Genomic DNA, 107,163 nt, shown 5'->3' with positions numbered 1-107,163 from the left:
AAATAAAAATGTATGTCCTCATATGTTATCAACTAAAAAAACTGAGTTCGAAAGTCTCACCTAAATCACCTTAAATGTTATATGGGTGACACTTCAAGGTGGAATTCATTCTGAGAGAAATTGCTCTTCTGCTGTGAATGTGTGAGGTCCCAGGAAAGTCCAAAACCCTAAGGCCCACTGAAATGAAGGTGCCTTCTGGATACACAGGCAGCCTGCCCACACGGTTTTCCTGGGCATGGTTCACTCGCTTTCGTGGATTGCAGTGACAGGCCTGGCACTTTCCCAGGCTGGAATCACACACAAGGGTGGCCCTCCTGGTCTGCAGTTAGTTATGCGGATGGACCGGTTCCACTAAGCATTAACTGGGTCATGCGCCTGCATGTCCAGGTGGCTCCATCCTTCACAATCTAGGAGCGGACGGCCATGCACCTTGTGCCATGCACTGGCAGACATGACACTACACCTGTGCAGCTGAGCTATACTGCCTGTACCCTCCACGGGGGCAGGCGATCTCAGCACAGGCATACAGGAAGCAGTCCTGAAATCGTTCTGCCCACCGGGCCCTGCACTAGGGGCCTATGATGGGAGGGGCAGCCCTAGGGACCTCTGAAATGCCTTTGGGGTCATTTTTCCATCGTCTTGGACAGTAGGTCTGGACTTCTGTTTATTTAGATGCCTGACTAATGGAAATAAATGAATAGTACCTGGCTTCTGTTGTAATAGTGATACATACTAATCTCCATATCAAATTTGGCCACGAACTCTGACTTCTCCTGAACAAGCTTCCTAATTTGATGAGGGAGACCAATTTGGAGACAACCAGCATCTTAACAGTATCGAGCCTTCTAATCCATAAGCATGGTACGTATCTCCATTTATTTAGGCCGTCTTTAAGTTTTATTAGCCATCCTTTGTATTGGGTTGTTGGAAAAGTCATGACACATTTTTGCAACGAAAAACAGAAAAAATATGTCATGACTTTTCCAACAACCCAATAGTTTTCAGTGTGGAGGTCTTGGATGTCTCTTGTTGTATTTATTCCTGAGGATTTTATGTTTTTGATGCTATTGTAGATAAAATGGTTTGTATTTTCAAATTTTATATAACTAGTATATGAAAATAGATTTGAAGTTTGTACGTTAACCTTGTATCTTCCAAAGTTGCCCAATTCATTTAATGGTTCTAATAGTTTATTGGTAGATTTCTTAAGATTTTTCCATGGAAACAATTATATAATCTGGAAATAGAAATAATTTAACTTCCTTCTTTCTAATCTTTATTTGTGTTATTTAATTTTGCTACCCTATTGCACTATCTAGGATTTCTAGTAAAATGTTTAAAAATGGTGGTAAAGTGGGCATCGTTGCTTTGTTTCCAATACTAGGGGAGAGGCATTCCCTAGTTTTGCTTTTGCTATTAAGTTTTTTGTTTTCACTACTGTCTCTGCTGTAGATTATTCATAGGTGCCTTTTATCAGATTAAGGAAGTTCCCTTCACTAGAGATTTTTACCATATATGGATGATGAATTTTGTGAAATGCTTTATCTATATCCAATATTGAACTCATCATGTGCTTTTTCTCCTTTAATCTGTTAATATGGTGGGGAATAAAATTGGTTGATTTTTTCAATGTTCAGCCAATGTAATTCCTGTGATAAACTTTACTTGGTCACAATGTAAATCCTTTTAATATATTTCTAAATTTGATTTGCTAATACTTTAAGTATTTTTGCACCTGTGATCACGGTTGAGATGGGTATGTAATTTTCTTGTAATACTAATGCCTGGTTTGGAATTAGAGTTCTGCTGGTCTCATAAAACAAATTGAGAAGCGTTCTCTCCTCCCTATTTTCTGAGAGAGTTTGTATAAGATTGGTGTTATTCCTTTCTGAAATATTTGATAGAATTCAAAATCACCCAGGCCTGTCATTTTCTTTCTGGAATAAGTGTTGATTTTTTTAATTTAAATTATTCTGAATTGGTGAGACCTTTCAACTTAAATATTCATGTCTTCATTTCTGAGAAAGTCTCTTCTTTTTAAAAGTTATTACATCACCTCTATTTTATCTGTCTGCTTTTATTGGAATCTATTCAAACAATGTTGAACCTACTAGATTGATTCTCCATGTCTGATTTTTTTTCTTCCGTTTTTTAGGTTTTTGTGTATTTGCTCTACATACCTTGACTTTAATTTTTTTAAAATATTTTTTATTTTTTTATATCTGAGCCATCCTGCCACCCTTTTGGCAGCTCAGCTCGGGCAGGGAATCGAACTGCTGTTGCTCAGAGCTCAAAATCTTGAGCGAGCTCTTAACCAACTCAGCCACTCAGCTGGCCCCATCCCTTGACTGTATATCATAAACTTATAAGATTATAAATGTTTGTTTATGTAATTATTTTTTAAATTTCCAATAAATCTTTCTTATCCATGATTCCTCTTTTGTTGTGGCAGCTTGTTCTTGCTTTATCAATTTAGTATAGTCCTGAATCTCTGAGTGTACAAATAGAAGGTTATAAAAGTTATGTTTCCTGAATTTTCATCTGTCTCTGTCTCTGTCTCTGTCTCTCTCTCTCTCTCTCTCTCTCTCTCTCTCTCTCTCTCACACCCCCCAATCTGTCTATTTAAATGTTTGTCTATTTTTGGTGTTTTCAAAAAACCAACTCTGAGGTCTCTTGTTTTTTTATATTCTATTTCTTTTATTTCCCATCTAATCTTTATTATTTCCTCTTAGTTTGTTAGGGATAAGTTTGTTCTGTTAATGGTTTCCTAAGGTGAAAATGTAAATTATTGTTTTGTGTTCTTTATTTTTTAAGTATAGATTTGAATAGCTATAAATTTGCCTCTACTGCTTTAGCATCATTTCATAATATAGACTGCATATTTGCCTTCTCTCAAAATGCATATGCTGAAATCCTTACCCCCAATGTGATGGTATTATAACATGGGGCCTTTTGAGGGTGATTAAGTCATGAGGGTGGAGCCCTCAGAAGTGGGGTTAGTGCCCTTATGAAAGAGACTCTAGAGACAACTTCTTACAAGTTTTCTGTTTTGTGATTTTCATGCACCTCAATTTTTTTTATTGGGGAATTGGGGGAAGGGGAACAGACAAGTTGCTGTCGTTTTGTTCTTCAGTCTAGTTGTGGAGGACGTTGCTTCACTGGCCCAAGTTGGCACCATCATTGTGCTGTTCCCGGGCGAGGCAGATCAGTCGCCGGCTTCTGGACGGCAGCTCACAGCGGCTGCTGGCCGCTCACGCTGGCTGCTGGCTACTCACTGGCCCTCATATGTGGGATCCGAACCGGGGCCCTCTGGTGTCCCAAGCCAGTTCTTAACCATCGCGCCACTCGGCCGGCCCTGCTGGCTATTCACGGGGCCCATGGCAACCCACTGCGGCAGGGGCTGCAGCCTACGCCGTCGCCGGTGACTCACAGCAGCCCAGCTCCAGGTTGAGCTGTTGTTCAGCATCTTAGCTGTAGAGGGCAGCGTCACTGGCCCTCATGTGGGATCCGAACCGGGGCCTTCTGGCGTCCCAAGCCAGTTCTTAATCATCGCACCACTCGGCCAGCCCTCAATTTTTTTTCTCTTATGATTTATTCTTTGGTTCACTGGTTAGTTAGAACTGTGTTATTTAATTTGCACATATTTGTGAATTTCCCAACATTCCTTCTGTTATTAATGACTGGTTTCATTCTATTATGGTTATAGAACATACTGTGTATGATTTCTATTCTTTTAAATAATGAGACTTTTTTATATCGTACCATTCTGGTCTGTCCTGGTGAGTGTTCCATGTGCACTTGAGATAAATGTATATTCTGCAGATGGTGGTATGTTTTATAAGCTGTATAAGTTGGTATATAGTATTGTTCAAGTTTTCTATCCCTGTGTTGATCTTCTATCCAGTGGTTCTGTACAGAATTGAAAGTGGAGTATTGAAGTGTCCAACTAGCATTGTTGGATTGTCTGTTTCTTCAGTTGTCAGGTTTTGCTTCATGTATTTTGGGCCTTCATTTTTAGATGCAGCTATATTTCTTTTTTTAGAAATATTTCTGAAAACTGTACTTAAATTCACTTTAAGTTAGCTTATGTAAACACTCTGAAGCTCTCACACTCATATTTGCATATTAAACAGAAAAAAAGAAAGAGAGGAACCAAGTAGCATATCACTCAAGGTCATAGTGCAATGGAGTGCTTCATTAGTTCCTCAGGTTAACTGGGATAAAGAATAAAAATGGCTTGTGTTTTCCTGTATATTATTGTCACTGGATATTTATCCCCATAGATATTTATGTCATTTAGATTACATTGGGAACGAGTTCTCCACCCCCTCCCCACACATGCACACTTTAGTAGGCTGTAAAACAATGAATTTGTCAGTAGTCAAGGTATAGAAAGTCCGGTGACTTCTTTTCAGCTACTCTGCCAGACCTAATAAGTCAATAATTATCAGACTATATTTGTGAACAGTTAACCCTTCGTGTTGCTTTAAAGACTCTGGAAGAGACAAGCCCTTTGAAACTTTTGAAATTAGCATCTTCACTCAGTTGCAATAATGTTGGAGAAGCCGTGTTTCCAAGATTTGCTTTTACTGGGGAGGCTCGTTTAGTCTCTGCAGATATATTTCTAATAGTTCCGTCTTTTTGATGCATTGAGCTTTTTATGATTATAAAGTGCCCTAATTTATCTTTAGTAACGTATTTTGTATTTTCTGTTTTGTCTGGTATTAATATAACCACTCCAGCTTTCTTTTGATTACTGTTCGCACGGTAGATCTTTTCCCATCCTTTTCCTCTCAACTTATCTGTGTTTTGAATGTAAAGTGTGTCTCTTGTAAACAGTACATAGGTACATCATGTTTCTCTAGCCATTCCACAGATCTAAGCCTTTGAGCGAAGTGTTTGAACCATTTGCATTCAGTGTAAGTACTGCTAAGTTAGGATTTACATCCGCCATTTTGCTATGTTTCATATGCATCATGTATTTTGTTGTTCATCTGGCCCTCCATTACTGCCTTCTTTTGTGTTACATAGATAATTTCGGTTATGGTTTTAACTCCCTTGTCATCTCTTTTACTATAGTTTTGGGTTATTTTCTTACTTTTTGCCCTGGGGATTACAATTCACATTTTAACTTAAAACAGCCTACTTCAGGTGAATATCTCCTTAATTTCAGTAGTATACAAGAATGCTACTCCTGTATAGGACAGAGCTCCATTCTTCTCAACTCTTCCCAGGCTCTGGTTTCACTGTGATTGTGGGCTGTTGGTTTTCAAGGCTACTGTGGAATTGGGAAGGGTGTATGGTAATAGGGTGAGTTCAAATGCTGTTGTTACTGAGATGTAGCTTCTCTCTTGACTCAGTACTCTTCTAACTGTTGAAAACTTGCAGTAAATTTCCAAAGTTCTGAAAAAAGCTAATTCTGATCATTTCTGCTAGTGTTCTTGTTAATTTTATGGAGGAAAGGATTTCTGTTGTTTCTTACTCTGCCTTTTTTGATGGCATTACTCTTAGTAGCACTGCTTTAAAAAACAAAACAAGACCCCCAAAAAAACAACACCAAAACAAAACAAAAAAACTACTTACCTTGCTCTCTCCACTGTACTAAGGTTAAAAAGTCTCAAGTCCTTAACTTTACCTGCAGGCCTGCTAAGCTCTATCCCCTTCCTGTCTTTCCAGTTTCATCTCTCTCCCCTTTGCATGCTCTCCTCTGACAATGCTGAAATGTTTCCATCTTCAAAACATCATGCTCCCTCTTATTTCTGAGTCTTTGCACACAGATTTCCCACACCTGGGATGCTCTCCCTTTACCTCCATTTTTACCTGGTTAGCTCCAGGTATCTTAGTAAGTCCATTCTCCTTGTAAATGCTTAAGTCCCCTCTCTGTGCATCCTCTTAGCAGTTAACATTCATTAGAATGTCAGCTCAGGAAGGACGTGCCTGTGTTGGTCACAGTTCTAGTGACTTAGTAAATATTTGTGAATGGATAGATGTTATTCCCACTGTAGAGCTGAGGAAATTAAAGCTCAGAGAAATTAAGAACGTTGCCCAGGGCTGGCCGAGTGGCGCATTGGTTAAGAGCTGGCTTGGGATGCCAGCTCTGAGCAGCAGGGCCCCGGTTCGGATCCCACATGAGGGCCAGTGATGCTACGCCCTCTACCGCTAAGATGGTGAACAACAGCTTGACCTGGAGCTGGGCTGCCGCGAGTCACCAGTAATGGCGTAGGCTGCAGTGGGGCTGGCCAGCAGTTGGCGTGCGCTGGGCTGAGCCGCCGTGAGCGGCCATCCAATGGCCAGCAAGCGACTGCCTCACCCGGGAAGAGCGCAATGATAATACCAACATGGGCCAGTGAAGCGACATCCTTCACAAGTAGACTGAAGAACAAAAGGACAGCAACTTGTCTGTTCCCCTTCCTCGATTGTCCAACGCTGTTTCCCTCCCCCAATTCCCCAATAAAACCTTAAAAAAAATGTCATGTGGGAGTTTTGCATTTGATTTCATTGTTTAAGTTAGCAGAGGTTGATGTTAAAGCCAGGCTACTTTCATAGAGTTCCATATGTATGAAAAAAGTGTCAATGAGATAAAAAGCACAACACTCCTTGTCTCAGTTAACCTGCTCCATAGCCAGCTTAGCTGTTCAGATCAGGATAATCACCCCCTTCCATTTGCATGGCACTCTACAGATCCCCAATACTTTCACATCCATCCTATCATTCAGTCTCAAAAATAACCCTAGCAGGTAGGTGGGACAGACATTGTTATCCAGGATTTTCAGTAGGGGAATCCGAGGCACGGAGTGATGCAGAGGTTTGCCCAAGGTCTTTCAGCTATAAAGGCCTGAGCTGGGACTACGAAGCACATCCACTGACTCTCAGCTTTGGGCCCCTTCCCTTCCACTACAAATTTTCCTGAGAGGAGATTTGAGGGCATGACAGACTGTGTCTGTCTGCATCTGGGGAAAGCCCACAGTGGCTGATGCGCCATTGCTTGGCCTTGCCACCAGGGGTCAGCACTGAGGCTCATGCAGCCACCTCCCAGGGCAGTGGGAAGCCGGGAGGAAAGACAAAAGCAAATGTGCTTTTCTTCCTAATGGCTAGTGTAGGGACTCCCATTGGAGCAACCCACCACACGCGCCGAGCCCTAGCCTTGGGAAGATGTGCCAGAACCCAGGGCTTGGCGAGAGGTGGGCTGGAGGGCGAGGAGACGGAGTAGAGCAGCAGGAAGGAGGCCTGGGCTGGCTGGCGCACAGAGACCATGGCACCGGTTCCAGCCCTGGCGCTTGGACCTGCCATGTGATTCCAGGCAGACACTTTTGAGCCTCCTCAGTTTCCCTACCTGTTACATGAGAGGTTAGAGCGTTGGTCCCTAAGCAGACCTGCTTATCAGCATAATCTGAGGAGCTTATTTGAAAATGCCCCCACTGCAGACCTACCACAGGACCGAGGTCGACCCTCCCAGAGGTGGCTCTGCCATTGTGTCTTTGGAGACAGCGCCCCAGCTGACTGTGCCGCACATCCCTGGTTTGAGAACTGCTGGGCTGGGTCATGCCAGCATTGTGGCCCCTGCCTCTTCACAGGCAGTCCTTGGCAACGGGGTCTCACAGGGCGCCTCCCAGGCGTCACACTTGCAATCTAGGGAGGGTCCTTCTGCCACTGGTCACACCCTTCTTCTCTGACCTTGCTGGGTCAAAGCCGGAAGTGCCACTTCCCCTGCCTATGGGCAGCACACCCCAGGCCAACCCTCTGCCTTTCTTAGGGGAAGAGAAGTGTCCTTTGTATAAAGGGGAGCTTCAGGGCCTCTAGAAGGAACCATCACAGGACTGGCAGAGGGAAGGGGAACGTCCATGAGATAGGAGCTGGGAGAAACGGGTCTGTTGTCAGAAAACTGAAACGCAAAGAGCAGACGGACCCCCGGCACTAAGGATAGGAGTAGGGACCACTCCCCCCATTTGGGCGCTTGTACAATTTGCAAAGTGCTTCACAGGCATTAACCACTTTATATTCTGAGCTCCAACAGCAGCCCTTGGAGTTAGAGACTGTCGTCCCTGGTCTCCAGGCCCTGCCTTCCTTACCACCCTAGCTAAAATACGCCCCCATTATTTTTCATCTTCTTCCCCTGCTGTATTATATAGCCCTTATCACTTGCTTGGTGTTTCATTTTATTTTTATTGTGTATTCACTTGATTATTCGTTTACTGTTTATCTTCCCCACTAGGATATAAGCTTCAGGAGGGCTGGGACTGTGGTCGCCTCATTCACTATTGAAGCCCCAGTGGTTAGAAGCATGTCTGGCATATGATGAGAGCTCAGGACATGTTTGTTTAATGAGTGACTGAAATCTATAGATGGGGAAACCAAGATGCACAAAGGAAAGGAGCTTTGTCCCAAATCACACAGGTGGTCAGTCACTGTTTCTCATGGGACTAGATGCCATGTCCCTCTTTCTCCTGACTCCCAGGACAGTGCTCTCTTTGTTTCCACAGAGTCACAGCAGCTACACAGTGCTTACTTAGCTCAGAAACCACTCCGTTGACTTGGAGGCCAGGACAGTGGAAGAGGGGCATTGGGCTTGGTGGTCGGGGTGGGCAGTGCTGTCTTGAAAAGGGCCAGTTTGCTTTATACAGAGGAAAGCTCTGGCCTTAGCCATAAGCTCAGCTCCTGGCTTGGCCAGACAGCGCCCCCCAGTGGTCCAGGGCATTGGGTGAGAGCATGCATGACCACCAATCCAGGCCCATGGGTGGAGGCACTGCTGCTGAGTGCAGTTGGGCCAGCAGGAAAAGTTGAGGCTTGGTTTTTATGATTCTCCCCATGAGCATCCTCGTGGGAAGCCATGGAGCAGGAGAGTTACTTATCCAGGCGCAGGAGCAAGTGTTTAATGCATGTGAGCCATGCTTGTGGTTATTCTGTCAGAAGTGATTACTAGACTTTCTTCTTCTTGTTGCTCTATTCTTATTTCATTTCTCCATCCTCATCACTGTTGTTATGACTCTTAGTTTGCTTTCTTTTCCTTCTATACAGTCTATGCATTTTTCCCTCTTGACCTAAGGATTGATGGCAGGTGTGGAAATAGAGGCACAGAAGGCCAGCAGCGCTTATCCTGGGTTTCATAGTTTACCAAGTCACCATGAGGCCGCTGCTCCCCAGCTCAGGGCTTGCATTTGTGAGCCTGTGCCCGTTGGGAAGCCTTCTTGCCACTACAGCAGGGTCTGAGTCAGGCTGCACAAGCTGAGCCGTGTTAAAGCACAGGGGGGCAGACACTTCCGGGCTTAGCGCTGTGACGGGTCTGTTATGTAAAGTTGCCTGAGACCCCCCCCCCCATAACTGAGAACTTCTGATCCTAGTTGCAGTCCCAGCCCCATGCCTGGCACCCATGCTGATACTGGGAGGCCCCAGGCCCACCTGTTGGCCTCATAACCACACCCTTTCTGTGGCCTGGCCCTGGCCCTGTGCCCTGGTTTAAGTCACCAGGCTTCGACTGGTCACAGTGACCAAGTGTCCACTTCGCCCACCCAGCTCTGATCCCGGTTCCATCCGTGCTGACCTGCAGACAGACGCCCTCTTGCTGCTTCTCCACTGCTCCCCGGCTGGCCCCACTTCTGGCTGTCACCCCGTCTCTCCGGAGAGCCTCTTCTGCCTACCTATCCCTTAGTCCCTACCTAGGTCCTGTCATCTCTCAGGGCACCCAGGTTGGCTTCAGCAAACTGTGGACATGATCCCATGGAAAGGAACCTGGCCTCACTCACCAAGCCTGGTGAGGAAGTTCCCAAGCAGTAGCTGCCACTAGCCCAGGGTCTCCCTGAGCTCCGTTAGGCCCCGTGACATGGCCATGGGCCATCCTGGGGCCCTAGGAGGGGGTCCCCACTGTGTCATTGGCCCAGACCTCGTTTTGAGCCAGTTTCTTCCTTTCTTTGCCCTGTTTCTTAGCGTCCCTGCCCCCATCTCTGGCACCTTCTCCCTTTCCCTCTCCTCCCGCACTGGCCGGCATCCTCCCTCCCCACCCCCATGCTCAGCCATGCCAACCCCTGTTGAGCCTGTGAGCCAAGACAGCAGCCTTGCTTCCAGGCCATAGTGAGCTACCACTTTCTGTAGAAAATTGCTCATGTGCTGGGCCAGTAACCACCACCAGTCCTGCTGATATTTAGATGCTCACGAGATCCAGCCTCAGTTGTCACCCCTTCTTGTGAGGCCCCATCAAGTCAGCTGTGGCTGTGAGAGGCCCTCACACTTAAGACTGGAGCCCAAGGCCTCCCAGGACAGGTGGAGTGGGTTGGCCCAAGGTGGGGCTACTGAGCCTACCTAGGAGACACAGCGGAGTTGGCCCTTGGGGATCTCATGTCCCCTGCATTGCCTGTGATTCTCAGCATACCAGGCTGGTGGGGGTGGGAGCCCCAGGAGCTAGGAGGTGCTGAGCTGACCTACTTATGGTCAGAGACTCTGTGTTCCTGCAGGGAAACCAGGCTTTCCAACAGCAGGAATTTCACTTCTCTAAGGGGCATCTAATGTCCTTTCTGGAGCTCACATTCAGGTGTGCCTCAGCCTAGGGTTGCTCGCTTTGATGGTCCTGTGACACAGAGAGCCCCAGTCTCAATCCCATCTCCCAGCCATCCCTGGGCCCCTCCCTTGGGCAGGAAGAAATTCCCGCCATGGTAGGGGACATTTTGCAACAAAGAATTGTTTAGCTGTCTCCTATCTGCCAGAACTCCCTGTAGTGTGGGCTTGTAAATGGTAGTCTTCTGTCTCTGGGAGAGGAATGAAGGGGGCATTCCAAAGTCTTTTGCGTTGGGTCTCCCTGTTGAGGAAACTCTGGACACAGAAAGGGCTCAGTGATTTGAAGGTCTGAAAGCATATCCTGCCTCTCCAGCATAATCAATTTTGGGATTGGTCACAAAGAACATGGGAGCTAGAAGGACCCGAGTGGCCCATTGGTTTCCAAACCCAGCTGTTTGTCAGAAACACCAGAGAACCAGACCCTATCTCCTAAGGTTCTGATTCAGGGTATCTGGGGAGGGGCCTGGCAAGCTATATTTTTACATATAGATGTACAGCCAGGCTTAGGAGCTACTGGTCTGGTCCAGTGCCCTCACATTACAGATTGGGGAAAGTAAGGCTCAGAGAGGCAAGTTTGCAAGGTAATATGGCAGCTACCTAACCTGATGTGGTCTGGATCTAGTCTGCATTTGTTGTCTCATTCTAACATCTCATTTTTGCACCCTTAAGTTTGCTATATAAAACACAGGATGCCAGCTAAATTTGAATTTTAGACATATGTACATTAAAAAAAATTGACTGTTTATCTGAAATTCAAATTTAACTGAGCGTCCTGTGCCTATATTTGCTCGATGTGGCAACTCTATGCACCTTACACTGCAGACCACCTGAATGAACTTTGTCACATGTAATTTCAGAATTCCAGTTTTAGGCCTTTACTTATGCTCTTCCCTCTGTCTAAATAATTATCCCATTATTCCCTCAAATCCTACCCATTCTTCAACCTGAATGCCACCTCTCTTTTTAAGCTTTCTTATCCTTTGAGCTGACCTTACTGACGCCTCCCTCCGATAACACTTTCTTTGTCTCTCTACTTCCACTTCCTTATGCTCTATTTGTGATCAGAGTTGTTTATCTACTTGGCTTAACTCTCCGGTGAGCAAGGCAGGGACCCTGTCTGAGTACAAAGCAATGTGTAAAAAGCTTGGGCTCTGGAGTCAGATGAGTTTTGCTTGATTTCATCTCTTCCGCTTAACCAGCTGTGCGACTTTGGGCAAGATTTTCCACTTCCTTGGGACTCAGTTTCCTCATCTGTAAAATCGGGATTATAAGAGTAATTTCTGCATAGGTTTTTGGTGAAAAATAAATGAGATAAAGCTTTGAGAGTGTTTAGAATAGAGCAAGTGTACATAATGTGCTCAGTAAATGTTCACTATTGTTATATTGGGTTGTCGGAAAAGTCATGACACATTTTTGCAACGAAAAACATAGAAAAAATATGTCATGACTTTTCCGACAACCCAATAAATCATCATCTCTGTATCCTCAGGGCCAAGCACAGTGTAGTGATCAGTAGCATCTACTCAGTGAATGAGTGGGTGGGTGGATGGATACATACATGAGTAAAAGACCTAGATGTTCCATGGGAGAGAGCTGTGTATAATACATTATTCCTCTCTAGGGGAGTAAATTGCTGTTCAGAGATTGCTATACAAATGTTTGTCTCATAGGGGCACTTCTGTGCTTCTATTCTCGACAGTAATTTTTGGAAGTGCAAATCTAGACATGTGCCTTTCACTCTTCCCCTGTACCCCTGTGGACTACTAAGAAACTTGATTTCCACTGGGCTTTGCTCTCTCCCTCTGTTACAGTGGAGCTGATTGACTGAAAGATAGGTAAATACTTGGAGACCAAGAAAAATATGAAAAAGAAAAAAGATGACAGACAGCAGATTGGTGGTTACCAGAGGGGGTAGGGTGGCGGGAGGGCAAAATGAGTCAAGGGGGTCAAACCTATGGTGACTGATGAAAACGACTTTTGGCGGTGACCATGCTATGGTATATACAGATATCGAATTATCGTGTACACTTGAAACTTACATAATGTTATAAACCAATGTTACCGCAATAAAAATAAAAGAAAAAAATGAATTGCAAATGCCAAGTTCTTTTCAGGTTTACTTTTCTGATTCCTCACTGTTACCTCCCTGCCCCTCACTGCCCAACAGTACTCCAGGGTTTGTGGGGTTCATGGCATTCATTAAAATGAGCATAAAATAAACAGGTAGAGATTGAATTAAAAGGAAGTGAGGCAGGCAGTTTTCTAGTGCCGTGGAATGTATTATTCTTATCTGAAGTCACACCATATTGCCTGTCATATAGTAGGTGTCAAATCAATATTTGTTGAGTGACTGGACATTGTTGAAGGAAAGGTAGATTATATATAAATACACAGATAAATTGTTTTTCTTAAATGCAATAAATGTGGAACAACTTTTCTACCCCTTCTTTTTGCCTACCATGTCCCTGGTTCAACCTGGAAAAGTGACTAATTAGGTAGCCTCTGTCAAAGGAACCTTGCCTGAACTTTGGTGCAAGTACCATTCATTAAGCACCTCTGCTGGGTTCTTGAGGCTCATAAGGACATGAGAGCTTAGTTGGTCTAACTTTCCCCTTGTATACTCCTAATGATAGGGAGCTCACTACTTTATAATCTTTGTGATGCTCTTAATCTGTGCTGTGATCTTTGAATGCCCTAAAAATCTCTGTTGCATCAATGACAGATATGGTACTAGAACCCAAACCTCTTTATAACCCAGACAAGGGTAGTCTCCGCTGGACAACCCTTAGAACTATAAAGCTGTATTTATTCAAAGGCGGTGGGGAAAGAGTTTTCCCAGGAAGCAGGAGACCGGGTCTAAGTCTGAGCTCTGCCCTTGACTAGCTGTGTGCAATTGGGTCATCCCTTTCCTTATGTTTCCCTTTTTGCACAATGAGGGGTTTCAAACTGAATTCTCTGCAAGGTTATTCCAGCTCATGTGTTCCGAAATTCTCTAGCGAGGTCTAATTAAGATATTGTAATACAGTAGTTCTCAAAGTTTGGCCCAAGAATCCCTACGGGTCCCTTAGACCCTTTTCTCACTACATACTTGTGGGAGGCAGGATTTTCTTCATATAGTACTTCAGCCAAAACCGTGTGTCACAACAGTGCAGGAGTGGCTACAGAGTCCAGCTCCTATTAAGCCCAACATTCAAGAGAATTGCAAAAAATGTAAAAGCATTCCATTTTTCTCAGTAAATTTATTTTTGTTGTAGAAAATTTTGCTATTCTTTATGAAATGCATTAAAAAAATATGCTCCCCATGTGTCATTTATGTTAATATGTCTTTTTTTTTAAGATTTTATTGGGGAATCGGGGGAAGGGGAACAGACAAGTTGCTGTCCTTTTGTTCTTCAGTCTGTTGTGGAAGACGTTGCTTCGCTGGCCCAGGTTGGCACCATCGTTGTGCTCTTCCCAGGCGAGGCAGATCAGTCACTGGCTTCCAGATGGCCGCTCACGGCGGCTGCTGGCTGCTCACGCTGGCTGCCGGTCACACATGGTAGCTGATGGCAGCCCACTACAGCAGGGGCTGCAGCCTACGCCATCGCCAGAGACTCACGGCAGCCCAGCTCCAGGTCGAGCTGTTGTTCACCATCTTAGCTGTAGAGGGCAGTGTCACTGGCCCTCATGTGGGATCCGAACCGGGGCCCTGCTGTTCAGAGCTGGCGTCCCAAGCCAACTCTTAACCAATACAGCACTCGGCCGGCTCAATATGTCTAATTTTTGAGCAGGCAATTTTTAAACAAATGAACGAATCAATCAATACTGTTTAAATATCTCCGTCTTCATTTCTAATGCAGTAAATATCCACAGATGTAGCCCACAGAAATAAAAACTCTTTGGTCTTTCACAACTTTTAATAGTGTAAAAGGGTCCTGAGAGCAAAAATTTTGAGAAGTGCTGTTAGAACAGAAAAGAACTGGGATTTGAATCCAGGCAGTTTACCTGGAAAGTTCATTGGCTTACTCACTGCACTATACTGTCCTCAGGGCTAAAGTGGCCCAAGAGGCCCGGAACTGAATCAGAAGTCGCCTGTTCTCTCCGATCGAGTGCCCAAAGCCACAGCTGGTGTACCTCCTCCTGGAGGTCTGGAGCCAAAGAAGGAGGTGATTCCAGGGAGCAGTGGGCCGCATGGCCGTGGTAGGAGGCCTGTGCTCCTGTCCTGCCATCTCGCCTCCATGGTTCTCCATCCCCAGGCCTCTGGCTGTGGGGGGAGGAGGGCATATGCTCACAGGAGGGAACACTGCTTGGCTCTGGGGGCTTCCACTTGGAGGTGGATGCGAAGCAGCCATTGTCTTGCCTCGGGCTGACTATCATCCTGACAGGGCCCAGCAGAATGGCTAGAAAGAGGGGGAGAGATCAGTTATCGCCACCTCCCAGGACACAAATGGGGAAACAGGGCCACAGGGAAAGTTGTAAGCTGAGCTGGAAGGATCCCTACAGACCCTTGGGACAAGCCTCTGGACCAAATCACTGATAAGGAAAGTCCTCAGAGACAGGCAGAAGCTTGCTCAAAGCATGCTTAGGAGCTTCTGGGGTCCCAGGATTTGGCCCTTTGCCAGACCAGCTCGGGTCTCTGAAAGGGAAGTGAGGCCAGGGGGAGTAAGTTATTCTGGGCATTGTGATGACATATGTCCCCAGAGACCCAAGCCTGGCCTTTTGCCATGGGGTCTCTGGGAGCCTTCTGGCCTCCAGCCATGGCACCCTGCCTGCGGAGGATTGGGACAGGAGGAATCACTGCTTCTTAATGGCTTCCTGCTCAGAATGCCTCCAGAACTGCCCAGCACTAACTCCGTTTCCACTGGGAGACCTGGCTGCAGTGCACGCAGAAGGTCCAGCTTCGGATACCAGGCAGAACTTGTGGATATGGAGGGTTCTGAGTATGGGAGTATGGGAGTGGATAAAGGAGGGCAGACGTCTTCTCAGGTGTTCGGAAAAGGACATACACTGTGATCTGGGAGAGAGCTGTGATGCCCTGAGGCGGCGGGGGGGCGGAGGTGGATGAAATGGTCTTTCATGGCTCACACTTCCTATGGATTCCCAGGGAAGCCCAGGAGTTCTGAGAGGAGTTGTGATTGTTGTCCAGAATGGAGAATTTTCTAGACTTGCACTATCCTTAACCCCAAACAGGAGTCATACAATAAACTTGAGACTTAGAGACCTGTGACCCTGCCTCTCTCTCAACAGCCAGGAAAACTGAGGCCCTGAAAGGAAGGGGACTCCCCGAGATGCCAGAGTGAGTCACGATCCCTGGCTGTAGAGCAGGGTTCGGGCATGGCCCCATGACCAAAGGCCCAGAGCTTCCGGTCTGAGAAGGTTTCCCCAGGCCATAGGTTTCCCGTCTGCTGACTGCCTTCACACCTGCCTAGGGCCTGCCTGGGTTGAGGACTCTCCTCTCTGGGCCTTTTTCCTTGGCACTCTTTCCACAGCCTCTGTGTGGTCTTGGTTGTACCCAGAGGCCCCCAGGGAGAGCTGGTATGTCATTCAGCAGGAGGCTTGCCAGCGTGCAGGTGGCAGGACTGGCGCGTGAGCAAGCAGGCAGGCTGGACACTCCAAGCTTGGGAACTGTAATGTTCAGAGAATTCCAATTGGCACTGCTGTCCAGTCCCAGCCAACTGGTTAACGGTGCTGAGTTTGAATCAGTGACCCGCCTCCTGTCCCTCCTCCTTAGCTAGCCTCTCCCTCTCTCCCTCCCTTCTTCCCTCCCTTGGCCGGCCCTCCCGGAGGCGCCTGGAGTGGAGCGAGCTGAGCTCAGGACAGCCGCTGCTTTCCGCCTCTCCCCTCTCTGTGCCGTGCCGGCTGATGGAGTGCAGGGCCAGGGCTGGCTCCCGTGGAGCCCCCGCTCCCCTCTAGCCTAGTCCCTAGAGAAGGAGAGGCCTGTGCCCAGCAGAGCTGTGCAGGGCCCTGCCACCTCCCCACGCCCCACCATGCCTCTGCTGGACGTTTTCTGGGCTTGCTTCAGGAAAGTGAAGGTAAGTGGCTGTCCAGAGCCAGCCCACCCCACTGCTCAGGCGAGAAAGGAGGCAGCTGGGGACCACTGCATGCTAGCCGCAAGGCAGATGGTCTTCTGAGACCGCCTTGGCACTAGCTAGGCTTGGGATCAAGTCCCACCTTTGTCATTTAACCAGCTCTGTGACCTGCCGCTGCTTTCCCACGAAATTAAGTAGGCTAGCTGGCTCCTGTTCATTAAACTTGCCTCTGTTGCTTCCTGGGCCTTGCCACTGAGGCACGGTTCTTAAAGCCCCAGTCTCCTTAGCTTTACAATGAAGACAATAGTGACACTGACTTTATAGGGTGATGGGGTTGGTGGGGTTTTTCGTGTATTCAATGTTTGCAAATATAAGAGATAATGTGTGTAAAGTTCCTAGCATGATGACTAGCATGCACGCATAGCATCCATACGAGTGGTGGTCACTATTACTATGATTATGATTACTAATTTCCATCAACATATATCAAGCACCTTCTCTGTGCTCGGCACCATAGGAGTTACACAAAGTAAAAAATGGGCATGGTTTCTGTCTTCAGAGAGGAGGTAAGAAGAGTGACAAATCTTTATCAGTAACCTACTACATGTATATGGCAGACACCATGCTAGATAGTTGGTCGGTTAATAAATATCTGTTTCATGCCTACTATGTCACGGACATGAGTACAGGGGTACAGCAGGACCCACAGTCTGTGTAGGGCATGACTTCTGCTCTCAAGAACCAAGGAAATGATATTTATTTAGGATCCTCTAGGTACCAGATGTAGGCACTTTCATTAACTCTGGTGGTAATCTCACAAGCCGTTGTTTTTATGCTTTTATACCTAGAGAAAGGACACTGAACGATTAAGAAATGTTTACAAGGACACTCAGACATGACTGGCAGGGTTGGGATGGGAGCCCCAAGCCCGTCCTCTCCATGACACTATGTGATTCTAACACAGGATGAAAGAAGGGCTGGGACCCTTGGAAGGAAAGATCACTTCCACCACTGGGAGGGGCTTGGAGAGAGTTCACAGTTTGTCACATTTGGGCTGAGCCTGGGGCTCAAAGGAAGAGAAGAGTTTGTCAGTCCAAAAAGGGGGGAAGGGCATTCCAGGCATGCCTGGCAGTGGGAACTTCATGAGCAAGAGTCCGGAGGCCGCCAAGTGGTGGTGGGTTGGGGAAAGGGCTGGTTCGTGACGGCATCAAGCACAGGGTTCAAGGGGAGAGAAAAATTGATCTGCGGGTTTGTGGCCCTCACCTGGCGGGGGTCCCAAATGAGATTTTCACTCATCTGCGGTGAAATGAGAGAAAAGTGGGGATAGTAGAGTGCAGTTTTCAGAAAGCTAAGTTAATTCAACTCAAAAGACTATTCTTTATTTAGAGATGATTATGTCCTTTGTGAAGGGGTGGGGTTCAAGTGATCTTTCTTTATGAAATAAGAGTGAGAGATTTAAAAAATATCTGTCCTCAGGGAAATAAAAATGTTTGCAACATTCTGACTGGTCCCCTATTTATTTAAGTATTTTCTTCCTCACCCATGAAATTCCGAAGTCTGGAGGCTGTTGTGTTAGGGTATGGGGGGATTTTAGTAAAGGAGGGATATAATGAAATGAATGTTTCTAAGCACCCAAGCAGTCTTGGGTGGGGGCGGTGTGGAAGGGCCCACATGATGAGGTGGAGGCAGGAAGGTGGGTGGGAGGAGATGATGAGAGATGGAGCTAAGGATAAGGGCAGGGAAAGGGGGACTGTGAAAGTGCCTGAGAGGTTTGACGCCTATTTAGCATCGCTGTCCACTACCTGGCTAACCACTCTGGGTTCCTGGCATGGATTTAAATCTCTTTCTGAGAATTACCCCAATCTTTAAGACTGCCAGCAAACACTCCCAGCCCATGGCAACACCTTAGAACTTGTTGGGGTAGGAAAGCCCCAAGAAAGGCTAGGGATGTCTATTCCACGTCCCAGACACTAGTCGCACGCGTGCGCGCACACACACACACACACACACACACAGACATTCACTCATGTGCGTGTCCACAAACACAGAATGTACACGTTTGTGCACATGCTCAGCTGCACACACATACACACACACACACAGAGACAAACACATGCAAATGCGCATGCACATGCAGACAGTGCAAAGCCACAAACATGGAGCCTCACATATACCTGCACACACATAGAGAAGTAGGCACACACGCACACAAACGCATACCCTCCCACACACAAGCACGCAGGCATACACAGACCAGGCACATACACAAAGTTATGTAGACATATAGAAGCATGCACGTGGACACACAGGGCTGTGGTGGATGCAAACCAATGCGTGGTTAGATCTCAGGGCTAGGAGGCAGCCTGCCAGACCCACGCACACGCTTGGGTTTCACATCTCCTTGTCCAGTGCTATACTGCTCTGAGGCCCATCAGACAGGCAGGCCTTCTGAGCTTGCAAGCTCCATCAACGGTATGGGCTGCTTTGGGCTGAGAGTCCTCTCAGCCTCAGTTCGTTGTCTGTCAAGTCAGTGCCTTTCTCACAGAGCGCCTGGCATGGAGTAGGTGGTCAACACACCTGACTTGAGAGCAGATTTCCCAGCTGCACACCAGAGGCACCAAAGCAAAGAACAATGGTCATTCCATGTTTGGCTACTCCAGGGTTAAGATCTCAGGTTGCATCTCTTTTGTCACAGCCCTCTACTCTGGCCTTGCCTGAGTCTAAGAGCAGAGCGACCCATTTGGGAGCTGAAGAGTGACACCTCAGAAGCCATGGATCCTGGGAAAGTGACAAGGGGCCAGGCCAGGGCTCAGGAGTGCTTTGAGTTGCATTGGGGGTTAAGGGCAGCCAAGGGACAAGATGCTTGGATGTGAGATGAAGCCAGTGTAAATAGTTCCATACGTGTCTGCTGTGTGTTCTGGAGGCCAGCGGGCCGGGAAGGTATCCATGGTCTCTCAGTACAACCACGCACACGGACGAGTACCCCGCCCCCAGCCTCACACCTCCACATGCGCGTGCGCACACACACACACAGGACTGTTTCTTCCATGTGCTCTTTCACCCCCTCCCAGCATCGAGCACGGTGTTATGCATATAGCGAGTCCCCAGAACTTGGATGCTCTCTCATGGTATTCTCTTGTTTCAGGTGGGCACATCAGTTCTTGGAGGGCACTCGCCTCCAAGTGAGGTAGAGAATCTGGCTGGAGCTCCAGCTCAGCCATGACCTCTAGGTGACATTGAGGGTCAATACTCCCTGCTGTCCGTCAGCTCTTTCCTCTTATGACAGGTAGATAGTTACACAATACCCGAGATGGAAAGACCCACAGAGGTCATCTGTTTCTCCTTCCAAACTATCGATGAGAAAACTGAGGCCCAGAGAAGGGAAAAGATGTGCCCAAGGTCACACAGGGGGTCAAGACACAACCGGATCCGCACACGGTCTGTGTAATAGAGCAGGTAGGGCATCTAGACACATGCCACACACACGTGCACACATCCACGCACGTGGTAATAAAATTATAGACAGAAAAGTCCCTTGTAAACTGGGAGGTTGGCCTTGTAGAAGTTCCATAGGGACACCATGCTTGTCCCGAGTCACTGTCCTCACATCCTTAGTCACGCAAGTGAGTACATATGTGCACGAGGGCTCTCCAGCATTCACCCAAGGACACATTCTCAGCAGCCTCTCCTGTTCATGAGCTTCCACAGAGTGCTTGGGGCTTCCACGTGGCTGCCTCGGTACCTGGGCACACGGGTGCATGCTTTTGCATCCCCTCTGCAGGCTCATTCATGCGCATATGCTCGGTACACGGCCTCATGTCTGCTTGTTCACACCCTGGGCCCTCTCTGCCCCAGGCCAGCTCGCAGCTTCCCAGTCTTTGCCAGGAATCAGCATGGCAGGATATGGGGTAAGAGTGTGACAATGACCGGTGATTCCGCAGTTCCACTCCCAGCCCCCAGGACCTCTCCACTTTTCCAGACCTCTGCCCTTGTCGCCCGTCAGTGTGTGTTTGCCATGGGAGAGGCAGGAGGAACTGTGGAGAATTCAGGGGAGCGTGTGAATGCACAGAAACCCTCAGATACTCTGCGTGCCCTTCCCACATTCCATGCACAACTCCTCTCTACCAAGACGCCACCGGTGCCTCAACCAGCCTGAGTTTGTGTATGTATATCTGAGACTTATACATACAGCCACCTCTCAATTAGTGGGTCCAAAGCAAGACGTTATGAAATAGACTCTCAAGTCATGACAAAATCACTTAGCAAGGGCAGAGTAGGGCCCTATACCCCACGGAAGGAGGTTTCACCCCAGGACCACTCTCTGCAGTTCTACAGCCCTGACTCACAACTGACTCACATAATGTCAGTTGAGTGGTGGGTACTGGTTCCTGACAGGGGTGACAAATCCACGCTATGGATTGCCCCTGTGTGGCTAATTGTAAATCACCTAGATGCTGACATGGCCACGCCTCTGTGATGCACAGCTCCATGAGCTGAGGGGTAAGAACATCTGGTGGTAACGTCATTGGCACAGGTGGACTTAAAGCAAGTTGTCAATCGGTTTCTGGGGGATCCAGGGAGCTTTCTGGGAGGAGTTTCCAGCTCAGAACAGAAGGCAGCTTGGTGTGGCAGAAAGAGCACTGGACATGGAGTCAGACTGACCTGGACACAGTGCCTGCCTCTGCCACATCTAGGCTGAGTGGTCTTGAGCAAGCCACCTCTCCTCGCGGATGAGAGTCAGTGGAGTTGCCAACGAAGGGCTGTGTATGCGAGCCTGTCACACAGCAGATGTACAATAGGATCCAAATCTGAAAGGATGATCCATGGAGGGAAAGAGAAGGAAGGCTTCTTCAAGGAAGAGTAAGGTTGGGACAGGAGACGGAGGAGGAACAGAGCCAGAGGATTTGCCCCGGACATCGAGATTGGGTGTGGATGGTGATGGGAGAACGGGTAAAAATGAGAGACTTGTGAATTTTTATATAGGAGTTCAACCTTGGTGTTCCTGATGCACTGAAAAGATTAGGACCTCTGGAGTTAGAAGACATGGCATCAAGCCCTTTAGTATCTGAGCCACAACATGCTAGCTGTGTGTCTCTGAGAAAGTTACTTCACCCCTCTGAGCTTTAGTTTCCTGCTCTGTAAAATGGAGCTAAATAAAGTTGTGATGATGCTTAAAGGAGTTAATGTGTACAAATGGCTTAGAAAAGTACCTGGCACATAGTTAGCAAGCATCAACCATTGTTATTGTTTGTACACTGGGGAAAATTATAATTCCTACCCCATGAGGCTGATCGCATGAAATAACGATGGCAAGGCCTGTTGAGATGTTCATTCGTTTCGATTTTGACTGAAATGGCGAGGGCGAGTTTCCTTAGGCTGAGAATAGCCTTCAGGAAGGTCTGCCCTTACTCATTCACGCAAGTGGTATGCATTCAGGGCTTACTGTATGGCCAGCACCGCGTTAGGCCCTGGGGAGATCGACAGTGGTTAGTAAAATGGCGGTAGGTCCCCACCCTCATGGAGCTTTCTATCTAGTGGATAGAACATGAGTTTTTCACGCTCACAACCCCCACGTGCTCTGTGGTTGGCTATGGCTGATTCAGTCCAGAAAGTGTCAGGGTATGGAACTGTCCAACAGGTTAACAATTTTAGTCTAACTAGTACCTACAGGTAAAGGATGACTAAGCTGGGCTCCAGGGTACTTCCTGTAGGAACACAGCTGCAGCACTCTTAAAAATGGACTGGCCTGGGAATGGGGACGGGGACCTCCCGAATTTGCCGGTTGTGAGCTCACTCATCATGCTTGCTTGCCCCTCTCCCCCTGTTGCCCATCTCAGCAAAATAGGTACGGTTTGCTTGAATCATCTGAGCTTGGACGTTATTTGTTCTGGGGAGCGGGAGAGCTGGGGATGGGCACGGGGGAGGTGAGACGGGGAGGAGGAAGCAAGCTTTGACTCTGACTTATGTCTTGAACACAGATCGTGACTTTGCTTTCAGCTTTTTTTGGTGCCAAAAGCAATATGAGTGGGGGGCTGCTGGGAGGTGGAGGACGGACCTGACAATATGGCTGCTGGGAAAGGCTGCAGATGGGAAATACCAGGTTTGTTTTTCCCCTCAAAGCACTAGAGAAAGTTAGAACTAATATTAGCTAACACGCATAGAGCACATACTATGCGGTAGACACTGTTCCAAGCTTTTCTCGTCCTCGTTTTACTGAAGCACAGAAAGATTCAGAAACTTATCCAGGGTCACACAGCTCTTAAGTGATACATTTGGGATTTTAAACCCAGGCCATTTAGGTCTAAAATCCATGTTCTGTTCACTGTGTTTATGTAATCTGTGCCTCAGTTTCTCCAGCTTTAAAATGAGGGGGCTAGATTGGTTTTTCTCTTATTATATTTCATATATACTTCTTTGAACTTCCAGACCAAGTGAAAAAAAACAAAACCTGCTCCCAAAATGTCAGTGATTTCCACTCAAGGCCCTTGGGGAGGGGAGGGGAGGCTCAGGGAAACGAGCCTGTGTTGGAGGCCAGTCCTCCCAGTGGCCCCCAGGGCCTGAGAACAGCCGGACGCTTGGGAAGTTCTGGAAGCCAGGCCCTGGCCTGCATTTCCAAGTCACTAGTAACAATTACAGGGAGCAGCGGCCCAGGTGGCCTGGGCTGGGACGTGGGGTCAGAGGTTTCACAGTGTGGGGGGGGGTGTGGGGGGTGGAACTCCTTGACCCCACCCCTCTAGCCCACCTCTGAGCTGCTGCTGTCGCCAGGGACCTTGGAATCCAGTTGGACCTGTAGTTCCAAGGCTAGGGCTGCCAAGGGACAGAGGAAAGGAACTCCTGCACTTGGGGAATGGGGCTCGAGGCCCTGGAAATGGGCGTTGGCTGACTTTTCCTGGCCTTCCCCCCCCCCAAGCCCCTGGCCTGGGTCACCCTGGGCGCTTGAGAGAAGAATGCGGTACAATGGTAGCATGCAGGAGCCTCTGGAAATAGGGCCCTGACTTGCTAGCCCAGCTTCTGCCTCTTTTCCTCATGAAGAACACAGGGACAATAGTCCCTACTTCATAATTGATGGACACGATGACATGTGAAAGGATCTGCCACGTAGTAGGTGCTCGGTAAATGTGAGTTAAATTTGAGGAGAGTTGATGGCTTGCTTTGGGTGACCCTGGGCCCATGGCTTGTGCCCTCAGTTTCCTCGTCTAACATAAAGAGAAATTTTCCCTGCCTGGGAGCACCTAGAATTGGGGACATCCAATGTGGAAGTCAAAAGACAGTATCTAACACTGATGTTATGACCAAGAAGCTCAGGTAATGGGCTGTGACTCCTCCTATCCTCCTATCTTCACCCCTGGTCAAACTAGCTGAGAGCCTAAAAAAGAGTGCCATTCTACCCTGGAACCGCTGTGTCCCTCCCCTCCAGTCCCTTCCTGCACTCACTCATCTAAGGCCCCTCCCCTGGAAGGACTCCCAAGCTCTGGGCAGGAAGGAGGGTCCCTGTGGGCCAGTGGGAAAGTCAAGTCTTTGGGATAGGACATTCCTGAGATTATCCAGAGAACCCCATGGGGCTTGCAGCTGCTCACTGGTTCTCCTTCGAGGCCCTGCTGTGGAGGCGAGAGGACAGTAGGGTCCAAGGCTGGAGAAGGCTGGTGGGCAGGGGGCCCAAAGGCAAGGGGCTGGGCCTGGAGTGGCCCTGTGGGTCCAGTGAGGAGCCAGGAGTGGGGAAGGGGGAAAGGAGGCTCTGCCAGGACCGGCAGGAGGGAATTAAGGTGCAAAGGGTCCAAGGCAGCAGGGCTTTCTGTCCGGGCTGAGTTATAAAGTGATATGCAGATCAGCGTTCCTCGAGCCACAAGTTGGGTAGTCTTTGGGGATGGGTGAGTGTGTATTAGACTACGGTAGTCCGGTGGGCAGGCAGGGAGTCCAGCCTTCTGAGAGGCCCCACACTCGAAGCCAGTAGGGACAGCTCGCACGCACTCTCAGAGAGGGGACAAAGGGGAGATAGACCTCTGGGGATTCCTGAAAAGGTGGTCCAAGACGCTGCATTCTCCAAAGACCTTCTTGAAGGCCTTTCTTCCATTACCCTTTCCTGGTTGGGCCTGTCCCTCACCCTTTTCCTCATGATGGAAGGATGAGAATTGTCAGGGACCCACCTATGATTATAAGAACAAGTGTGAAGCCGAGCAAAGAGCTGGTGAAAGGTACACAGCCAGGCGCAATGCCTGTGGCTGTCAGTACTGCTCTAAAGCAGGTGTCCTCTGCCCTTTCAAGGGAACAGACTGGTGTCCCTCAGGGCTGCAGCACACTACTCTCAGCAGGCCACTGGGATGGGGTTTAAAAGTGGCACCATGACACCAGTATTCCAGTTTAGGGCCTGGTGGCAGGCTCCATCCAAGCCCCAGCACGCATGCTGGCCTCCATGTACCCAGCTGTCTCCACCCCGGGCTGTGAGCTCCTCTAAGGACCCACCCTGTGTTTCATGTATCCGTGTGCCCAGCCCAACACAGCCTAGAAGTGTTGGCTGAGTGCATGGAACACACGTACATACTCGTGCGCACACACGTGCCCACACCCACTGAACCCCCACCCAGCGGAGAGACCCCAAGAGACAGAAGAGTCAGCTCTTGAGGGGTCTGGGAGTCCTTTTCCCACAGTGGCCATAGTCTGTGTTGGCAAAACATGGGCTCGGCCTGGGGGCGGTGGGGGCCCACTCCAGAGGAAGGGAGGGTCAGGCCGTGAATAGGGCTGTGTGTAGCTCAACTGAGAGGACTGGGGGAGGCAGGAATGTGAAGAACGCGCTCTCGTGACTGGCCCCAGGCTTGGGCCTGTAGCAATGCACTGGCCAGGAGCTAAGGGGGAAGCAGAGAAAGCAGGAAAGGAAGGGGGGAAAAACCTCTCTGGGCTTGCTCTCAGATAGCAGGGCAAGGGCTGGTCGCAGAGGCTGCAAGCTGAGCAGAGAGGATGCTGGGAGCGTGAGCTCTGTCCAGCCACCATGGCTGAGGACTCCTTGAGCCTGGACGAAACCTGTCTGTAGCCTTTGCAGCTTGTCTCTGAGACACCCCTCTCAGACCTCCCAACTTCTCACGCAGCAAGCAGCTTTCTGTCGCCATCTGCATTTTGGCTCTGGTGCTCTCTTTTTCACTCTTTCAAGATGATTCGCTTTTTCTCTCAGAAATTCCTGATCTGTCTTTTTCTGTCTGGCCACTCTATCTGCCACTAGACTCCAACCTCCTGAAGGGCAGGAACTATATCTGCTTCTGTGCAGCTCTACACGTACAGGTCTGCCATAGCACCTACTCCACTGCTCTGGGCAGGCGCTCCACAGATCCCTCAAACCCAACATGTCCAAACGAGATTCATGAGAAAAAGAAGACCCTCCCCCTGGCCCATGGCCCCCAACCACACCTTTTCCTCTGTTCCTGACTTCAGTTAACAGCCCCCTCATCCACCCAGTTGTCCAGGGCACAAACCTTGAACTCATCCCACTGCCCCGATCTGCTCTGGCCTCACCATCTCTAGTTTTGCTTAACGTCTCCCACCCCCATTCCCGATCTATTCTTTACTCAACACATAGAGTAACCGTCTGAAATATAAATCTGACTCTCTGACTCCTCTGTTTAGGCCTCTTCAATGGCTCCCCACTGAGCTCTGGATAAAGTTCAAATTCCTTCATGTGACCAACAAGGCCCTTCATGATCTGGCCCCTACCCGCTGCTCCAGACTCATTTCTTCCTGTCTGTCTGGCATTCTGTCTGCAGCCAGACTATGCACAGTTCCTCAAAGCACACGCCTCCACGTCTCCTTGCCCTATTCTCTTTTCTTCCTTCTGCCTGCCATGCTACTCATCCTTCAGGACCTGTTCCAAATGCTGCTTCCTCCACGAATGCCCTTGTGACAATGCACCTGCGTGTCCGGTAACCACTTACTCCCTCTGCTCAGTTCCACAAGGCTTTCTGCTTTCCCATAGCGCTTACATGCAATTGTGAAGATTTCTGCATGTGGCGTACCCCTCCTCCAACTCGGTTGTGAGTTCCTCAAGGGTAGGGAACATGCCTGATTTAGCGGAACCCCTGAGTACCCAGCACAGGGCCTGGCCCTGAGGAAGGTCACAGTGAGTGAATGAGTGGCCCACTGGATGGGAAGGCTGTCACCACTAACCCTGGTCATCTTCCACAATGGCTGTCTCTGTGAGTGCTGGACTCCTGGCTCCTGGGTTCAGAATCCCCAAGTGACAAGAATATGTTGTACAATCAAGAAACACAAGGAGCCCTTACTTGGTAGCAGAGCTGTCCCATGTAAAAGCTCATGCCTCATTTTTCCCTGTGACCCTCTCAGCTACCAAAAGAGTGCCAGGAGCAGGGTGACAGAGAGAAAAGAATAGGAAGCCATAAAAGTGGGAGCCTCATAGGCCTAAAGTATAAACTTGGTTCTGACACTTACTCACTGTATGACCTTAGATAAGTCATTTCATTTCTCTGGGCCTCATCTTCATGTGTCACATGAAGATAATAAAACCTATCATGCAGACTGTTTGTAACAGTCAGACAAGGTCCCTTATTTGTAACCTGTAAATTCCTGTGTAAATGTAAAGCCTAACTTGCTTGTGAACTAGCTTTAATTCTGTCATGCCTATCATGGGTTGGGGGTTAGGGTGGGAGAGGAGGGCATTTAATATCACTAGAATGGGACTGCAGAGTGACAGTATGTCACACCCATCAGTTCATCTCCTAATTTCTATAGCCACACAGGGGCCTGCTTTCTTCTTCTCCCCAACTCCTTCATTCTTTCTTTTTATTCCCTTTTTGTTGACCACTGAGAACTACATTGACTTGCTTAGTTCAAAATAGGTCCACTGTGTAACTCTGTAGGGGAATCTCACAGCTGTCTCTCTTGATTGGTCTTTCTCCTCTTTTCACACTTATCTCATTCCAGAATTTTCCATTTCCCCCACGCGAACATCCCTCCAGGGTCTTGTCAATGAACACCCAGGGGTCACATCCTACCCCTCCTCTCTCCTGTGACCAATTGTGGGTTGAACATTCACCAGGTCGTCTTGTGGTCTACAAGGGTGGGTCTGACCTTTAGTCATTTTAGGGTGATCTAGGGCTGAACCTAATCTCCTAGGATTAAAACTCATTGTTATCTGCATCTGGTGTGGCAATCATTGTTCAGGGGATAAGAGAGATTAATTACAAAAACTGTGACAAACTCTTTTCCTGATAACCTTTCAGTTGGTTCAGAGGCTGGCTGCGTAGAGGCAGGAGAATAGATGAGAAGACCCTTCTATCTCCAACAAGAACCTTTCTTTCCTTCTTAACTGTTGAGTGAACATTTCTACTAATTTAGCCCAAGCCACCGACAGTGCTTGTTTGAACTACTGCAAAAGCCTCCTAAGAGATCCCCCTGCTTCTATTCTAGCTCCACAACCCATCCCCCACACAGCAGCGAGTGAGCTTTCTGAGGTGGAAATCAGATCTTGTCGCTCTCCCACACTGCACCCTCCGCTGGCTACTTACTGTCACTTGAATCTAAGCCCACACCCTCACCCTGGCCTTCAAAGCCCTGCAGACTTTGCCCCTGCCTTTCTCTTCAGCCTCTGCTTAGAAGGTTCTGCACCCCAATCGTCACATTGCTGGCTCCTTCTTGTCATTCAGGCCTCTGCTCAACGTTCTGCTCCCCTGAGAGACCCCCTCCGACCACTTTTTCTAAAGCATTCCCCCTGTTCCTCCTACCCTATCACTCTCTACCTCATCCTGTTTTGTAGAGTTGCTCCTTTTGGGGACGCCATCTTTGTGCTCTCCTTCTGCCCCACTACAGCTCACCACTGTCTCCCAGAGAAAAGCTTGTACACTTGTCTGGAGCCCTGATTTTTTTCCCAACTGCCTCAGGTACCCAGGGGACACCTCCAGACCACCTGGCTCACTCTGGTGGGGGCCCACAGGACTGTAGGTATTTGCATACTTTAAAAGCTGCTGCCCGAGGGTCTGACCTCCAGTCAGCCTGCATCTAGGTGCTGACTGAGACCCTTCCCTTGGTGACGCTGGCTGTTCTTGGCACTCTCGACTACTGGGCTTTTTATGATCACCCTGAAGGAAGGAGAGGGATGCCATGCTGTAGTAGGACAAGGGTAAAGATCTGCGCTCCATACTTGGCCTTTTCTGATGGGGGTGAGAATGGAGCTCATGGTAGTTGACAATTGTAGGCAAACTATTCTCTAAAAGATTTCTGTCTTGTTAGGCTTTGCCCTTTCCTGGCCCATTGGCTAGAGAGAGCAGGCTCTCCCTGAAGCTTTGTTTGTTTGCACCTATTTGTGTTTCCAGGTTTCCAGTTTTCCCAGCATATAGTCTGGAAACCCACTGCCAGGTCATTCTTCAGGTTCAAGGTCCTGAACTACATTCTCTCTAGTTTTCAGAGTCTTCTTATGTTTGTTTTATATTTACATTGTTCATAAATTTTAGTTGTACTTAGTAGGAAGAATAGGGGAAAAGTATATCCACTCAATGTTGTTCTGAAAATGGAAGTTCAAATACATTGTTTTATAAAATGTATTCCTTGCCTTAGCCAGGGTGATAGCCAAGAAGAGAAATAAAAAGCAGTTTGATGGGCGGGGTTGGGGGTGGGGGGAGGAAGAAGAAATAAAACTGCCCCAATTCACAGACAACATGATCATCTATGTACAAAATTCCAAAGAGTCTATAAAGCAATTTTTAGAACTAATGAGTTTAGCAAGGTCCTAAGTTACAAGGTCAATATCAACACATGGAAAACAAATCTTATTTCTATGTACTAGCTATGTAAACTTAGAATATAAAAATGATTTTGAAGAGAATACCATAAAAATACAACACAACAACCTTCGAGAATTGAAATACTTGGAAATATTACAAAGCACATATAGAATATATATGTTGAAAACAAAAAAATGTAATGAAAGAAAGACCTAAATAAGCGAAACAAAGTTTCTCCTTTTGGTCCTTAGTGATGTCTGAAATTTCCTTATTTGTTCATTTGTTTACCTGTTTATTGTTTGTCCCTGCTCCATGAGGACAGGGACCTTGTCTTGATCATCATAGTGCTTTGAAGACCATTGGCACTCTGTAAATATTTGTTGAATGAATGAATTTACAATGTGCTTTATCATTTTAAAGAGTACTTTCAGGTACGTTAGTTTCTCACAAAGCCTGTGAAGTTGAGATTATCACTATCTTAGTCTTATGCAGGCAGAAAATGAGGCTCAAGAGGTTATGTCCAATGTCACATAATAAGTAAGTAGAGGTAGGTGACCCTGAACTTGAGTTTTCCAATTCTAAATATGTACTGCTCTTTCCAGCAGCACACCTTGCCTCTAACCTGGTTGATGCTATACCAAGGATGGTATGTGCCAAGGCAATGCTCAGGGATTCTTTGATAATCCTTATTTGCAGGCCTTGGGACAGTACTGTGACCTGTGCAGACTCTCCAATCCCCTGACATGGGGGCGCTCCCCATTCAGTGAGAGTGAAGTGAACCAGAGGAGTCAGCCAGTGGAGTGGAAGAAAGTATTATGGAGTGGGCAGTCAGGAGTCTGGGCTTCTGATCCCACTTGCTCCCTACTTGTATTTCATTTTCCGTTGCTGTGGGCCTCAGCGTGTCTTTCTGTAAAATGGGTCGCTTGAACGTGCTGACTTCAAAGATTCCTTACAGTTTTGATTTTGCAAGGGTCTCTGCAATGCCTGATTTCTCCTCTGTTTCCTTTGCAGTGCTTCCCGTTGCGGCGGGGGAGGAAGAATGCCGGTAAGTGTGTGAAGTGGGGCACACCGGTGGCATGCTATGGGACCAGGTTCTCAGTGCTCCTATTGGGTGGCCCATTAGATTCCTGGGCGGTACAGCCAATGACCTAGATGCGGAATCTGAAGACACTCTCTGTCTCCCTCTAGTGGACTCCTCCGTCTTTGCCTTTTGAAAACGAACGAAGGCGCATGCACAGCTTGTTTATTTCTCCGAGGGAGGGTTTTCTCTTCTCAGGGAGCCAGGGGAGGATGTCCCTGAAGAAGCTATCAGCAAGTGGCAGCCGCCCATATGCTTCCGTTGTTCTCAGAGGCCTTTTTTCCATGGGAAGTGTATCAGGGGTGGGAGGTATGCTGGGAAACAGGACAGGTAAGTGGAGGAAAAGAGACTTGACATTTGAGAGTCAGTGCCTGTGGTATCCCCACCATTTGCTTTATCTGGAGGGCTTCCAAGGGGCTTAGTTAGGACTGAGGGGATATATGTGGCCTTTAGGGAAAGAACGCCCTCCTTTTTCTCTCTAACAAGTTGCTTTGAGCCTGACTGCCTGTCTGCCTTCTGCCTCTGGTGTCGCACTTGGGTGTGGACACGTGGGTGGCATTCTGTCGAGGAGGACCCAGTCATCTTGAGGAAGATGACTGCTTTGGGGAGGAAGAGAGAAGGATACTGGCCAGGAACGAATTTACTGCCAAAGAACCTGAACTCCCGGCATCGGCTAGGCTTGGCTGAGGTCATCTAGGCCACCCTCCTGGCTCTGGCCCGACCTCAGCCGTTCCCATTGGCTCCAGTTTTTCATCAGGATGAGTTCACGACTTGAATGAGGTGGCTCCTAGGTGGCAGTTACGCTTGGGGGTCATGTGGAAACAGAAAAGCACCAATTGACAAGTGGCATGCTAAGGACCTATGCAAGGTCCCCAAGTAGTTGGAGCTGGTTTGGGCAGTCTCACCACGAGGCAGAGAGGGGATCTGCTGAACTCCCAAGGACTTTTCCACCCGAGGACCCTGAGTTCTTGGGTGGTGGCTGCTAAAAAAGAAGAAGCGCCAGTGGGGCGAGGCGTTTATTTGCATTGCCATGACAGCAGATGAGAGGGGACCTATTTTGAAGCAGGAACACTGCTTTGATCAGCACACAGCACACATCTGCTTCTCCACCCCCCGCCTCCTCCCCCCACCACCATTCCAGGGCTTCTTGCTGAGCACAGTTCCTGCTTTGCAACAGAGACTTCTGGGGGCACAAAATCTGTGGGCTGCCCATCCTGGGGGAAGGACAAACTTCTCTATTTCAGAGACACCAGCTGCAAAGGCTAAAAAGAAACCCCTAAGGCCCTGAAATAGTGACTCCCCCACCCCCACCTCGCCAGACGAATGCACTTGCAGCTGCCAAGTTGCCTCATTAGACTCTCTGTGCCAGGCTGAGTAGCCAGTGCTGAATCCTGGGAGGGTGGGCACCAGGTGGCTCACAGAGGAGTGTCTTTTAGGGGATGGGGCGAGGCAGAAGCGGTTGCCACCTACAGGGCTGAGCTGGGACAGGTTTTGTGCTCATTCTTTAGGTTTAAGTTTGAAAATGTCTATTTAAGGGCAAATAAGAACTCATTGTTTCAGGCTAATCCAAGGACCATCAGGCACAAATTAGGAGTTTTGTGGATGTGGCAATGGAAGCAGCAAGGCACTGGGGATCAGGGGGCTTGGATTTTAGCCCAAACTTTATTAATGATTCACTGTGTGAGTCCAGGCAAGGGACATCCTCTCTCTGGATGAGTGTCCACATTTATCAAATGGAGCAATTTATTGCATGGGGCTCTTCTATGGATCATAAGAGACAATACATTAAAAACAAAGTGCTGAACAACTGTGATTAGTTCTGAGATTTGGCTCAGGGAGGGAGCAGATCTCTGGATTTGTTTTGTGATTTATTTGTGGACTAGGTAATGCCTTCGAGTATTTCAAAATTCAAAAGGCACAAAAATAAAGCCTCATTCCCGTCTCTCTCCCACGCAGCCATCCTCCCGGAGTCGAACGATGTTACCAGTGTCTTGGGTCCTTGATGAGTTCAGAAGGTCTAAGGAAAGTGAGCCAGACAGCACTTTAGTGGAGGCTGGAGCTGCCCAATTTGGGGTGGGGATAGGGTTGAGGAGAGCGTGCAGAAAGGACAATGGAGAAGTTACTGTGGGGCTGCGGTGGAAGAAGCATTCGTTGTGGGATCAAGAGGCCTGGGATCCAGTTTTGACTGTGCCATTCATGGTTGAATGATCTTAAGAAACTCCCCCTCTGACCCTCAGTGTTCCACATGCCCCTCGACCCTGTTGTGTTGGTGTGTGACATTTTTTACAAGTTCCAGAACAGAACAGACATAGTGGAGGAAAGGACCAAGCAGGGACTTCTTAGAGAAGAAAAAGCTGTGACACTCACTCAAAGCTGACATGTGATTTGCATATGTGATCTTCTTGCTATTAAGATCAGTCAATCAAAGGTTCCTCTGATACGCTGCTGCTTTTGTCCTAATAGGTCTCATTGACAGAGCAAACCTTTGGCTCTGTCCTCAGAGGAGAACTTGAGCAATGTCCAATGAGGCCCAGGGGATGACCCAAATGACCTTTGACGGTCTTGCTGTCACGATGCAAGAATCCGCTAGCACAGTGTTTTCCAAATTTCCCTTATTTGTGAACCAACTTCACAATTTTTGCCATCACTTCATCCGATGCCATTATATGCTTACGGGTTTTCTTTAAGTCAACCCAATTTTGAACAGTAACCTCCCTCTAAGCTGTAATACCTATGAAATCAGGCTTTGCGACACTAGTTACATCTTGCCCAATACATATTGAATTCAATATATGTTGATCACAATTTGACATGTCAGTGTATCACTCCATGTTTCGTGCATATAATAATACCAAGCATTGGAAAACACAAACCAGGAGGTCAGGAGGAGGTTCAGGCATTTGGGGCTCCCCACATCACTTCATACTTTTTCCAAGTCCTCGTACCAGCTGTATGACCTTGGCCCTGTCCCCTCCCCTCTCTGGGCCTTGGTGTCCTCAACTATAAAACAAATGGTTTGGTCTACATGACCTCTAAGGTATCCTGCTGCTCTGAAACTCCATGGCTCCCTGACTTCCAAGCCCCACACCTCTACTGAACCCATTAGCTCCCCTTCCCAGCAGACCACAGAGGTGAGGAAGCTGCTGACCTCCCCGCCCCCCCCCCCTTTGCACCAAATCCTCCCAAGGCCCCTTGCTCCCAGTGCACAAAGGTCCTTTTGTTGCCTGGAGCCTTACAGGGCTTCTCTCCAGGCTCCTGCTGAAGTGGCTGGGGCAACTTGGGGGGTAATGGTTGGTCTGTAACAAGAGCCCTGGCTCCCCAACCCAACTGGCTCCAGCCTGGCTGCACGCTTGGCCTCAGCACCAGACTCATCTATCAGCTGCCCCAGACCCCTCCCTCCAGCTCTGATGGGGCAGGGAGACCAGTTTAAAAGGGAGAAAGTAGAAACAAATACATTTATTTCAGTGACTACTGGGCATCACTTCGAATGCTTAGGAAGGCAGTAGACTGAAATACTGAGGCTATGAAAAAGATCAGAATAATAATAATTCAGTTAACTTCCTTTGTTTCGAAAGTGCTGAAATAATTCTTGTAACTAATTCTTGGCAGATCTGGTCATTTAGCATTTGCTAATGCATGAAGAACATTTGCAGGGCACAGCTTATCTGGCATTTGACAGGTATTTTACCAGGCAACTTGGAATAGTAGAAAGATCTACTTCGTTTGAGGGTATCTGGAATTGATTATCATTTGAGACAGGAAATCTTTCAACCATGATGTACCGTGAATTCCAACAAGGCAAAAACACACTGGACTGTGAGTTGAGAACTCTAAGACCTAATTCCAGTTCTGACATTAACCCCTCCTGTGACCTTGAGTTAGTTGTCTCCCCTCCCTGGGCCTCAGTTTCCTTGTCTGAAAAATGTGAAGGTTGAACTAGAAGGTACCAAAGTCCTCTGTACTCTGATGCTGTGTCATCCTCCACCCCCGCCTGTGCCAGAGTTGAACTGAAAAGAGGGAGAGGTGGGGATACGTTCAGTGCAAAGGGCAATTTCCAGATGTTCTATGGGATGGGGAAAAGATTTCCATACCTGTTGAGCCGTGTAATAGCTTCTCTTTGGGGCCAGAAAAGGTTGGGAAGCCCAGGTTCCTGATGCAGGCGTGCAAAACAGAAAGTCAGGCCCAGCTTTACAGATGCACATCAGGCAAGTGTTCTGAGGCACAGCCTGGTGGGCCATTTCCACAGCATGGGCCAACCCAGAAGACCAGAGCAAGGCCTGGCTTCAATGGAATAGTGACCCAGGAGCTGGGGAAGGAGTGGGAATTGCAGGTGGAGTGACAGGCCTGGAAAAGACCTGGGAAGTGCTGTTAGACACTTCCACCACAAAGTCCCATGAATACTTCCAACTCAACACCACAGATCGTAATTCTTCATCTTTCTCCTGGAAACCTTCTCCTTTTCCAGAACTCTACTTCTTGGTTAACGCAGCATCAGCCACTCAAGCAAGAATCATGGGAATCACCTGGATTCCTCCGGCTCTCTCATTTTGCTGCCATTCCATGAAACTTCTCTGTAATGTTTCCTGAATCTGCCCTCCATGGTGGCCCTTAGCAGCTGTGGCATGGATGTTTGCTGCGGCTTCCAAACTGGTCTTCCTGCCACGATTCTTTCCCTTCCGGCCTGCCTCCCATATTGCTGCCAGAGTTCTCTCTTTAAGAGAAAAATTGACCATGTTCCAAAACCCTTGATTGTCCCTTCCCTTTGGTAAGAGTTCAACTTCTTTGCAATGGCATTTCAGGTCCTTCACAAGCTGAACGACCTATCTTTTGTGCTTCATCTCCCGCCACATCCCCACATTTCTGAGTCTCATGGGACAACTCGCTATTTTCTCTCTATATAGTGAACTCTCATGTTAGGCTCGCCACTGAGTGTGTTTTTGCCAGTCCCTCTACTTGGCCTGTCAAGCCGTCCTCTGGCTTCCATACCCATCTTGTCCATATTTCTACTACAACACATGACACTCTTCTGAATTTGCCTCTTTTTCTTTTCTGTCTCTCCCATACACAGTAAGCAAGGGGCCCCACATAAACCGTGAATCTGCCAAGGATTGTCTTTTATTTTTGATGGCATAGCAAAAGGACTTCTGGTAATCAGATTAGCGACTTCTTCCTCTCAGTAGACTTTCTTCCCTATCACTTCATCTCTGAACTAGCTATTAATATAACAGATTGACACAGAGCCCCTACTCATTCCAGATGACAAACTGTTTCGAGACAGAGCCTTGAGGGTCCAATAGTTCCAGCCAATGGTGCAGATCCATGTAAAATGCATTTCCACCAAACCTTTGAAACATGGGGGTTACCCTACACTTCAAGGTGGGAGGGAGGGCACCTAAGGATGATAGTAATCCTTGGGGGGAAGTGAGGGCGCAACAGAGTTGAGGGCTGCTTCATTCAACCAAATCTGTTTTACCTTTTGGAGATTCCATTTGAACACTGTAGTCAGCCACATAGAAGTAGATGCTGGAGACCACTGCTCTAGTCCAGGGCTCAAATGGCTAATAGGCTCCCTTTTAAACCATTCCTACATGTGGGCTGCGTGTGCACTCGGGCTCGGCTCAAACTCTCCAAGTATGGTTAAATATCCCTTTTCATTCCACACTCAGTTGGAAGTTCTTCTTTATGTTGAGCCAGAATTTGCCTCACAACTTCCACCCAACAGTCTCATTTTCACCCCTTGGTGTCTCATGGAAGTCACATGTTCCTTCTTCCCTACGACTAATCTGTTGGCATTTAGAATTTTCCAGAGTCTCAGATGGAAGGGACCTGGTAGCTCATATAGTCCAATGCTCTCATTGCAGTCGGAGAACCTGAAGCCCAGAGAAGGTAGGTGATATATCTGAACAACAGCAGACAGCCCGTTGGTGGTGAAGGTCAGACTAGAACCCAAGTCCCCACTCATCTATCATGCCCTCCCCAGAATTTGGCCTTCCCTAGAGTGCACAACAGCCTCAGCTCCCAAAATGATTTTTCACAGTCCTGATGACTCTTCCCGAAACTTACTCCCAACTGGCAGTCATCAGTGGCTGATGAGCAGTAGCTCACCTGCTGGAAGCACCATGGCGCCTGGCTTTGGTCAGCCGGGGGTAAGGGCAAAGGGCAAAGGGAGCAAGCTGGTGTCAGGAGCGGAGCTGCTCCCTCCCCACAGCCTTTCTCCTTGTCCTCCTCCTCTTTCCATAGGACTAAGTTCCATTCAGACAGCCCTCCTCCCATGCAGGACAGCCAAGGGGCAGCTTTCAAATGCCCCTTCTGACCTGTTTGCTAGAGAGGCCCTGCTGGGTGACCTTCCACATCCCAAACCCAGAAACAGGAAGAGCTGGTTTGGTGTGCGTTTTGAGAAGAAAAATGAAAACATAGGAAGTGGAGCTCCTGAGAACAGAGGCTTCCAATTCCGTGTCTGCATGCCCCTGGAGCAGGAGGTTTCAGGCAGTGCATTCCACAGGGGAAGGGAACGGCCTTGTTATTAAAAAAAAAAACACAGAGCCCTCTAAGGTTTGGAAAGAGAAAAAGGCCAAAAGGAGACTCTTAAGGAGGGATGGGCAGTCCTTTCAGAATCTCCAGCCCTCCCCCACCATGCACTACTTGCCCACTTGTGGCCGCCATCCCTTGATCTCACTGCTGTTATCACCACATCTGGTCCCCAGAGATGCCCTGCTGCCTTTAACCTATGGCCCAAGAGGAGGGCCAAGCTGCATTTCTTGTCTCTGTGAGGATAATCTAAGTAAGCTGGCACTTAGAACCTTCCTTTCAAAACAAGAAAAAACAGACATAAATTAATCACAGGACAAGCAAATGTCAGAACAACATTCCAGCTCCACAGAGTGTGTGCTTCTTGTCTGAAGAAAGCCAGCAAAAGCAGGGCAGCACTTTCCCAGTCCCCAGATATCTCTTAGGGTAACTACTCCATTGCGCCACATGATCTGCTGTGAGATTACTTGGGTTTCTCTCCTCTCAGCTCTCTGTCACTGGGAGGGGGATGCCATCTTGTTTCCCAACCACAATTACCAAAAGGGACAATGCAAAAGGTCTTCTAGAAAAAAAGTGTTCCAGAACCCCCATCGGTCCTTTCCAGTTCTGGTTTCTGGGCTGCAGAACAGGGCCAATGCACAGCTAGCTGGCAGGTTAGAAGTGTGGATCATTTGGGTGCCGAAGGAACGTGGTCCTGGAGGAAACAGCTCTGGCCACCCCTGGGGCTTCTACAGGCACACAAGCTGTTCATTTTACAGAATAACGCCTCCACCTCACAAAAACTCACCACTGTCTCTTCCTTCTCAAAGGGAGCTATGTGTCTCCCCTGGGCCAGAGGGAAGCAGAACTTCTTCCTGGAAGATGCTTTCAACAGCATCTGCTTGCAATGGCCCATTTCCCCTGAAGGATCTGTGGGCAAAACATCATTTTTATATTACAGCAAGCATAGGTAGGCACTATGGAATAGCATGCTACATTCACATAAATTGTAAGCTAAAAATGGAGACTTCAAAGAAATGTCTCACTGTGGCCGGCCTCATGGGCCTCTCCAGCCCCTTGAGGCTGTGTGGGGGATGTGCGGCCATTTGGAGATACATTGCTGCAGAAGTTTCAGAGGCACCCATGACACATTGGGCTCCCTGAGGTACAAACTGTGTCTCATTCTTCTCTGTATCATCACAGAGCCAGCCACAGAGAGCGTGCTCAGGAACTGTTCAGTTCACCCTTCCCTCCACCCGTCCACGCATCCATTGCCAAGAAAGAACCAGAAAAGGTAGCCTTAAACTGACGCAAAGGGCTCAGTTTCTGGACAATGCAGACAGCTCTGCGTCTGAATCCTGACTGTCCCTTATTAGCTGTATGGTCACCTCTCTGAGGCTCAGTGTTCTCAATTTTCAGATGAGGACCCAAATACCCAACTCCTGGCTTGTTACGGGGACTAAGTGTGACAGTAGGAGGGACAGTGCTCTATAAGCTCCCAGGTAATACACAAATTATAGTTATTAAGTGATCATAAAATGACCACCATGCCTAGCCCGGGGGACATGTTTTCTCCGGTCCAGAAACCTGATTTGAGATTAAGGCAGAGCCGAGGCTTCAGGAATGAGCCCCTGGCCTCAGGGGTGGGGAGGGCCCTTGCTGAATTGTGGCTCTGGAGCCCCGCCCCCACTCCAGGGAGGCAGTGCACAGGCCAGAGGGCAACTTTGGGTGGAGTTATGGAAGGATCAGATATGTTTCGTACACCTCAGGTCTCCAAAGACCAGATGTGCTTGCTTTCTCACGTCTGCCACGAGCCCCTTGGAAGCCTGGCTCTCAGCAAGGGTCATTTGTCAGCGGAGGCCAAAGTACAACCAGGCACAATGACTTACTTGGATGGTAACACGCTGTGATCTTGAGCAAGTGTCTTCTCCTTCTGGGCCCCGACTTCCCCATCATTAAAACGAGGGGGTTGGATAGGGTGGTCTCTATGGCCCTTCAGGCTCCTACACAGGATGGTTATGTGACTCTTCATTGGAAAGGGGTTGGACCTTGATTTTCCAAAAATGTGGTTTTTCAAAAATGTGGTCAGTCTGGTCCTCTGATTGTCTGATACTGAATCTTGGACCCTAGTGAAACACAGTGGAAAGTGGTGTGAGGAGGGCCTGGCTGGGGCCCCCTGCTGTGTGTAAGTCTTCTGGTTCCTATGGCTTCTACTGCCCGTGTCTGGCTGGACATCTCCAGAGCAATCCATGATCACAGTCCAGGTGAGGGGCAGTGGATGAAGCAGGTGTTTCCCAAGCCCCGGGCTCTGGCCCAGGTAGCTCACAATATAAAAGAGGAAAGGAAAGAAAACAGGAAATCCTGTCCCAGTCTATGTACCTAATTGTTCAGGAAGAAGTCAGCAACAGCTGGTGAGTTGCAAAGCCGGCTGCTGCAGGCTCTGGGATGCTGGGAGTCCCCTGCCCCCATCGCAGTCTGTTTGGACCTTTCCCATTCTTCGAAGCTCACTTCAAACACTGTCTCCTCCCGCTTTGAGTCCCCAGGATACTGCGTGTCTGTCTTATAGCGCGGATCACATTCTGCTTTGTGTTGGAGCTTTTTCCTTTCACATGTCGATTAAAACTAAAATGCATTCTACGAGGAAAAACGACAACCTGTGTATGGGGTTGTGGGAGCCCAAGTCCCACAATCCCTCACGCCCACTGTCCAGAATGAGCCACTGTTAGGAGGACCTTTTGTAGCTTCCCAGAAGGCTTCTATTGTCAAAGCTGTTGAAAATGCAGGAGAGCGTGATGCTTTGGACAGAGCTCTGGCTCTGGAGACTGACCACTTGGGTTTGTGTCTCAGCCATTTACTTCTCAGATCAGCTTGGGAGAATTGTCTCCTCTTTGACTTTCAGTCCTGTGTTCTGTACAATGGGGCAGCAGTTCCCCTCCTGCTATCTCACAGGGTTGTTGTAAGGGCTGAAGAAAGAAATGAAAGCGCGTTGGAAACTGCACGGGGTGCCTTATTTATCTCCATGCTTGTCTTTGCGACTTGACTGTAAGCACCTTGAGAACAGAAACCTGGCACATCTGGGGTGGGTCCCCATTGCCCCTAGGCCTGATTCCCAGGGGTGTGCCACCCCTGGAGGGGCCGATGCTTTGTTACTGTCCCAGTTCTGGGCACACAGCTCCCTGACGTTGCTTTAGAAAAGTTACTTGGCTTTCAAAAGTCTGCTGCACTTCAAACATTCTGCAATGACTGCTCCCACCCTCTACCCGCCTCAGCTCCCATTTCTAATGCTTTCAGAGTTCCCTGCGTGCACGTGTGTGTGTGTGTGTGTGTGTGTGTGTGTGTGTGTACAGAGAGAGAGAGAGAGACAGAGAGAGAGAGACAGAGAGAGAGGAGGAAGAGCCCAAGAAGATTCATTTTGTCAACAGACTAGGTATAAAATGGAAAATTACAGCTGGGTCTCCTCAGCTATCATTTAGTCCAGTCAGTCCTCTTTAACCTTTAACAGACTGAGGAACTAAGAGAAACTGAGATCCAGAGAAGGGAAGGAACTTGCCCAGGGAGTGCTTGGCTCTGACAGCCAAGTAGACGGGGGAAGCGGCAAGCCTCTGGGCTGAGGGGGTTCAAGTTAAGGGAAGTAGCCTGAGAAGGTGGGTGCGGTCCAGGAAGAGATGAACCAGAAAGGGGGACCAATCTGGAGAAGCAGTTGGGACCAGCTGCAAAGTTCCCCTGGAAAGTGGAAATATAAGACATCCGAAGGTTGTGGTTTAGCAAGTTATAATGAGTCTTGCTGAGCAAGGGGAGGGAGGACAGAGGAAGAGAGAAATTGAGGGGCCCAGAAAAGGAGAAAAAGATGTAGCTGGATCTTTGCCATGGAGGGTGGCAGAGGACCCCTGTGTGAAGTGCTAGTGCCCTATAGGTGCCAGGTCCAAGAGATTGCCACAAGCCCGAAGCAGTGAGGCGCCACATATGAATGGAGGACACCAGCCCTGTGCAACGCCCAGGCCTTGGCTTAGCATCCATCTGGGGAAGGGTGGTTGGTGGGCGAGGTGCTACGTCTCAGCCCTCAAGGAGCACCGACTCAATCATCTTGGTGGAAAGTGGTGGGATGGGTGGGTAAGAGGCTCTGTTGCCTTCTGAGAGGCAGTATCGATAGTGGTCACTAACCAAGGCTGACAGGCCATCTGGGTTTCCATCCCAGTGTCACTTCCAAATCTGTGACCATGGCGAATCGCTTAACTCCTCTGCTGCACTTTTCCCACTAAAAATGAGAGCAATGGTAATAATTTGACCTTCTCATAGAGTTGTCATGGTGATTACATCACATGTGGAAAGTGCTTAGAACGCTAGCTCACACAGCAAGGGCTTCAGAAATGTTAGCCCTTCTCGGGGACTAAGGGCCTGCCATGTGCCATGTGTTTGGTACCCCTGGGGTAAAAGGCAGAGGCCCAAAGGAGAAAACCACTCATTTTTATATAAAAGCAACATGGGTGTGCCCTGCTTGGAGCGGAAGCTTCAGGGTTCATCTTCAGTCCCCAGGGTTTCATTACATTTGTCCCCCTTGGCCCTTCAGGGTACTCGGGCACAAAAGTTCCAGGCACACGGACGCATGTGAGCTCCTGGGACTTTTACGATGACTCATTCTCTGGGGTAAGGATGATGACTGCCATGATATGGGTGAAAAGAGAGCTTCGGGATTCAAATTCTGCCACCGCCACTTACTGGCTGCGTGAACTTAGCAAGCTACACTAGGTTTACGAGTCCTCAGTTTCTCCATCTGTAAAATGGGGGTGATGGTAATGATGTGATGATGATAGTACCTACCTTAGAGGGTTGTGGTAAGAACCATGGTGGGCATCGAGCCAGCACTCAATATGCATTAGCTTTTCTTAAATCCCCTCTCACACTTCCTTGCACAACAACATTGCAAGGTGGGTGTCATCCTGTCATTTTATGAAGGTGGAAATTGAAGCTCTAAAAGGTTAGGTCAGATTTGCTAACAGAGGACACTCCTTCAGTGGGGATGGGGTGGGAATAAATGCCCTCTGGGGTCCTTTCCACTTTCCAGGTTCTGTAACTCAAGTTCAGCTTTGGAGCCCTTTCACATCACTGTTCTGGCTGGGGCCGAAGCAGCAGAACTCAGGAAATAGGGGAGGGACTGGCCAGGGAGGGAGATGCCTTAGCAGGGTAGGAAGTGGCTGCTGCCGCCCTTCCTTCTAGGCTGCTGTCGCCCAGGGCTGTCCCACACACCAGCGCCACCAGAGAGCAAAAGGGAAACTCCTGTGTTTGGAGGAAGCTGACTGGGGCCTCCTTTTCCTCAGAGGGTGGGTAGCTTGCCCCTGTGGCAGGAGCAGTGCAGGGGTTGCTGGAAATTCAGAAGTCATAGGCTCGGCAGCACCAACCTGGGCACAGAGAGGAGCCTCCCAATGGCTGTTCATCATGGCTGAGCTGGTCCGGAATGGGGGTTGCTGAGAGGCCCAAGAGCTGATTTATGATCATATGAAGAAAGCCAAAAAGAATCCCATGAAGCAGCCTGGTCTAGTAGGAGGAGGAGTACACAGGCGGTCTGCCTTGATTCTGAAATGGACTCCCTGTGAGACCTTGAGCAAGTCCTCTGCCTCATGTGAAGAATAAATTAATTCAATAAATATTTTGTGAACACCTACCATGTGCCAGCCCTGCCTTGGGGAAAAGCATGACTGGCAGGCGGATCATCATGTTAATCTCTCATCCCCTTCCAGCTCTGACATTGAGTCTAAGAAAAGTGGGTGCAAATCTCCAGATAAGCCTGCCTCAGTTCACAAACTTCTCTTCCTTTCCCTGCCTGTCCCTCCCAAATGGGGTTGCTTAGCCCTAGTCTTGTGGCACAAGGTATGGTGATGGTGGAGGGAGGGGCTGTGACCTTCACCTGCGTATTCCCTTATCATGATTCCCATTGTCACGGAATGATTATCTTCATGCTACAGATGAGGAGACTGAGGCTCAGAGAGGAAAAATGGCCCAGGCTATGCCCCATTTGTGCAGAGCCACTATTAGACTCTGGCCCCCCTTACTGGCCACCACCAGAAGTGGGGTACAAATGAGCAGGTCTGAGAACCGGCAACTTTCTGCCTTCCCTCCATTGTAAACAAAGGCAGATCAGTTAAGGCAAGTTTGCCTGCTGTGGGTGGAGGTTAGGGGTAAGGGAATTGAAGTTATGTAGGTAGGGTCCTGGGCCCAGGCCTTTTTTGTAGAACCCCAGGGCCGATCTGATAGCTGAGAACAAAAGCAAATCTTTGTTTACAGAGACTGTGCTCCATGCCAGGCACCATGCTCAGCCCCGTTGGGTCTTGACAACAGTCCTGCGACATGGACATAGTTAATGGTCCCCTGCTTAGATGATCCGCCACGTCATTGCATTCTTGGGTCTCAGTGCTGCATCTATAACATAAGAGAGTCTGTAAGGTATACTTCTGCTCATAAGGTCCAGGAATTCTTGGTTATAGAAGGGTTTTGAGGTGTCCTTGTTGGAAGCCAGGGTCCCGTTGCTCTGGTCAGACAGAAAACGGGGGGTGGGGAAGGATGATGAAGAGTGACTGAGGCAGCCTGCCAAGACGGTGGGAGCCATGGTTCCCCTCCGTGTCTGACCATCTGACCACTGCACAAGGTCTTCTGCCATGTCACGTGGTTGGTGAGATTTGGGGTAGACAGGCTGCGGAGGGGCTGCCCTGGGGACTAAGAACACCCTCATTCTCGCACTGGAGTAGGAGAGCAGGAAGGAGTCGGATCGGTGGTGAGACACCTCTCAAATAGGGGGCCGGGGTGGAAAGGGTGGGACGGTGACGCCAACCGGAGACGGGGCCTGATAGCAATGGGGAGTCAGGGTATCGCAGCTAAATGACTTGAGGCCAGCGTAGGATAGAGAAGGGGGTGTTCCTGCTCTAGGTGGGGGCGTGGAACTTTCTAGTCGCTTTGAGGGGCGGGGCCACCGGACAGTGGCTCCCTCAGCCCCTCCCTCCCTCGGTGCTTCCCGGGCTGTGGGCTCAGTCCAGGCGCAACCACCCGAGGCTCCAGCGATCCGGTGACCCGGCTCGCTGCCTGCGGGCTCCGGAGCCGCGGCCAACGCATGGCCGAGGCGCGGGGCTGGGTGTCGGCCCAGCGGCCTCCGAAGCCCCGGACGTGGACGCCGAGGACGCTGTGGGGTGTGAAGGGCACCCGGGGCGACCCGCCGCGCTGGAAACCAGGTGAACAGAGCAGGGCGGACCCTGGCGGGAGGTCAGGGCTCAGCTGCACTTGGCCGGGAGCCTTGGCGCTGCCGTCCGGGAGGCTCCGCCAAGCTCCTGGCCCTCTCGTCTTTGGTTCCAGTCCCGTTTTCATCTATTAGCCTTACGTCCAATTGTCTAAACCCCACCCCTGGCTGACAGTCCCCCTTTTTGAGACCTTCCACCCCAGCGCGCCTGCTTTCTTCTAATTCTTCGCCAGCTCTTGCTCTGCCTCAAGGTCCCCCGTCTTTTTATCCCAACTGTCCCGACTGGCTTCAGCCCTCCCCACCTCTCTCCCTCTGCCTTCATCCTCCACTCAAAAAGAACGTTATTTTATTTTATTTATTTATTTATTTTTCCCCCTCCCCCAAAAAGAACGTTATTTTAGTTATCAACACACAGTAGGCATTTAATAAACAGTGTGTCCCTTTCCCTTTATTCCTACAGCACTTTCTTTGTCTCTCTGCCTCTGGAGTCGCACTTCCACTCCTGTCTGTCTTCCTGTCCCACCATATGTCTCACCCTCGGCCTGTATTTTTACCTCTTCATTCCGTTGTCTGTCCTAGCTCTCTTTTTGTCTTCATATCCTTAGGTCTCATTACCTATTCGGAAGCTCCCTACAGCGCCCCCCCCACCATCCCTCCAAGGGCCCCTTACTGCCTCACTCTACACCCTAATTGCATGACAAAGCCCTGCCCCACCCTCAAGCACATTTTCAGTCAGCTCGAAATGCCTAAAAGATCCATCCCAAGGCCTGTTTGCACTCCAGTGGGTCTCAGAGTGCCTGGCATTTGGTCTTTTTAAAAATTGAAAAAATATATATTTCCTTGAGCACTTAAAAACTTTTCCAGGCTCTGCCCATTCCCTTTCCCCAGCAAATTCTCCCTTGCTCCCGCCCAAATAGCAGGGAGGAAATAACAAACTGGGTTGGGTTTCTCGATATAGATTTGTCATGGAACATGAACACAGTGAAGGACAGGGCCCACAGAGATGCTCAGATCACACCCTCTGATTGGACATATGTGGGCATTGAGGCTCAGAGAGGGCAAGACTCTCAGCAAGGTCACACAGCATCTGTGTGCCAGAAGCAGGGTAGAAGGCAGAGTTGCACTGTCCTGCCCCTGATCTAGTAGCTTTGGTGGGAGTGGGACCCAGAAGCCAATTCCCTGGTGTTTCCTGGGGGTGTGTTGATTCAGAGACATCAGCTGTGCAACCTGGGAGCCTTGCTGCCCCACCTCTCTCCAAGTCCTCTGGGACATCACCTGGCTGCCCATCTGCCTGACTTGGGCATTCTCCACCTGGAGCTGCTGTTGCCTCCCCCACTGGCACGGGAGCTACAGGAAGATAGGGACCCCAGCTGTGGGGCCCATTCTGCCCTGTTCCCTGCCCCAGCCATGTGCTGGTGCTGGGATGCCCATGTTGACTGACAGGTTGATACATACGAGGTGTGATAATTAAGTTCGCGAACTTGTTGCAATGATGTTGCTAACCTTGTTTTGATATCGAGAGGGATTATTCATTATGAATTTGTACCACCTGGACAAACAGTTCACAAATTTACTATTTGGAAGTGCTGAAAAGGCTGCGTGGAAAAGCTAAATGACCTGAACTTTTCGCCAACAATTCATGGCTCTTGCATCACGACAATGCACCAGCTCACACAGCACTGTCTGTGAGGGAGTTTTTAGCCAGTAAACAAATCACTGTATTGGAACACCCTCCTACTCACCTGATCTGGCCCCCAATGACTCCTTTCTTTACCCAAAGAGAAAGGAAATATTGAAAGGAAGACATTTGGATGACATTCAGGACATCAAGGGTAATACGATGACAGTTCTGATGGCCATTCCAGAAAAAGAGCTCCCAAATTGCTTTGAAGGGTGGACTAGGTACTGGCGTCAGTGCATAGCTTCCCAAGGGGAGTACTCTGAAGGTGACCATAGTGATATTCAGCAATGAGGTATGTAGCACTTTTTCTAGGATGAGTTCGCGAACTTGACTGTCTGACCTCATATACATAGGGAAGGGTCAGATCAGAGCTTTTATTTATTTATTTATTTATTTATTTAGAGAGGAAGAGGGAGAGAGCAAGCAAGCGAGAGGGAAAATTGGGAGGTGGTGTTGGAGGAGAGCTCTACTTGGAGAAGGGCCCATTGAGAGAGGACAGGGATTCCAGGGCCAAGAAGAATGCAGACCCTTTGTTGAGTGGCCCTCGGGCCTCACAACACATCCTAGGTCCTTTCTGATGTCATCCTGGGGCCTCTGAGGGCTGTCCTTCAGGGAAAGGAGACAGGGTGGTTGGATGTCCAGGGGACCGCTCTGTCTGCTTCAACTGTTTGCCAAGCCCTAGAGACCCATAATCACGGGGTTGGACTGTGCCAGGCTCTGTGCAGAGCCTGTAAAAGCTACTCCCTCCACCCCTACCCCAACAGCCCTCCGACTTCACGGGCTCTGGATCTGGTTGCACATGCGGTCAGACTGAATGATGGTGGGGCTTGTGGGTGGGAAGGAAGAACCCCCTCTTTCCTCCTCCCCCATCTCCTCCTCCCTCTCCCAGGTTATGTCTTGGGAGCTCCTTCCCTGGAGGGCCATGTGGAAGGTTCCCAGGCCAGCGGGCAGGATCCTGAGCTCTGCTCAAGGGCTCTGGGTGCCCACTGCCACAGGGTGAGCTGCGGGCAGTGCTGGGGGCAGAGTCCAGGTCTCCAGCCTTCTAGGCCGGCTTGGCCTCAGCACCCCGCTTCCTTTTACTCACTTTCCTCTGCACTTTCTGGCCTGGACCACAGCTACGCCCCATCCTCAGAAGACCCTCACACCCCCACCACCCCCTTCCTCTGCAGAAGCCCCATGAATGTTGGCTTTCTGAGAGCCCCACCCACACCAGAACGTACAGAGAAGCTCACGGAAACAGAGAATGCACTGGAAAGAAGGGACCCTAGAAACTAGGGCCCAGCCCTCCTTTTCCAGATGAGGAAACAGCCTAGCCAGGAAGAAGCAAGCTTAAGGGCTGAAAGTAAATCAGGCACAGGAGCGAGTGGGGGAGGCGCATAGAGGGAGGGTTTCTCTGGCCTCAGCTGCTTGCATGTGTGCATGGGGTGGGTGTGAGGGGGCTTGCCTTTACTCATCTTCCCTCAGCACCCTGTGACCTTCCTCTGAAGGACAGGAATGGGTGGGGTGTGGAGGGTGGACGGGACATCCTGCTCTGGGTGTCTGTGCCGCAGTCACCAAGTGTTCTGCGCAGGGTGACCTCACCTATTCCTTTGGGCCAAGGCAGGCAAACCTCCCCGAGGGAGGAGGGGTTAGGGGGGCCACCTGCCTACAGCAGAAAACCTCTTGGGCTTTTGAGATGCACCAGGAAAGCTTGGCCTTTTGAGATGCACCAGGAAAGCTTGGCCTTTTGAGATGCACCAGGAAAGCCCCATTGTCATGGCCTGGTGGGTTTGTTATGTGAATTCTGGGGGCCAGCCCTTCAGCAGGCCAACACCTGGGTGTTTGTTGGGGAAAAGGGGACTGGCTTTTGGGTGTCTGGGGAAGAGCCAGGAACAGGGTGGCCCTGGGTTCTTTGCCTCCAGCTGCCAAATATCCAAGTGCCTGGAGGCCTCATGAGCACCGCAGCCCACAGCGCTTTCCTCTCCATGGCTCTAGGAGGCAGGTGGGAGGGAATGAATGTGTCTGTGTTGTAGCTTAAGGAGGGGGAGCCCAGAGAGGTAGGTGAGCCCTGACACTCGCCTGGCCTGTGCCTGGCTTAGCCTGTGCTGCAGCTCCCCTTCCAGGGTGTCTGCAGCGTGGGGTGAGCACAGCCACGATGGTCCCCTGGGCTGTGGGCTGAGAGGAGGGTCTTTGTACTCCTCCCAGGACCTAGCTCTCTGTCCCCTCCCCCACTCAGCAATGCTCAGTGAGGTGCCTGTGTGCCCCTCACCTTTGCAAGCCCCTCTCACCACTGCTTCCTCACCTCCCCACGTCTGGCCCCACTCTGGTCGCCCTGCTTAGTGCAAACCCCTGCCATGGCCACAGCTCCTCAGGGTTTTTTTATGAGCTGTAACTAACTGTCCCACGTTGTGGGAGCCTGATCAATAGCCCCCTTTCATGAGGCTGGGTGAGGGCCCCAAAGCACCAGGGAGCAGGCCTTTACCCTCATAGGCCTGACTGGTGGGCTTTCGATGAGGCATGCAGGAATGTGTGTGAGGGCACCTGCGGTCATGTGCTGGACTGGCCTGGCCGAGGGTAATTCATTTTCCCCTCAGGCTCCTACTCCCCTTTCTTTCTCCCCAGCTGAGTTTCCTGGAATTATGTGCTGCTGCTCCTTTAGTTCCATGGAAAAGGGTCGTAGAAGGGTCTGTCTGGTTCCTTCCTGACGTTACCCTCAGCCATTCCAGAGTGGGGCTATGGGTCTGCCTACAACAGCCTGAGGAACCCCCATTCCTAGGCAGGGAGGGGTGTAGGGACTGTCTGAAGTCCTCAGATAGGCACATATTGGGACCCAGGTGTCACGGAGTGAGGCTCAGGGTAACAGCATATGGAGTTTCTCTCTGCCCTGGAAAAAACGTTAGCTCTGCAATGCGATCAGTGCCATCCTGCCCCTGTCACCACCCTTTACAATCTACCGTCACATCCATTGTCTCTACTCTGCCTGCTACGGATTGTGCTCTACCCTCATTTGACAGGTGAAGAAATTGATGATTGACATGCACAATGACTTGCCCTGGGTGACACAGCCAGAACGTGGTAGACCTGAGACTAGCATCCAGCTGTCCCACTTCCCAAACCCGGGCTCATTTCACCATTGCTCTGGGCCTCTGTCACTATGTCAAAATGTCTAGTAGTTAGAAGCACTTTCTATGTGCCAGCCACCATTCTAAGTGTGACTTAGCACAGTGGATCTGCTCAACAGCCATACAAGGTCAGGGCTGTGATCATCATCCACACTTGACAGGTGAGGAAACTGAGGTACAGAAAGTTGGAGAGTAATTTGCCTAAGGTCACACAGCTAGTTAGTGGCAGAGTTGGACCCCAAGGCTGTTTCACCTGCCCTCAGCCAGCTCTCATGCACTTACGTTTTCCTGCCTGATGGCTGAGCCGGCAGCCAGGACAGCAGCGGCAGCACTATAGGACACATAGGTAAGAGTGGGGCTGTGGAAAAAGGGACGCCAAGGACCTGAAGGCTCCAGTTATCTCCAGAGCGACTCAAGATGCAGCCCAGAAAGGGGCCTGTGAAAAGGTACCATCTCCTCATCTGTTCCAGGCACCATCACTGAATATCTGTTCTATGCAAGACGCCAGCTTAGACGAGGGGTGGGAGTGGCTTGAGGAGCAAGAGATGGTGGTGGGATTGAAAAGATGAGCTATCTTTGTGCTTCTGAAGAGGCTGAGCTCTTCTCTCCCTTCTGAAGCTCATGGGGTAAGGGAAGGAGATCAAACAAGACCCAAAGAAATAGCCCACACATCACTTGGGCCATTTCAAAATGTCACACAATGTGCATGCCGAATATTAGGATTAAAGCTTTCCCTGACTATTGTGTTCACTCAGTCATTCAACACATGTTTTTATTGGGTACCTTACTCCATGCCATGCACTGTGGAGCTCTTGTTCTAATTATTTATGGCAATTGCTCTTTTTGTAGTTTTTGTACTTTTTTGTTAGTTTTTGTACTTTTTTGGTAGTTTTTGTACTTTTTTGGTAGTCTTTGTTCTTTTTTGGTAGTTTTTGTACTTTCTGTAGTTTTCCCTGTTGTTGTAATTTCCTGGTTTGGTTGCCTTGTTTTGTTTTGTCTTGAGAACTGAGTATCTTAGAGCCCATCATATCTAATTCAGTTAAAGGCATCTACTGAAAGATAAGTTGGGTTTGCTTATTATTCATATGATTGTAATTGTTTCACAGTTGTGCCTTGAAAATAATTCGACATTCATTCACCCATCAGCAAACATCATTGAGAAATTGCTGTAGGCACTGTTCTCAGTGCTGTGGGGTGGAAGAAATCAGCTCTGACATGGTTTCCTGCCCTTACGGAAGCTCTGGGATCATTGCAGGACCCATGCTTTTATGTTCTTCTAGCATTTTCCAGAAGCAAGATAAGTTTGGCTCCAACTGAGAGCCTTAGGGATGTTTACAGGTGTAATAGCCCAGCCTCAGGAAGGAGGTCATCTCCTTCCCTACCCATCAGAAGGGTTCCTGACTCTGCGTAGGACTTTGTATCCAGGCATGAGTTCTGGTGTACAGGCCACATCCACATCCAAGACCCACAGGGACATGGTCACCTTGAATAAAGTGCCACCTGCAGTCTTGCCATTGAGAGGAAGGAGCGGTGCACACTGGAGGTAGCCTTGTTTCATCTTTTCTCCTCTGATCCTCAGCAGGGCTAGCAGGAAGGAAGGTAGGAGAATTCCAGTTTGGTCTAGTGGGTTGAAGGCCAGACAGGAGGGGGGCACCTGGGGCTACATTTCTGGTTCTGCCACTTCCACTGCCTTGGGTGACCTTAAGAAAGTTGCTGTCCTAAGAATCACTCAATTTTGCTCTCATTTGTATTGGGTACCGCAGCAAACAAGGTTAGATGAATGCAGTCCCTGCTTTCTAGGAACCTCAGCTTCCCTTCTCCCATCTGTTATGTAGAGAGAAAGTAACCAGTGTGCAGATATTGTCCCTGTCATTGGATGTGCTGGGTAAACTTGAGCAAGTCATCTCTTGTTGGTTTCTGTACTTGTCAATGTGGAGGATGGGTGGCTGGACGCATCGGCTCATGGGTACTCCCATCCCTGGCTAAGAGAGTCCCCAGTTCAACAATGAAATCAAGCTTGTGAACTTGCGTTGGACCCTTGTGAGGAAAGGCAAGAGATAAATCAAATCTTAACACTCTTTCTTACTGAATTTAAACGGGTGGTACTTGATGTCTCAACTCTTGGGAGCTCTCTGCCATGATCAGTGCAGATGGCCCCAAGCTTTCCATGCATTTCTCTTCAGAAGAATTTGGACTTGGGACAGAGAGATGGGAGTAGTGAGGAAGTTGCAGAATGCTGTAGCTTGATCAAGGTGGGAATGGCAACTTCCTGCTCAAATATCTAATGTCTCTGCTCTCTCTTGGTTGCCTGTACTAAGCCGAGATCTCACCGAAGTTGTGTCTCCTGGTAAATTATCCTCAGCAAGCCACTGAACCTTCCCGTGCACATGGCATAGTCATTTAAACCCCCCACACGATGCGAGACACATCCAGCGCTCAATAAATATTAGTCTATGTCCCTGGCCAACTCGCTCCTTCACTCTCCCGGCCTTGGCTCTTGGCTTTTGCCTTCTCTCCCCCCACCCCCAGCAGTGTGACCTGAGGGAGAGGCAGTGGGGCGGCGATTGGAGGGACTAGAAGGCAGAGCCCCGCCCAGCACAATTTGTGCGACTTTCTGGGGAGTCCGGTGGGCCGGACTGCTTCCTCATTGGTCGAGGGACCCATACGTGGGCGGGGCGTCTCTGCCGCCCAGCTCGCCGCCTCTCCCTCTCCACCTGCGCCAAGGGTGGCCTTGGGTTGACAACAGCTAAGCAGCCGCGGCAGCTGTTGCTCTGGCTGGCACCGTTACCCCCACCCGACCCCGGGCTCCGCGCGTGCCCCGGACGGAGAATCCCGCCTGCGCTCGCCTCCTGCCCGCTGGCAGCTTTGTCGGGGTCTCGAACCCCAAGCGGTGGACGCGGCCTCCAGGTAGGAGTTGAGGCGACAGCAGGGGAAATCCGGACCCACACGGGGGAGCGAGCCAAGCCACCCGGATTTGGGGTCGGAGTCGCCGAAATGGGGAACCCATGGGCCCGTGGTCCGCTCCTCTCCCAGGAAAGCCCCGCGAGTTGTGTGGCGGAAGGCGGCTGCCCTCCTGTTATCCCTGGGTCTGGCTGGGGTGGGGAGCCGTCGCTCTGGGGCTTTGGAGGGGGAACTGAGTTGGGCGGGGGCGGTGTGGCGCTGGGCTCTGTGGCCGGGTCATGCCGCTTCTCCTATCCTCTCGTTTCTCTGTTTCTGAGGGCATTTCCAGGAAGCCCCCAGTCGGGGGTACGGGCTTTCCCTCAGCCACTGCCTTCCCTTCTGAGAAACGCCCCGGACTTTCCTGGTGGTAGGGTAGCAGTGGGGATCGAGCGAAAACCTTTGGATAAGTTGCATCTTTCAGGGCTCAGTTTCCCCATGAACCAGAATGGTTTTGGATTGGAGAACTTCTGAGCCTTTTAGTGGACGTTTTTGGGATTTCCAAATTAAGTAGTCTGGATTTCTCTTCTCCCAAGACTCTGAATTATGACTCAGGAAACCGAGGTTCAGCCACTAACTAATTCATGTGACCTTAGGACAGTCATGCGACTTCTGTGAGCCACAGTGTTTTCAGCTGCAATTCAGGTGGTGAGCTGGATTTCAGTATCTAAAGGGCCAGGCTCTAACGCCCCTGACATTCTGTGACTTGGTGCTTGGGTCCCAGCCCCTGACTGGCAGGTGAAGTGTTGTGCCTGAAACGCTTGGGGCCAGAGGAGCTATGCAAATGTAGAGCATTGTGATGATTATGCAGCTAAGCCATCTGGAAAACTGGTGGTGGGGGGGAGGCCTGGGGCCAATGCAGATGCCCCTACCCCAGAGGTTGAGCAGGAGGGCCCTCCCTGGCTTATCTCCTTCCAGAGGAGAGGGTGATGAATCACACCCAGGGCTATTTTCAAACCCTGACTCCTACTGTGGGACCTGTTCCCACCCCCACTTTAGGGGTTGCTGTCCCCACCCACCATCTGTCTTACTGCTCTCTGAGTTTTCCCTTTGCTTTCATCCTCCCGGAATGGAGGAGAGGGAATTCTTGTCTGGGGATAAGAGGGCAGGCAGCCCAAGGGCGCAGAGAAAATGGGGGCTGCAGGTGGTTTCTGAGTGGTTGATGGAGCAAGTAGGAAGAATGTGACAGGGATGATGATGTTGGGGGCGGGGACTCTTTCACCCTAAAGCTACAGCTACCATATCATTGGTCATTCTGGGCTGGTCCTCATTTCTGCGTCTGAGCAGAGGAGCCAAGAAAGTGGCACACAGAGCCCTGCACTTTGACCCTCTCTGTCTTCTTGCAGTTCTAAAATTCCATTCTTCGGACTATGGATTGGAGAGGGAGCAGAGGACCCCTGGAGCCAGGCATAGCAGCAGCGACACAAAAACAAGCAGGTCCCAAAGGGAAGGGAGGATGGAGTCTCTGATCGGGATGCTGTCGCAGCTGTCAGTGCTCTTCTGCCAGGAGACTCCTGGAGTTCCCTGTTCCAGACAAGTAAAGTTCAGGTTCAATTGCTGGCAGGCTTCGCAAAGGCAGGCTGTGCCCCCACCTTTGAGGGGAAGGTGGGGTGAGGAGTCTCTGGCTAGAATACAATAGGGAGGACCTTTTTCCTTTGACTCTCAGTTTGGGTAGGATGAAGTGTCATAGCCTTGGGCCTTTGGGAGGCTGTTATCAGGTAAAATACAGATAGGGGATCTTAAAGCTGTGAGGACTTGAGGATGAGAAGTGTGAGCTCCTCCGTTCTGCAACCCTGCACAGAGTAGTTGAACATAGGGCTGGGTACACAGTTGTCACTGTCAAGTGTTTTAAGGCTCTATTCATCTGTGACTTGGGATCTTGGTTTGTTTGAGGGGGCGGGGTATGTGTGTGTTGGTCCTAGTGAACTTGAATCAGTGGACTATAAGCCACGGTATGGACAGTTGTCACCGTCTGAAGTGCCGTGCTTATGTTAAGTGTCTTCTTGCCCAGCCCTCCACCTTGGGAACTGGCATGCTGATGGTTGCTGTACCTGTTTCCTGGACTGGCAGGGACTGTAGAACTGGATGTTAAGCTCCTCAGGGTCCCAGGGTGGTATGCAGCAAAGAGAAGAGGACTGGGAGGGAGCTGGTCACAGGGAGGTTTAAATTCAGGCTCTGCCTCTCCCCTGCTCTTGGCCTCTCAGACTCTCGGTTTTTCTCCACCTTTTCCACTTCCCCGGATTAAACGAGGGGAACCCATGTCCAAGTGCTTTGTAAACTACCAAGTGCCACAGAAATGATCAAGTGCACGTTTGGTGCTCAGTCTTATGGAGGACACAGAGCGTGACCCCACCTTCAGAGAATCTACCATCTATTGGGTTGTTGGAAAAGTCATGACGTATTTTTTCTGTTTTTCATTGCAAAAATACGTCATGACTTTTCCGACAACCCAATAGTTTGGAAGTTAGTGGCCTAAATAATACATGACATACCAAGTCTTTACCTCGGCGAGGACTTTTTAAAACAAATTACTGTGAGGAATTTCAAACACACAAAAGTAGAGATGGTTAGTGTAATAAGCCCCATGTGCTCCTCACCCAACTCCAACAGCCAGTAGCCCTTGGCCAATCAATCCCTCCCTAGTTACACCTTCATCTTTCTTGTTATTTTGAAATGAGTCCCAGAGACCTCAATTTATCTAAAAATAGTTCAATATATAGCTCAAAAAGAGAGGGACTCATGAAAAATAGCCACGGCACCACTATCACACCAAGAGCAGTCCCTTAATATCACCAGATATCCTGGCAGTGTTCAGATTTCCAGTTGTTAAGGAGGACGTTTTGCCCTGGGAGGCCTGACCAAGGAGCAAGTGCTTTTGATGAAGGGGAAGGTGACTGACAGAGGCAGTTTGAGCTGAACCCTGGAAGAGAGTCTCCGGGAAGGTCCCAGCCGGTGCTGAGGGGTTCTGGAGCCCTAGCCCTCATTACAGTGCCGGCTGTCCTCTCTCTGGGGCCCCTGCTCGACTCTGAGGCTGTCTTGTGGAGGCCTCTTGAGGAAACCCTGTGCCCTGGTTCCCTAGAAGTAAATGGGAGTTCTAACTCTCTCACTGGCCTCTGCAGTTCCAGGGCCACCCAGGAGCCTGGGGTGGGCAGGCCTGAGAGAGTTCCTGGGAGGCTGCTATCCTCCCGCCCCTCCCCTGGCCCTGGCCCCTCAGGCCAGTTTGGAGCAAAACAGGATGCATTCAGGATGAGCGTCTTTCCCAACTGGTCATCTAATCACCACGGCCCAGCTTGGAGCTTCCTCTCTCATTCACGATAAAAACCCTCACTGTCTCGCTTTTCCCTCCCACTCCAGCGAGGGCGTGCTGACTTCCTCCATATCCGGGCCAGCCCTCCTCCACCCTCGAGTGGGGCTGAGGGAGAGCTTCCCTTACCCAGGCCTCTTCCCGCTGCCCCAGAGCAGGCTGTGAGAGGAAGGGAAAGACCCCGCCAGTGCTCTCCCTGCCTGCAGCCTCCTACTCTCGGACTGTCCTTGCGAAAGAAGTGGCTCCTTTCCAACAAGCCTGGGGTCCTGCCACTGCTTGGTTAATGATTGAGCCACATAATAACCACCTTGGAAAGTCACCTCTTGGGGATGGCCATTAACCAACTCCCTGTCCACCTCAGGCCTTAAAGGGACCCCATTCTGAACCTCACCTTCCCCCAAGGGAACATTAACAAACATTCAGTCACAGGAACTTCTGGGGCAGATTAAACTCCTGCCCCTCTGTCTTCGCTTAGGCTAACACAAGTGGTTATTCACATTGCTTCAAGGACACATATTGAACTGGGGGGGTGAGGGAGCTGAGTGGATAGGGATTCAGATGGGCAGTGAGGTAAAGGTCTTTGTAGTCATCAGAACTAGATGGCGTACGGGTGTTTGCAGCAGCAGTTGACCCCCTGATCTCAATCTGGAAGTCTAAAAGATCCAGAAAGGCCCCCCCAAAGGGTGTCCCATTCCTTGGGGTGGGATGGAGCTGTGTGTGTCTGTTTTCAGCATAGCCGTGGATCCGCCCACCCCAGGCCAGGACGTGACTGCCAGCGAGCTCCACTGCCGGTGCAGAAAGCCTGTATCTTAACACTCCGTGGGACTTGGGACGATGGGTCAGGCTAGGATCCAGGTCCAAGTTAGAAAGCTCTAGACCACAAGCAATTTTCTGCAGTTTGGGTGACACGAGGAGGAACCAACATTTCATGAATCCTGTGGGCCCTGCTGTAGTCAGGCAACCTGGATTCTAGGTGGCCTCTCCACAGCTACCTCTCCATGCATGACTTTAGAGAAAACATTTGCTTTCCCTGGGCCTCAGTTTACACATCTTTAGAATGGGCAGGGCAGGTGGCACAGACTCAGTGGTCTCTCAGGTTCGCCTCCAGCTGTGAATGTACGCATTCCCAGTCAAGGCCTTTTTCTTACCCACAAGGCAAAGCTGAGCTGGCTTCAAATTCTGCCAGGCCCGCTCACTAACTGTCACCAGCTGCTGGTTAGTTTGGGCTGGCTGGGTCCTGTACTGCCTTGAGCGTGGGCTTTCGTGCAGTTTGCTGTCTAGCCCCTCCCCATGTTTGTGTCTGTCCTGGCTGGCCACCGTCTGACCCATTCAGCCACAAGTTAATGAGTGACCTGGTTCCCCTGGGCAGTACCAGCCCAAGGTGCTGCTGGGATCTCAGATCTCTGTGGGAATCGGCTGAGAGCCTAGCCAGCTCCAGTCACCTTTACGCTTTCTCCCATGATACCCCGGAGGTAGGAAGCGAAGTAGGGCCCTCAGAGGGCACTCGGTCCAATGCTCCTGAGGCATGGGTCTTCCAGCCAAGAATTGCTCGTGCAGTTCCTGTGCACTCATCTTCAGGACCTGGGAGCGCAGTGTTGCAAGGCAGTTGCTTTCATCCATGGAATGCCCCAAAGCTTTCTTCTTATGTCGAGCTGAACTCTGTTTCTCTGTGACTTTTACCTCTGGGCCCCAGCTCTGTTCCCGGGGACCGCCTGGACCCCGTCTGCTCTCTCTGACCTTCTGAGGTCTGGGGGCAGAACCCGAGCCCCCCTACCTCTTCTCTAGGCCGAATAGCCTCAGCTTCTCCAGGTGTTCTTCCAGGGACCTGGGACCAGTCCCCTTCCCGACCTCACTACCATCATCTGCACATGCTACTGCTTGCGGCGCTTGGGGTGCAAAATGGCTCTGTAGAAGGTCCTCACTCTCCTGTTTACTTCTAGCCCGAGCTTATCCAGAGGAGCCCCCCATTATCGTTTTCTGGTGATTCCAGCAGGTAGATTCTGAAGCCCAGCATCCTGGGTCCAAGCACCTCCTACAGCTCTCTCTTATTTGTTCGGCATTCGGGTCTAGCCAGGTCCCATGACTGGGGAGCCTTTGGAGGGTAGGGCCACCTTCTGGTGCCCTCAAAGCAGAGGGCAATCATGGTGAGAGGAAGGGCTCACCTTGATGAGTTGGCTGCGGTGTAGTATGTGGGGGCTGCCATGTGTCCTGCTTTCCTGCCACTTGCTCTCCTCTCTTGAGCTGGTGGGGGTGGGGAGAGGGGATGTTTTAAGGAGCACTGGAGCCGGAAATGAGTATGAGCCATGCCCACAGTGGAGCCTGGAAGGGTGAATCAGACAGGGAGAAACACCAACTCAGCCGCTCCTCTTCCAGCAGTCAGTGATGATGACAACGATGAGTCCTCCTGTTGCTTTAAAGTTTCCGAGGCACTTTCACTTCCATGATGCTACTCTGTTCTCATAGCTGCCCAGTAAGATAGATACTGTGCTGCCCCCAGTGGGGTCCTTGGGGACCTCCACTTGGGGAAGGTTAGAAGGAGAAGGGTGGAAAGATTCGGGACCCAGATCTCCTGACCTCAGCCCTCCCTGTTTTCCCCAAACCACAGCCAGCAGCTCTGGCAGCTGGGCTGACTCGGCAGCTTCCCCACCACAGAGCCACCTCTGCCCAGGCTGTAACTTGGTTCCCATGGTTGAGGGAACGACCTCCTGGGGAGGTGGCCGAGGATTTCCTGTCCTTTATCTGGGCTGGCCAAAGGCTGGCCTGTCTGAGGTGTGAAATAGGTGCTTGCAGCCAGCTTTTCTGCTCCAGGCTGAGGTCAGGTCAGGTTGGGGCAGGGGCAGGGAGCTTGGGAAGCCCTTGGCCCCAGATATCTGGCCTGAGTGGCCCCCACCTGAGCAGGGCCTTCGAGATGAGAAAAACAAAGAGGGGCATGTGGAAAGGGGCTGGAGTGGAGCCGAGGCCGAACACATCCGGGGGTGTACACACAGCGCCTGGGGCAGGAGAGTTGTCTCGTGAAGACCAGGGGGCTCTGGTATACGCAGCGCTGGGTGACTTTGGGCAAATTACTTAACCCCCGTGAACCTCCATTTGTCAGCTATAAAATGGTGATACGTACCTCCGTCATGGGGTTGTTGAGTTTTAGAGCCAATAGTGCAAACAGAATTCTCATTTTATTGTTTAGTAGTACTTTCTGCCACCTTGTCACTTTGCTCTTTTTCACCGACCTGAGGATGTGCAGTGCTCAAGCCGGCCAATTCCTGGGCATTAGGTCTGGACTTCTCTGTCACTTCAGCTTTCACCTCCTCCAGAAAAGTGTCCCTGGCTATGCCCACCTCCGGGGTCCCTTCCTTTACTGGCATTTATGACACTGCGTCAGGCTGTAGTAACGATGAGAACACCAATGAGAACAGTGAACTCTTCTAGATTCTTGACACATTTGACACACTGCTTAGCTCCCATGACAGTTCTGTAAGGTAGGTACTGCTCTCATCATCCCCATTTTACACATGAAGAAAGTGAGAAAAGGAGAAGTGAAATGAAGGGCTTACCCAAGGTCACGCAGCTAGGGAGTGATGGAGCTGGGATCAGCACCCGGATACACTGACACCCTTAGTGACTGTGCCGTGCCTGAAGAGCTGAGGCTTGGGTCTCCCTTCTGCCCCCAGCGGTCAGTCATTCCTGGGCACACAGCCCCCAGATCCTTGCCTGCTCCCCCCCTGCCCCCGGTGGACAGAGGGACAGGAAAGAAAACTCAAAGGGCTGGGTACTGATGCTCTAAAGCAGAGCTGCATTGGGGTGGGGGGGGTTGCAGGAGGGAGTTGGGGGTGGTTCTGACAGCAGGCCCACATGATTAGCACCTCCCAGCACTGCGGGGTGCAGACCAGGGTGCGAGTGGCATCAGGGAAGAAGAGACACTTTAATGAGCTCTCTTGACAACCAGGCTGCAGTTTTTAGAAGGCGTGGGTGGTTAGAGGCAGGCAGGAGGCTGGCCGCATCAACTCCGTGATTCCTCCAGCTGTTGTGGCCCATACTGGAATTGTGCATGTGGGGAGGGGGCCTTTTGCCCAGAGCTCTCGCCTCAGGGCCCTTGGGTGCTGCAAGCTTCCTTCTGTGAGGCTGTACCACCTGCCAGCTCCATTGCTTTGGAGCTCATTCTCTTTTATCCTGTCTGCAAACAAGCTCCAGTGGGTGCTACAAAGGAGAGTCCATGTTAGCCTCTTCCTCCCTGACAAGGACGGGCCTGGTAGCAGCTCTGGCCAAGTACACCAGGCGAGTTCAGCTTTTGTTCAGTTTTCAGACCTTGGTGCCAACATGGGGCCTGGCACCAAGTAGCTCAATCATATTAGTTGAAAAAAGTGCACAGCCAAGGGGGATTGGATTTGGAGGGGACAGCCTAGGGAGGCTGACCTGGTAACAGATGTGGCGCTGAACATTTAGGTGGGCCCCTGGCCCCATCTGTGTCCAGTAGAAGCCACGTGACCTTCCATGGGCTCGGGCTTGCCTCATGTGCAGCAGGCCTGCTTTGGACAGGGCTATTGTGGGGGCTAAATGGTATGTGGGATGGTCAAGTGCTTTCTCCACTGATGGGCATTTACTTCAGGCTAAGGGTTCATGCTGGGAAAACCCCGGCATGTTTTTTGTGTCTATGACCTCAGCAATTTCTCGTAGTTAATGAGGAGGATTTTGATTTGGTGGTCCTGAGTGTGGCTTTGCACTTGGTCCACCACTTCTTAGCTGCTGACTTGGGGCAAGTTGCTTGTTGTCGCTGAGCCTCAGTTTTCTCATCTGCCCAAAAGAGAGGTTATCAGAGCACTGGCCTCACAGGGTGGTTGTGAAGTCCATGACAGAAGTCATATAAAAAGTGCCTAAAGTAATGCCTGGGACATACCAATGACTCATACCCTTTGGCTGTTATGATTATCTCATTTCATTATTGCAAAAAGCTCATGTTGTCGCTACTATGATCATATCCCCATTTTACAGATGACACTGAGGCGTAGAGAAGTTAAGTCTTGGCCAGGACAATCTGTGTAAAGTTCTTAGCCCAGGGCCTGACAGGTAATAAGTACTCAGTAAATATTAGCATCTATTATTAATATTAATAATTACATTCATTATCATAAAGGTTATAAGCAATGAACACAGCTGCAGTTAAGAAGTAGTAGAGAGGACTAAAAGGTGTGACTGGCTCGCCTGTTACTCTTCCCACTGTACCCCTAAACCTCTACGGTCTTAGGTGTTACAAGGCCGTTAGGCCAACATTTTGAGTTCTGTTTCCTCTTTGCCCCACGTTGTCACCTCCTGCCCTCTCCTTTGTGCTCAGGTCACAGCCGTCTGGCTGGCTGGCCGACCGCAGGGCTCAGGGGACAGCTTGTGTCCACTGGCTTCCAGAAGGAGAACAGGCCCCAGCCGAGGAGGCTCCTTCTCGCAAGCCCATTTCCTTTGTGTCAGAGACAATTTTCTCTGGATCTCAGGGTGGGGACAGGCTCCTCCAAGCATTTCCTGTCCGGGAGTTTATATTTGGCCTCAGAAGAAGGAAAAGGAAGCAGGCAAGTGGGGTGGGATGTAGAACTGGTGGCACCGGGTCAGAACGGGCGAGCGCCAAGACTTTGCAGGCCAAGACAGGGAAGCAGGAGATGGCGCATGTCCTTTCTGTCCAGCGAGCTGCGACGTCCTTGCAGCAGCTTGGGATAGGAAAGCTAAGTGCTGCTGAGGCCAGAGTGCCTCCACCCTCAGGGCGAGTTTATCTTCCTTTCTCACACCTGTGGGCCTTGGTTCCTGGCGGTGCTTTCTGCCCTGGAACAAGGTGTTCTGGCCAAGTGCTGAACTGTAGGTGTGTGCTCACGCCTGCAACCTTGCTGTGGGGATACTGGAGGAGGGCGTGGGGTCAGAGGCCCACATACTGTTTAGTTGGGAAGCAGGACTTCCTGTGGAGGTGTTGCCAGAACATTCAGTAGCCCTTACCACACTGCACTGAGGATGCTGAGACCAATGCAGTGGAGCTCCAGCTGAATGGGGGAGACAGACTCGAGTGCTGCTGAGAAGGTAGTGGAAATGTGTACAGGGCCACTTAATTTACTGAGCCATTGGGTGGTAGGGCGTGGTGAGAGGTCAGGGAAGACAGGCACCACAGGAGGGGAAGTTTGGCCTTCATCCTGAGGAATAATAGGAGTTCGCAGCTTCAACCCAGGCTGGGTCAAGGGCCAGGTAGAAAGCAGCCTGATAAAGCTGCCCTGGGCTGCGGGCAGTGGGGAGCCCGTTAGGTTGCAGATTAGGAGAGTGGCCAGGTCAGCGCTGGGCTCTTGGAAGGAGAGGCTGGCAGGACGACCTGTTGGAAGGAGAGACTGGAGGCTGGGAACTTGGAGGACTGAAATAATCCAGGCATGAGAATCTGGAGCACGGCTGGTTGTGGGAAACCGTGACCAGTCAATTGAAAAATTGATGGAACTCGGTGACTAAATACATGAGTGGAGAGAGGAAGTCTGCCTAGGTGTTTGGTGCCTTTGGAGGCAGGAAATCAGGAGAGCCAGCTGGGGAGGGGAAGATGGCTTCGGTCTTGAACCTCGCCGAGGACCCTACCTTGAGTCTCCCAGAAGAGAATGTGCAGCCACTGCCAGCCACACCTACCTCTGCTCCAGATCTAGATTTCGGTGAATGGCCATTAGAAGATGGGGAAACTGAGGCTCAGGCAGAGGTCGTAGCTTGTCCAAGGTCACCTGACAAGTTCTTAGTTGAGCTAAGGCCAGAATGTGGTTCTCCTGACCTTCCATCCAGTATGCTTCCATACCACAGTGGAGACCAGTTACCACTGGTCTAACGTCTGCCCCAGACTGGTTAGGCTGTCATCTCTTGCCTCCAGACTGGGCACTGGAGGGGATGGAGCAGCATGTGGCTTATGAAAACGCCTGTCTTTCCTTGTCACTATGACCTTGTCAGAGCACCTGGGACTGGGCTGGGGGCAGGATCCCCTGGGGGCAAGAAACCTAATGGAGAGAGTGTGGCAGAACAGGTGGCAACTATGACCTTTGCTGTCACAGGGAAGCCCTGGGCCGGGCAGGAATGTCAGCTGCCTGCTTTGGCCCTGCTGTATCTAGTGCTAGCCTAGGTGACCACAGGCCTGGCAAACCCTGGACTCAGATTCTCAAGCAGACCCAGGAGGCCAGAGGTCCGTTTAGCTACCACGCCTTTATAGCCCCCCCTCACTTAGAGCCACGTACTGGAGCTCAGGCCACAGCTTCATGGGGACAGGGGCACGGTTGGTGGTCCTTGTGTACATTCCATATTTATAAAAATTCCAAGCTAGAACTGCCACCTCTCCTCAGCTGACCCTGCAAGGGGTCCACAGTGTCCAAAGACAAGGGACCTCCATTGAATATTGTGTCCATTCTTCGCCCCCCCCCAGGACATCCCCAAGGTGGGGTGGAGCTGCCTGGCAGTGCCTGAGGCCCCCAGGTAAGATCTCACACTTCAGGTCTGGAATCAAACCTTCTTTGGTTGTGGGGGACTGTCCTGCTCATTGCAGGATGTTTAGCAGCATCCCTGGCGTCTACTCAGTAGATGCTAGTCTCATCCCTCCCCCGGGAGGAGGGGGGCATACATTGTCCCTGGTTGAAGAATCCTTGTGGTCCTGTAGCCTTGGACGAGGAATGTTAAGGAGAGAGGGGTGTTAGAGTAGAGAGCCACACATGTGAACCTGCCCCTGGCCAGCAAGATGATTCAGTGGCTTCGTGTCATTGCCACCCGGTCCCATAGCATTGTACCCTCCTGGGCCGTTTGCCTTTGTGCCTCAGCTGTGACAGGGAGACTCCAAAAGTGTTTCTCGCATGGACCCAGGAGCTTGGCTTCCGAACAGGTGTAGCAGGGGCCCCGCATTCTGCCCGTTGACCTCAGAAGCCGGAGGCCAGCCAGTGTCTAGCACTGCCAAGCGAGGCCGCTTGCTGTGGTGCTCCTCCTGTGAGGTTTGGAATGTGGGGTGAGAGCTATTTTGGGCTTTTCTCCCTCCCTCTGCCTCCCTCCCCTGTAAGCATCTAGTTAGAGTTGTGATTCCAGCCAAGAGCAGCCAGGGCAGGGACACCAGTGTACCCACCTTCCCAGTGGACAGGGTATTGCAGACCCCCCTGAAAGTCTGCTCCAGTGTTGGGATGGGAAGCCCTGGCTGTCCTGGAATCCATGACAGCTCTTAGTATGGGCCCTTGTGAAGGCCCCTTTCCCTTGGTCCCCCAGAGAGAGGTGGCATAGCCAGGCAATCATCTGTTGCGGCGTCTCTGCCAGGGTCACTGCTAACCCAGAGGGCCCTTTTGTGCAAGTTCAAATGAAGCTCCGCCCCTGACAGATCCAAGGCTTGAGGCTGGATGGGCCCACTTCTTTTGGCGTAGGCCACTTATTGGAGGGTAAAGCGGGCTGGCCATAAGCACTTGGGGCCAAGTAAGGTGTAAGCCCTCTCCCAAAAGGCCAGCATCTCCTCCTCAAGGAGGCTCCTCTCTAGGAGTGGGGGTGGGCAAAGGAAACAGGCCATGCATCAACCAAGAGAAGTGGTCAGAAGAGCTGTTTGTCAGGACCTAGCATTTCTCAGGGGCAGCAGCAGGGCCTGGAGTGGTAGGCGGCCCCTCTGCCTGTCTAGGGTATCAGCTTGTCCTCGCTGAGCCCACCTTGGGAACTTGGGTAGGCACATAGACAGTGGCATTGCAGGTCTTTCTCCACCGCCTTGGAATGCTTTCCGCCTGTGCTCACTGAAGGTGGGAGAGTCCATGCTGATACCGGATCTGTTTCAGAGGGCCAGTATCTGCTGTGGATCTGCTGTGAGGGCCATAGATGAGATGCCTTTCCAGCTAAGGCGCTAAGTATGGTAAAGGAAAGCAACCCACTGGTTAGGAGCTGCCTTGAGGAGCAGGTCCTCTGTTTGAATCAATTACCTCCAAAAACACCCACAGACCTGCCCGCCAGTCCTACCGCATGCATTCATATTTCTGCTAATTGCCCTCTCCTGCTCCTGCTCTCCAGCCTAGAGGGACGTGGGCCAGTGATTAGAACAGCCTGAGTCGGCCTCTGGCTAGAATCTTTCCAGAGACCTGTGCTGTGGCTTTTTTGCGAGCCACATCTATTTAGGTCAGTGGATCTCTATCTTGGCTGCAACTTAGAATCACCTGGAGAATTCTCAAAAACAAGCAGAAGCAATCCTCTCCTTAGAGATTCTAATTTAATCATTCATGACTGGGTCGCAGGCACTGGCATTTTTAAAAGCTCCCCAGATTATAATGTGCATCCTGAGTCGAGCGGTTACCACTCCGGCCGTAGGAAAGACACTTTGATCTGGGCCTCTGTGTCATCCACCCATTGCTTGTGACGGCCCACTGAGTGACCAAAGGGCTTAAGGACTCGAGTTCCCCAATGGCGCGGAGAGGGTGTGCTTGGTGACAATGGCTGGGGGAGTCCTGGTTTCCCAAAGCTTAGTTGCCTACTGCCTTGTCTTTTCCTCCTAGCTTTCTTTCTGACTTCTTTACAACTAGGACACGATATCTGAACTGAGCGTAATAGACTCTGTGAACACACCGTTCGAGTAGTCCTAACAACAGCAGCCCTCTCTAATGACAACTTTCAGACAGACATTTGCAAACCCAGACAGTAACCAGCAAGGCCAGCTGGAACGCTGTTAGTCCTCACAGTGTAGGTTTGGAAAGCAAAGCTCAGCAGATGAAGCAAGTTGCCTAAGATGACTTAGGCAGCAAGTAGGGAGCGGCGTGATTGGAAAAAGCTTATTCTCCAGCTCAGTTATCACAGCCAGCCATTACTGCATTTCCTCCATGGGGAGTGTTGCTGCGTTTCTCCTGGGTGCATAAAGCCTACCATCATGCACATAGCACAGCTCAAGAACAGACGCCCTGCTTCTGTCCTCCTTCCACCCTTCTCTGCATAGCAAAACACTGTGCTAAGAGCCCTGGTCCGCGGCCTGTGAGAGTGTAGGGGCAGACACCATCACTGACCTCGGAAACTGGCCGCTGCTGCTCTGCCAGTCCTTTGGTGCTCCCTGTGAGTGTGGCCCTGGGGCCTGATTTGACTCCAGAGCTCTCTAGCATGCTCTCTCCCCCAAATCTATGGCTCAGATCATCTGGGTCCCTCCCCAGGGGGAGGGCCTGGGCCTAAATCTCAGTGGAATTCAGCTTGTGCTAGCTGAGTGTTATCTCTGACCTGTGCTAGCATATCACCCTATCCTTGGCCAGAGCACAGCTTGTATAATATAGCCGTTGAAACTGTTGGAATCTGCACATCTGGACAGAGGCAGGACCAGGGGCCACAGACATTCCTACATCACTCGCCTCAGCCTGCCCGGTGTCACTCTCCCCGCCGGGCACATAAAGCAATCCTCATCAGGCCGCCTGGGCCCCAGTCCCAGGTGAGCTGACTCTTCTAGGGGTGGGTGGTCACTCCTGGCCCCAGCCTGGGCAGGCTGGGACGGGTGGGAGGGAGGAAGGCAAAACGCTAGAGCTTAGCCCTTAATCACCAAGACATATGTCCCGGACTGCTTCATCTGCGAGGGACCCTCAGGGCCTCCCAGCTCTCCATAGGGTGGTGTGTTGTCAGGAGCCAATGTCCCTAACATCCTGTTGGGCAATAACCTATTACATTCTCCAGATTCCTGCCACGAGGGCTGTTGGGATTCGGTCTGGAGCCCTGATGTAGGCTCCTTGGCTATTTTGTCTTTTGGAGCTGCTGTGGCCTTCAAGATTTCTGTCTCCTACCTTCACTTCCCTGAGCCATTTGGCTCCAATTGTGACAGGGATTTGGATGTGGCCACTTTCCAGACTCCGAAGGGGACGCGAGCTGGGCTTCTTTCTCCCATTTTCTCATTTCCCTTTGGGAAGCTTTGGGCAGAGGCGGGAGGGGCCTCGTCTGGTGAGTGCTTGGTGGTATGTGTCAGAAAGGGTCTTTCTGTCTTGCCAGTATTTTATTAAATGCTCTCAGTAGCTATTAGAAGTGGATTCCATCACCCCCATTTTACAGAGGAGGAAACCGAGTCTTAGGTTAAACAACTTGCCCAAAGTCAGAGAGCGAGTGAGTGACAGCCTCAGGATTTGAACGCCACTTGTCACTCCACTAGACCAGAAGGGGCAGTAAAAAATTGGGAGGGCCTGGAGTTGGTTCCTTTGAATCTAAGCCCTTGTTTACCTGGCATCTGAGGGCAGGTGGGCCTCTGTATGCCCCTACTGTAGCGTTTTAAAAATACTCGTTTGGAGAGTCTCATCACAGACCAATTAAACCAGCCTCTGGGAATGGGGCCCTGGGGAATTGGTGATTTACAATACAAACTCCTTAGTTGATTGTAACGTGCATCCAATGCTGAGAATCCCTGAGCTATGTGATTTAGGCCAGCGCGTCTCAAACTTTTAATTTGCATGCAAATCACCTGAGTATCAGGTTCAGTGGCAGTTCAGATCAGTAGGTCTGGGACTCTGCATGTCTAACAAGCTCCCAGGTGCTGCTGCTGCTGCGGACAGGGAGCACCCTCAGAATAGCAGGGGCTACAGAGAGCCCTAGGTAGGAATGAAACAACTTGGCACCCACCTGAGTGAGCTGGTCCTCTTCACACCTAGCATTAGGGGAGCAGGCAGCCTGCCACTCTCCCGTGGGCTCTGTGACTCAGGCACATGCTGCAAGATACAGGACTTCATCACTGCACTCCCCCAGCCCTCTCAGGCTTAGGAAGGAGCAGAGGAGTGATGGACAGGCGGGTAGCTCTCTCCTCCCCTCTCCTCCTCTTTGTTCAGCTTCAAGCCATGAGTGGCTGGGGGCTCTCCTGCCTGGGGAGGCCATATCAGGCTCATGTCTCTTTAGATGTCACTGTTTCCTTCTGTGCCCACTTTTTGGCAGGTTCGATCTGGCCTCTCCGTTGGCACCTCCACCTTGTCCTAATGACAGGAAAGCAGAGCTGGCTGTTAGGGGAAAGGGCCTTCTCCCAGGTGTGTGCAGGAGTAGGAGACTGGGGCATGGTTGTAGCAGCCAGCTGCGCTGCCCTACCAGCGAAACCATGTCCCTCCAATGCTCCCTGAGTGGGCGTGAAGTCCCTTCAGGCTGCTCTTAACACAGCTTCCAGCCTACCACCTGCCTAGAGACCTGGGTCCTTTCCCAGGCCAGCATTGCCCCCTGCCAGAGGGGCAGAGGTGGTGCTAGCTGGGCTTCATGAGAACAGACGCTTTCGGGACCTCTTGGAGGTCCCGATGACTCCTAAATCTCTATCATAGATAAAAGAGCTGCAGTAACAAAACACACAAACACACACACACACACGCGTGCGCACACGCACGTACACGCACATGTGCAGCTGCATGCACAGACCAGGGGTCTGTGGGGGTGGGTATAGAAGTGCGCCAGCCCATGCCAATCCATGTGGATCATGGACATAAGGAAACGGCTACAGATGCTGGGGCAGCACCAACCTGGCACACACACTTGCAGAAATGCACAGGTGTGCATCCCCGCCCCATCCTTGTTTGCCCCCAAAGCCCTCAGGGGCTCCCTTGCAGAGCCTTCCCTTGTCCCCGTCAAATCCTCGTTAGTGTGTGACCCTTAAGGAGCCTCTTAGTTTTTCTGAGCAACTTCCACCTTCCCACATGCTTTCCTTCCTCCTCCACCCATGCAGCATCCCTGAAATACTGATTTGTCCTTTAAGTTATCCGTTCCGGCTGCCAGCATCTCTTCCTGAATTTCCTTGTTGGGGAGCACTGGGAAGACAGAGCACTTCCTGTCCTGGAAAAACCCCACCAGTTTCCTTGGAGTGGCCTGGTCACATGTGCTAAGAAAATGAAGGAAACCGGGGCTGGACTGCGTGGCCAAAGCAGCTCTGCTGAGGGAGCAGCTCTGCTGAGGGAGCAGCTCTGCTGAGCCAGCAGCTGCTTGCCCCTATGCCAGGTCCCAGCCCCAATGCTCCCAGGAACCACCTGGGTAGGGAACACATAGCTGCCTGGGCAGTCCCAGGCCTTCGCTGCTGGTCCTCAGCCTATGCTGGGCCAGGAGGGACTCTCCCCTGTGCTTCAGTCCAGCTACACGTCTCCACTGAGGCTGGCAGGCATGCCCCACTGGCGGACAGTGCCAGAGCAGCGGGGGGGAGGGAGGCTGACCCAGCCGTTGCCCTCCAAGATACCCACAGGTCCCAGCTCTCCTCAGTGGCTGGCCTGTTTGCACTGGGTTATGATGAGTGGTGGGGGAGGAGGAGCACTGAGGCAGCCGCCATGTCACAAGGGTAGGAGCCCTGAGTGGGAGTCAGACCGGCCCCAGCACCGCTGCCCCGGAAACTGTGAGATTGTCGACCAGCCCTTCCTTGCTGAGCCGGTTTGGAGATCCGTGAGACAGGAGACTAAAGCCCTCTTCAGAGCTTGTGTGCATTAAAGGAGCTTTGGTTGCCAGTGCCGGAGAAGGTTAGTTAAGATGAGGGTGAAAGAGAACCATAACTGGTCAACATTCCGTACCCCTAGCTGGACTAGTCGGTCTCCACAGGCCGTGGAAGGGGATGGCTCCCCGAGGAAGAGGGCTGAAGACACAGCTGTGCCTTTCTCCCCCAGCAGGACTCCTTGAGCCCAGATGGTCCTGGCAGTTGCTGGGGTTGGTGGGTTCTGTTCCCGAGCAGGGCCGAGAGAGTGGGAGAGGCATGGGACAGGCAAGGACTGAGGCTCAAGAAAGGGGGCTCAGCACATAGAGGAAGTGGCTCTTGGGGAGCTGAGGGTGAATCCTACCTGGCTGGGGCACGAAGGCAATATGCCAGCCCCTCTGAGCTGCTCATGCCATTTCCGGGTCACCGGAACTAGAGGTGCCAGCCTGCTGGAGGTGATGCAGCGTGCACCCATCAACCCGCTAACCCCACTTCTCCACCTCATTCTCCCCCCTGTTCTGTTTTAGAAGCTGAGGCCAAAAAAGCATGCGAGTGGCTCCGAGCGACAGGATTCTCTCAGTATGCCCAGCTCTTTGAGGGTAAGGCTTCTCTTCCCCAAACTTGCCTCATCCCTCTGTTCTTTCACCTGTAACATGGGGCAAAGCAGCTTCTCTGACTGCGCTGCTCGTACCTACACCTATATCATCTTCTCTACCAGATGGCTCTCCTCAGCTCTCACAAGCTCTGGCATCGCTCAGGTGTTAAAGCACCTGGTCTTGAGCACGGCCACTGCAGGTGCCAGTTCCATGGATGCGGCCTGCCCTCACCTCCCCTCCCCTTCCCCACAGCTTCGTTTCTTCGCGGGCCTTCATCTTCCCGTTTTCCTTTAGCATCCCTCATTCTTGCTGTCTCACTTCCCCTCTTCTTCTCACACCCCCACTGCAGGCTGGCTTTGCCCCACCTTGTCAATGACACTGTCCTTGTCCAGCTCACCAGTGACCTGCATGAGGTCAAATTCAGTGGTCACTTCCCAGTCCTTACTTCATCTCTCAAAAGCACTCAGTGTAGTTGGCCGCTCACTTCAGCTTCTAGAAACCCTCCCTCTGGCTGCTGCTCTCAGTCTCCTTAGCTGACTCCTGCTCCTCTAAATGACAGCTCAGTGTTGGGGTGCCCCAGGGCTACATGCTAGCCCCTCTGCTCTCTCAACATTTCTTTCCCAGGAGATCCTTGTCCAAGTACCATCTATATTCTGGTGACTCTCAAATGTCTCTCTGTTCAGATATATCTATTCAACTTCCAATTCAACATCTCTACTCAGATGTCTGACTGCTCTAAACCTGAACCCCTGATGGCATCACCAGCCATGCAAGCCCCACATCCGGAAATCACCCCCAATTCCTCTTTTCTTTTGTCCCCCCTATCTAATATTTCAGCAGGTTCCTTCTCTCTCTAGACTATATCTTGAATCGATCCACTTCCTACCACCTTCACTGTCACATCAGTGTGACCTGCTGTCACCTGTCACCTGACCTAGAGTGCCACCTCCTTCCTGTGAGTGCACAGAAGCTGGAGCGCGCCTGTGAGCCTAGGCCTCACTGTGTCACTCCTGTGCTCTGACTCTGGCGCGTCTCTGCTGGCTTCCATCACACTTACAATGAAGTCAGCCCAGGCCCACAAGACGGCCCTTTACTCCTCTCCCCTGCGCTCAGCACGCCCCAGGCTCCTGTCCATCACATGCTCACCCCGGGCCCTTTCCATCTTTGAAGCCTTAATGTGAGTGCTGCCACCATCTCTTTCCAGGCTCTTTGCACGGCGGGCCCCTTCCCATTCTTCAGGACTCAGCTCAGAGGTCACTGCCCCAAAGGTGTCTGATGACCACCTCCCTAGGAGTAGCCCCCGCCCAGACTCTCTTGACCCCATCACCTTGGCTGATGTCTTTTGTAGCATTTGTTCCTGCATTGTCTTGTTTGTGTCACATATTGTTTATTGTCTGTTACACCCAGGAGAGTGAAAAGTCCAGGAAGGTTGGGACCAGTTCTGTTTCATTCACTGTTGTGTCCCCAGTGTCTGGCACAAAGGAGGAATGAATATTAGGAAATGAGAAAATGGGCTCTTTTTACCAATAAGGCAGAGAGGTGTGAGCCTTCCTGGCTCCTCTCTCCCCTAACCCTCCCCAAACCCCAGGGACTGGGGCCCCCTGCTCTGGCTAGCAGGCAGAAGTGTTTTTTCTGTCCTCACTCTTTCTCTGCTCCCCCAGTTCACCGTGCAGCAGAGAGGAGGTTCCGTGTCTGAGCAGCCCAAGTTTCAAAGGGGCGGGGGCGGGCGGGGGGGACGGGGCATGTTAGCCTATGCAGCCGCCCAGGGCCTCAGATCTGCAGTCACCCATGGACCCGCCCCACTAACTGATGAGGCCCCTCCCCCTTTCACCCGCCGGCCTACGCGCGCTCCCTGGGTTCTTCTTGCCCCCAGGCTTCCTCTGTCTGCTCTGCTCTTCCTGGCCTGCCTCTCTGCTTCCCCTTCCAGCTCAAGGGCCGCTGGCAGAGATTCTGACCCGCTGCTCTCAACTCATCTTGCCTTCTCTGCCATACAGAAGGTTCGTTTCCCCTGGATCTTGGCTCTGTGAAGAAGGACCACGGTTTTCTGGACGAAGACTCTTTGGGGGCCCTTTTCAGGTAGGGGGGGCTGAGGGCCAGGTCTGGGAGGCCAGGGCTTGGCTTGGGGCTTCCTCGTGGAAAACAGCCAATCCCAGTCCCCCTAACAGAGGCGGGGCCCCGCCTATTAACAAAGCTCGCCTAGCGCAGTCACCCCACTCATTCTGTCTTCTGGGTCCGTGACACCCTCACCCCACCAGGCATTCTAGCTGGAAAGCCAGGATCTGGCCTTGACTCTTTTCTCACTTCAGTTCGATCCCCCAGACAATCCTCTGATTTGTTCCCTCTCCACTTACACCAGCTCGGCCCTCCTTTGAGGCCTAACCACGACTCCTTGGATCCTTTACCGCCTCCTCACTGGCCTTTCTGCCTTCCATCTTTGCATCTTCCTCCTACTTCTTGCCCCAGTCCAGCCTCCCAACAGCCACTAGAGTCAGTTTTCAGGTGTAGAGGCCTGACCACAGCACTATCCACCTGAAGCTGAAGCTGAATAATACTGAATGTCAACTATAATTTAATATAATAGTCATGGGTTGTGGAGTACAGTATGGGGAGTGGAGTCAATGGAATTGTAATAGATAAGTATATGGGGGGGGATTGGGGGAGGGGGTTGTCACTTTGTGAGGGGTGAAAAGTATAACTAGTGCATTGTTTTGTACACCTGAAACTAATAGAAAAGAGAAAAAGAAAGAAAAATGTGTTACTGCCTGAAGGGAAAAGTCCAAAGCTTTTTTAGCATGACACCTGAGGCCCTTATCTGCCTCAGTCACCCCTCATACCCACTCGGGTCTCTTTCCTGGCTGTGTTCCCTCTCTCCCTTATCCTAGTCTCCTGTTGAATCCCATTTCTGTCTTCTGGGAAGCCTTCTCTGAGAACACCCCTCTCTGTTCATGGAACTTCCTTGTCCCTCCCTCTGTGTGCCTGCTGAACCTTTGGTGCTGTTCTGTACTGGTTTGTTTCCTGTCCCATCTTTGTAGTGGTTGCTTTCCACATGTAAAGGCTCTCAGAGTCCAGAGGCCATAATCTGCCCCGGTATCATGCCTGACGCTGAAACTTTCACAAACACTGGGGCTTGGGAGAAGTTTCCATGGCTGTGCGTGTGAATTAGTGGATGGCATCTTGGGAGTGTCTCGGTAGGCTATGCCCTGCAGGCGTTGGGGGTTAGGACGCTTGGGTGAACACTGCCTCATTTTCTTGCAGGAGGCTGATGACCTTGAACAATTGTGCCTCGATGAAACTGGAGGTTCATTTTCAATGCAAGCAGGTGAGGCATGGCAACAGTGGGGCCTGTGGCCTTGTGGCACCATGCGGAACCCCAGACATATACAAACCACTTGGAAACTAGCTCCAGTGCCCTGGGAGTCTGGGTCGTCCAGAGCAGTGCCTTGCTTCAGCCTGGGAGTGGAGTACAGGGGGCTCTGTGATGCCTCTGGGTTTTGGCCTGGTCTAGGAGCTGGAGTGTGATAACAAGTACCCTGGCCCATGTCCTCATGCACCCACTTCAGCCCACCTCTCCCTCCTGGGTTTACTAACTTCACCTAGAGATGGCCCTTCCTCAGGGAAATCCATCTGCCCCCATTTCCTGCTCTGTGATGGCAAAAATTCCTTGACTAGGGGGTAGAAACTGAATACTGTGATAGAAAAATCATGGCCTGTATGGTTTTAGAAATCAGTTCTCAACCCAACCCACACAAAGTTCTTTCCCTCTAGCCTCATTATCCTCATCTCTACAATGAATGGTGGTAGTGGTGGTCGGGGGGGGGGGGGATTAATAGCCTCCAAAGGTCGTTCGGACTCTCCCAATCTGGGAATGCAGAAGCCAGGAGGCCTGTCGGTCTTCACGTAGCCCTGGAATGTGGACCTGATTACCCCATCCTTCCCTGGGGTCAGGCTTTGTGCTTCCTCTGGGTCTTTCTCCTCCAGAGGCCTGCAGTTGGGTGCATCAGCCAAGTTGCCAGAAACCTGGCCTGGGAAGCAGAAGACCCCGGGGACCTGGTCTCAGCTCTGCCACTGACTGCTCAGTGACCTTGGGCAAGCCTCTTGCCTTCTCTGGACCTCAGTTTTCCCACCTTGCAAATTAGAAAATGAGAAAATCTAAAATCTCCTTCCCAGCTCTGGCATGCTGTGATTCTGATCTAAGACTCTAGTCTAGACTTGAGAGGCTGCTGAGGACATGGGGTCAAGATGCCTGCATTCTAGCCTGGCTCTGCTACTGACTTCCTGGGTGACATTGTATGACCTTGGACAAGTAGCTTCTCATTTGTGGGTCTAGGTTTCTCTATCTGTAATTGGGGAGGTATTAGATTAATCAGATGACCTTGACCATCCATTTGGGCTGTTTGTGACTCCTGGCTTCCTTCCTCCGACACTCCCAGAGTCGGCTCCCTCCTCTAGAAAGCATAAAGCAGGGTCCTTTGCCTCCAAACCCCACAAGAGTTTGGAGGCAGAGAGTGGAGCACAAGCAAGGGCTTGTTAGGTGGACTTCTCTGACCCATCCTTGTGGTGTCCTTCCCAGAATGACGACTCCGAAGAGGAGGAGCAGTGTCACATCAGCAACCCCTGGGCCTTGCAGCGAGAAAATCAGCACTGGTCTCGCGTGGGCTCCTCTGACCTGCTGGCTCCACCGAGTCCTGGGCTGCCAGTGACCTCTAGTTGTGAGAGTGTCCTCACTGAGCTTAGTGCCACCTCCCTGCCAGCCATCACTGTGAGCCTACCACCCGAGCCAGCGGACCTGCCCTTGCTAAGCCGTGCCCCAAGCCCGTGTGACCTGTCCCTCCTCAGACCCACCCGGGACCCAGAGGGTCCCCAGGACAAAGCCAAGAAGCACCGTTCCCGCAGCTTCCTCAAGCACCTTGAGTCTCTGAGGCGGAAGGAAAAGGGTGGCAGCCGGAAAGCTGAGCCCGAGCATAGCCCAGCCAGTTCGGAGAAGGCCACCAAAGCCTTGTCTTTCCGCAGCCGCCGTGGCTTCTTCTCAGCTGGATTCTACAGGGCCAAGAACCGGGCAGACACCTCAGCCAGTGGTGGTGTCAGTGAAACTCGGAGGACCTGGGAGGTCTGGCCTGTAGCTACGTTCCGGCATCCTTCACGGGTACACAGGGGTGACTGCCTGGTGCATGTGCCCAGGGACCACAAACCAGGCACATTCCCTCGCTCCCTGTCCATTGAGAGCCTGTGTCCTGAGGATGGACACCATCTGGCTGATTGGCAGCCAGGTAGGCGCTGGGGCTGTGAAGGGCGCCGGGGCTCCTGTGGCTCCACGGGCAGCCATGCCAGCACCTATGACAACATGCCAGAGCTGTACTCAGCTGAGCCTATACTGGCTCAGGCTGAGGCCGAAGATGAGGAGGATGCTGGGGGCAGCTATGCTCACCTAGACGACATCCTCCACCACGTATGGGGCTTGCAGCAACGCGTAGAGCTTTGGTCTCAGGCCATATACCCAGACCTGGGGCCTGCAGATAAGGAAGAGGAAGAAGACGAAGAAGAGGAGGAAGCCACTTCATCAGTAGAAATAGCCACAGTTGAGGTTGAAAGTCAGTCTGAGGTTCCAGCCCCTAGAGAGGCCTCAGCTCCGGGCCAGGCTAATGTCCAGGCAGTCATCCCGGACCCAGCCAAAGCTGAGCCCCAGGGACAGGCTGAAGTGAAGGCCCTGGGCCCGGCCCAGGGTAACGAACAGGAGGCAAATTCGGGTGGGGAACCCACCTCTGCGTCCAGCCTGTCTGTGGAAGAAGGACACTCCATTTCTGACACTGTGGCATCCTCCAGCGAACTGGACAGTAGCAGGAACTCCATGAACGAGGCTGAAGCTGCAGGGTCCCTGGCTGGACTCCAGGCATCAGCACCCTATGAACGACGAGATTCAGGCGTTGGGGCTTCACTTACCAGACCCTGCAGGTGGGAGTTCAGGGTAGGGGTGGGGGCAGGGGGCTCTGTTGTGTCCGTCTCTCCCCCTCCCCCCATTCTTCCCCTCTCCCACCCCCTCCATCTTCGCCCCTTCCCCCTAGCCATTTCTTAGTTATGAGGCCCAGGGGCACGTTCTTGGGGGCTGGATGATTGACTTTAGGCAGCTAGTCACAGGAGGGAAATAGCAAGAGTGCAGAACGCAACAATCCAGAATGTTAGGTTCAAGACCTGCCTCTGCCGTGGCCTTGAGCAAATCCTAGCTCCTCTTTGGGCCTCGGTTTCCCTGTGTGTAAATGGACAGCGTTAGAGGAGATGGCCTCTGAGCCCAGCTTTTCCACTCTGGGTTTCTCAGAGCAGCCCCTCCACTGGTACTCCTCGCTGGCACTAAATGGGCCTGAGGTCTGTGCCACCTCCCTGACAGTGTCTGGGCCACTGGGCAGCCCTGGAAGCTGAAGCTGTTTTTTCACCCTTGGGCCCAGCAGTAATGTGGACAGTGGCCCCATCTCCCTGCATTTTTTTTCTTTGGGGTAAAAAAGAGGATCAGAAGAATACGGCCCCTTCTAAGGTTGACCAAACCTGCCCCTCTGGCCTTCTCCACCCCCGCCCCGCGCTCCCCAGGAAGCTTCGTTGGCACAGTTTCCAGAACTCCCACAGGCCCAGCCTCAACTCCGAGTCCCTGGAGATCAACCGGCAGTTTGCCAGCCAGATCCACCTGCTGCACAAGGGCTCCCTGCTGCGGCTCACGGCCTTCATGGAGAAATACACTGTGCCCCACAAACAGGGCTGGGGCTGGTGAGTGCACCTGCACCCCTCCCTGTGCAGGCTCCGGGGCCCTGGGAGGCTCAGCCCCAGAAGGCGGGTGCAGACAGGCAGAGCCCACAGGAGGCTGGAGGGTCGTGGCCTGAGACGCCAGCGTGGGTCTGGGTGGCTTGCATATGTCTGCGGGGGGTGCACATGGCATGCACAGGAGTATGTGTGCTACCCATGATGAGGAGTGGTGGTGACGCTGGGGAACCCAGGGTCCTCCTCCACTCCAACCTCCATGCTGCACGAGTAAGATTGTCCTAAAATGCAGCTTTGTTTGTCACTCTCCTGATAAGCACCCTTCTGTGGCTCCCCATTGCCAAAGTATGAGGGTCGGGTGCCTTCCATCAGGATCCTTTCATGTACAGGCCAGTGGAGCAGTCGCCATTCCCTGAATGTGCCTTTCCCTGAATGCTGTTCTCTCAGCCTGGAAAGCCTTTCCCCATTTCTCGGCTGGGACAATGCCTGCTTATCCCTCAAGAGCCTGCTGAATGTCCACCTCCTTCCTGAAGCCTTCCCTGAGCCCCTGGATAGAGTTCCCCTCCCCCATGGGTCTTCCCCTAAGTTCTTGGCCCACTCCTGGCCATGTATATTGTCACTGCCTCTTGACACAATTATCTCCTTAACCAGATGGAGAGCTCCCTCTCTTCCTGTGTGACTACCTGCCCAGAGCAGGAGTTCAGTGAATGTTGACTTTGGGGATATGGTGTGTTTCGTACACCCACTCACCCCTGCCTGAGCCCCCTCCCCCACCCGCAAAGACTGCACAGTCTGCAAGCTGTGTCCTGGCCTACCCCGCACCCCTTCCTGATCTCTTGTCACTCCTCCAAACAGGTCAGTGCCCAAGTTCATGAAAAGGAACAAGACCCCAGACTACCGGGGCCAGCACGTGTTTGGGGTGCCGCCCCTCATCCACGTGCAGCGCACAGGCCAGCCACTGCCCCAGAGCATCCAGCAAGCCATGCGTTACTTACGCAGCCAGTGCCTGGACCAGGTGAGCCGTCTTGGGATGCCTATGGACAGATGGTGCTGGGGAGGAAGTCCAAGGCTAAGAAACTGGGGCAGGGAGCTGCTCTGCTGTGCTCCTTTTCCCTAGGTTGGGCTGGCCCACCAGAGGCCTTCCCTAGCCTCAGGAAGGCCTGGCAAGCGTGGAATTGAAGCTTCCTTCTTTCTGGCCCGGGTGCCCTAGTCCCCATTTTCCAGGAGCGTGTCTTAGCCTAGATCCCTCTTTCCCTACTCATTTCCACTAAAGCCATCGTTCTTTGCCAGAGGCTGTAAAAACCCTTTCCTTGGGTTTTGCCATTTGTCTCCGACCCTGTCCATCAAGAAGCCGGCCAGGCTTGAAAATCTCTGGGGTGGCCTATGCTTGTGACTCCCAGACCGGGCCTGGCCTCACGGTCTCCTCCTCCATGCTTCCCCGTCCCTGACCCGGCCAGGTGGGCATCTTCCGCAAGTCTGGGGTGAAGTCTCGGATCCAGAACCTGCGCCAAATGAACGAGACCTCCCCGGACAATGTCTGCTACGAGGGCCAGTCGGCCTACGATGTGGCTGACTTGCTGAAGCAGTACTTCCGAGACCTGCCTGAGCCTATCTTCACCAGCAAGCTCACCACCACTTTCCTACAGATCTACCAGCGTGAGTCGCCTTTACATGTCCCTGACAACCTGCCCCATTCTTAGCCGCCCTGAATCCTAGGGCTCGTGGACAGTAAACATGGTGCAAGCAAATGAAGCCACACCCAAATACTCATTGGAAGAGTTACGATGTGGAGTTGGGAGAAACCATGTTCAGGTCCCCCAAACCCACTCTATGGAAAGATATACTCAGGCCCCGAGGAGAGGCAGGCCCTTACCTAAGGTTCCACTGCGCATGTGAGCACAGCTTGATCTAGCACTGAGACCTGCCACAGCCCATCTTAGCCCTTCTGTCTCCCCGGCATGCTGCCGGAGGCTCTCGGGGAATAAGGAAGCCCTTTTACCATTCCTTCCCCACAGTCCTCCCCAAGGATCAGTGGTTGGCAGCAGCGCAAGCTGCCACCTTGCTGCTCCCGGATGAGAACCGAGAGGTGCTGCAGACCCTCCTGTATTTCCTAAGTGACATTGCCTCTGCTGAGGAAAACCAGATGACAGCCGGCAACCTGGCAGTGTGCCTGGCGCCCTCCATCTTCCACCTCAACGTCTCCAAGAAGGATAGCCCCTCACCCAGGTGAAACAGGGTAGCATGTGGCTGGGCCAGGCAGGGACGGTTTGCCCCCCCCCCATGTCCCCTCATCCATCCCCGTTGGACTTTTGGCCCTTGATGGCTGGCCCTGCAGTTTCCAGGCATCACCACAAGAGGTCAGCCTGAGTCCTCAGGGGCCCGGGACTGGTAGGATGCTGTGAAGCCCAGCCTTCTAAAGGATAGCAGGTTGTTTTGTGTTCAGGACTGGCAAGCTGACTTCTGGGGAGCAGGAAACCAGCCTGTCAGCCATCTTGTCTCATCCCTTTGTGCCATTCTCTTCTCTCGGCCCCTCCCTCCAGGATCAAGAGCAAACGCAGCCTGATTGGCCGGCCAGGCCCTCGGGACCTGAGTGAGAACATGGCTGCCACCCAGGGCCTATCACATATGATCAGTGACTGCAAGAAACTTTTCCAGGTGAGTAACTCCAGGCCATGGTGCCTACTTCCCAGACCCTGGGAGAACTATCAGGCCTGACCTTTGTACCCCAAGTGAGGAACAGGACCCAACTTGACACATACGTCTCAACTTCCTACTTCCAACTGTTCCCGGCAAGGTTTCTCATCTACCCCACTGCAGTAGCCAGGCATCTGTACCCGCTTAACATGAACCTGATGCTCTGGGACTGAGGGTCTGAGGGTCTGCCCCAGCCCGGTGTGTGTGTGTGTGTGTGCCGTCCCAGGTGCCCCAGGACATGGTGGTGCAACTGTGTGGCTCCTACAGTGCCGCCGAGCTCAGCCCTCCTGGCCCAGCCCTGGCTGAGTTGCGGCAGGCCCGAGCTGCTGGCATGAGCCTGAGTCTCTACATGGAGGAGAGCGTGCGGGAGCTGCTGCGTGATGCTGCTGAGCGTTTCAAGGGCTGGATGAGTGTGCCAGGGCCCAAGCACACGGAGCTGGCATGCCGGAAGGTGAGTACCACACTTCTCATGATTGTCACGGGGCTGGGAGAGGGCATGGTTCAGGCAAGGGGTCAGGGACCCCAAAGGAAGGAGTTGCCCATCCAGTGTCGCTTTGTGTTGTCCTGATACTTGGAGCCCAATGAGACCAAGGCTACCTCTCAGGCATCATCTGCCAGAATTACCTTCTCAAAGCCCTACTCTAGACATGTCATTGCTTCTGGAGCCTCGCCTCCCATGTCTCCCTGTACCACAGTCACGCTGTGTTTCCACCCATGCTGTCCCGCTACCTGGACTGACCTGCCCCAAGCACTACATTCCCCAGGCCACTGTAAGCCCCAGCTGGATATGTTCCACCTCCATTCAGAGCCTGCTGTCATGCCGCAGGCTGCAGGTGACTTCTCTCTGTCCCTGTCTTGGCACTAGCCATGTCCTTCCTCAGATTCTTATTATGAGTAAGACTGCACCCTTGAGGTTTGCCGTGTATAAACCAGTCACAGTGAAACCTGCCTTACAGGGTCAAAGTGAGAAGCCGGCACAGCGCCGGGCACGTACAGAAGGACCATCACCATCTTCCTGTTCACTTCCAGTAATTCCAAGGACTGTGCCCATTTCATGGTACAGCCTAGGAGGCCTCAGACAATACGTATCTGTCATGTATCTGTGCTCTTGAGCAGGCGCAGAAGCAGACATAGAAAGGAGAGAGTCCAGGGAACACAGGGTTGTTGGCACAGTAACCCTGTAGCCTTCCCTCCTTGGGGGCTGGAGGGGGAGTGGGAGCTCTCCGGTCCTGACAGCTGCCTCCTGTCCCCACTGCCGTGGTCTGCAGGCACCGGATGGGCACCCGCTGCGTGTGTGGAAGGCATCCACGGAGGTGGCGGCCCCTCCAGCTGTGGTGCTGCACCGTATCCTGCGGGAGCGGGCCCTCTGGGATGAGGACCTGCTGCGGGCCCAGGTGCTGGAGGCCCTGATGCCGGGCGTGGAGCTGTACCACTATGTCACCGACAGCATGGCACCCCATCCCTGCCGCGACTTTGTGGTGCTCCGGTGAGGGGCTCCAGCTGTCACCCTGCTGTGCCTAGGGGGCTGGGGGGAGGGGAACCAGCATCGGGAACCTGAATGTGTGTGTCCCCTCTGCACAGGATGTGGCGCTCTGACCTGCCCCGCGGGGGTTGCCTGCTTGTGTCCCAGTCCCTGGATCCTGAGCAGCCCGTTCCAGAGTCGGGGGTACGGGCCCTGATGCTCACTTCCCAGTACCTCATGGAGCCTTGCGGCCTGGGCCGATCCCGGCTCACCCACATCTGCCGCGCTGACCTAAGGTACCACGCCCCTGCGCCCTGGCCCCATCCCTTTCTTCCTTCCCCCTGGGAAGGGCTTCTGGGAAGAAGCCACAGCTTATGCCTGCCTGCTTCTGCCTCCCCAGGGGCCGTTCTCCTGACTGGTACAACAAAGTCTTCGGGCACCTGTGTGCCATGGAAGTGGCAAAGATCCGGGACTCTTTCCCCACCCTGTGGGCAGCTGGTCCTGAGACAAAGTTGTGAACCTCATCCTGGTTCCAGGGTGGCTGGCAGTGAGAGCAGAGCAGCCCCCAGATGCTGCTACCAGGGGCCTGTCCCTCTTACAGCCTGAACCTCCTCTGCACATACACGGGAGGAAAAGAGAATCTCAGTGTCCCGTCTCCACTCTACCCCCACCCCCATGCCTATGTCCTGCCCTCCCGGGAGAGGGGAGCCATTTTAGGAGCAAGATCCCCGCTACTCTCCAGGCCCACGGAGCCTTACCGGCTCCCCCACCTGCGGGGGAAGGAGAGAGCAGTGTGTGCTCGCAGCTCAGTGCCCTTCTCAGATGCCAAGCCATCCTGTTTGCTGCTAGGGTCTCTTTGAGGTTGGACAGGAGGTTCTGGTCCTGCCTTTGGGCCCAACATTGGCCTTACGCTGGCTTTTCCAGAGAAATTAGACTAGGCACAGGGGCAGAGCACAGGGCAGTCCCAACCACCTTGAGCTGTTTTATATGTGTAAATATGATGCTGGTTTTCACAAGGCTGATTTAAAGACTGGGCGCTGACGAGTCCCTAGGATGCGACATGACGATTTGGGATAGCTTGGGATGTGAGATGGGGGGGGGGCGGGGAACCTTTCTTTCTCATGTCTCAAGAGACCAATGAACCAGTCTCCCCTGGCTTGATCTGCCACTCCCTGGGGTCCCATGCAGCCTTTGGCCATACACTGCCACGGCTGGAGAGTAAACAGGCTCGCTCCCACCACACAGGCCGAGCAGAAACAACAGATGGTGACAAGGAACACGGATCTGTGTCTGCATCCCTTCTCCTGCCCTCCGTGCCTGCTGTAGCAGGCCGGCATCATAGCCCCTTCCTCAAGCAGAGAGCCTGGCTCAGGCGGCCAGCCAGCCAGACGGCAGGGCCTAGTGTCATCCCAGCTAGCTGGGTCTTGATCCAAACCTGATCCATCCCACCCATCGGCCATCTTGGTTTATGTGGAAGTTCAGATTCCATTCAAATGTCAACTCATGTTTCTGTTGGCCAAATAAACTGGAGTGGGTTGGATCCTAGTCAATGTTGTAATTTTTAAGCCTATTTTATTTGTACCTATAAATACTGTACAGACCGAATATGTATAGGTATTTGTGTATATATAGATATATATACATACACACATCTATATACACACAGATATGTTCTATCATGAGTGTACTGTAATCTGGGGGGGAATGGGGTGGGGGGCAGGGCACTTAACATGAGACGGGGGAGGTGGCGAGCAGGAGCCACGTGACCCCATTGGCAGGACAATAAAGCGTTCATTACTAGAGATGCCCTCTGGCTGTCTTTGCTGAGGTGATGGGCTGGAGACTGGGGGTGGGTTAGGACATAGGCTCGGTGTCGGGGTCAGAGGTTGTGGGCATTACTGCTGCCTGGGAGTCTTGGCAAGGTGAGCAGAGGGCCTGTCAGCCCCTCACCTTTGGGAAAACAGTGGAGGCACCCTGTGTGTGTGGGTGGCAGATGGGTCAAACAGCACGGGCATTAAGGGTCACCAGCGTGAAGCTGGGGCCAGCAGTTTCTGAGGCAAGCAGCCAGGGGGCCTTCTGGCACAGGCATTGCCCCACCTGGGCATGGAAGGAGGCTGGCTGATGGCACAGAGGATGGGGTAAGCATGCTGTTAATGGGCGGTATGAAAAGGACCACGCAGGCGATGGTTGCTAGGAGACAGATAAATACTTATGAGGGGGGCTCTTGGAAGAGCCAGAGGATCCCCCCATCCTTTCGGCTCTGGACTCGGCTGCTCTGGGCCAGCTGCCCTGTGTGGCCCCCCTGGGTCTCGCATTCTGGGAGAGGTAGTCCAAGCAGGGGAGCTTCTCTGGGCCTTAGTGCATAAAGCAGAGGCTCCCATAGAGCCTGACTCTCTGCCAGGCCCACCGTGCAGTCCATGAATGCACCGCCATGGCCAGTAGGCCCCAGCCCTTATCCCCACACACATGGCGGGCAGGGCCCATGGCCGCTTCTAGCCTTTAGCCATATTGTCACCCACCCTGAGCTGGCCTTTCCCTTTCCTTGGTGCCAGAGAACTCTCATCCTCAAATTCCCAACCCTGTCGCCTCTTCTTTCTCCTCTTGTGCTCCCTCTGACCCGGTAACTCAAAGAAACTATGCTATGGTGAAATCCCATGTGGGGATTGAACAGTCTATCTGCAAGTTTTGATCTATTAGTTTCTAGCCTCCAGGGCCCTGTTGCTGGAGTGGCTTGAGGGTAGATGGTAGAATCAGGTTCAGATCTAGCTGCATCATTGCCTGGCTGTGTGACCTTTCTGATTCCTTTTTCCTCACAGAAGATAATAACTCTTTGTAACTTGCAAGGTTGTCATCAAGGTTAAATGAGCCCGTGGTTGTGAATGTGGCTGTGCAGTGCCTAGCAGATAGTGGACATGACTAAATGCCCTCCTGCCTGCCAGTCAGGCTCTATGGGGGAGGGCTTGGGTGAGTGGCTGGGTGGTGGCTGGGTGCATGCATATAATTTTCTTCTTGGTTCCCAGATCCCCACAGCCTCAGCTCCCACCGTTCTGGACACACCTACCTCCTTGCCAGACTCAAAACATCCCAGTGAACTTTTTGCATCTTAACTACTGATTGGTTGGCTTTCACTCCACCCCTCCTTGAGAATGTGGCCCCATGGCCATATCTTCCTTCTTGAGGCCTCCTTCCTCTAGGCAAGGAGGTGTCTTCCCACTTCTTTGACCACAGTTCCTGGCCTTCTTTCCTTGCCCCTCCCACTTCTCTCCTCCATCTGCCCCACCCAACCTCAAGCATTCCTCCAAGTTCTTCCTGATCCTTCTCCTCCTTGTCTCACCTTGCTCTTTACGGACCTCGCTGACAGCCATTGTTTGAGTTTCCACCTTCATCACTACCCAGGGTCCCCATCCTTGAGCTCAGGCCATTATTTCCCACTGCATGAGTGGACCTTTCCTCCTAGAGGCCTCACGTGCATATCAAACTCAACAGGCCCAAGTCACACTCATCATCTTTCCAGAGCACACACTCTGTTTTCTGCTGCCTGCTCTGTCTCCGTTGGCGGCACTGTTATCTTCCTGGCTGCCCAGCTCAGATCCCCAAATCAAGCATCACCCCTTCCTGCATCTGACCTTTCCCCATCATCCATCCATCCATCCATCCAAACACTCATTCAATTCTGCCATTCAACAAGTAGTTGTGGAATGTCTGCTACATGCCTGACTCTGTTGAGAATACCGTGTGAACTAGACAGACAAGGTTCCCACCTGCCGTTAGCACACGATAGGTGGGTGAGTGGAAGGAGGTAGGCAGTAGACAAGTACACAAGCTAACTTCAGCTATGATGAGAGCGATGAAGGCAGTAAAGCAGGATGAGGTAGTAGTGACTGGGCAGTTACTTCAATAGGGTGCTCAGGGAGAGCCTGTCTGAGGAAGTGACATTGAAGCCAAGACCTGAGGGAGGAGAAGGAATGAGCCATGCACAGATCCAGGGTGAAGAGTTCTGGGCAGCGGAAGTAGCAAGCAAGTACAATGGCCCTGGTGTGCGGACAAAGTTGGTGTTTTCCAAGATAAGACCTGGTCAGCGTGGCTGGGATGCAGGAATTAAGGGGATAGTGAGAGGAGATGGGATCATAGGGGCTAGGTCACATGGGTCTAAAAGGGAACTAGCTGTGTCCTGTCTAGTCTAACTCCACGGCGTCGCCTGTATGCAGCCCCACTGTCTGAGGCACCCCGGGTCATATTGCATTCCTTTCCACCTGGATGTTAGGGACAGTCTCTCACCTCCTTTCTTGCCTCCTGCCGATTTCCACCTGTGCATGGTACCAGGTGAATGTTTTTAAAGCCAACTGTCATCCTATGTTTTTCTTGCTCACTAACTGTCAATGCCTCCACCTCCCCCAGTTGACTGTCAAACTGTGGCAGTGAGGACCCCAAAATGCAGCTTCGTCCTATCCAGCACGTTTCTCTTCTCCTTTTTTTTTTTTTTAAAGATTTTTATTGGGGAATTGGGGGGATGGGAACAGTGCTGGGGAATTGGGGAAAGGGGAACAGACAAGTTGCTGTCGCTTTGTTCTTCAATCTAGTTGTGGAGGACGTTGCTTCACTGGCCCAAGTTGGCACCATCATTGCGCTCTTCCCTGGTGAGGCAGATCAGTCGCCGGCTTCTGGACGGCCGCTCACTGCGGCTGCTGGCCGCTCACGCTGGCTGCTGGCCACACACGGTAGCCCATGGCAATCCACTGCCACAGGGACTGCAGCCCACGCCGTCGCCGGCGACTCATGGCAGCACAGCTCCAGGTTGAGCTGTTGTTCAGCATCTTAGCTGTGGAGGGCAGTGTCACTGGCCCTCACATGTGGGATCCGAACCGGGGCACTCTGGCATCCCAAGCGAGTTCTTAACCATCGCGCCACTCGGCCGGCCCTTCTCTTCTCCTTTACCTCCTTCTCCAGCTGTGTCCCAGGCACGCTCCTTTAGTTGCCTCTGCCAGCAGTGGATACAGGACTGTCTTGGAAGCAGAGGACCCAGCTTCAAGTCTCACCTCGGCCGGTTCTTAGCTGTGGGGCTGTGGGCAAGTCATTTAACCCTGTGGGGCCCCAGCTTTCCCATTCATAAAATGAGGCTCAGAGAGATGTGTGGATTCCTTAGCAATGTAGGTTGATTATCACAAAATGCTATCACCCTGAAACCTCACCAGTCTTGCAACAGTCAACTCCAATATGTCTCCATGATGAGGTCATCCCTGAAGCTTCAAGCAAGGTTTGCTCTTTCCCCCTTCTGCGTCATCATTGCCATTTTCATCTGCTCTCCTCTTAGGGTTGTTAGGGCACCAGTCACATTATCAGTGTCCCCATTAGCCTGGGAGCATCCTGGTGGGGCTCATCTCTGAGTCCTTCACAGTGCCCAGCTCTGGGAGGTAGGGAGGCCCAGTGAAAGACACCTGGAGACACACACAAGTGGATTCAAGTACTGGCTCTGCCACTACTTAGCAGTATGACCTTGAGCAAACCACTTTGCTCTCTGAGCCTCAGTTCTCTCATCTGTAAAATGGGTACAGGAATGCCCCATGTTCAGCACAGGGTCTGGTCTAGAAGAGCCAGTGTGCAGGGAGCCCAGGGAGTGTGTGTTAAATGCAATTAAATATTTGTGTGTGAAAGCAGGGAGACAGGAGGGTATGTGGGGTGGGAGGACACACTGGAGCTCAAAGGAACCATGGAAAGGGTAGGTGAGGACATGATCGAACTCTTCCACTGCCCAGGAGGGAACTCATGGGGAATGAGCTCCTACTGTATACCAGGCACCATGCCATGCATTTTCCCACACAGGATATCCTCTGTGACGTGGTAGCATCCCCTTTTACTGGATGTGTACCCTAGATGCTGGGCCTACTATGCCAAACAGTAAGTTTGCCCTGGCAGAGGGCAGCACAGAGCCTATGACACTGTGAAAACATTGCTGCCCCAGGGGGAGAGGTGCTGACCGAGGCCTGGGCAGTTGGACGCCTGTATGTACACTTGCGGTGTGTCCAGCACGTGCAGCCACAGCAGCACTTCCTGCCCCCCTTGGGCACAACTTCTCACCGCCCAGCTCCAGCCCCGCTATGCTTCCTAGTGCAGAGAGGTAAGAAGGCTCCTCTCAGGGCCTGCACTTGGCTCTCATGGCCTCTTAGGGACAAGCTCTTTGCCGTCAAATGAGAGCAATTTACGGTCCCAGGGCTCCTGACAGGGAGGCAGAGGCAGCATGTTCCCAGCCTCCTCTCTTCTGAGGGGAGGGGAAGAGCTGGGCCCGGCCTGAGCTGGCCTATTTCCAACCAGCCCCTGGGGGGCAGCTGAATCAGTGGCTCCAGCTTGTGCATGGAGTGGGACATGTCCAGGTCACCGAAAAAGGCCAGCATAAACAAGTATACTGCCTGTGTAGGCAGAGGAAATAGCCACGTCCTGGCCTGTGACAGCTTTATGAGGAGGTGAAGCCGAGGACATGGGGGAAAGTGAGATGGGGGGCGGGGGTAAGAGGGAGGCAGAGCCCAGGGCCCAGGGAAAGGAGGAGGACCCATGGACATGGAAACCAGCCCCCTTCCCAGCCTGGCTGACACAGCTCGCCCACCTGCTTTCTCATTAGGTACTCAGAAAACCCTGACAGCAGGTACGATTGTTATGCCCATTTTAGAGGCTCAGAAACTTAGGCTCAGAAAGGTGAAGGAAGGTACTTGTCCAACGTTACACTCAGCTAGCTAGTAGTATGGCTAGATTTGACCAAATTGGACGTGCGTGATTCAGTGTTGGGTGGTTGGGACGTCAGTCAGTCAGGTGGTGGCAGAGAGGTGGCAGGTGAATGAGGCAGGGTCGCCTTTACTCGTGGTTTCCCTTGTCTGGGGAGCCAGTCAGTCTGCACTGCCTCCAATAAAACACACTTGGCTTATTTCCAAAAGACCCTGAGGCCGGTATCAGCATGGTACTAGCTGACATGTATTCGAAGCCACACACTACGCATGCCTCTCTTCCTCGAACGCTTTGTGTGCACTTACCATGCCAGGCACTGTCTGGAGTCCCTTATATGCATTAGCTCATTCACGTTTTACAACACTCCTGTGATTAAGAGCCCCATTGTACAGATGAGAACAACTGAAATCCAAGGAGGTGAAGGGACCTATCTGAGGCCACAGAGCTAGCAACAGAGGGAGCCTGCATGTGAAGCTTGGTTTGTCAGGCTGTAAAGGCCAAAGAAAGGCTGGGGTTGGGCAGTGTGCAGGGCATTAGACCTAATGGGATGAGCCTGGCCAAGCGAGGGCACCTGAAAATGGAGGCTAGTCAAAGGAGAACACATGACTGAGCCTGGTCTTCACCCAGGCGGTCTTGACAAGTGGTTCCCACATCCGTGGAGGAAATAGAGGCCTATGGAGCAGCTGGAGAGATTGGAGCTGCACGTTAGAAAGCACTTCCTTAGTCTATGGATCATGAAAGTGCCCACCTATCGGGCAGCAGTTTGTTTGGAGCCACGGGCCTGTCTAAAATGACTCCCACAAGGCCTGGAGATTGAGCCAGAATTTGGGGGGCACATGCAAGGACTCAGATGGTGTGGCAAAAGCGGGGCTAAGTTCCTCTTCTGGAGACCAGCTCACAGGTCCTGCTGCTCAGGACACAGGACAGGCCCCACGACAAAGACTGTCTCCACCCGAATGTCAATGGTGTCAGGGCTGCAAAATCCTGATTGAGCCCAAATCCTTCCAGCTGCAATGGGGTTAACTGGCCATGGTTGATGGGCCAAAGTCCATAAAGCCAGGAGGTCAAGGGGGGAAGATGAAGGCAGAAGACAAGGAGGGAACCGACTGCACCCCACTGCCCTACTCCACAGCCAGCTCAGCTTAGGCTCCTGGTCCCAGGTAGATGGGTGGGCATGTCACTGAGAGAATTCTCCAGCAGGTACCTAGAAGGTGGCAAGCAAGTAGACAGGACTGAGTGTCCTGCAGGGGCTCAGCACTCTGCCGGACACTCCAGGGAGACACAATGCCTTTGAGTCACCTGTCACAGCCCCATGGCCCTTTATACCCAGCCAAGCTTTGCTCTGTCCTTCGGCTCCTGTGGGCCACACAAATGCCGCATAGGACTGGCAGGATGAAGGCCCTTCCCTCTGCTCTGGGAATCAGGTGCGTGGGGTCTCTTCTCAGCTCTGCTGCTTCTCCACTATGTGACCTGAGCAACACCTCTCAGCGCAGCTCTTCCTCCAGGCCCACCATGTGAAGTGGAGGCACGGTCTAGAGTGCTGAACCAGGGTCTGGGCTCCACAACCCCCACCAGTCCCAGGAGATGGACAGGTCTTCCGGGCCCCTGTTCTCTGGAAGAAGCCCCTGTCCCTCTCCTGGGTGCAGGTAGGCCTGTGCATACACACACGTGCCTATAGACATATGCACCGTGTTTGCATGCTCATGTGTGCACATGCAAAGTCACACACACACACACACACACACACACGTGCGCGCGCACGCACACCCCAGATTCTTTGCTTTCTGGCTGGAGCAAACGTGGGGAGAAGGGAGGACAGAATCAGGAACTTTCAGAAATGACAAGGATGTCGGCCCCAGGAAGGCGCCCAGGAACAGCGGTTGCTGTCCAGGATGCTGTCCAGCATCCTGACAGGAGAGGAGCCTCAGCGAGGGCCTGCAGCACAGGGGTGCTGCCCAGGCAGGAGGCCAGAGACGGGGCCTCCAGTTTGCCTGTGCCCCGCTGCTGCCCTCATCCTGGTCAGCTTTCCAGAGTTACCCCCACAATGGGGTCAAGACATTAGTGAACAGTTGAGGTGAAGCCTCCTTCTGAGGGTGGGTCTTGCCAGGCCCTCCGCCAAGCATTGTTCTTGCTTGTGCAAACACAGGGGATGACTCAGCTACCGCTGCGTGAACTGGTTCAGTTTCACTGTTCACAGTGTGGTCGGGCTGTGTGGCCCAGGTGTAAAGGCAGAGAGCGCCACTCAGGGAAGAGACCAGTGTGTGATTCTAGATCACTGAGAACAGACAACATGCACATCAGGTTCAAGGGCAAGACAGGACAAAGACAGTACACAATCTCCAGCCCCTTATTGTGTGTCAGTCCCCCTGCACAGTATATCTGTTCCGTAGTCAACTCCCCATGTGACTGCAGGCACCCCACTCAGTGCTGCAGTGGATGGACCTCCCCCCCTCCCCCGTGAGGTCTGAAATACAGAAAGTTGGAGGCAGTCCTGAGGGCCATTGATGTGCAAGCTTAAGCAGAACAAAGAGCATGCATGAAGCCAAGAACAGGGAGAGAGTCCCTCACAAGGCCATAAGGCTAAGCCCATGACCCTGCGGGGTGGGGGTGAGTAGGGGGCAGGGATGGAAGGCTGCAGGAGACTGCCCTTCCCATCACTCACGGAGCTTTGCATGACCCCCCTGTATCTCCCTCCCGTCCCCAAAAGGAAAGAAGCCACCTACAGCCATTCTAGGGAAAAGTCCTGAAACAGCCAGGGAGAGGACCCACAAATGACACAGCAGAGTCGGGGGCAAGGGCAGGGCTGGGCAGGGCTGAGCAGGGGGCTTACCTGGGCAGGGGCCAGTGGGTGTGGGGTCCAGGAGGGCTGGCTTGAGTGGAAAAGCAAGCCCTGAAAAGTGAATCTGATTTAAGAGAGAAATATGTGGTAAACTCCTAGTTGGCTGTGAAAGGCACAGACCTCTTTCTCTCATGAGTTCTCCTGTGGAAGATTAATTTTCTAATGGTTTCCTTTTGCCTTGTCCTATCCCCTCCTTATAAAAACAGCTTCTCCAAAGGGGCCACAGGACCCAGGGTTGCCAGGGGAGTAGGTGGCAGAGTGGGGATGGTTCTGTGCAGCACAGATACTTGCTGGACACACAACTCGCAGTCCTGGTCCTTAGACCAAGAGCAGAGACGAAAGTCTTGGTGATCTTTGTTAAGGAAGAACTTGGTAAGATCTGGTGCAGGGAGAGCTGACAGTTGTCTCTCCAGGCCTGACCAGTGACCCCTGGGATCAGAGACAAGTGTAACTCTAGGACACAGGGTCATTTACAACTCAGAGCTGCATCTGCCCCCTCCCGCCCCATCCAGGGCTGATGGCCAGTGGCCAGCAGGCATGGGCTCCAAAGAAAACACCAAGACCACCTAAAACCCAAGCTTCCTCTGAGTTGGCTGCCTATTCTACCAATGGCTATTGGTTCTTTGGTAAATGGCCCAATCTGTCCTCCCCAGCCGAAAAGCTGAGCACTCCCAACTTTGTGTAGCCCTCAAGGCCTCAGCCCCATCCTTTCTCCCTAACCACCCACCTCAGTCTCCATCAAGGAAACCTGGCACTCGCTGCTTCCTCAGTTGAGACAAGTCTTTGAAAGCCTTGGGAGTGATGGAGTGAACTGGCGTGCCAAAAGGAAGCTGTGAGCAGAGAAAGGGGCTGGGGTGCCTCACAGTGTCCCGTGCTGTCATGCCCCAGAGAAGCCCGGACCCTGGCTTTATCACCAGCTGATGTACCATGTCATTTATGTATTTTCTTTTATTGTCTGTCCCTCTGCACTCTAGCAGTCCCACAAGGGCAGGGATTTTTAATAGGGCTGGTTTCTGCTGTATCTCTGGTACCAGGGCAGTACCTAGTATACACTCAGTGAGTAAACGCTGAGTGAATTAGCAGTGAAACCTTTCAAATCAAGCTAGGGAAACCTACCCCTCTTCATTCTGGCTGGTGCCCTGGTGAGAGTATCTCCAACATGGGGGCTGTGAGTCCAGCAGGGCAGGGACTGTGCCCACCTGATACAGGGTCTGGCCCTTCCTGGGTGCCCAGTGTTTGTTCAATGAACAGACACTTGGGCAAATCGGTAGGCATATATGAGGCACATATGAGGAGAAACACTGGTTTCTCCTCCCTGATAAAATGTTCACATTTCAAAGGGGTCCCCTGGAGATCCCAAGGATGACCCTGCAGTGGTGGAAACGCCGGGTCTGAGGCTGGCTCAAAGAGCCACTCTTTTGGAACAAGTGGGGCTGGAGGCACCCCTTGAGTTGCACTCCAGCCCCCAAGCTCATATATTCAGCAAGTATGTTATGCCAGCATACCATCCGATCCGTAACCTTGGCCTTCCTTCCTAGCTTCTTTCTTTTCCCCACTTCCTAAGTCTGAGCCTCAGAGGGAAGGAGAGGGAAGTAGACCCAGAGAAGAGAGGCGCATCATCCACCATCTGGGTGCAGGTAGACCAGAGGCCAGGACACCAGCGCCCTCCTGTGGACATAGGTGAGTACTTAGGCCTTTTCTCCCAGTTCACCCCCAAGGGAGCAGAACCTGACACTGACTCATGCTGCCTGAGGGCCAAATAGGGTCCAGCTGAGCTGGGGAGGGCTCACCTGAGCTTTGTAGCAGATGTCTTAAAATCAATTTAGGGAGTACTGCTGAATTAGTAGGCTGGATTGGTGCAACGTGCTGCTGTGTGTGGGCTGCAGCCTCACCGGATGCCAATAAGCCAAGAATGATTGGCCATTCCTACTGCAGCTGCAGAGTCTTGTATAATGTAGAGCTGTTCAATTTCAAGTCCATTAGCTTGACACATAGAACCTGGGGCATTCTGAGAGCGTCTTGACAAAAGCCTCCATATACTTGCTTTTGCTCTCTCGTTTACTTTCTTTCCATCCCTCTCTTTGGTCAACTCGCTCCATCTTTTCTGTGCTGCTCTTTCTGTCCCTTCTCCGCATCCAGCATTCACTGAGAACTGACAGGCCCTGGGCTGGGCTCTGAGCCCAGAGTTGAATAAGACCCAGACCCTGCCTAGAAGGAGCTCAGAATCCCATGCAGGCAGCAAAGATGGAAATCGTTTCAATACACGATAACCGACAAGTCAGAGATAGGCACAGCCTGCAGAGTGAGGGATGATGGGTAGTGGGTGGGGCAAGCCAGGGTAGGCTTCCTGGAGGAGGCACAGTCTAAAAGTCTTGAAAGGTGAGTAGGAATTAGGCAATGGGAAGGGCCAAGAAAGGCATTCCAGTTAAGGGAACAGCATGAGTAAAGAGAAGGGTGCTGGAGGTGCATGCAGGCACCAAGTTTAAGACCCACGCCACATCGGGCCAGTGTTTCCCAAACTGGGTTCAGCTGAACACTATGTCCCATGAGAAAGATGGGGCAAAAGAGGTGCATGTTAGCGTAGCCAGGTGCTGATCGGTCCTGCAATAAGGACACCTGTTTGCTTTGTTGAGCGAGGCAGTCTCCTAATGTGTTTGCCCTTTGATGGCAGCCGTGAAACAGAGTGAGAAGGGAGATGCAAATAGCAGCTCTTCTCCCCATGGATCAGCCTTACTTCCTCGTCCTGGACAAGTGTGGAGTCAAGGTCACAGCTGGAAACACCCTGACAGGCTATTTCTGTGAGCAATGCTGATGGGCACCTTCCCCACATGGACATGTACTGTGAATGCTGAGCAAGGCCTCTGGGCCTACAGGCACCTGGGCTGACCCAGATGTTCCTAAAAGGAAACACATAGCCGGCGACCCCTGTGTGCTTGCTCAGAGGTGCGTGGGCATGCATGCGCGCGCGCACACACACACACACACACACACACAGAGCTGCATGACAGTTTGATATGGCTGCTTTGATGCATCCATTTGGACACCAGGAACATTTTGTTCTGATGCTTTAATGGGGTGGATTGACCACAGAGGTAATTTTACAAGGCCTAAAATTAAGCCATTAAACTTTCAGCTTAAAAAAAAAAGACTATTATGGAGTACTGTTTGGAAAGGACATGTTCACCTCACCACTTGACCTGACTGTTTCGGTGCCCTCAGCCCTGATGGAGACTGGTGGAGGAGTGAGAGAGTGAGGAGCCCGTTCATTACCTGACAATAAAAAGGTGCTGCTTTGATGTGGTGACACAGCCATCTGGGCATAGCATGTCCAATGTCTCCAGCACAATGGCCCTCAAAATGTTTTGTGTTAAAATGTGCTGCTCGTGGTCATGCATGGAGACACAGGGCAGGTGCCCATACTGTGAAACTGACAAAGAGACCAGGCATGAGGACACATAGGATGTCTAACACATCCTGCCCCCTTCTCATTAATTGGTTGTGCGCCCCTGGGTCATGCTGGCACCGGGCTGTGTGGTGGTCACACCAGTCACAGAGTCAGGGCAGAGACACTCGGGCACTTATAGCCCTTCAAAATGTGAGCACACAGACAATAGTTTAGTGGTTCCCAGAGGGTAAGGGGGGAGAGGATGGTAGATGAGGGTAAACCGGGTCAAATGTATGGTGATGGAAGGAGAACTGACTCTGGGTGGTGAGCACACAATGTGATATATAGATGATGTATCACAGAATTGTACACTTGAAACCTATGTAATTTTACTAACCATTGTCACCCCAAGAAACTTTTTAAAAATGTGGGGGCCGGCCGAGTGGTGCGTTGGTTAAAAGTTGGCTTGGGACGCCAGCTCTGAGCAGCAGGGCCCCAGTTCGGATCCCACATATGAGGGCCAGTGACGCTGCGCCCTCTACAGCTAAGATGCTGAACAACAGCTCAACCTGGAGCTGGGCTGCCGTGAGTCGCTGGCGACGGCGTAGGCTGCAGTCCCTGTGGCAGTGGGCTGCCGTAAGCTACCCTGAGTGGGCAGCAGCTGGTGTGAGCTGCCAAGAGCCACCATGAGCTGCCGTCCAATGGCCGGCGAGCGACTGCCTCAGCTGGGAAGAGCGCAATGATATTACCAACATGGGCCAGTGAAGCAACGTCCTCTACAACTAGACTGAAGAACAAAAGGACAGCAACTTGTCTGTTCCCCTCCCCTGATTCCCCAATAAAATCTTTAAAAAAAAATGTGGGCACTGAATGAACCACTTTTCCGGGAGCTGGTGGGGCTTAAGGAGCACCGGATACCTGGGCTTAGACCCAGCAACTGATCATCCTCTGCACCCCTCTCCCTGGGCTGAGTCACATATGTGGTCAGCCCCGCCAACAGGGTGACAGGGTGTATGTGTGTTCATGTGCATGTTGGGGAGAAAGGGGTGGGGTGAGAGACAGTGACCTGTACCAGGCCAGTCACCTCCAGCTGCAGAGCCAGCTTGGCCTGTGGGTGGGAGAAGAGAGGCTGTGGAAGTGTTTTGTGTGAAGACATTTGAGCTCTAGCAAGAAGAGTTCCCCTCCTCTGACAACCTGGCCAGGCCTGGCTTGAACGAAGGGAGAAGATTACCCCCAGCCCTGTGCTAGGGGTGGTCCATTTAGAAGGCCTGGCCCGGGGAGCTGTTTGGACCAACTCCTCACTTCAGCCTGGAGACCACGGCCCTCCTGTCCTCTTCCTCTCCACAGCCCCCGCTGGCTGGCACCAGGGCCCCTCTGTCTCCCAGACAGGCTGCCTTCCTCCCCTCACAGGGTGAGATAAGGACCTTCCCAGGGTCTTGCTGGGGCACACAGAGCAGCCCCATGCTGCAGGCTTGGGTACACATGGAAATGTGCGTCTGTATAAAGACATTCATTCATCCAGTCAACCATGTTCCTTGAGACCCTAGGCCCTGTCAGCATGATTCCTCTCCCTCATCATACTTCAGCTTTACCTGGCGATTCTTAATTTGGAAAATGCTTTCTCAGCCATTTTATGCTTCCCTCTTTGTAAAACCCATTTGAGAAGTGTGTTTCAAATAGTAGAAACAGCATGGGTAGAGGCTCTGAGGCTGGAAACATTTGGGAGTGTTTGAGAAGTCCAGTGTGGTTAAGGTGTAGGAAGAGCAGAAGAGAGTGGTAGGGGTTGACATTTAACAAGGAGAGGCAAGCAGAGGTCAGAGCTCGCAGAAGCCATGGTAAAGACCAGACTTGATTCTAAGGGCAATAGAAAGCCATTGGAGGATTTTGTGCATGGAACTAGCATGGTTTGATTTTCATGTCAGAAAGATGATTCTGGTTTCTGTGGGAAGAATGGATTGAAAGAAGGCAAGCGTCAACTCAGAGACCGATAAGGAACGTATATCGGGCAGAGTCCAGTTAAGAAAACAGAACCCACTCTATGTCTTCCATACAGAAGGAATTTAACCTGAGGACTGTGCTACTCAGCAGGCAGATGAGCTACGAAGCCAAACAGGGGCATGGGGAGGCAGCCCAGGGTTTAGGAGCAGCAGGGGGCTGCTATCACCCCACGGCTGGAGACACAGTGGGAAGAGGTGGTGTTACTGGTAGAAGCTGAGTCAATCCAGTGGCAGCCAGAACCACAGAGGCTTGCCTGGTGAGAAATGGAGCACAGAGACAGCTGCTGCCAAAGCCACCACCCAAGGCAGAACCAGAGGTAGAGAGAGACCCGCTTCCTCCTGCCCTCCAGTCTTCCACCAGTGCCTCCTGTTGGCCAATCCCATCACAAAACAGAATAGGGGAAAGGCCAGAGACAAGGTCTGCGTATAAACTGGCAAATGACAGGCACAAAGAGGTTGGTATTGCTGTCCAGCTAAGGAATGCTGGTGGCCCGAGCTAGGTGGACTAAGTCATTGCTTGCAACTCCCTACAACCAAACATCATGCCATTTGTAGTGGCCTGTCTCCCAGGGATGAGCCTCCCTAAATGTCTGATGTCAGGGAGGGAGTGGTAGTATTAGGGTGCAGACTGCCGAGGAGCCTCCACTCATAGTCTGTCACATTCCCATGAGACCAAATCCCAGAGCAGAGGTTTCACGTTCTCAGGCTACGACTGCTTCCTCCCCTCCAAATCCCCAAAGGACTAATTGTACTTTTGGACACCAGGAAAATGCCAGAATTCTCAGTCCTCTCTAGGAGAGTCTGTACTATAACTCTGCCAATCTGAGCTTCCTAGAACATAGCTCTGGCTCATGACACTACTTAACTCAAGAACCATCAATGGTTACCTACAGGAGAATGTCCAGATTTAGCCAGTAGGCATCCATGATGTGACCTGGCCCCAATCCACCTTCCCAACTTGGTTTTCCCCCCCTTGTATTAAATAGTAGTACTGATTTCTATTTATTGAGATATCTACTATGAGCTGGATACTATTGGGTTGTCGGAAAAGTCATGACACATTTTTGCAACAAAAAACAGAAAAAATACGTCGTGACTTTTCTGACAACCCAATAGTTTAAGAGCTCTATATGTGTTATCTCATCAAATCCTTATAATATCCCTGTACAAAGGTCCTGTAACTGTCCCCATTTGGCAGATGAGGAAACTGAGGTCCAGAGAAGTAAGGTCAATTTTCCATGGCTACATAGCTATTAAGTGCCAGAGTTGTAGCCTCCACCCCTAACTGATGCTGTTACTCAGTGTTCTTCCCACCGTGCCATGCATCTTTCTACTGCCTTTTTGGCTTCCTTTCCCTTGTTTCCTGGTGACTCATCTGGAGTCTTAGTGTCTGAAGTTCTCACTAGAAGATACATATCTATGCAGGAGTTTCCCAGGGAGTGGGCTAGTGAGGGAAGGAAGGAAGAAGGGAGGGAAGGAGAAAACTTCCATCGAACTTCACCTATGCGCCAGGAGCCATACTAACACCAAAGGAAGCATGTGTTAATGGAAAGGACAAAGAATTTAGAGTAGGACATTCATTCATGCATAATTTTATCCATTTATTTAACAAACGTTTATTGTGCCTACTATGTGTCAGGCGTTGTGCTACATACTGGAGATACAACAGTCAAAAACCACTGTCTCTGACCTCATGAAACTATAGTCTACTGGGAGAGAGACATAAAGCAAACCATTCCCCTAATTGACCCTGAATTACAGTGTGATCAATGCTCTGGAAAAAAAAAAGAGAGAGAGAGAGGCTTTGATAGTATATAGCAAGGGGAGACCAATTCAGATTGGAAGGACAGAGGGAAGTGTTAAGGAAATCCTTTATGAGAAGACCCTAAAATGAGACCTCAACCCAGAATGAAGGGCAGCGTGTTCCAGATACAGGGGCTACTACAAGCTCAGGCCTTAGGATGGGTAAGGGATTATAATGCTTAAATAATTGGAAGGAGACTGAAATGACCCCAGCAAAGAGATGGAGCCATCCTGCAGGTTTGTTCCTTCCTATCCCTTCCAGGAATCCAAGGGCCGGGGACTGTGGGCTCCATTTGGAAGGAGGAGTAATGCCCTATGTTAGACACCAGCTGTTTGGTTTCCATGGGAACAGTAGTAGCCTGTCAAGCTTCCCCAGACCTGAGCCCAGTCCTGCCTTTCATCAAGCAACTGAGCATGGTATAGGAGAGCTTAGTAGGGGTTTCTTTAACCTGGAAGGGACCTAAGCTAGCCTGGCTATCTTCACCTTGTTTTTAAATATCTGCTTTTTGTGTTTTCTTCCCCCAAATATGTGCTGAGTGCCTGCTCTATGCCAAGCCTCTGCTGGGTGCTGAGGATATGGAGATGAATTTGACAGTTTCTCCCTCAATGAGTGGAGAGACGGGCATAAAGAAACCATTACCTTTATCATCAGGAATCTAACTTCAGCATCTAACTTTCCTCTTTCCTGCTGCAGTCCAGGATGATGTCATCTCAGACTCCTTCACACCAGCCCTCCCTCAGTCTCCTGACATCACCTTGGTGGGCTGTGGTAGGAGCGTCAGGCATCAGGTTGAACTGCTAATGTTCCCTGCTCACCAGGACCAAGGATTTCTAATTGCCCTCTGGCTTTTCTGTTTCCACAGCACTGAAAACTCACCAGAAAGGTATTTATGTGAACCTGACCTAGTGACGGGGGCAGGGTGAGGTGAGGCTCACCGGAAGCTTGTGCGGCAAGAGTCACAGGAGAGACACTGAGGAGGCAGGGAAAGGCCCCAATCTCCCACCGCCACCCCCGACATCCCCAAGCCATGCCAACTGCTAGCTATCTCACAGGAGGCTGTAGCAGCTATTCCTCCTGTGGGGGGGGGGCATAGGAAGAGAGCAGTTAAAATGATAAAGAGTGGAGGCTGGGAACCAGGCAGCCTGGGGTTGAGTCTTTGCCAGCTGTGGGACTGTGATAGGCACCGCCAACGTTCATCAATATCAGGCTCTCTGCACTTCCAGGTACACAGATGATTATATGTCCCCAGTCTTTTGAAGTTATGAGATGTGGCCATGTGACTAGTGAGGGCAGAAGTGACAGGGATCACATCTGGGTCTAAGTATTTAATGGCAGGTCCTCAACTCTCCACCTTTCTCTTCCACAATTTTGGTGACGGTGAAAGCCCATGGTGAGATGGTGGTGTCATTGTCATAAGATGGTGGCTGTTGCCCCAGCCTGGGTTGTAGACCTCTCCTGCTGAGCCATGATAGATATAGAAGATGAGTGAGAGTAAACTCACTGAGATTTAGGTGATGTTTATTATCATAGCATAACCTGGGCTGTGCTGCCTAAAACAGGAATCACCAGCAAGTTACTTAACCTCTCTGTACATCAGTTTCCTCTAATGGCTCAAAACATAAGGGGCTCAGAACAGTTTGGGGCACATAATATTGTGTTCAATCAATGTTAGATGTATTACTATTATCTCCCACCTGGAAAACCTTCTCCTCATACTTGATTGTATGAAGCAGCGACATACAGAAACACAGACACTTAAGGATGAGGGAGACTTTAGTGTCTTCTGGTTGCACCCTGATTTTGTGCTGGGGACTTCTGTGCAGCATCCCTGCTGAGCGCTACCTGGCTCTAAGGGTCTGCGTTTCCGGAGGTCCGGGCTCTGGTTGCAAGAGCAGAGCTGGAGCCTGTTCACAGATAACCTTCCCTCTTTCTGCCCAACGTGCATCTCTAGTCGGGGTGGCACGCATACCTGGGACTCTTGCCTCCTTGTCTGCTGTGCATCTGGTGACATTGGTACTGTGCAAAGCACCAGTTTCTGCTGTCACTGATCTAATCATGGAGGGGAGGAACCAAGAGCCTTTCCTCTCAAGCTGCTTCTTGGAAATCCTATCACCCCCGCACCCCTACACAGCCCTCCGCCGTGTACTGCCATTGGTCTCCCCTCAAAGACGCCTCCCTGAATGCGCTTCCTGGGCTCAGAACCCCTCTGACAATTTCCCTCGGTTGCTCCATCTCCTTTCCTCCTCTTATGTCCTTTCTGAAAAGGGCTCTCTGCTGTCTTCCTCTGTCAATCCACTGTGTGTAGTCTACCCAGATTTCTGAAAATTGGCTCCTTGCCTCTCCATTTTCTGTGCTTCCCACGGTGATCAGAGTCCCCCCACTTCCAGGCGGGATTGTATGTAGCAGAGGCTGGGGGCAAACGAAGCTCACTTGTGAGCAGATCAAAACAGATTTGCACCTTATGGGCCCTTGTGGTGACACAAATGAAGTACAGTCTGAGAGATGTGGTGAGGCTGGACTCCAGCTGTCACTCGCACCTGTCACTCATTGTCTCACTGCCACCAGTGTTGCACCCAGTTTGGGATAGGGTATTGCTTTCTGTTAAATTGCAACAAACCCAGGAGGGCTACAGGCCCTGGCCAGGTAGATGGATTAGGACGGCTGTCGTTGAAGGCCTGGCTGAGGAAATCTTCACTGGAATCACCTGGGGTGCAGGTGAGACATGAGGACTTCTCAGGTGGTTTCTTGTGGCTGGTTGTCTGCATTGGAAGAAGGGCTGCTGGGGGAAGGGAAGGGGCAAATTTTGAGCAGAGATCCTGACACTCCCGCCCCAGGTACCACCCAGACCCCATCTGTAACAAGTGCTCATGGCAATATATCCGAGGTCTGAAGTCAGAGACCATGTGCCCTGGAGGCTCTACTTCTCAGTCAAAAGAGACTGGGGCCCCACAAGATTCAGAAAAGCAATTGCAGTGTTTGGAGGATTCCTCGTCTCACCTGGAAGAAGAGGGCTAAAAAGAGGGTATGGGTTGAAATTACAGCAAGAGGGGTCCATGTTAGAGGTAGAACTGCTGGTCAGAGAGAAGGAAACATTCCTGGCAATAAAACTTCTTCCCATTTGTGCAGTAACGTACAGTTTGGAGAGCTCTTTCACGTTTACATTCTTCTTTGAGCACCCCACAACACTGTGAGGTGGATACTAATTACCTTTATTTTACAAATTGGCAAATGGGCCTCAGAGGGGTTAAGTAATGGGCCCGAGATCACACAGCTACTAAGTAGTGGAGGAAAGATTTGACTCCAGGTCTCCTGCCCCTGGGTAATAATTCTGGGTGATTCTGTGTCAGTTGGATTACCCCTGGCACAGATTCCAGGTCTCAGAGATGCCACCAAGTGGATTGGAGGCCCCAGAGGGTCCCTCAGCCCAGTCGTGATGCCTCCCTTCTCCATAGGGAGGATCTGGAAAAGATGGACCCTGGTCCTTGTGGATAATTAATCTTTATTGGTCTCCACTGGGCTCCCAGCTATCAGCAGCAACTGTTTAAACAAGGGTGTTTTCCCGAATGATCTCTGAACTGGCCGATAAGGCACCCATGTCTCTGCTCAAATGGGATACTTTCGGAATAGATGACCTGTCTCCATTCTCCTCTTATGGGCTGGTCCCAATAGCTTACCTATCACTTGCTAGGTGATATTCACCTCAATGAGAATGCATGGGGGACAAAGGTCAGCCTAGTAAACCCCTATCTTGAAGCAGGAAAGCCAGAATCAGCTGAACAGAGACTCTGCTATTTCATAGCTCCTCTTTATGTCTTCATGGCACTGGCCACCCTCTCTGTTTGCTCAATATCTCAAGCAGCCCCTTTTGTGCTAGGAAGAATCCACTGTATGTACTTGAGCAGTAACCTGGGGTACCTGAGTACCAGGTTCTAGTCCCCTCTCGGCTATGAACTCACTGTGTGACCTTGAGCACTCATTTTCTCTCCCTGGGCCTCATGTTGTTAAGGGCCTTTCCATTTAACAGCTCCAGAGTCTCTGATCAGATGATCAAATGTCAACAGTTGATGTGCACATCTGAAATTTAAAATGCATCATGGGGAAGAAATTGACCGACAGGAAAGAGAATAATACATTCATTAGAAATATGCAATTGTACTCAGATGTACTTAGGGATATTTAGTTGAGATGGCACTCAACTGAAGAGCTATGGGGTGCCCAGTCCAGTGGTTTTTGCTCTCCTCCCTACCTCTCCAGTTTGAGTTTGTCCCCTCCTCTACGTCCATACTGCCACTCCCAGGGCACCATCATCTCCCACCAGTCACCTGGGACAGCAGAGCGCCCCCTACCTGTTTCCCTGAGTTCACTTTGTCCCTCCACACCCTGCCATACTCTTCAGTGGCTCCCACTGCTTTTCGGGTAAATCCCAGACTCCTCACCACGGCCCACAAGGCCACGTGATCTCACAGCTGCCTTCTTCCCCAGCCTCATCCTTCTGCTCCCTGTGTAGATGGCAACACTGGTCTCACAAACGACTTGTGTGCATGTCTAGACTCTGGCACACCCAGCTTCCTCGGCCTGAAACATCTTCCTTCTTCCTCCCTCATCACTTGGAAAACTCCTCATCCTCCGAGCCTCAGCTTGCACAACCTCTCCTGGGAGCCAGCCTGGGCTGAAGGTTCCTCTTATGGGCTCTCACAACTCCTGAGCGTCTCTTTGTCACAGAGCTGATCACAGTAACTGACTAGCATTTATCTGATTACAGTCCAGACTCCCTCACTCGACTGGGAGCTCCTTGAGACCAGGGACCATGTCTTTTTTTCTTGTATGGCATCTTGTAGGTACTTGACAATCATGTGTTGAATGAACACCCTGGAGACAGCCTGGTACTTTGTACATGGTAAGCTGACGTTTATCAGCTTGACTCCCTATCCAGGAAAGAGGCAGGAGAGGGGGATGTCAAAGAAACCGGGTAGGACGGGGAAAGAGTTTGAGGTCATGGAGCAGAGTGTCAGCTGGAACGTGAAGCTTCTGCTGGAAAGAACTAGGTGAGCTGAGCAAAGGGGAAGCCTGTCCTGGCTGGGGGGTGGGTGGGGGTGACGTGCATGTCATGACATGAAAACGTGAAGGAAAGACACCAGCATTAGCCCTTCTGATGAACCAGGCACTTCTCTGTTAGCGCCCTGTCCATTCCACACTGTAGGCTGGTAGGGTGCTGTGGTGTTGTGCAGTCTGGGTGGCTGGCAAAGGGCGATTTGGGCTGTGAGACCCCATTCATTCCATAAATATTTACTGAGCACCCACGATGTGCCAGGAACTGTTCTAGACACTGAGGAACACAGCAGTGAGACAAAAACATACGAAAATCCCTTTACTCACCCAGCTTCTGTTCTAGTGAAGGCAGACAGGGAATAAATGAAATAAATAAAGTTTATAGAATATCAGGCAATTATAAATCTATGGAGAAACATTAAGGTGGGAAGGGAGCTAAGAAGTTGCCACAAGTGTGTATGCTTCAATGATGAGTAGGGAGGTCACAGGCCTGCAGGCGAGTGGCCTCTCCTGCACGGGGCATTGTAGAAAGAAGGGGCAGGGCCAGGGGCTGTGAGCCCCCCACCAGGTCTGCAAGTGGAGGCTGCAATCAGGAGCCAGGGACCTAACCAGCAGCCGAGAGATGGGCTGGAGCCTGGAATTTCACTGCACCTGCAGTCCCATCTCTTCCCATTCCCCACCCCAGCCCCCGCCTATACCACACAGACACACAGTGCATCAGCCCTCAGTCCAGAACTGCTTCTTGGTGGCTACTGAGTCAGGCTGTGCCCTACTTCCTGTCAGCTGTGAATGGCAGTCTGGTGGTGTGACTAACAAGTGATTAACCAATGCAGATCACATCTGCTGTTTCAGGCCATGCACCTCTCAGAGCGGCAGGAATGAGTGTGAGCGAGATGCTGGTACTGATGTATCCACATGGTGCTCTAGACACTGTGTGTGCGCGTGTTGGACTTGGAATTCTATATGCAGCCTCACTGACTCTGGGCAGTTCGTGTTCCCTCTCTGAGCCTTAGTTTCCCCACTGGAAATATAAAGCCCCTGCCCTACCTCCCTTGTAGGAAACCTAAGGATGAAAATGATGCTTAATGGCCTCCAGTGGATGTCACCCTAGTACAGTCTTCGGAGATATGGAAACAACCTAGCTCCACGAGCCGTCCCCATGTGTCTGGCCCTTGGATGAACCTCTGGATGCTTTCACTTAGTTGGTGATGGTCTGGGTCTGTATCTGTCAGACAGAAGTACTGGTGACCCAGGGCAAGGAGGGAAAGGATAGTGTCTCATCAGCTGGTAACAGAGAGGTGCCTGCGGTCGTGGAAGGCCAGGGGCACAGGGGCATGGGGGGTGCAGGCCTTTCTCCTCACTCACCTACTGTGGTCAGTGAAGTCATCGAAATCTTGTGTGTTAGGCAGGCCCTGGGAATTTAAGAAGCATTCATCACACCCAACACTGCACTAAACGCATGGGGAGAGATAGGGAGTCTTGAAGGGGAAGTGTGCCAAGTAGGGCTTTAGAATCACCATAGGTGTGAAGAAAGAGGCAGACGGAGGCAAGGCCACCTAGGAGACGTTGCTGTGCTGTAGGGAAGGGAGGCTGGTGTCCGAGACAAGGGCAAAGTCCGTGAGAATGGAGAGGAGGGCATGGGTGGGGAAACTATCATGGGAGTGACTGCAACCTCAGTTCACAAATGGTTGATTAAAGGGGATGAGGAGAAAGCAGAAAGTTCAAACGGGCTTTGAAATTTGCTGCTGCTAAGCTTCACCTCCCCCATTCCTAGACTTGTGCAATTGGATTGGGAGTGAGGGTTGGGACTAGTTATCCATTACATTTGGTGCTATATTTCACCTTGTCAATTTCAAGTCATCATTCCAGCATGTAGAAAACTCTGAAGCTTGCTTCACTGTCATACTAAGTACCTGCTGGTCGTCCAGTTTCATGTAACTTGCAAACTCTTGAGAGCCAGGCTTCCTAGCTCTGCCACTTACTATCTGTGTGATCTTAACTTTTCTCAAACCACAGTTTCCTCATCAGTATTATGGGGATAATAATTGTATTTACTCTATAGGGTTCATGTGAGGATTAAGTGAGTTAGTGCATGAAAAGGGCTCAGCTCCTGCCACATTGTAAACACTTGATAAATGCTATTATCATTATTGTTGAATGCATTTTACTTAGTACCTATTGGGCCTGGCTGTGCTAGATGCCCTGGGGAGAGCAAAGAAGAATTAGGCCAGGTTTCTGGAAGAGAAATGTATACTTACTGGCCACAATCCAACAGGCGCAGGGCTATAATAGGGAGAGGCTCAGAGTTTTGAGGGAGCAAGAGAGAGAAGAGGAAGTAATTGAATCTGGTGAGGTGGGGTAAGGGTGGGCATGGCTATTTGGATCAAGTTGGCTGTATGATCAAAAGGCAGTCCACTTGGTGGTACCTTGAAGGTGGTCTGGCAGGAAATTCGGTGGCAAAGGGGATTCTGTGGCGAAGTCTGTCCCAAATTCTGGAAATTGGGAGCTGGAGGAAATCAAGCAACTGGCGCTGGAAGTAAAATCTGAAAGAATGAAGAGAGGCTAACAGTAAATATTCAAACTCCTGCTGCTAAGGCCTCTAGAGTAGCTTAAGATCCAGTCCCAGCCTCCATGAGGCCAGATCATCCTAAAATTCTGTCGCTTCAAGTCCTATATTTCTTTTCCTACTGCTCTGTACATGAAACCCCTGCCAATTGAGCTGGTCTGAGTGGATTATAGCTCCTTTGTTTTAATAGTCTAAGTGAAACTTAAAAAAAAATAACAGCTTTATTGAGATGTAATTCACATACCATGCAATTCATCCATCTAAATGATATAATTCAATGGTTTTTAGTATATGTGCAACCATGACCACAGTCGGCTTTAGCACATTTTGCTCACCTCAAAAAGAAACCGGGTACCTATATGAGCAGTTATTTACCCTTCTGCCATCTCCCTGACTCCTGGCAACAACTAATCAACTTTCTGTGTCTGTGGATTTGCCTATTTATGGACATTTCATATAATTGGGATCATATAACACATTATCTTGTGTGACTGCCTTCTTTCATTTAATGTAATGTTTTCAAGGTGCCTCCATGTTGTAGCATGTGTCAGTACTTCATTTCTTTTTATTGTGGAATAAATTTTTACTGTATGGATATATCACATTTAATTTATCTATTCATCAGTTGACAGTGTCGGGTTGGATTTCACAGCCAGAAGTTGTGGGGACTTTCTTCCCAGCCCTGGAACCTTGGGCTGGGGAGCCTGGTGTGGGCCTGGGACCCCTCTTTCCTCAGGGGAGACCCCCGCAGCCAAGATAGCCCTCCTGAATTTTAGCGGCCACATGTGGGTGTGGAACCAGCCCAATTCATGTCTCTGCACCTCCTACCAGCCTCCACGTATCCTTTGTTACAGGAATTCTGTTCAGCTAGACTTCAGATGGCTCTCAATGATGGTTGTTCTATAGTTTAGTTGTAATTTTGAGGTGGTTGTGGGAGGAGGCTAGTACAGCATTTACCTACTCTGCCACCCTGACCAGAAACCGGTTTTCTTTTTTTTTTTTTTTTAGCTGAGCCATCCTGCCACCTGTTGGCAGTTCAGCAGCAGCTCAGCTTGGCCCAGGAATCGAACCAGCAACTGTGTTGCTCAGAGCTCGCACTTTTGAGCGAGCTCTTAACCAACTGAGCCACTTGGCCAGCCCCCAGAAACCGGTTTTCATTTGTTTTGGGAATATATCTAGGATTGGAATTGCCAGGTCATATGGTAACTCTATGTTTAACCATGTGAAGAACTGCCAGATTCTTTTCCAAAGTCCTGCACCCTTTTACATTCCCTCCAGCAGTGTATGAGGGTTCTGCTTTCTCCACATCCTCCTCAATGCTTGTTATTATCTGACTTTTTTATTATAGCCAACGTAGTAGATGTGAAGTGTTAGCTCATTGTGGTTTTGATATCCATTCCCTTGTTGAATAATGATCTTGAGAACCTTTTCATGTGCTTATTGGCCATTTGTATATCTTCTTTGGAGAGACGTCTATTCAGGTATTTTACCCATTTTTTACACTAGGTTGTCTCTTTGTTATTAAGTTTTGAGAGTTGTTTATATTTACTAGATACAAGTCCCCTGTGATTTGTAAATATTTCTCCCATCCTGGAGATTGGTTTTCCATGTTTTTGATAGTGTCCTTTAAAGCACAGAAGCTTTTCATTTTGATGAAGTCTAATTTAAATATTTTTAATTGTGTTTCTTGTTTTTGGTGTAATACATGAGAATCCATTGCCAAATCTGAGGTTATGCACATTTACCCCATGTTTTCTTCTAAGAGTTTTATACCTTTAATTCTTATATTTAGGTCTTTGATCCATTTTGAGTTAATTTTTGTGTATGGTGTGAGGTAAATGTTCAATTTCATTCTTTTTCATGTGGCTATCCAGTTGTCATGTACCATTTGTTAAAAATAGTATTTTCCCCCGTTAAAGGATCTCAGCACCTTTGTTGAAATCCACTTGACCATAGACACATGAGTTCATATCTGGACTCTCAATTCTATTCCATTGATCTCTATGTCTATCTTTATGCCAATACCACATTGTCTTGATTACTATAACTTTGTAGTAAGTCTTAAAATCAGTAAGTGTGGGTCCTCTAACTTTGTTCTTTTTCAAGACTATTTTGGCTATTCTGGGTGCCTTGCATTTCCATATGAATGTTAGAATCAGCTTGTCAATTTTTGCAGACAAGGCAGCAGGGATTATGATAGAATAGTGTTTAGATCTCCTTTAACTTCTTTCAATAAGGTTTTGTAGTTTTCAGAGTATGTATGTTTTACACTTTTTTTGGTAAATTTATTCCTACGTATTTCATTCTTTTTTTCTTTAAAATTGGGGAGTTGGGGGAGGGGAACAGACAAGTTGCTGCCCTTTTGTTCTTCAGTCTAGTTGTGGAGGACGTCGTTTCACTGCCCATGTTGGTATTGTGATCACTGCACTCTTCCCGGATGAGGCAGATCGGTCGCTGGCCACTGGACAGCCGCTCATCGTAGCTCTTGGCAGCTTTCACAGCCTGCTGGCCACTCACAGTAGCTTATGGCAGCCCACTGCAGCTCCCCTGCAGCCTACGCCATCGCCGGCGACTCACAGCAGCCCAACTCCAGGTCGAGCTATTGTTCACCATCTTAGCTATAGAGGGCGCAGCATCACTGGCCCTCATGTGGGATCCAAACCAGGGTCCTGATGCTCAGAGCTGGCATCCTAAGCCAACTCTTTTTTTTTAAGATTTTTTTTTTAATTGGGGAGTTGGGGGATGGGAACAGCGCTGGGTAATTGGAGGAAGGGGAACAGACAAGTTGCTGTCCTTTTGTTCTTCAGTCTAGTTGTGGAGGACATTGCTTCACTGGCCCAAGTTGGCACTATCA

General features: G+C 51.2%; 1 protein-coding gene across 7 annotated transcripts; it reads left to right on the top strand.

The window, feature by feature from the left end:
• The first annotated feature begins 16,325 nt into the window (after positions 1 to 16,325).
• On the top strand, positions 16,326 to 81,505 carry STARD8 (StAR related lipid transfer domain containing 8). Of its 7 annotated transcripts, XM_019648048.1 has the most exons (15): positions 16,326 to 16,556; positions 30,284 to 30,317; positions 68,990 to 69,061; positions 71,053 to 71,134; positions 72,314 to 72,377; positions 73,629 to 75,007; positions 75,635 to 75,808; positions 76,655 to 76,814; positions 77,257 to 77,455; positions 77,815 to 78,025; positions 78,340 to 78,454; positions 78,720 to 78,944; positions 79,762 to 79,979; positions 80,075 to 80,251; positions 80,356 to 81,505. In XM_019648048.1, the coding sequence occupies exons 1-15, from the start codon at positions 16,512 to 16,514 to the stop codon at positions 80,471 to 80,473; spliced, it is 3,273 nt and encodes a 1,090-aa protein (XP_019503593.1). In that variant the 5' UTR covers positions 16,326 to 16,511; the 3' UTR covers positions 80,474 to 81,505. The 7 variants fall into 7 exon arrangements, with proteins under 7 accessions (XP_019503593.1, XP_019503592.1, XP_019503591.1 ...); XM_019648047.1 differs by lacking the exons at positions 16,326 to 16,556; positions 30,284 to 30,317 and adding an exon at positions 43,874 to 44,074 and having other exon boundaries at positions 75,671 to 75,808; XM_019648046.1 differs by lacking the exons at positions 16,326 to 16,556; positions 30,284 to 30,317 and adding an exon at positions 43,874 to 44,074.
• Positions 81,506 to 107,163: the final 25,658 nt, after the last annotated feature.

Source organism: Hipposideros armiger, unplaced genomic scaffold (assembly GCF_001890085.2).
Source record: "Hipposideros armiger isolate ML-2016 unplaced genomic scaffold, ASM189008v1 scaffold_119, whole genome shotgun sequence".
Classification (NCBI taxonomy): domain Eukaryota; kingdom Metazoa; phylum Chordata; class Mammalia; order Chiroptera; family Hipposideridae; genus Hipposideros; species Hipposideros armiger.
The sequence above is the reverse complement of the archived record's forward strand: the minus strand, read 5'-3'. Positions and strand labels throughout refer to the sequence as shown.

Excerpts from the sequence above, each read along its gene's own strand:
- STARD8 (XM_019648046.1), top strand. The coding sequence starts at position 43,957 with ATGGCCGAGGCGCGGGGCTGGGTGTCGGCCCAGCGGCCTCCGAAGCCC. Across the intron at positions 69,062-71,052 it reads GTATGCCCAGCTCTTTGAGG|AAGGTTCGTTTCCCCTGGAT; the intron begins GTAAGGCTTCTC and ends TCTGCCATACAG. Across the intron at positions 80,252-80,355 it reads ATCTGCCGCGCTGACCTAAG|GGGCCGTTCTCCTGACTGGT; the intron begins GTACCACGCCCC and ends CTGCCTCCCCAG.